This window comes from Pseudorasbora parva, chromosome 18 (genome assembly GCF_024679245.1).
Source record: "Pseudorasbora parva isolate DD20220531a chromosome 18, ASM2467924v1, whole genome shotgun sequence".
NCBI lineage: Eukaryota > Metazoa > Chordata > Actinopteri > Cypriniformes > Gobionidae > Pseudorasbora > Pseudorasbora parva.
Window position 1 is genome coordinate 5,530,415 of NC_090189.1, and position 111,854 is coordinate 5,642,268.

Here is a 111,854-nt window from a genome sequence, read left to right on the forward strand (position 1 = left end):
GCTGCAGTTCTGGAGATGCTCTGACCCAGTCGTCTAACCCACACAATCTGCCCCTTGTCAAACTCGCTCAAATCCTCACGCTGAAGGGATTATCAGTGTCATTCAGTTCACCTATCAGTGGTCATAATGCATCTGATTGGTGTGCATAATGTCAGCATATTGATTCATGATTCGGATCACATGTCAAACTGCTGAAATCACATGACATTAGCGATCTGAATCATGAATCAATCCGCTGATTCATAACCGTTTGAATCTTTATTCAGTTTAGTGTTAGATACGCTCTCGGACTAAATATAAAATATCTTAAACTGTGTGTGAAGATGAACGGAGGTCTTACGGGTGAGGAACGACATTAGGGCGAGTCATTAATGACATCAATTTCATTTTTGGGTGAACTAACCCTTTAAACCGAGGTCCTGACTCTCCGTGGTCATTAGAAATCTCAGGATGTCCTTCAGAAAAAGAGTAGGGGTGTAACCCCGGCATCCTGGCCAAATTTGCCCATTGGCCTCTGTCCACCATGGCCCCCTCTCCTGATTGGCTTCATCACTCTGTCTCCTCTCCACCAATCAGCTGGTGTGTGGTGAGCGTTCTGGCTCAATATGGCTGCCGTCGCATCATCCAGGTGATGCTGCACATTGGTGATGGTTGAGGAGACCCCCCCATATGTAAAGCGATTTGAGTGCCTAGAAAAGCGCTATATAAATGTAACAAATTATTAATTACTAATAATTATAGATTTTAAAAGACAGTGCCCCAAAAATAGCTTCAATGTATTAACTAATTAAACAAAAGTGTAGTTTGGAATACTTTTGAATAAATTATCAGTGGCGGGTGGCAGTTTCATGTACACTGAAAACATTTTTGTGTAGGATTTACTTTCACAAAATTAACACATTGAATTGTGTAAATACTCAGTTTTATACTTTAGTTTAACTTTGTGGACTTTTCTTCCTGCAACTTTACTATAAAATGACTAGTACTGCTAATAGCGCTTGTCTCTCTGGTCTGCAGAGGAACTGGATTTGGCTTTTGTAACGCCATGTGTAAGTTGGCGGCAGTCTTGGGGAATCTTATATTTGGTTCGTTGGTGGGAATTTCGAAATCCATCCCGATCCTGCTGGCGTCGTCCGTGCTGGTCGGCGGAGGCCTGGTGGGTCTGCGGCTACCCGACACCCGCTCCAACGTCCTCATGTGACCCCACTACACCTGTGACCTCTGAACCCTGAGCCGCCACAGAAACACGCAGGACACCCTCTGTGATGTGTTTGCTTTGTTTTGATGTTTGTTTACTTATTAGGGATTATTTATTGGTTGAATTTATTGGTTGAGATTTTGACATGCCCAGTTTAGATTAAAACTAGATTTTGATGCCTTTGTTAATCAAATGTTATGCTGATGTTTCAAAACAAAAACTGAATCTGGGTTGGAAGAATGATTTAAAGTTATTTATTATGAAAATTCAGCGATTTTATGTATTTTTTTTAAATGTTTTTTTTTTTTTTAGCTGAACACAAAAAATTCAGGTGATTTTAATATTTATTTTGGTTATTTTTAAAATCAAAACACTACTTAATTTCCTTGAAATGCTCAAACAAGAGTAAAAATGCCGTTTAGAGATGTAGACATTAGCGATGACAGCTTTTACTGGTAGCGTAGGTCCGATTCTCTGGCGGCCTTTGCAGTTCTGAGGCTTTTTCCCCCCACGCGCCAAACACATTGTATGCAATGCACTTGCAATTACTTTATCTCCGTTATGTTTACGAAGTTATTGCATTCAGCATTCAATCTTCCTCCCTCAGATAAAATGAACTTATAATAAACCACCAGTAGGTGGCCGCAAATCATTGGCTGCGTCCAAAATCACAATCACTCTTTATATCAGGGGTTTTCAAAACCATTCCTAGAGCCTCCTCAGCACTGCACATTTTGGATATCTCCCTTATTGGACACACCCAGCTCAGCTCATGGAGTACTAAACTAATCAGCTGATGAGTTAATACAGCTGTGTTAAATAAGACACTAATAAGGGAGACATCCAAAATGTGCAGTGCTGGGGAGGCTCCAGGAATGATTTGAAAACCCCTGCTTTATATAGAAGGTACTTATTTTGAATACATAATTAACGTCCACTAAAAATGACATTGTATATAGTAAGAGTGTGTAGTATGAACGTAATTCGGACATCATGCGACCTGCCGGCGTCAGCTGCGTCGCTTCACTGCCATTCACAAACCCCTCTCCCTTGGCCTCCCATCGTACGCACACTTCAGAATCTGAGTACTGTGAATTGAGACATACTTTTTTTTGTCACATACTGATTTTCGCCTACTATATAGGGTGAATTCAGGTTGGTTAGGACACTTTTCCCCACTAAGATGAACTGAATTCACCCCTAGTAGGGAAGTATGCGATTTCGGATGCAGCCATTGTCTTAACAAAGCAGAAGTGAGTCATTCGGTAAAGCGATTCGTTCACATTTGCTGATTCATTCAGGGGCACAGCAGCAGTGAGTGAGTCATTCGTTAAAAAGATTTGTTCCGAATGGCTGATTCATTCAGGAACAAAGCGAGTCATTCCTTAAAGCGATTCATTCAGAATAGCTGATTCATTCAATGGCACAGCAGAAGTGAGTGAGTCATTTGTTAAAGCGATTCATTCAGAATGGCTGATTCATTCAAGGACAAGCAGAAGTGAGTGAATCATTCATTAGAACGATTCGTTCAAAAACAGATTTATTCAGAAACTGAAACTGTTGCTCACAGAGACATGCAATGACTATTCGTTTGAAAAACAGACAATATTGAGTCTAAAATGTAAGACCTAATAGCCTGTTAACTTATTGTTTATTTAATTGTTGTATAAAATCAAAATCACATTTGCAAACGTGCTGATATTTGGGAAAACAGCACTTTTGCTCACAAATATGAAAAACAACTGGCATTTTGTGCACCATTTCTTGTTTTTTTGGAAGCTTTTTGATTCATTTCGATGGCATTTTTGATGCTCTGTTTCGAACTTAGCAAAAGCCGCAACTGCATTTCTTAAACAAGACGATAATGATGATCCAGTTTACAGTTTCTGCTTTTTATAATGATTTAGCTAGCGGAAGAACACGTCAGACACGCTCTGACCGACTTCATTCATGCCTTGGTGAACTTTTGTGGGCGATGTAGCTAAAGCGTCTTCATTTGTGTGTGTCTCTCTTGGTTTAAAGGGTTAAAGGCGTCTTGATAACCCTCGTCTAGCTGCTACGCTTCCACGTGCGAACTCTTCTTCTGAAAACTGAATGGCCTTCGCTTCCTCTCCGTGCCTCCTTCCTCTAAAATCCCTCCGGTCGGCTTTCTCGTAGGTTGTAGCGATCCGTCGTACAGCGGAGCGTTCGAACGCTCTACTGCTGGGAAAACGCGTCGTGTTGCGCCATTTCACCACATTCCACTGGAAATGTCCTACATGCAATTGTGCAATATGACAAGACGTGATGATAGAAAATAATAAAAGCCATTCAGCCTGGTCCGATGTCAATGACGCGCAGGCCCTGCTGCTGCTGTCTACATGCACTGAAGTACACAAAACAGCAGAAATTTACTGAGATTTTGTCGCGTTTACGTCGTGAAAGTGAAGATAAACGCTTGTTTTGAACTCATCACAGGCGACGGCGTTTGCTGTACACGTCTAAATGTTGTAAAGTCTAGCCTGTTGAGTTGAAACGTTATTTTTTCATGTGTATGTGTAGATATCTCGTATTTACTGACATTCGTTTCTGTCTATAGGTGTTTATTTTGGCTGGTTGTGTGTTTTCTGGGGGTGTTATTTGCGCTAACAAGAGGATTTTGTGTCGTTTGATTCGCTCTGAACAAATTCGGTTCATGAGAGATTAAAGTTATGCATTTTTGGTCTGAGCTCGTGTTTTTTATATTCATTTCTGAACAAATTCAAGTGGCCTATTTGGAAAATCCCACACGAACCAATGAAGCGTGTTATCTTGTTAATAAATACACCCGTGCATGTGCATATTGAGACTTTGTGTTGCGGTGATTCGTCTGTCTTGCTTTTCGCCATGAGTTTGAAAGATGAATGTATCATTATTGTGAGCGTGTGATGATGTCGTTCTTAAATGGGTTTTGATTGGCAGTGGATCTGGCATGCCGTCTGGTGTCAGTGACGTCACCGCTGGCCAGATTTCTCTGATATATGTGTGATTTTATTTTGAAAAGAGAGAGAGAGAGAAGTGCCATGTACAGTGTGAACGGAACTGAGGTGGATCCAGATGTACTGCTATTAAAGAGTTTCATTATAAGACTCTAAAGTGTGTCTGCTTATTTTTTCCCCTTAAAACAGACCGAATAAATTTTTGTGTAATAAAAGTTAAGACTTACATCCTTCATTCTGTCTCGGAGTGGGATATAAGGTAGCCTGGATGCCAGCCGAACTCAGCCCCGCCCACAACATTTTTAGATCAGGTGGTTCAGTCTGGCCTCGATCCATAGAGGAGTGATTATCCCTGAACAGAAACTGTTCGGACCAATGAGATCATCAGGGCGGGCTTTAGACGATGACGGACAGATGATCAACAGTAACGTAATCATCACGTCATCAAAGGGGCTTGGATTATATTTGTTCAAATCCTAAACGGAGAGCTTGTTTGTATCTGCATTCACCTTCACTATTTCTCTCAGAAATGATGATCATGTTGGGTAAGTACTCTGTGTATCATTAAAATCATTGATTTTTTTTACAACACCGGCAAAGATCGTTTATTTCAGCGCGCGTGCAGACAGGGTTGCCAAGTTTTTACAACGAAACCCGCCAACTACTAGCTCTAAACAATAGCTTCTCAGGGGGTTCTCCGGGGCAAAAATGGCATTTGGGGGGTAAAATGTGTGTTATTTTGGTAAGGTTGCCTGCTAAAATTCGCATTCATGGGTCTATATATCACATTATAGTCGCTTCAACAAGCGGACATAGAAAACAACCCGCGGAAAAAAAACGCGGACTTGGCAACACAGTGCAGCTGAGCTCTGTTGACATTTGACAACTAAGGAAATGCGTCGCTTCGTTCCTCTGATTGATTAATAATATGCTTTTTCATAATTATAGAGGACATTTAATCAACAGGCAGTGGGCGGAGCTTAATAAAAAAAGTTTTTTTATTTAAAAAAAAATTGTCGTGTTTTTTTAGAATTATTTTTATTATTGTGGTATTGCAATTTCAGAGAATAAATAAAATAATACAGGCACAATTGAAAATGCGGGACAAAAAACTCCCAATTTCGGGACTATGTCACATGCCTGTCCTGTCTTGTGTGCACATGTGGGTTTTGTCATGTCTTGCATGTGTTCCTGTCATTGTCTGATCCCTCCCCCTTGTTATCTGATTAGTGTTGATTTCTCCCACCTGTTCCCTCTTGATTTCTTCCCTTTATAAGCTCCTTGTGTTTGTCAGTCTGTGTTGGATCCTTGTGTATGTCTCGTCTACGTCTCCCAGTTCCCCGTGATTCCTTTGGTTTGAGTCTTTGGTTTATGTTTTATGATTATGTGTTTTTCCCCCTTGTGGGTTTTGTTTTGAGTTTATGTTTATTTTGTAATAAATTATCTTTCTCTGCACTTGAGTCCTCGCACCAGTTTTCCTTTGTGTGTGTGACGTGACAGAAGGATCCAACCATACTATGAGGACTCAGCAGAGAAGTTCTCCCTCGGTGCCAGTTCCGGGGGTCCCGAGTCCGGGAATCCCGAGTCCAGACATGGCCTGGAGGGCCGTAATGGGAGGGTTTGTGGTGGCAGTCCTGCATGCTTGGGAAAAGCACAGGGTGTCATCCACCACTCCGGTGGTCCCAGTTCCGGTGGATCGTGCGCCGGTGGTCCCTGTGCCGGTGGATCATGTTCCGGTGGTCCCTGTGCCGGTGGATCGTGCTCCGGTGGTCCCTGTGCCGGTGGATCGTGCTCCGGTGGTCCCTGTGCCGGTGGATCGCACTCCGGTGGTCCCTGTGCCGGTGGATCGTGTTCCGGTGGTCCCTGTGCCGGTGGATCGTGTTCCGGTGGTCCCTGTGCCGGTGGATCGTGTTCCGGTGGTCCCTGTGTCGGTGGATCGTGTTCCGGTGGTCCCTGTGCCGGTGGATCGTGTTCCGGTGGTCCCTGTGCTGGTGGATCGTGTTCCGGTGGTCCCTGTGCCGGTGGACTCCGTTCCGGTGGTCCCGAGTCCGGAAACGGCCTGGAGGGCTGTGATGGGATGCTTTGTGGTGGCAGTCCTGCATGCGTGGAAGGAGCACAGGGCTTTATCCGAAGCCCCGGAGGCAGTTCCGGTGGTCCCAGTTCCGGTGGATCGTGTGCCGGTGGTCTCAGTTCCGGTGGATCGCGTTCCGGTGGTCCCTGTGCCGGTGGATCGTGTTCCGGTGGTCCCAGTTCCGGCAGATCATGTTCCGGTGGTCCCAATGCCAGCAGATCGTATTCCGGTGGTCCCAGTGCCGGTGGATACTGCTGGACTGGAGAAGTTTCCCCAACGCCCTGCCTGCGCCACTGAGGCGCCCTGCTCTCCCTGCGCCGCTGAGGCGCCCTGCTCTCCCTGCGCCCCTGAGGCGCCCAGCTCTCCCTGCGCCCCTGAGCAGTCCTGCTCTCCCTGCGCCCCTGAGCAGTCCTGCTCTCCGTGCGCCCCTGAGCAGTCCTGCTCTCCGTGCGCCGCTGAGGCGTCCTGCTCTCCGTGCGCCGCTGAGGCGTCCTGCTCTCCGTGCGCCGCTGAGGCGTCCTGCTCTCCGTGCGCCGCTGAGGCGTCCTGCTCTCCATGCGCCCCTGAGGCGTCCTGCTCTCCGTGCGCCGCTGAGGCGTCCTGCTCTCCGTGCGCCGCTGAGGCGTCCTGCTCTCCGTGCGCCGCTGAGGCGTCCTGCTCTCCGTGCGCCGCTGAGGCGTCCTGCTCTCCGTGCGCCGCTGAGGCGTCCTGCTCTCCGTGCGCCGCTGCGGCGTCCTGCTCTCCGTTCGCCGCTGCGGCGTCCTGCTCTCCGTTCGCCGCTGAGGCGTCCTGCTCTCCGTGCGCCGCTGAGGCGTCCTGCTCTCCGTGCGCCGCTGAGGCGTCCTGCTCTCCGTGCGCCGCTGAGGCGTCCTGCTCTCCGTGCGCCGCTGAGGCGTCCTGCTCTCCGTGCGCCGCTGAGGCGTCCTGCTCTCCGTGCGCCGCTGAGGCGTCCTGCTCTCCGTGCGCCGCTGAGGCGTCCTGCTCTCCGTGCGCCGCTGAGGCGTCCTGCTCTCCGTGCGCCGCTGAGGCGTCCTGCTCTCACCGCGCCGCTGAGGCGTCCTGCTCTCACCGCACCTCCCTGGCGCTCCCTGCACTGACCGCACCACCCAGGAGTCCTGCTCTCACCGCGCCTCCCTGGCGCCCTGCTCTACCCATGCCGCCCTGGCCGCCTGAACTCTGCGGGCCGCCCCGGCCACCTGAACTCGGTGGGCCTCCCGACTTCGGCGGGCCGCCCTGGTCATTCGAACTTTGTGTGCCACCATGGCCTCCTGAACTTTTTGTTTTCCCCATGTTTCCCTTGTTGACCCCTCCCTTGTCTGTTCCTTCCTTGTTTGTTTCCCCTGTCCTGCCCTGGTCTGTCCCTCCCGTGCCCCCCTGGTCTGTCCCTCCCGTCCCCCCCTGGTCTGTCCCTCCCGTCCCGCCCTGGTCTGTCCCTCCCGTCCCGCCCTGGTCTGTCCCGCCCGTCCCTAGTGGAGCGTCTGGTAGCCGCTCCTTAAGGAGGGGGTAATGTCACATGCCTGTCCTGTCTTGTGTGCACATGTGGGTTTTGTCATGTCTTGCATGTGTTCCTGTCATTGTCTGATCCCTCCCCCTTGTTATCTGATTAGTGTTGATTTCTCCCACCTGTTCCCTCTTGATTTCTTCCCTTTATAAGCTCCTTGTGTTTGTCAGTCTGTGTTGGATCCTTGTGTATGTCTCGTCTACGTCTCCCAGTTCCCCGTGATTCCTTTGGTTTGAGTCTTTGGTTTATGTTTTATGATTATGTGTTTTTCCCCCTTGTGGGTTTTGTTTTGAGTTTATGTTTATTTTGTAATAAATTATCTTTCTCTGCACTTGAGTCCTCGCACCAGTTTTCCTTTGTGTGTGTAACGTGACAGACTAGTATCAGCAAACGTGTGAATGCACATCGAAGATTAATGGTTGTTGTTAGTAAAGTGGTAAATTATGTTTTTTGCATAAACAAAGGACTCATGTCACTTCATAAAATTCATAAAAGTCACATGGATTATATTAATCATGTCTTTACTGGGGTTTGAAAGTGGTAGTTGTGTAGCTATCAACGGAGGGACTGAAATCTCTCAGATTTCATCAAAAAGATTTTCTTAATTTTCATTTGTGTTCTGAAGATGAATGAAAGTCTTACGGGTTTGGAACGACATGAGGGGATTTACATTTTGGGGTGAACTAATCCTTTAACGAAACATGTCCTCCAACTAATACGCCTAGGTCGTTTGTCACTTCCTTGAAATACGACCCATAGGAGCGTTTACTAAAGTTGCGCCCCTCGACAATATTTAATTCATGAAATACGACCCATAGGAGCGTTTACTAAACCTGTGCTCATGTTGACAGCAGGACACTTTCATTTTAAAGAATTTTTCCTTTATATGCATAAGATTACAGGTTTTGCATAGCCGTTGTTAAAGCATTGCACAACAACGTGATCATGCGATCGTGAGTTCGAGCTCATAAAGTGTGTATGCACTATAAATCACTGGGTAGAAATGTGTATAATGACATGGGTATGACACAGGTATTACAGGAGAGGGTGAAATATGAGGACATTACCTATGTCCCCACTTTTCAAAATGCTTATAAATCATACAGGATGAGGTTTTTTTTAGAAAGTAAAAATGCAGAATGGTTCCTGTGATGGGTAGGTTTAGGTGCAGGGGCTGTGTGTGTGTGTGTGTGTGTGTGTGTGTGTGTGTGTGTGTGTGTGTGTGTGTGTGTGTGTGTGTGTGTATGTATGTGTGTGTGTGTGAGCCTGTTTATGTGGTTTATGAGGACACAAATTTGTATAACTACATGGGTATTACACTGGTATTACACTATAAATGTGGTTTATGAGGACACATTAAATGTCCTCATAATTCAAATGGCCTTAAAAACATACTAAATGATGTTTTTTTTTAGAAAGTAAAAATGCAGAATGTTTCCTGTGTAGGTTTAGGGGCAGGGGCAGTGTAAGGGGATAGAAAATACGGTTTGTACAGTATAAAAACCATTACGCCTATGGAGAGTCCCTGTAAACCCCATAGACCAACGTGTGTGTGTGTGTGTGTGTGTGTGTGTGTGTGTGTGTGTGTGTGTGTGTGTGTGTGTGTGTGTGTGTGTGTGTGTGTGTGTGTGTGTATTCCTGCTATATATCCTATTTCCAAGGTTCACCTATTTTTATGTGAATTTTGACATTTTGCTTAAAAAACACTGGATGGACACATCAAGATGCACATCAACATATCTCATAAAATGCACACACACACACACACACACACACACAAAACTTTGAATAAGCTGGAAAGAAGACATGCACTATGACGGAAACACATGTACTGAATAAATCCCTCCATAAGCAACAACAACAACAAATACTCACATGATTTAGCCTCAACAGAGGCTGTGACTGAACTGGACTCATCAGGGGTTGGTTGTAATATTTTTAATAATTTCTTACTCTCCCCACAACAAACGGCCATAACAAGGCTAACTGTTTAGCATGTTGGTTTAAAGTTAGCATAAAGCATCACATTAAACTAGAGAAATCGCTACTTCAGGTCTTTCAAGTTAAATAATTCTACCTACAATTCAATGACTGCTAGACAAAACATAATCTTGATTACATTTTTTTACTTTCTTACTTTAAAACAGAAAATCTGTTTGTTTTTTCCCTCAAATTTGAGCTAAAAAAGATGTATGATATTGATGAACCGGAAACGATGCAGCCTGTTTATGAGAATACGCAAGTGTGTTACGCATTTTTAAAGAATTTATAAATCTTTTTTTATATATAATTAAATCATTTAAAAAAATGAATGCCAAAATCTCTATCTTATCGTGACCTCTAGTGGCGAACATGAGTTTAAAATTATCTCATGTAATATGAATAAAACTTTTTTTAAATAAATAAATGTATTATTGTTACGAAAATAATAACGAATAATAATCGTACTATAACGAAATAGGGTTGTATTATTAATACGGTAATAATTGTTTTATATTATATTATTACTATGTAATAATAGTAGCCTAATATATACCACACATTTAAAAAAAAAAGTTACAAAAACGTTATTATTTGTGAAAAATGCATAAAGAAAGGAAAATATTTCCTAATGAATTATTTCTGAATACGATGAACATGAGTGATCAATAAACCAGTTCGACGCTACGACACTAGATGGCGCGCGAGCTCCAAACACACCCGATAGACTCCTCACAGTCCTCACGGGTCCAGAACTTATATTGGACCAGGACTGTCGCTGTATCTGCGCTTTTATGTGGTGTGTGTGATTCGTTTGGATCTGTGTGTCTCTGACTCAAGGACAGTTTAATCCCGCTGGAATGCTCGGGTGAAACTAGATACACACCAGCCCATCTGTCTCTGTTTTCAGCCTCGCTCTCTTTGAGTTTATCCCTGCTGAGAAACAGTTCACATCACCCTCAGCTGGTGAGGGAGCCTATACTGAAGTCCGCTATGTATGGAAGCAGAAAAGACTCTTTAATAATTCACGCAAAAAACACAACGCACACACGTGTAGACAATTTCACATGAAACCTAATTTACATGCACAAAAAACTATTCACGTGCGAAAAATAAAATTATATATTCATAAAATACATTTCACAAATGCAAAACACAATTCGTAGATTTACTGTGCATAAAAACTTTCGAATGTTTAAAATTTACAAGTTTGTCCTTGAATGTGAATGTGCGAATCGCCATTCGCGTGTGAATCTTGGATGTGTGTGTTTGTATTTTGAAACTCTCCTGGCAGCGCTCTCCTCCCACCCGGAGCAGTCGTATTTTTTAGCCAATCAGATTCAGGCTTATCAATCGGCCAATCATAGTCACGTGAGGGCGGGCCCACCTGGTGTTACGTCACCCGCTTTTGACCGCAGTTCGTCATGGGGTTAAGCAGAGGTTTGCACAATTTGATCTGTTAATTTAAGTTAGAGATCAGTTGTAGTGATAGTGTATTAAATATTAACAGATGTAAGCAATTGCTGTGGTGATCAGATGTCCCATATGAAGAGGGAATGATGCTTGTTTTGTTGTTTATTAGCTGCAGGTAACGTACAGAGCCCCTCAGACAGCTCTCTCAGCTCATCTGGATGACCAATAGCTCCCACTTAGCACTGGCCTCATCGGGGTTGTTTTTTAAATACACTCATTGTTTAGTGATTTCTCTGTAGTATATATTGTGCTCCTTCATACTTGAGATTGTCAGTTCATCATTTACTCATCCTCAAGTTGTTTGTTCTCTACCTGTAGCCTATGTATGAATCACTTTGTTCTGCTGAACACAAAGGAAGATATTTGGAAGAATATTTGTAGATCTTGTAAGCCATTGACTACGATAATTAAAGGGGGGGGGGGGGGGTGAAATGCTGTCTCATGCATACTGAGCTTTTTACACTGTTAAAGACTTGGATTCCCATCCTAAACATAGACAAAGTTTCAAAAACTAATGTTGGACGTTTGATGGAGTATTTCTGTGTCAAAAATACTCCTTCCGGTTTCTCACAAGTTTCGGAGAGTTTTTTTCGAGTATGGGTCGGCTTGATGTTAATAGAGCGGAAGGTCCTTGTATGGGCCGTACAGGCTCTTCTCCTGGTAGTGTGCGCGCGCGCGCGTGACTAGAGCGAGAGAGGAAATGCACGGCCGTAAACACTCGCTCAGCTGCAGATCCAGTCGTCCGTGAACACTTCTGTCGTTATAGTCCGCGCCACGCTCCACTTTATTCCTATTGGTGACGTCAAGCGACTTCAACGTTTCAGCACAGCATTCTGGGAAGGCAACGGTGCATTTGAACCGATTTGAACGCAGAAATGACGGGAAGCTTCACAACATCGCTTCAGTCGAGTCGCAAAGTGGATCTCCACGGTCACTGATGTCACAGGTCTTCACGAAATCATACCAAAGAAGTGTGTTTTTGACGGAGCGGTCCCAGCGATAAAGGTTCGGTCCTGCTTTGGAAGCAGCCGGTGAGTAAAACTGCTTCAAATGTCTGTGCTGTTGGCTATCGTCACGTGAGTAAACATCAGTAAACGACACGATCGTATAACGTTAGTTAAATTATCAATGGAGCATGCGATCTATGGTGTGTGTTTAAATACATTTGTTTAGCTGACCACTATAGGTGTCAGTTTGATTATTGTAAAACCACCCAAACATAAACCTAGCGTTCTCACAAAGCGTGCTTCGTCATTCAAATGCGCTAACGGACTCCATTGCTGTTCTCTGTATAACGTTACACTAGTCTGACGTGCAAAACCGTTTTGCTTGCTACTGCTAAGGTTTAGTCGCATACAATAGTCCATAAACCGAATCATGTCCTCATAAACTGCGAGTAAACACACAAATGCTGACAGGCCACTAAATACAGTAAACACCACAGAGACGAACGTCATGCTGCTGCTGTTTCTCCTGTTCAATTTATTTCAGCCTCTGGATGACTCTGGATCATATCTGTATTAGCTGAGATCGATAGCGATGGGTTTCTCCACGCTTGAGGACGTCACCGCTTTGTGCGCTCGTCATTCTTTAGCTCCGCCCACACGATACGCCTCCAGGCGCTCGCTTTTTTCCGGAAAGACTCGGTACAGCCCATATTTATAAATATAATAAAACTAAAGACTTTTCGGAGATATGAAGGATGCAATACTACTCTATAGGTACTCAAGATTGACATGAGATTGACTGAAACTGAGTGTTTCACCCCCCCCCCCCTTAATACAAATCGAATTAATAAAATGTATACATCAACTGTAGCAAATGTCTTTGAACCTTTTAATTCTGACATAAAACAAGAGGATGGCTTGCAACATGTTTTGAAAGAACTACAGTAGGAATGATAAGGCTAAGGTACTGGTTGTCTCTGCAACTTTATACATCACCTGTCTTGGAAATCTGAAACAATAAAACTGCATAGCTTAAAACACAGCATAGATGAAATGTAAATGGTGTTCAATGTATGCACTTCATTACATAAATTATCATCATAAGCTGAATGTGTCCTGGACATGACATGCAGGTACAAACACACTGCTGACACTGCTTTTTCCTACAAGACCATGTGGAAAATATCCAAAAACATCATTTTTTTCATAATCGTCTATTTATATACACCATCTCTCATCATTTAAACCATTGTTGTGCTTTCTGTAGAGTTTATGAATCTAAAATCCTAACATTGGTATGCACATGAATAATTCTTTATGAAGTAAACATAATAATCCATCAATACTTAAAATAAATTAAATAAATTAAAAATAAAATAAATGTATTTTCACACTTGGCCCAAACAGCAGTTAATACACTACTACAACTGATCTCTAACTTCATAGTTTCAGTAAACAGAAATTAACAGATCAAATTGTGCAAACCTCTGCTTAGCCCCATGACGAACTGCGGTCGGAAGCTGATGGCGTAACACCAGGTGGGCTCGCCCCGCCCTCATATGACAATAGGCTTGTTCGACATCACCCAGCGATGCGCAGACCGATCGGCGGCAGACTTGAAGCACTGCATGCCGGTTAGAAATTTTGTCCGACCCTGCGTCCCAATTCGTATACTATCCATCCTAAATAGTATTCGAAAATAGAATTAGTATGTCCCAGATCGTAGTATGTTGAAAAGAGACCAAAGATTCCCGGATGGTTTACTATTTCCGGTCCGAATTCGAAGTACGGATCGATGGGCACTCTAACGGCTGATATTGCCCACAACCCATTGCGAGTTGGACGAGGATTCGATTAGAACTACAAACTTGGATAAAAAGCGTTAAAAAACTACAAACATGAGGGATGTGCGAGTTCGACGGTTAAGTAGAGAAGTTTAGATAAAGGGGTTTGAGTGACCCTATCAATATTTAACCTGACAAAAATATATTTATTCAGTGTTATCCACATTATATTTCACCTGCAGCAGCATTGTGAACTTTTGTAATGACACGCTTGGCCATTAACTTTTAAATGCATCATTATATTTAAACTGCAAACACACAAGGAGAGTCTCTGCATTAAAGACCCACACATGGCAGATCAACGAGCGGCAACATTTCTCTCCGATACGGTAGGAGATTAAACTGAATGTGGAGGATTTGAACTGTGACGAATCTGACGATGATTGACAGGGCAGATAAACGGTGACGGGATGCACGTAACTAAGCGACAGAGTCCGTTTAAGATGGCGAAGTAGTATGTCCCGAAGCTTGCATACTTTTCTGCTACACACTCAAAAGTATATACTTTTTCTTCACAAAAAGAGTACATACTTTTGGGACGTAGTATAAGTAGGCGAATTGGGACGCAGCACGAGTTTAGGCAGCGCTGACGGCACGTGACTGTGACGTATGTCAACAAAGTACCGCGAGAGCGATTCGAGAGCAGCCGCTGCAGATTCTCAAGGGGGACTGCAGGAGGATGCAATAGCTCTGATGACGACACAGCTGATCCACGATTGGCCGGTTCACCGCATAATAGCGATCACGTGTGTTTCGTGTTTATTCTAAAACCTTATGTTACGCTAATGCTCACAAATCATTTATTTATGACAGTAAAACCTCTTTTCATGTAGTCGCGATGTTATATATGTTTATCAAACTAAAACTGATACAAACCGTTGACAACACTTCATTGATAGTGTATGTTTATATGTTGAACTTTAATCTTGTCCAAATAGACGCTTTATTAAACAGTACATAAAGTGTTGAATGAAAATGTCATTTGAAACATCTGTGTATTTGAGAAATGTTGCATTTATTTAACTTCAGCTGTGGGAAGCAGAAAAGTGTCCGACTTTGTCTCCGTTTGCAGCTCCTCCCCGCCTGCACTCGGCTACTCTCGCAGATCGCATGCATCCAGCCGCAGCCGATGTCGAACACACCTTATGATTGGCCGATTGTTAAGCCTGAATCTGATTGGCTAAAGAATACGACTGCTCCGGGTGGGAGGAGAGCGCTGCCAGGAGAGTCTCAAAATACTAGGGTTGTAACAATTCGTTTTAACAACGCTTCAATTCATATCACGATTTGAGGTTGTCGATACGATTTAAGTAGCCTGGATGCCAGCTGAACTTAGCCACGCCCACAAAATTTTTAGGTTGGGCAGTTTGGTCTGGCCTTGCTCCACAGAGGAGTAATTATCCCTGAACAGAAACTGTTCGGACTAATGAGATCATCAGGGCGGGCTTTAGACGATGATGGACAGATGATCAACAGTAACGTAATCATCACGTCATCAAAGGGGCTTGGATTATATTTGTTCAAATCCTAAACGGAGAGCTTGTTTGTATCTGCATTCACCTTCACTATTTCTCTCAGAAATGATGATCATGTTGGGTAAGCACTCTGAAAAAATTTGAATTGAAATCAGTGTGACTGTTTTATTTCAGTCGAATTGAATCGTTGTTAAAACGAATCGTTACACCCCTACAAAATACACGCACACACACACACACACACACACACACACATCCAAGACGATTCACACGCGAATGGCGATTCGCACATTCACATTCAAGGACAAACTTGTAAATTTTAAACATTCGAAAGTTTTTATGCACAGTTGTAAATCTACAAATTGTGTTTTGCATTTGTGAAATGTATTTTATGAATATATAATTTAATTTTTCGCACGTTAATTTTTAGTTTTTTGTGCATGTAAATTAGGTTTCATGGATGTGAAATTGTCTACACGTGTTTTTTGCGTGAATTATTAAATAGTCTTTTGTGCCAGAAACCATTTGCCATTTACATAATCATACAGTATGCACTCTGATAAGGATTATGGCTTAACTTTAACTGCAGCTATTCAAAAGGGCACATTTGAATGTCATATTTGCATGGAAAACAAAGGGAAATATTAAATTGCAAATATAAAAAACCCATGTGCGCTAAAGAAAAAAATATGTAGGATAAAAATGCACGCATTAGTGAAGCAATTTCAACTATTTGCCTCTCAACTGCACAAATGACAAAGTGGTAAATGAGCTCATCCACATCAGATGGAGACCGAGAACAAAGGGTTAAACATGACTGGAGGAAGTGTTTTATACAAACCCATCATCCATAGCAGAGTTTCTGTAGATCAAACTAGTTTGACTTCATTCACACAGGCCATAAACTCAGATCAGATCTGCCTCTCCCTCCTGTACAGCACATCTGCACTATTATAATTAATATCAGCAGTCTCAGAGAACGAGCCCAGGGGGTTAAAGGAGCACTCCACCAGTTTTAGAAATAGGGCTTATTCAACCTCTTTCCTACATTTAGATATGTGGGCAAATGCATTTTTGTCTCAGTGCATGCATTGTTTTAGTTTGGCGGGGTCGCCGCTAGCTTAGCTTAGCATAATGAATGAAATCCTATGTTGCCAGCTAGCATGTCCCGAGTAAAAGTGATATTAAAAAAAACTAAATGTACTATGTAGTATTTTTGCAGTAAAATATCCAAAAGCCACTAGGCCAGTGTTGTATATTTTGTTCAGTTGAGTACCTACAATATCCCAAATGTTTTCAACTATTTGTACATTGTGAGAAAATTACTATTTTAACCAATGACCCGGGGCGTTTCAGCATAGCGTTTGAGCGAGTCTGTCAATCGCGTCATATCTGCATTACCCTCGGTTTTATTCTGCAGAAGCGCTTTACTCTTAGCAGTGTGAACATGTCACAGCAGCGCCGAGCGAACGCACAGAGTAACGTCATAACATCATTTTAAACACACTTAAATGGATCTAATATGATAAACAGATCTGCTTTACCTCACACTCATGACCGGAAAAAGCAGAAGTGCGTCCGCCCGGCGTCTGCATCCCGTCATAATAAAAGTCCCGGTGCTTGCAATACCCGTCGTATTTGTGTAACAATCGCCCCAGCAGCCGTGCTCAGCTCCACAACACTCGGTCCTGCTCTGCTTCTCTACAGTAACGTTAATAACCGCATCCATTAACATGATTTCTGCCCGAGTCCTATTTTCCACCGGCTGTGAGGTGAAGAACACGTCCCAAGAAACTGCGCTCACACTTGGCGTCATCAAACTCATTTGTTTAGAATAGGCGCCCTCTAGTGGACGGAAAGTTGCATAGTGCACCTTTAACCTCCTAGCAACCCCATAGCTTGTCCCTGCCCTGCACAACACTTCCCTTGCAACCACCTAGACTACACAATCAACCCCATATCAACTACTTAGATCACCCTAAGAACAACCATATAGCAAATCCCTGGCAACAACCATGCCCTAGCAACCACATAGCAACTCCCTGACCACCATTAAGAACACCCTAGCAATCACGTGGAGTAGCAAGACGTTCAAGTCTAGCTGACATTCATCAGGATTGTTGTACTTCATATCTGATCATACATTGTCCTGCTTACATTGCGTTACTCAGAGATGCCTCACATTCCCAGGCCTAACCGGTGTGTTTTGAGACACTGAATTCAGCACGTGTTTACGCTCATACTTCAGCATTACACACAGCACTCAGAGCATGACGTACAGGGCCACACGCAACACGCCGCCCCGTTACAGAGCGATTGGCCATCAGTCCAGCTGATTTATGAGGTGCTCTGTGTGTAAATGCTGCTTGTTTGCCACTGTTATCTGTGTAAGGAGTGTCATTACATCAGATCTCTCGGTTTTAAATTCCTGCAGACCGGGCGATGAGGTCGTAATAGATAATGCAGTTTGAAAGGGTCATTCTGAGAAAACAAGACAATATCCAGCGCCTCTGGCCCTAGGATCGAGTGCACACAAGCCACTTTATTAACTATGTTCCTATTTCAAAAATAGTGTGAATAATAATAATGTAAATAACGAATGCAGAACGTTTCTTTCCTTTGCCTAGTAATGTGGCAGAAAAAGACAACACTTGCTTTGTCCTCCACACTCCTGTTTTGGATTCACTTCTCCATGGGCTGGAAATGTTTCATAACCTTTGACCTTTTGACAAGGGGCCCTTTCATTTCGTTCTAGCAGCTTGCTTGAGGCGAAATACATTTTTTCCGCTTTTAATTGTGTATAAACATCCACTGTAATGTCAAGGCCCATAACTTGAGACAGAGCCCATAAACGGAGAAACTCCTCTGTCCAGGATTGAGGCAAATCTAGGCTCCAGTGTAACATACTGAGGTTATGCAACTCTATGGCCACAGCTCAGCTTTTTAAATGCTTTTTACGTAAACACAATGGCCCTCATTTATCAAAAGTGCGTACACCAAATTTCCAGCGTACACCTTGCGTACACCCAAACCCACGGTGACTTTGAGATTTATCAATATGGACGTTGGCGTACGGCACGCTCAAATCCTACGCCAGCTCAGGAGGTGGTGTACGCACGTTTGAGTTAGTGGGAAAATGCGCAGAAAAACAATTCCTAGCACCACAAAACGCACTGACAAGATATGCTATATGACCCACTGTTAAAAACCACAACAACAACATTGGTGTTTATTTTTGTGTAACATGAGCGTCAATGTTTAATTTGTGTGACTTTACCAAAGTGTTTGATCTGTAGGCATATGTATTCCTCCAGTCGCGAGCCTGTGCGCTTTACCTGACGTTTCAGGCCCGCGCCTGGCTCAGCAGCTGCGCACGGACTGGGACTAAAATAATTCAGACTGACAAAATAATAAAAATGGCCTTCTTCTTTTAAATAATAATAAAATCAATAAAAACGGCATTTTCTTCTAAATAACAAGCGTCATTAAGAATAATAAGTGAAGTTTTTACTCGTAATTTGGGTCCATATTTTGTTTTTGTGAGCGCCTTTATTCCCACTCTTTAAACTCCCAAATAAAACAATTTCGGGTTTTTTTCCACTTCCCTGGTGAGGGTCTCGATGGGCGCATCTCAATCATCTCAATAGTTCAGTAGTCAGAGCACTGATCAGGGAGTCAGCCCGTTGACTTATGTCCTAATCAGTGCCCTGACTAAGTGGACTAAAGAGATGATTGAGCGCGCCCAAACTCCACGTTGGAGAAGTTTCGTTTCTTTGCCGTCTTCTGTTTGTCCATGGCGTAAAATGAGGGCGTGCGGGAGGCAGAGACTTGAATATATAGGGGCGTGTTATTCTAATGACGATCGTTTTCAGCCGCGGGATTTATCAAGGGCAAGTATTGCGTACACCTGAATTGCAGAGGTGCGCACAGTTTCATAAATCAGGCGGTGAGAGGAGTGTAAGCATAATCTTACGCCAACATATACACCCGTTTCTACGCAAGATTGATAAATGAGGGCCAATGACTCTACCGGTGCAATAACTCTATGGCCTGGTTTCAAAGACATGGCTTATTAGGCCTTAGTTCAATTAGCACATTTCCATATCTTTTATAAACCCCTTAAAAAGCATTACTGCTGTGCATCTTAATAAATTAAGATATTTCAGTGCACATTGCTTTCAGCTATAACAGCTCAAACATGCAGTTTAGTCTTAAACCAGAGGCAAATTATTGTAATCCACTGTACATTCGCAATAACTCCATATATCTATATTTCAATCTAGTTTCCAAAAATAGATTTGGAAGGACTTGGATTTTCAAATTTATATTTTTATTTATAACATACGATTTTTCAGAGCCACTTTCTGCAGGTTGCATAGTTACACCAGTAGGTGGCGACAAGTCACTGTATTTTAAGTAAGTATCGAATCATTCAGTGAACCGATTTGTTTAACAACACGGATTCGTTTGTCTTTATGAGTGAGGCTGTGTCCGAAATCACCTCCTAAATAATTAAAGGAACACTCCACTTTTTTTTAAAAGAGGCTCATTTTTCAAGTCCCTTATGCTGCGTTCACACTGCACGCGAATGACGCGAATAAATTGCGCTATTCGCGCGAAGTTTATTGAATCCATTCGCATCATTCGCGCGTGGAATTCGCTTCATTCGCGTGTGACATTCACTACACAACAGACGCGAATTCGCGTCACCGGAGGGGGTTCTGCCAGGCAGCGGGAGTCGGCAGAAAGACTATCCGAGTTAAGGCTGCTCTCACCGGGGTTGATGAGCGCTGAGCTCCGGTGATCGCCTGGGTCTCACACCTCCGAAAACACCAGATCATATTTTCAAATAGGAGCTTTCTTAATAAATAAATCACATATTCGAGCTATAAACAACTACATTCTCGCCTGAAAAACTATTAAAACTACATTGTGTGACACAATACAGTAGTATTTTTAAATTACTCTGGCCTCTGGGTTTCCCCTATGGGTTTCCCATCCGTCACTTCACCACGTGACAGCAGTAAGCAGGGTCCTCATTGGTAAAACGCGGCGCGAATATCCGCCAAAGTTCAAATTTTTCAACTTGAGCGATTCGCGTGTTTCGCGTGATTCGCGTGAATCACACGTTCAAAACGCTCAATTCGCGTGATCCTTGCCGCCTCATTCACGCCGCCTCATTCGCGTGCGGTGTGAACGCAGCATTAGAGTTAATCAGTTTAGTTTCACCGTTTTTGAATCCATTCAGCCGATCTCTGCATCTGGCGGGAGCACTTTTAGCATAGCTTAGCACACATCATTGAATCGGATTAGACCATTAGCATCACTCTCAAAAATGACCAAAGACTTTCACTATATTTTCATATTTAAAACTTGACTCTTCTGTAGTTACATAGTGTACTAAGACCAACGGAAAATAAAGTTACATTGTTTTGTTTTTTTAGACCGATATAGCTAGGAACTATTTTCTGTGTAATATCACTGCACTGCTACACCCATGGTATGGCAGCAAAGTTCCCTGATTATTACGCAGGAATGAGAGAATAGTAATCAGTCTCTTTTTCCGTTGGTTTTGGAACACGATGTAACTACAGAATAGTCAAGTTTTAAATAGGAAAAATATGTTGTATTTATAATGTCTATTTACTCTTTATCTAACAGTTTAAATGTTTTTTTCACACTTAAAAATATATAGATGGATTTTAGAAAGGGGTCCCTCATAAAAGGTTCATCATATTTGGGGGTCTCTGACATCATAAAGTTTGAAAACCCCTGATGTAGGGAATAATCAATGAGGGCATGGGCGTCGCTAGGCCGCCTCAGCCCTCCTAAAAATGCGATTAACCTTTAAAACATATGAAACTGGCGGCAGGCTTATAGGCTTCGTCCCGTCTTTTAGTCTGTCTGTGTGTTGAGTTCTTCAATTTGCTGCCGCAGCCGCGCCGAGCAGAGCGCTCGTCAGAAGCAGAGGTGTGTGTGTGTGTGTGTGTGTGTGTGTGTGTAAATCTGAGCCTCATTGGTCTGTCACCGCTCGTCAATGTCAAAATATTTGAGAAAACCAATCAAATCAGAGTAGGCGGGCTTTATGTTCACACAGAAACTGCTGAGGCCATGAGCGCGAATTTTAGCAGTGCAACTCGACAACGTGAAGTGAGAGAAATTTAAGCAGTTGAAATAAACATTTATGTTTGACAGCTGCTGCTTTAAGTTCGAAATGTTAAACAATAGACAAAAATATTAAGGCAAATGAACAATCATTTGTCTAATTACGTCATTTTGAGTAAAAAATATGCCTGTGATTCATAATGATAATGTAGCCTAGGCCTAATATAACTTATATTTAAGTTATAACGAACAAGAAATATTAACAACGCCATTTTCATCCGATTAGGCATATTGATAATGAACATATTGTAAATTAATATAATTCTATTTGTAACCTTCAGTAAATTAAAAAAAAATCTCATTTTTTTATTGGGCATATTAGTATAGAATGTGTATATATAGTGAATTAATTTAATAAATTTAAACTTTAATAAACAGTAAATTAACATGTCTAAGAAAATTATTCATAAAACATAAATATCAGTATGTTAATTATGTAAACCATATATGTAAACCATAATATGTAAATCATATCAGTCAAAGCAGCGTTATGAGGGGAAGAGACAGGGTAAGATAAAAACAGAGAAAAAGAGAGATGTGGAGATAAGAAAGACAAATAATCTACAGCTCAGTGACATGGTTTTCAAGCTATTGTCTATTTTTTTGGCCTTCAGAACATCTTAAAATCCAAATATGTAGATCATAGAATTCAAATTTTCTTGGGGGAGCATGCCCATTAACCCCATAACATTTGGGATCTTGGTGATTATAAACCTGCCTACATTATTGGGTACGATTAATGCATGTAGGCTACAATATGGCCATGCAATAAGGTATTAATATTAGCTTTATACGTAACAGCCTATATCCTATGGGTATGCATGTTAGTAAGCTAAGGGAGAGCAGGGGCGAAAGTACCATTTTTCAGAAAAACTTACTTTTAAAAGAAAATGTTTTAGACAGAGATATATATTTGCTCTGGTCAATAACTCACAAGTGTGGTCTATCAATAGCAGGTGGTATTTTGTAAAAATGCAGAACGACTACAGTATAATTTTACTTTGAACATAAGATGCAGATTGTTACTTTTGACCCCATCAGGTGGGACGAAAGTAACACACAGGTGGGTCAAAAGTAACACAACAATAAAAGCTAGATTGTTTTGTGTTACTCTTGTTTTTATTAAATATACCTGACTATGACCTTGTTAATGTAACTGCAACATATTTTGTAGCTACTTTATCTTTGCAAAACAAATATTAAATTACATTTTCATTTTAAATATTAAGTTTAATAAAATGTTTCCAATTTAACCTGACAATAAAAACTTGTAGGTTTAGAATATTTTATGGGGCAATGTCAATCTATTTGATAATTTTTTTCTTCAACAATATGAACAATATGAAAATGAAATTAGCATAATATGTATTATATATATAAAAGTGGGACAAAAGTAACAAGTGTTACTTTCGTCCCGACAAGAAGTCCTGACATTTAAACACGATTTACTTTCATACTGAACAACTCTGAAAAGACAGACCTTCAGGATGTGTAACAGCTATAAATAAACTGTAGATTGATCATTACTGTGACACATGAAACGAGAAACACAACTTGTAATTAGAAAAAAAAGTACCGCTTCAGTAATTTACTTTCCGTACTCAAAAACTATATTTCGGACCCAACCGCGGGAAACAATGACGAAATCACATGATTTTTGGCAGATCCATCAAGGGTTGTGTGCTGAATGTGCTGTCATAGCTTGGAATGCAAATGTATTCAGGGCTCTGAGAAAATCGCTTTGTTACTTTCGTCCCGGTTCTCCCCTACTTGTTAATAGCGCAATTTGGACCCCAAACTAAAGTGTGATTTGTTTTTTTTCATAGGCTACCCTTAATGGGGGCTAAGCCCCCCTGAAATGAAAATCCTAAAAACGCCCCTGAATGAGGGTATAAGGGACGATTTCCGACACAGCATGAGTCATTGAATCATTCACTAAACCGAGTCATTAAAAAAAGATGATTTATTCAGTAATGAAACAAGTGACTGCTTTTATGAATGAGTGTTTGAACCGTTCACTCAGCCATTTGTGTAAAAACACTGACACTAATCATTCCAACAACTCCTCAGAAACTGCCCAAGCAGTCGTTGCAAGTTCTAACGTTGTACAGTATGTTATTTCTCACACACAATCTCGGCATCACTATCTTTTTGGGAACTCTCCGTATACAAAACGTTTTTAAAAAAAAAAATGTTTTATGCTTTTTGGCCTTTTTTGGGGGGGATCGGACGGTAGAGATTTTGACAGGAAAGCACCGGTTATAGAGAGAGAGTGAGAGGGGAATGGGAACGGGTTTTTCACATTGATTTCTCAATGTGAAGTGGTCTCTTAATTTCTTCCAGAGCTGTATATAGGTCTAATGAATTTTATGACAGTTAACTGAAGGATACAACAAATCATTTTATGATATAGCAACAACAACAACAACAACAACAAAAAGTTAAGCATAATATGCTTAAGGGTTACATATTATGTAACCCTTAATTATTGATTCCATATCAAATAATAATAATTAAAAAAGTTTTGTTACATCACATAAAATTACTTGTTATATCCTTGTTAACTGTCATACAAGTTGGCATATATTTTTCATAAAATAAAAAACAAAATAAGCTGGCATAAAAATATAAAATCCCATTAATTGTACCGAAACTAAAAAATAAAACATAAAAAATGTAAACGTATACAAAAACGTAATCTACAATACATAATATATCGTTTGTAAAACGTTTTGTCTCAGGATAGTTTTGCACGCGCACACTCGCGCGCGCTCGCTCGCTCTCTCTCTCTCTCTCTCTCTCTCTCTCTCTCTCTCTCTCTCTCTCTCTCTCTCTCTCTCTCTCTCTCTCACACACACACACACACACACACACGCACACAAACAAACATTGCTGAGAGGGTGAGACGCGTCAGGTCACGGCATCAGCTCTCACAAACTCTTTAAACTTTAAACGGTTAACCCGCGCGCGGAGGACCGGAACCCTTCACGCCGCCAGGGTGAGTGAGTGAGTGTGTGTTTGTACGGGATTCATTCGCTGTGTGTTCGGGTTTTTGAGGATTGTTTTTCTCCGGTTTCCATGGACTCTGGTCTCGAGAGGTTTGAGACTTTGAGCTGCACTTGTTCCTCCGCGGCTGGATCATTTACAGCAGGTTTCTTCCTCCTCTACACGACAATACGCTTCGGTTTCACCGTATATCGCTGTTTGTTCGCCTTTAGTGGCGGGTTCATTTAGTGTGACTTTATATTTGGTTCAGAAACAACCGAACAAAAGGAAAGTATTTGCTTTAAAGTATCAAAAGCTCATTGGCTGACATCGACTCCGCGTCTTCGGTCGTTCGCTTTTAACTGTTTGCATAAGTTAATTCCCGCTGGCTTAACCTGCTGTTTGGTTTAGTTGTGTGTGGTTTTATATGTTAGTCTGGCATTTTAGGGTCATGTAGAGGTCTGCAGTCAAACTCGCATAAATTATCCCAGACTTTTCATCTAAACAACAAAAGAGCCCTCTTCTTTGTGGATGTTTATGTGCAAACTTAGCAATAATCCATGTAAGCAATGCAAGGTTTCTATTAAAGTGTAAGGTGAGGTTTTAATCGCCCTTTTGTTGATTTGTAGTTTAATTTGAAGTGTTATGAATGATATGCATGAACATATAAGTTGCAAAATATTACATGCAGACTCGAGTTTAAAATTGCATGTTGTTCGTGTATCTTTGTCAGGTTGTTTCTGTCGCTTGTGCTCGTTTAAACTGCATAAATCTTCATCTAGTTTTTTTGAACACATGTTTCGTGTCTCAGAGAGCAGGTGCCTGCGGGCTGTCTAAAATAGAAGCAGGTAAAAGTGTCTGGTAAGTGGAGGAATATAGCCTGACATGAATTGTTGGCTGTCAGCAGAGGGTTATCATGAAATGCCTTTGTGTCCATGACCTATTGACTCCTAATGCCTAAAAACTGACCCTTGAAATGATAGAATTTAGGACATTAGGGTATCTTTAATAATTCTTGAGTTACAGGCATGCAAACTTTGTGCTTTGCCCCACTTTAGAACTGTCACCGTTGGCATATAATGCAACAAAGATTGCTGAAGTCAACAGATTTCACTAATAGACCTTCCAATCTCTCTAAAATAATGGTCAAAAATAAAATAATGATTCTGCCATCTTTCTAAAGTCATTTTTACGCCCCTGTAAATTGGCTCCAAATCTCAGGTGACCCAATTCTACAAAATAGTGGGTCAGTCAGCCAACATTCATCTGTGACATTTAATATTTGGGCTTTTTTCTTCATTTATGCATTTCTTCCACCAGACAGTTTTCTCTCTTAGTTTAATTAAATGTCATCACAAAATGTAACTATATCATTGCCCAGCTCTCATCTGCTAAATGCGACCTGTAATGCATGACGATATTAAGGCGTTATATGAACATCAACATCAGGATTTTCTGTAAAGCTGCTTTGAAACAATGTCATGTCACGAGGTAATGTGAGCATTGTAGCATACTATTATTCAAAATGCCTGTGTGCTGTTTCACTTACTACCTTTTAAAAATAGTAGGCTGTATATACAGCTAGTGTTTTATTCAGAATTTAGCCTTGATCTTTATTTGTGCTGTAATAATTAGAGCAGATGCCTTTACTCGCCTCCCCCCGATGGGTTCATTGATGTTAAATTAGTCCCTCGGGACATTTTTTAATGAGGAAATGATCCTATGAGTGGGTCATGGCGTATGTTTATCTGAACACGGTTTATGTCGATAACCCAGCCAGACAATGACCCGCCTTCATGGTTGAACACGATAGAGTCATGTAACCCAGATGAGTTGGCGCCGGGTCAGGCGGGTACCCAATATCCCTGTGAACCGAACACCAGCGGCCCGTCGATAAAAGAACCGGCCTTTCAGAACAAACTCTGTGAGAGTCAGACCGACTTACACTCAAGTGTTGTCTTAAAGAGATCGTTCACCTGAAACATATTCTTTTCAACAATGAACTTTCATTCTGGGGTGAATGGACCCTTTAACTGTTAGATTCATCCTGATTTTAAAAAAATCAATGCAGCGATTGACCACCTTCAGATGTGAATTGAGGCGATAGCAGGGGTCTCTCATTAGTTTTGACCCCTTTCTGCAAGCTACTGAAATGCGACCTGATCCAAACCCTACATCGATGCCCTAACCGGCTTCTGACCCTGTTTTAATGCCCCGTCCACATTGTGGATGCTGAAAAAGACTCGTCCACAGCACATAATGTCCCTTCACTCTAAGAAACCGCACAAAAGTGCCACTCTTGAGTTTGTGAGCCGAACACAGTCGTGCTTTGTGTCCCTCTGCCAACATCCCTCCATCTCCCAGAGGAGTGTGGAGAGAAGGATCTGGACTGATAGGAGGACGCCCTTATTCTGTTACCGTTCTGGATACTAATTACCCCTCTAATCTGACCACAGGCTAGTTTATGTTGCCACCAACACCTGCACAGGTCTCAGATCAGTCACAGGGTTTCTTCAGATAGCCACTGTTTATAGTTCTTCTCTTGAAAACACAGAGTGATAAGCAATGCTTGGTAATCGATAACAGGACTGAATAGTAATGATGCCCCGAGGCCAGTGAGAGCGTCACGGTTCAGTTGTGTTGTCTCTGCATCTTACCTTAATAGTCACGCGCATGCATTTTTATTATTCCCTGCAAATTTAAAGAATTAGTTTTATATAATGTTTTGAGTGTTGTATGACCAATGCTTGTATATTATTATAGTGTTTTCGAATTGGCTTCTATTTTGTATTTTCTGGTTTCAAATTTTATTTTACTTTAAGTTGTTGTTTATTTATTTGTTTGTCATTTTATTCATAAAAAAAAAATGTGGACAATATATCGGCCTCCATATCGGTATCAGCCTATATTTGATCAGTTTTAATGTTACCGTCATCGGTTCAATAAGAGAAATTGTAAATTTGTTCAAATATCTTAAAGCCGATAAATAATGTACACTGTAAAAAAAATTATTCAGGCCGCAATTGAACAATTGATGCAATTGAATTCACAGAAATTAAATTTGACCAACTAAAAAATTTAGATGTGATCAGTCACTAGAAAATTTGTAATCAGATTCTCAAAATTCTCACTTGTAATCAGGCTCTCAAAAATTATATAAAAATTTACATTTAGATTTAATATATCGGCAATATATCGGTTATCAGCTTTCAAATATAACTTATCAGAATCAGCTCAAATTTTCATATGGGTGCATCCCTATGTGCTTTAATTATTAATTACTATTAATTTCACCTTTAAATTACTAGTAATTTAAAAGTGAAATTAAAAAATAGAATAAAAAAAACTCGCAAAAATTGCATCGAAGTTGGAAAAAAGTATTATAAAAATGAAAAAATAAGCTTTCTGGACAAATAAAACATTAAGTATAATTTTAGGGCTTTAGGACCCGTGAGGGAAGGAAGAGGTTAATTTATTATTGTTTGAGCTTTAGTGATGTTTTAGTACTTTTATTTCAGTTATCTGCCAAGATACATTTCTATTTTTTGTTAGAAAATCTTTTAAAGTATGTGTATACATAAATATTATGAAGTTACCCTACATAACTTGTAGCTATTGTTGCAAAATATATGTTCCCTGCAAAAAAAAAGAAGAAAATCTGTTGTGTTGACTAAAAAAAACCTGCCGGCTATAATTATCCGAGAATTCAGTAAAAATGTACAGACCAACATACATTTTACAGTTTAAAAGTAATTTACAAAAACCAAAACCAAATTAAACTGGTATATTTAACAGCATATTTACAACTGATAACATAAAACTAAGAAGAAACACACTTAACACAGGTAATTCGGTGTACTGCTTTTTACTGTTAATAATAATATTTTAAAAATGGTACATTTAACAGTATTTTACTGTAAAAATACACAAAATTTGAAATTAGATCTTTAACTCCTTATTTATAGTACAGGAACTTGCTGTTAACCAATTAAATGTTGCATTTTTAGTCACATTTTATAGTCTTTTACAGTTAAAATTACAAAAAATGTTACAGTGTAATGGAATATACTGTGTATATAAACTATCATTCAAAAGTCTCTTATGCCCATCAAGGCTGCATTTATTTGATAAAAGAGACAGTAAAAACAGTAATATTCTGAAATATTATTACAATTTCAAATAAATGTTTTCCCTGTGAATGTATTAAAAAAAGTATTTTATTCCTGTGATCAAAGCTGAATTTTCAGCATCATTACTCCAGTGTCACATGATCCTTCAGAAATCATTCTGATAAGCTGAACATTTCTTATTGTCAGATTTTGAAATAGAAATCTTTTGTAACTTTATTTACTGTCAATAGTGTCTTTAAATAAGAGGGCCATGAGCTAATAAGTCATTTGAGGAAATATTATGAATACCACATGCATAACAACATGCATTTATGAATTATTCACAATGAAACCAGAAGCAAAAGTGGAATAAATCTGGATTTTAAGTTGACATTGGGAAGAGTCAGGTTGTGTCGGGTCACAAGACTCATGTGGGTTGGTCGTTTTTAATCTCAGATAACCAAAACAGGCTCATTCCAGAGATAATCGATTTATTGGCTGATGGGAAGGCTTTTCTGGCTGTTTTGAAGCGTCTCTGTGCTGAAAGGACTCATTGTGCTGGATTGACTTGATTTCTCTTGCGTGCCACGAGTTATCGGACACGGGTGTCGTTTTAGACCAGATAACACTAATGCCAGCAAATTCTTTCCTGGGAAATGATAATGATTATTCCCTGTTTGCATTTACAGTGTTGGTCCATGTAGCATCACCTCTTTCTCAATGTTACTAATGGTTTTATTTAATGCTTTGTGTGTTGTTTAGGTAGTCAAACAAGTATTTAATGAGATTAAATATTTCTGAAGGGAGTGTTTGAAGAGAAACAAACAGTTATGTGAAGGAGAGAGCGGTCAGCGCTTTAAAAGTGGGCTTGTACAAATCATATTGTGTTCAAGAGGCCGTATTCTACGTGTCTGTAGCATTTGACTTTTTTCCCTGAAGCTAGTCGAGATCTCTTGCACCAAGACAGTCGTAATTTAGTTTAACATGATCATTTTCCGCCCTCTCTCTGACCTTCTCAACTTGCGAGCTCAATTCCAAACTACAGCTCTCAAATCTCATTTGCATTTACTTTCATTGAACTACATTAAAATGTGTCACATTGTGATGCACATGGTGATTTGTGTTTTTGCATAAATGCAATTAAAGGTGCACTTTGTAGTATTTTTGCAGTAAAATATCCAAAAACCACTAGGCCGGTGTTATATATTTTGCTCAGTTGAGTTCTTACAATATCCCAGATGTTTCCAACTATTTGTAAATTTTGAGAAAATTTCTATTTTAACTAAGGACAGGGACGTTGCAGCATTGCATTTGACGGAGTCGCCTGTGAATCGCGTCATATCTGCGTTACCCTCGGTTTCGGGTGTTATTTGGCAGGAGCGCTTTACTCTTAGCAGTGTGAACAAGTGAACGCACGGAGTAACGTCATTACATCATTTTAAACACACTTAAATGTATCTAATATGATAAACAGAGCTCCATTACCTCAAAATCATAACCGGAAGAGCGGATCAGTGCAAGCGCCCGGCGGCTGTCTCCCGTCCCGTCATAATAAAAGTCCCGGTATTCGCGAGGCGTGTATTTGTTTAACAATCGCTCCATCGGCCGTGCTCAGCTCCACAACACTCGGTCCTGCTCTGCTTTAGACTACAGTAACGTTAATAACCGCATGCATGATTTCTGCCTGAGTCCTATTTTCCACAGGCTGTGAGGTGAAGAACACATGTCCCAAGATGCTGCGCTCACACTTTGCATCATCAAAGTACGCATTTGTTTTGAATAGGCGCCCTCCAGTGGACGGAAAGCTGCATAGTGCACCTTTAAAGGGATTGTTCACTGTATTTACAACTGAAACTGCGCAGGAAACGGACGAAATATTGAAAGGTGCCCTAGAATGAAAAATTGAATTAACCTTGCCATAGTGAAATAATAAGAGTTCAGTACATGGACATCACATACTGTGAGTCTCAAACATCATTGCCTCCTACTTCTTATGTAAATCTCATGAATCCAAAACTTCACGAAGAAAAAAAAGTGCTTCTCAACATAAACCCAACCGTGATGCAAGCGTTGGGGATCATTTATATGCACACCCCCAACATTTGCATTGTCCAAGTATGTTCATTATTAATTTACTTTACTTTTTTTTTACTTTACTTACTTACCATTTTTACTTACCGTTTTAAAATCTCCGTCCAAATTACTTACTGTTATTTGACCAACACCAAGGTCGTGTGATAATTTATATGCCGTCCGAATCCACATCTCTAAGTTTTCAAGAAAAGATGAACTGTGTATATAATTTTTGACTCCTGTGGAGCACCGTATCGTTGCGCTTCCCTGTAATTTGGATGCATTTTAAAAATCTAGCCTACACTTTTATTACTGAAATGCTGGGAAGTATTTACACGAATAAGCTTTCATCACCGCTAAAAAGAGAAAGAAAGAAAAAAAACATGCAAACATTTGAAATGAGGCGCTATTACAGCAGTAATTAATGTTATATAGGTTCAATTTGCAATATTACGCTCATTTTCACAATTTTTTTACATATTTTTTTAAACAGGAGATTTGAACTAATAATTTCCTATTATTAAATTAAATAATATTTTGTTCCAAGCATTTGACATTTTTACAGCAGACAAACAATCATTCGTCTGATCACGTGAGCAGCGTTCCCAGGAGTGGAGGATCACAACTCGCTCCTCCACCGAGAGAATAAATCGCCATCCGAATGCCCGAGTTTTATCACTGAGGCGGCATGCAAATGTATTTTTACGGACGTCCAGATGAGAAACAATTACCGTCCAAACAGGGCTTTATTTGAAAAGACCTGTGTCTTAAGCATTCATTTGTCCAACTAGCAATAAGTCAAAATGTAATCAATCTTACTTTTCTAAATAAAATTGAACCGATATACTATTTTATGTAACTGGTTCAAAAAAGTTAGGACCAGTCTTAAAGAAAAAAATTAGATGACTTACTTTTAAATGCCCACTCAAGTGCCTTGAAACGCGCCGCATTATTCAATGTGTTGATGTAATTTCCCCTGAAACGGCTCCAGCTGTTAGAAGCTCCTCCCCTTTTTTGAAACAGCCAATAGCGTTTCGTTAATATACAGTTTGACTAGAGCGGACCTTTCTGTTTGGTAAAGCCAGTTTCCTCTAACACCGTTTATCATCATTAATCTCCTCCATATCGCTTTGAAATGCAGCATTCTGTGCAGAATTCAAATGGGTCGATATGTGTGTTGTCTGCGCCGACTCGCGCATATGATCCTCGCTGCGCTCTTGTGTCTGTAGTCTAACTTTAGACCAGAGCCGTTGGTGTGTGTGCGCTGCTGCGGTGCGTGAAACTAACGTGAAAACAGACTTAATTCGCCTCAAAAGAAAGCATATTTACACTGAATCGTTTCCTATCTCATATATAGTGTGCTATGTGCCTTTCACCGTGTAGAAATTCAAATGTGTGTTAACAACTGACCGATTTCAGCAGCGTAGGGGGCGGGCTTTAGATTCTAGAGAGCATTTTGATTGGACAGAAAATTTGACAAGAAGGTGAAGTCTGGGATGATGTCATCAAAATCTGAGATTCGTTTTAACAGAAGTGGGAGACTTTACATTTTGAATGCTTAAAGCAGCACTTGGCAACTTTTGCTCTCGGGGTCCTCCTACAGTTGGGAAAAAATAATGTCCTCAACTACTGTCGTAAGCTCGGTCGTCCTACAGCAGGGGATGCCATCGCGCGGGCATTTGTTGACATGACAGCCCTGATAGCCCTGAACTAGTGATGAGTGGGTCGTCTCATAACCCGCGGACCCCGTATGTCTATTTAATGGTCGCGGGTGCGCGGCGGGTTGTAAAAATATATACAGTGGCGCGGGGCGGGCCAAATAACTTCATAAAAGTGGCCCACGGGTCGGTGCAGCACTAACAGTTCCCCTGAACACTGCAGGAGGAGTTCACATGCAGGTGTTCTTCTGGCGTCGCGTGTGAAATGTCTTCATCCCAGGTACAGTCAGTGGCATATGTTTCAGCATGTCATATGAATATAATTTCATGGGTTTTATTTTTTTCAAACGCCAAATAATCGCGATGCTCACGTTTACAAGCCAGCGTCATTATAGTAGTCTATTGGTTAGCGTTTTACAGAATCTATATGATACTTCAGTTCAGTGTTTGAGTGGTAGCTCACCGTAACAAGCAGGACGGCATCGGTCGGGCACGCCTCCTTCAGCTCACGCCGACGAGCAAACGCTGGTCACATGCTGATCCTCGTCCTGCCTTTAATCACATCACTTTTTCATTTCCTCTTATTGCTTTCCTCCAACAAAACCTTTTCTTTCTTATTTGTCTCTGCTGCTTAGGACATGACTATATTATCCGACGAACAAAGTTGGGCTCACACGTCCGAATGTAAGGAAGTGTGTGTTGGTGGAAGTGACGTATATGCCGTAAAGCAGTCGAATTTTGTAGTTCTTTTTGTTCTCGGGTTACTACCCGAAACCCGAAGTTTAAAAGTACGATTAAAAACGATGCAGACGTGTCATTCAACCTATTGTAAGTCGTCGTATCATCACAAGAGTCTTGAAAATATATTATGAAGGTTGAAAAGTTACCTAGTGCTGATTTAAATCTCCTAAATGCAAATTTTGTCATAGTTTTGGAACATACCTAGCCTGACGTGGTCATACTCAATTCTAGTCTGAATATGAGTCTGAAACTGCTCCATTGGGCTGTGATTATGGGGCGTGTTTCAACCGAACCAGGAAAGACATCAATTAGAAAGACCTTCAACCAATCAGAGCAACGGAGCGATGCGTTATGTTAGTTGTCAAATGTCAACAGAGCTCAACTGCACTGTGTTACCTAGTCCGCGTTTTCCCCCCGCGGGTTGTTTTCCATGTCCGCTTGTTGAAGCGACTATAATGTGATATATAGATCCATGAGTGCGAATTTTAGCAGGCAACCTTACCAAAATAACACACATTTTACCCCCAAACGCCATTTTTTTCCGGATAACCCCCCGAGAAGCTATTGTTTAGGGCTAGTAGTTGGCGGGTTTTGTTGTAAAAACTTGGCAACCCTGTCTGCACGTGCGCTGGAATAAACAATCTTTGCCGGTGTTGTAAAAAAATAAAAGAATTTAACGATACACAGAGTACTGACCCAACATGATCATCATTTCTGAGAGAAATAGTGAAGGATTTAGGCCAGACCGAACTGCCCGACCTAAAAATGATGTGGGCGGGGCTGAGTTCAGCTGGCATCCAGGCAAGAACATACCAGCTTATTCATAACTTTAAGGCTAACACAGTCATACTAAAAGCTAAAAACTTCAATTTTGATTTCAGTGGACCTTTAAGACTAAGTGGTTTATGCAACCGGCCCCTGTTCTCCATCATAGGATATGAGAATCCTGTGACTCTCAGATGAGGGTGGTGATAAACAGTTAAACCACTTGTGATGTTGTTACTGTAAACACACACTTAAATACTCATCATGGGAACAAAATAGCACCAGCGTTTCCCCTAATGGTGCACTGACTCGTGGTCAGTCAGGCTCAGGGTTCACTGTAACATTATCCAGCGTTTTCTAATGTTCAGTGCAACATCCCTAAAGTGCCCCTATTGTTCTGTTTTAAAGATTCCTTTATATGTGTCCAAGGCCAAAAAACACTTTTTCTCATAATACATATATTGCAGCTTCAGCTCTTTTCTAAGTCGATCAAAGATTCAGTCTCTCTAAACCCATCATTTCTATGAGCCTACTCTGCTGTGATTGGTCAGATGGCTCAGTCTGCTGTGATTGGAATATCACCCTTTTATAAACTAACATGGTTCTGTAATTTTGCAGCTTTTTATCAATAAGATGTCTATTGTTTGGAGTCTTATTTAATTGCAGAGCTAATGTCATTTCAGTGGTACACCAGTCCCTTTAAAACTGGAAACTGATCAACAATCTGTGTTCGTTCTTCCAGAACCATAGTTTTAGAGAGAGAGGAGTTATTCATTCAGACTGAGCCAGCAGGTACAAAGAAAGATCATTACATTTGGAAAATGATTGGTGTGTAGATGAAAATCACAGCTAAACGAAAGTACATGCACATTTTTCAGTGCAAGACTATTTGTCATTCTTTTATAATGTCTCCAAATGATCTGATGATGTGAAGCAACATGAAAATCTTTGCAAACAAAAAGGCTTTGAATTTGATCAAATCTAGGGAGGCATGATATAGAAATTATACACTGTAAAAAAAAATTAAAAAAAAGGGCAAATTTTGAAGTTTTGCAGTACAATCGACCTGGATGTTTGTTATTTAAACTTAAATTATGTTAAACTGACTTTAAAAAATGAGTTACAGCTTGTATAACTAATAAAACTGTTAAAACAATGTAAAAACATGTTGTCGTAACTTATTGAACAAATATTTTTTTACAGTGTAATCAATTTTATAAGTATGTATTATTAACTTTTTTTTTTTTTTATAAAATTCATTCAAAAGAAAATGTATTATTAAAAATAATTGTATGGTGGGAAAAAGGGCTCACAACGATGCTTCAATTAATTTTTGCAGAGGTTTTCCGTATTTATTTTAGGTAATTTTCTATAACTAGCCATACTGTTTGAATTGAAAGAAAAGGAAGTGCCGATATCTGCTTCAGATATGGATAATTTAAAAAAATGTGATAATGATATTGTTCATCTCTAATCAAAACACCCCAGTGCTCTGCTAATGTGTTTTTTTTCTTGCGAATGCATATCGTCTGATGACCGTGCACATGCATCTCATGGTCTTCAGACTCGTGATTGACAGTCCATTGCTAAATTCACCCAGAGCAGTTTGTGAGATCATTTGAAGTTTTGTGTTCTGCTCAGTTGTCGTCCCTTGTGTGGTTGGTTAAATTTAGCTTGGAAATGCGATAAGTGTGGATCCGCTTGAAACCAGAACTCTTCCCGACCCTGGCGAAGAGCCCACCGGTCCGTCTCGTGCATTATGGACAGAATATAACCCTGTAAGCAATAGAAGACACACACTGACCCAGCCCCCTCTGTGCATTGATTATATTCTGCTGTCAGCGATCTCGAGTGTGCACACACGCGCACACACACACACACACACACACACACACACACACACACACACGCGAACGCATGCAGTTGCACCAGCTGATCTGCCGTTATTGTTTTGCACCTGTCACAGTAGCGCTTCAAAGCAATGTGAGCATGCTATAATCTGACATTAATATCTAATTGTTGCTTTGACAGAGGGTCGTGTTGAGGTTAAACCGTCTTTGAGGGCTTTTTTTTTCATGTTTTTGACATTCAGAGAGAGAGAGAGAAGGCGAGAGGGAAAGGGGGAGGTTTGAATGTCTTCTCATCTCCGTTCGTTCATGTTCAGACCTCCACAGCCAGACAGAACATCAACCTTTATGACACCCAGAAAATTGCAGATTTACTCTAAATTATACACACGTCTGAAAGGAAACAGACACGTATGAGACCAGCAGACACTCTGAAATGATTCACCCTTGTTTTTTTGCATCTTTGTGGATTTTGTGGTTGTCTTCCCTGAGCTTTAGAGCGTCTGACCGGCACTTGGTGAGTTTAGCTAACATTTCTTGTATTTTTTGGACGTTATTGGAGGTATATTGCTAATTTTAATAACATATAGACAATAATATATCAGTTGAGGAATGCACAGTTTATAGGTTGTTTTTTGCATCTTTGTGTGGATTTTGTGGTTGTTTTCTCTAAGCTTCAGAGTGTCTTTTTTTAAGTCATGAAATGATTCTGTTGGTTGTTCAGCTGTAGGTTTTGATTTTAAAGTGCTTCTCTTTTGCATGCTGCCGTAGCATCTCTATTACAATTGCTCATATTGAAGATTATTATATTTACATGGATATCCCATATGCCCATGCACGGTTCCTCAAAATTCAAACAAATCAATACCTGCAATAGCTTAACATTTATCTTCCTACGTTTTGCAGAGAGCTCGTAACGTAAAGATATCAAGTTCTTGTATTGTCTGTGAAATCTGTAGTTTAGTTGTGGCTGTTGGCGCGTGTCCGTGCGTCTCCTTCAGCCGTGATCAAATGCATATTTAAACCTCCACTGTAATCAGTGTTTCCCTCTTCAGATGTGAGTTTGCCTGTTTGGCGTGTGTGTGAGAGCCAGTTGCAGCATTGTGAGATCAAAGCACACACACACACACACAGTTTTTCAAAACACATCTGTCCGATTTCAAAGCAAAGGGGCTCATGCATCCCTTCAGAATGGACACTGTATGTGTGTGTTAGTGTCAAAATTAAAGTCCCACTCCAGACACATCAGCCAAACAGAGAAACGTATCAGGCAATGTCCATAATTAAAAAATATTGGCAAAATACTGGCAATATACCAGTCGACCAGTAGTAAACCTGTAGTCAACATAATTCATGTCTGAAGCACAAACGCTGCAGGACATTGCACACATTAGGGGTTTGATCACATAATGATGGTGCTTTAACAAACAAAAGATCTGTGCATTTAGTCTTAAAGTGACAGTAGCCCAATAAACCTGCTGCCTTCTGTGTCATTAATGTTAATCAAACAACTAAAGACAAAGAGAAAATCACTCATTGCTCTTGACTGAATCACTTGAATCTTTAGTAAGAATACTGTTTATATTTAATTCACACAATGAAGACTATGCATTGTATTATTTTTAAATTTGATTATTCGTTTTCTGTAGTATTTTTTAATACATGTTAAATAAACCTATTACTAATCTAATGTAAAGCAACACAAACAAACTGGAAAGTGAATGTTCTTTCACTCTTCCATTTGACCTGTTGTCGACGGACTCAAGTGTGTCAGAAATTAAACTCTAATCTGTGTATTGCCAAGACTCTGGCGATACGATACGTATCACGATACAGGGGTTACGATACGATATATTGCAATATATTGCGATATTGTAAGAGAGGCAATATATTGCGATATTTCTTTTTTGTGTGTTTTTGTTTTTTATAATTTAAAAGAATAAAGAACACAACCATAAGCCTAAAACACGAGCCAAAGTATTTTATTTAATTAATACAGTATAATTTATATCACTAATCATATGCAATGTGCAATCTAAGTTGAGGGAAATGTAAAGTTACTGCAGGATTCTTTGTGTAAATGTTTTAAAGGTTCACAGTATAGCAGTGGCTATTTAACAACAGAAAGTGCAGTCCATTTCATGACTGAATGACTGTTTGTTTTATATTTAACACAGTAGCCCCGATCACACAGAACGCGTTTTTGCAGCGAGAGGCGCATTTTTTGAATGGATTTCGTTTGGCAGAGAGCGTTATGCGCGCTGCTTATGCGCCCTGGGCGCCCTGCGTTTTAACCGCTTGCTGCGCCTCGCGTTTTTGAAGGAGCGCTCTGAGCGCATGAAGTTGAAAAAAAGTCAACTCTGAGCGGAAAAGCGTGCGGCATCATCGCGCTTATGTTCTGTTGTCCAGTCGAATGAATGAAGCGGCGGGCCTTCCGTTTTGTTGACCGTTACATTGATTTGACTGACAGTACAGGTGATTCGGGGGTTGCCTAGAAACATTAAAGCGCACTGCTCATTTTTGAATGAGAAAACGCCGACCAAAAAAGGGAGTGCAGTGCGCCTCGCGTTTTCGAACCTGAAAAACGCGTTCTGTGTGATCGGACCCTCAAGCTGTTTTCTATAAAGCAGTCTATTGTATAAAGTGCTATTTCAAGTAACGTTACTGAGCTGCAGAGCTGGTGCATCCATATCCACATCGCTATTATCTTTCGTTCTCCTGCCACCGCTGTCAGTTTTGGTGTGTGTTTATTTTGTTACTGAGAGGAAAACGTGCAGTACATTCTATCGAAATGCTTCTCAGCAGCGCGGGTGACATCAGGATGTTAAGCGAGCTCTCTGTTTCAATGTGTTTCCCGAGTATTAGATTATAACTTGGCCTATTTTGCAAACAAAATGATTCTTGTTGATTTCCTTAGTGGCTTCTTTTTAGCTGAAGCCAACATGAGTCCACACTTCAGCTCTGTATACTGCAGGAGCGGAATAATTCTATCGTCTTGAGAGCTGGGTTTGCTAATGTAAACACTAGTGATGCGTGCACTTTCACCTTGCGCTTCTCCGGCTCCGCGTCCGTTATACGTTCTGAGATAGCACTGCCATCTAGCGGTTGGGTGTTATACAGTCTGTGGTTTAAACCGAACACAAAGCCACGAATCTTGGATGTAAATAAATAAATATATAAATATCGATACAGCGTTTTTGAGAATCGATACAGTATCGCCAAACATATCGCGATATTCACTTGTATCGATATTTTCTTACACCCCTAATACTGTATACTAATGCCTTCTAGTTGCGTTAGATGTGACGTGATGCTCACATCCAGTATGCCATCCGTTAAGCCAAGGGTTTTCAAACTTTATGATGCCAAGGACCCCCAAATATGATGAACCTTTATTAGGCACCCTTTCCTAAAATTCATCTATTTACAGTCTTGTTCAAAATAATAGCAGTACAATGTGACTAACCAGAATAATCAAGGTTTTTAGTATATTTTTTATTGCTACGTGGCAAACAAGTTACCAGTAGGTTCAGTAGATTCTCAGAAAACAAATGAGACCCAGCATTCATGATATGCACGCTCTTAAGGCTGTGCAATTGGGCAATTAGTTGAAAGGGGTGTGTTCAAAAAAATAGCAGTGTCTACCTTTGACTGTACAAACTCAAAACTATTTTGTACAAACATTTTTTTTTTCTGGGATTTAGCAATCCTGTGAATCACTAAACTAATATTTAGTTTATACTAATATTTAGTTTATAGTTTATTTAGTTTATATTTAGTTTAGCTTAGGGTCGTCTCACAAACTGCCTGTGGCCCTTGGACCCAAAAAGAACAATTTTACTCTCATCAGTCCACAAAATGTTCCTCCATTTCTCTTTAGGCCAGTTGATGTGTTCTTGGGCAAATTGTAACCTCTTCTGCACATGCCTTTTTTTTAACAGAGGGACTTTGCGGGGGATTCTTGAAAATAGATTAGCTTCACACAGACGTCTTCTAACTGTCACAGTACTTACAGGTAACTCCAGACTGTCTGATCATCCTGGAGGTGATCATTGGCTGAGCCTTTGCCATTCTGGTTATTCTTCTATCCATTTTGATGGTTGTCTTCCGTTTTCTTCCACGTCTCTCTGGTTTTGCTCTCCATTTTAAGGCATTGGAGATCATTTTAGCTAAACAGCCTATCATTTTTTGCACCTCTTTATAGGTTTTCCCCTCTCTAATCAACTTTTTAATCAAAGTACGCTGTTCTTCTGAACAATGTCTTGAACGACCCATTTTCCTCAGCTTTCAAATGCATGTTCAACAAGTGTTGGCTTCATCCTTAAATAGGGGCCACCTGATTCACACCTGTTTCTTCACAAAATTGATGACCTCAGTGATTGAATGCCACACTGCTATTTTTTTGAACACACCCCTTTCAACTAATTCAACTAATTGCCCAATTGCACAGCCTTAAGAGCGTGCATATCATGAATGCTGGGTCTCATTTGTTTTCTGAGAATCTACTGAACCTACTGGTAACTTGTTTGCCACGTAGCAATAAAAAAATATATGAAAAACCTTGATTATTCTGGTTAGTCACATTGGCCCTCATTTATCAATCTTGCGTACAAACCGGTGTATATGTTGGCGTAAGATTATGCTTACACTCCTCTCACCGCCTGATTTATGAAACTGTGCGCACCTCTGCAATCCAGGTGTACGCAATACTTGCCCTTGATAAATTCGGCGGCTGAAAACGATCGTCATTAGAATAACACGCCCCTATATATTCAAGTCTCCGCCTCTCCCACGCCCTCATTTTACGTCATGGACAAACAGAAGACGGCAAAGAAGCGAAACTTCTCCGACGTGGAGATCGGGCGCGCTCAATCATCTCACTAGTCCACTTAGTCAGGGCACTGATTAGGAAATAAGTCAATGGGCTGACTCCCTGATCAGTGCCCTGACTACTGAACTAGTGAGATGATTGAGATGCGCCCATCGAGACCATCACCAGGGAAGTGAAAAAAAAAAAACGAAATTGTTTTATTTGGGAGTTTAAAGCAGTTTAAAGCTGTTTGGATGATAAATTACCATCACAATGCATTATTTTACAGCACGTTTTGAAACAATTAGCATTTAATTTCGTATCACGGCACATGTAGGCTATTGGGGTGTACAATAGTGATGATGATATGATGTGGAGTAAGATTCATTCACATTAATGATTACATGACAATTTGTAAGATTCTTATTCTTATTATTATGATTATTATTCTTAATGACGCTTGTTATTTAGAAGAAGAGTGTCGTTTTTATTGATTTTATTACTATTATTATTTAAAAGAAGAATGTAATTTTTATTATTTTGTCAGTCTGAATTATTTTAGTCCCAGTCCGTGCGCAGCTGCCGGGCCTGAAACGTCAGATGAAGCGCACAGGCTCGCGACTGGAGGAATATATGCCTACAAATCAAACGCTTTGGTAAAGTCACACAAATTAAACATTGACGTTCATTTTGCACAAAAAATAAACACTGAATGTTGTTGTGGTTTTTAACAGTGGGTCATATAGCATATCTTGTCAGTGCGTTTTGTGGCGTTAGGAATTGCTTTTCTGCGCATTTTCCCACTAACTCAAACGTGCGTACACCACCTCCTGAGCTGGCGTAGGATTTGAGCGTGCCGTACGCCAACGTCCATATTGATAAATCTCAAAGTCACCGTGGGTTTGGGTGTACGCAAGGTGTACGCTGGAAATTTGGTGTACGCACTTTTGATAAATGAGGGCCATTGTACTGCTATTATTTTGAACAAGACTGTATATGCATGAAAAAACATTTAAACTAGATAAATAGTAAGTGTTACATTTTAAATATGACATATTGTTAAATTGGCTATTTTTAATGTTGGATGTATAGGCCTGAAAAAGAAAAATTTCAAGTAAAAATGCGTTTTATAAGCAACTTTCACAATAAATGTATGTAAGCATCTTAAATCCTGCGTTAAGGTACTGCCTTACAACCCCAATGAGCAAGATTAAAGAGACTATACACGAATCCGGCGAAACACGGAAGTAAAGCAGCGCCGCCATTACTGCGTGCCTTGCTGCTGAGGACTTAGAGCAGCGCGGACACTAAAACACTTCTCAAATGAGGTTAATAGCTTAACAATGACTCGATTCTCCCCTCATGTCATGTTATAATAGCCACCTTTTTTTCCTTATAAATTATTTTCATTTTTGTTACGAATGCATATTATTATTATTTTTTTCCTGTTTGTATTAAGAGCTGCTCCCTCAGGCAATATATTTTCTGTATCCTATTTCGAAGAAGTTGATTTTATCCAACGATATTTGTTTGTAAATCTTGATACTTTCAATAGAAAGAATTTTTTGAAAGAACAGTCACCAGACATTTTATTATCCATTATATATTTATATTATAGACATTTATATTATATCCGCTTTCAATGAAATGTCATTAGAGGACACCGGCAAGTGTCACACCGTCACGCACTTCGCAGGCACGCAGTAATGGCGGCAGGCAAGGTGGTGGCGCCCATAAAGTTCCCGGCAGTTTTGTGTATAGTGAGAAAAACTCACTAGAACGAGCATACACAATTCTAGAAAGTATGTTTACAGTAAGAAATTAAATGGTTAGAATGTTTAGTAGACTTTATCCATTTTTGCTTTGACTTTTTGGTCTCTGAGATTTTTTAGGGACCCCGTAGAACTTTCTGGAGGACCCCAGTTTGAAAATTAAGCCACTGAATGCCAGTGGGCGGGGCCTATGGTGTGATGCTGTATAACTATTCGTCGACGTCTCTGGCATATGCAAATTTATGTGCATATCTTGTGTCATATGCAAATGTATTTGCCTGTGTGATGTCACAGATTCCAGAATATCAAAACAATCCAGTTTTTGAACTCGATTAAATAAATAAATAAATGCTTTGTTTATATTGAAGACGTTTTGAGCTATGAAACTTGCAAGATATTTCAATGGTACGAAGTCCTCTTGTACATAAAAAAAATGTAGGCTTTTCATGTCATGACCCCTTTAAGTTGCGATTTCAGAGAGAAACCCTGGTTGCAACCTTTTTGTAATGGAATAAAGCTTTAGAATATAGTGGCGCCTGGTAAATGAATACCTTTACAATGCGTATGGGATCTATTGGGAGAATTTGATTATGGCTTGTGTTTTCCGTCTGCTTGCAGATTTATACCCTGGCTGAAGCACCTCAGGTTCTTGGAATCATTGTTGAGGAATTTCATATCCTCATTGGAAACTTCTGGAAATATAACAATTGGGTCGTTACACCATATTGTGGAAACCCACAGGACTGGAACGTTGGCATATCATAAATGTTCCTCTCCAAGCGTCTCTTCATTCCTGGAGCAGTTTATTGAAGGGGGGGGGGGAGAGAAGAGATGGCATTTGACCTTTAGTGGCCGTTGCAGTCTGGGAGAACCCTACAGGGATCGATGAGACAGTCGTAACCGCCCTTCACATTTGGGTTATTAGCTGCCGTTGTTCTGAGGTGAGAAGGAATTTGTATCTGTATAGAAATCCAGTGTTGTTTCCAAACCATTGGTTCAAATCGGAGTTGTTGACACATGTAAATGAGCAGGATTTTCGTTATGCATAACTAGCCACGTTTACATAGAAACTTTTTTGTCATTCTGAATAAAATCATTCAAGATTTAGTGGACTGTTTACATGAGACGTTATCTATACCGATCTGGGGTTTACATGTGCTGACTTTCAATCGCAATCATTCTGTGACATGCGGTTTGTCTGCCTCATCAAGGGGGTCGCACACCGAACGCGAAGCGCATTTTATATTAAATTTATATTATATTTCCCTTAATTCGTCAATATGCTGATTTGACCCTGTGCTACAAAATACACCCACCGTGCAGCTCTTCAGTCAGAAAGTGAAATAATCATCTCAGAAAAAATTAATTCTTCTGACAGGTGCAGTTGGAGCAAAAAGTGCTTGGACAAACGCTGTCAAGATGAGGGTGTAGCCAGGCTATGTCTGTGTCATTATGCTATGTGTTATTATTATCTTCATAACTTATATATAACTTAATAAAAAGTTTAACGTTACCCCTCAGAAAAATGAACTTTCCTCTCTTGTCAGCATTATAGCCTGGTGTGTATGCTCTCCTCTTCAGTGATGGAGGTGCGCGCTGTATACCACGTGATATAAGGACGCACATTCACAAGTAATCAGGTCAGGCCGTTTTTCCGATTGGGGTGTTTAAATGGAGCATTTTCATTCGGATTGGGCATGTTTATTCAGATTGTGGTGTTTAAATGGAGCATTTTTATTCAGATTGGGCATTTTTATTAAGATTGGGGTGTTTAAATGGAGCATTTTTATTCAGATTGGGCATTTTTATTCAGATTGGGGTGTTTAAATGGAGCATTTTTATTCAGATTGGGCATTTTTATTCAGATTGGGGTGTTTAAATGGAGCATTTTTATTCAGATTGGGCATTTTTATTCAGATTGGGGTGTTTAAATGGAGCATTTTTATTCAGATTGGGCATTTTTATTCAGATTGGGGTGTTTAAATGGAGCATTTTTATTCAGATTGGGCATTTTTATTCAGATTGGGGTGTTTAAATTGAGCATTTTTATTCAGATTAGGCATTTTTATTCAGATTGGGGTGTTTAAATGGAGCGTTTTCATTCGGATTGGACTTTTAAACCGATTACAGTGCTCCACGTAAACGCAGCTATTGTCAGAACATCTCAATTAATCCCTCCGGATCCATTGTGTACTCTAATGGCTGTACCTGTATGTTAAACTGTGATTCACATTGTCTTTATTGCTATCGTCATTAGCGTCTATGTGCGGTTGTGTTGTGGGTTTCATCAACCTTAATGAGGAGAAGTCGGCTAGACGACTGCCAGACGTTTGTCTCCCAGAGGACTTCAGCGACTCGAGCCTCGAGGCCACGTCAACGCGCATCTTAAATACGTCCTCTAGAGCTAATTATAAATCACTTAAACGTATTAAAAAATGAAAAACTATATTAAGTTATGCTGTTAATTAACATGCCATTTTATCAGGTTATCTACTAAGTTTAACTGGTTTTAAACCAGCATTGTTGGCTCCTTGACAAAGGGATTTGTTCCTCTCTTATAATTCACTTTCTTCTAAATGCATAAATGTAAAATTATCTGATTTTTCACATGCTGGACAATATAATCCCACACAAATTGTCCTCAGAATATATAATACTTTGTGGTCAGTTAAGAAGATTTTTCTTGGAGACATCAGGATTTTTCATTTGGTTAATACTGTCAGCAACGGTGCATTAAATGAATCAAACATGACAGTAAAGACATTTATATAATGTTACAAAAGATTTCTATTTCAAATAAATGCTGTACTTTTGGACTTTTATATTAATCTAATAATACTGAAAAAACTATCACGGTTTTCACAAAAGATATTCTGTAGCAAGAGCTGTTTTTAACATTGATTGTCATTTGGTGACCGAAGGAGACTTCTTTCAAAAACATCTTACCAACCCCAAACTTCAGTATATGTAATTAGTTTTCTTCCTGTTGTATTGGTTTCCTTCACTGGGTTGATGTTGCATCTGTTGACATGCTGAATAATTTATGAAGCTGACAGTGTGCTGCAGTTTTAATCTGTTTTGTTAAACCATCCTGTTGTGTTCGGATCTGTTCAGATTTATGGGAATTTATATAGTAACACACACACACATAAACCTTCTGTTTTTAGCACCAGTGATTTTTTTAGCAGTTTTCAGGGTCTTCATTATTTTGGCTAATGAAATCGCTCATCCCGTTGTGCAGGTGACTGAATCTAATATGCCTGTAGTTAATAAGATCGGAACTCTCATGTTCTATCTCCACGTCGCTGGATTCCAGAACGCTTTCTATTCGTTCTCTGGGGTTCCGCTGTTGCCATGGTGATGGAATCCCCCACCAAGCTGGCGGAAACCCCTCTCTCAGCGAAGCAGCCGTAGTGTGTGTCAGCCTTGTGTCGCTCGCTCCAAGTGCCTTTTGTTTGCAAGAACAGCTGTGTGTGTGTGTGTGTGTGTGTGCGCGTGTGCGTGCTTGTTTTTGTGAAATTCAGGACAGAAATGTGTATAATGACATGGGTATGACACTGGTGTTACAGGAGAGGGTGAAATATGAGGACATTACCCATGTCCCCACTTTTCAAAATGCTAATAAATCATACAGGATGAGTTTTTTTGAGAAAGTAAAAATGCAGAATGTTTCCTGTGATGGGTAGGTTTAGGGGCAGTGTGTGTGTGTGTGTGTGTGTGTGTGTGTGTGTGTGTGTGTGTGTGTGTGTGTGTGTGTAGTAGGGCTGTGCGATATTGAATAAAAATGCGATATGCAATACCTTGTTAAATAATGCGATATTCAATATGTGATACGATATTGCAATTAGTGTGTAAAATCTATTTACATTACATTAAAAAATTATTTAAACTAAGAACAATACCATTTATTGGTTTCTAATTCTTTCTGGGTAAAGAAAGTATCGCTACAACTTCTTAAAGTGACCAACAGTGTTTTAGCAAATATTAATGTCACAAATGTAATTTTAACATCAATGTAAACAAACAAAAAATGTAATGCAGACACAAAACTGAACTAAAGGGATCACATGCTTCCTGAGAGGGGGTTTGTGCGCATGTTTCGGTGTGTGTCAGACAGCAGACAGCACGAGACTGTAAGGTGTTGTTTTTTGCAAGTCATTGCGATTAATAACTCTTTTTAACGTCAATCAAGTCACATAGGTAATAGCTGTGTGCCCAGTCTATTCTCTGCTGTATGTGTTGCAGCTTTGACCTAAAACATACACTTTTTCACAATGTTGAAGTGGCCTATTAAAATCATTCAGATATTGTGTGCATATTGCGCTATATATATATTTGCGTTATTTAGATACTTTCTATATAGATAATTTCCTAGTGTGTAGTCAAAACGTCCCATGGTAGTCATAGTATCTTTGTTATTGTTGATCTACAAAGCTCTTTGCTTAATTATATTACTTAGTAGCAGCACTTGCTATGGGTTAACCTGCAGGTGAGTGTTGAAACCTGCCAATATTTAAGTAAACTTGGAGTTAAGTAAACCCGAGCCGATTCGGGATGCTCTTGGGAGCCGATTCGGGACGCTCTTAGGAGCCGATTCGGGACGCTCTTGGGAGCCGATTCGGGATGCTCTTAGGAGCCGATTCGGGACGCCCTTAGGAGCCGATTCGGGATGCTCTTGGGAGCCGATTCGGGATGCTGTTGGGAGCTGATTCGGGATGATCTTGGGAGCCGATTCGGGGCGTTCTTGGGAGCCGATTCGGGACGCTCTTGGGAGCCGATTCGGGGCGTTCTTGGGAGCCGATTCGGGACGCTCTTGGGAGCCGATTCGGGATGCTCTTGGGAGCCGATTCGGGACGTTCTGGGGAGCCGATTCGGGACGTTCTGGGGAGCCGATTCGGGAAGTTCTTGGGAGCCGATTCGAGAAGTTCTTGGGAGCCGATTCGGGACGCTCTTCGGAGCCGATTCGGGACGCTCTTGGGAGCCGATTCGGGAAGTTCTTGGGAGCCGATTCGGGAAGTTCTTGGGAGCCGATTCGGGACGCTCTTCGGAGCCGATTCGGGACGCTCTTGGGAGCCGATTCGGGGCGTTCTTGGGAGCCGATTCGGGACGCTCTTGGGAGCCGATTCGGGACGTTCTGGGGAGCCGATTCGGGACGTTCTGGGGAGCCGATTCGGGACGCTCTTGGGAGCCGATTCGGGACGTTCTGGGGAGCCGATTCGGGACGTTCTTGGGAGCCGATTCGGGACGTTCTTGGGAGCCGATTCGGGGCGTTCTTGGGAGCCGATTCGGGACGCTCTTGGGAGCCGATTCGGGACGCTCTTGGGAGCCGATTCGGGACGCTCTTGGGAGCCGATTCGGGAAGCTCTTGGGAGCCGATTCCGGATGCTCTTGGGAGCCGATTCGGGGCGTTCTTGGGAGCCGATTCGGGACGCTCTTGGGAGCCGATTCGGGGCGTTCTTGGGAGCCGATTCGGGACGCTCTTGGGAGCCGATTCGGGATGCTCTTGGGAGCCGATTCGGGACGTTCTGGGGAGCCGATTCGGGACGTTCTGGGGAGCCGATTCGGGAAGTTCTTGGGAGCCGATTCGGGGCGTTCTTGGGAGCCGATTCGGGACGCTCTTGGGAGCCGATTCGGGATGCTCTTGGGAGCCGATTCGGGACGTTCTGGGGAGCCGATTCGGGACGTTCTTGGGAGCCGATTCGGGACGTTCTTGGGAGCCGATTCGGGGCGTTCTTGGGAGCCGATTCGGGACGCTCTTGGGAGCCGATTCGGGACGCTCTTGGGAGCCGATTCGGGAAGCTCTTGGGAGCCGATTCCGGATGCTCTTGGGAGCCGATTCGGGGCGTTCTTGGGAGCCGATTCGGGAAGCTCTTGGGAGCCGATTCCGGATGCTCTTGGGAGCCGATTCGGGGCGTTCTTGGGAGCCGATTCGGGACGCTCTTGGGAGCCGATTCGGGACGCTCTTGGGAGCTGATTCGGGACGTTCTTGGGAGAAGATTCGGGACGCTCTTGGGAGCCGATTCCGGATGCTCTTGGGAGCCGATTCGGGACACTCTTGGGAGCCGATTCGGGACACTCTTGGGAGCCGATTTCCTGTCGCTCTTGGGATTTTGCTCCTTAAAAACCAGTTAAAATCGCTCTTGGGAGCCAAATGTATTAGCAAAGCAGTCTGAATCATTCTAATTGTTATCCACTAAATTGATTGCAATACATTTTAGATCAAGTATTGCACAGTGAAATGCAATGAACCTGACCATCCATTTCCAGTGACTAATGACTCAGAAGTAATATTTCCATCTCTTGTATTATTTCTTTCTAGACTCATTATTTAATCAGTTTTTTTTTTTTTTTTACACAAAATGACATTTAAAGGAAGTGTATGTAAGACTGTGGCCACAACTGGTACTGCAATCACTTTCAAATCCCCCTCCCCCCAGATGCCGAATCACTTCTGACTTTGTGATTGGTAGATAGGTGGAAGGCGGAGCTTCAGGCCAAAACATCAACATCAGTTGAGGGCTGAAACAACAACTTTTAAATGACAATATCCAGGCCGGACTACTATTGTCAGGGATATAAGTATTTGAAATTAACATGATTTGAAATTAACGTGATTTCTTCATGTCTAGTGACATATCAGGGCCATTTTATGATTAATTGAAATACATTTCTTGCATACAGTTACTTTAAATATCTAAAAAACTTATTTTTGTTAATGTGACGATGTAGCATGCATACTACTGTTTGAAATTGTTGCATACCCCTTTATGTGCAATTTTTTAAATAGTAGGCAGTGTAAAGTACATACTGTGCGGTATGTTAGCATTGTTTTCTGAGTGCAGCCTTTGTGTGTGCAAGTTCAAATATCTCCCCCTCCTAATCTGAAAGTCCTTGTGTCCTCTCTACAGATCCGTGAAGAGCTCTCTGCTCCATCTTCAGCTGCCTGAGACGTGAACCTCAGAAAGACTCTTTAATGAATCAGTATTCGCCGCTCGATGCCATGGCGTTCAAGTGAGTAGTTGTTTGCTTCTGCAGCTATAATGCTTCCTCTGTTGTCCTGCTTGTTCTCCTGTATGATCTCAGTCCCTATTATCAGGTTAGCAGTGATGTGGTTACGTCTTCAGGCAAACGCATGGAAAACACTGGCATATAAAGGGTCTTTTCTCTGAGGGCCCCTTGGAGATGTTTGGCATTTGCATGGAAGCTGATTTGCATTCCGGCTTGGCTGAGTCGAGTTTTCTGATGCTGGAAGCTTGTTGGCTGCTTTTTTGTTTTTGTGTTTGATCCAAATTCCTGTTTTGTTTTCTTTATTTCGCTTTTTCGCTTTCTCTCCTGCTTGCCTTTCCCAGTTAGAAGACAATAAGAAATGAAAATGATGACCATCTTCATTGTTGTTGGTCAGCTTGAGGGTGTTTTGAAAGAATTCGACACACTGTTTTTTGACAGTGCCATTTACTGTAAATGTACTCTATGCAAATATTGCAGTTTTCTAAAATGTGTCAGATGCAGAACACAAATTATAAAGGAAAGAAAGTATATTTTTGTTTTTTTACCTCACACAGGAACACAATAATGCAGGTTGTGATCAGTTAGGGATGCCTGATTTATTAGAATTTATTTATTTATTTTTGGGCAAACAGGAGTTTTCACCAGATGACTTAATTAATTTGGGTAATAAAATGAATTTGTTCTCTGATATCTACATAGAGGGTATGTGGCTTATTTAAGGGCAAAAAATGTCCAGATACAGTTTTACAGGTCCATTTACAACCCTATAAATTGTCCCTAGGATGTAATGCTCTGTTTTTGCCTTATTTGGAAGAGTCATGAATATCAATGTTGAGCTCTGCTCTGACTGGCTTATTTCAGCAGCTCTCAGCAGTTCAGCTCATGAGTCCTGACAGAACACAGACCGACTGAATGACAAAACATCTCAAATGGAGATTGATAAAATGCAGCTTACTTGTTTATTTGGTGTTTTTAGATCATCCGCGCAGGAGAGAGAGCTCGTGTTTGTGCGGTTGCCAGATTTCAGTAATTAAATCCACCAAACAGAGCTTTTCTGTGAAAAAAAACTTGTATACTATCCGGTGTTTTACTCAAACATGTCCAATCTGGCAACCATATGCATGGCGAGCGCTCTCTCGCGCACGGACGATCTGAAAACACCAATAAACAAGTAAGCTGCATTTTATCAATCTCCATTTGGGATGTTCTGCTTAAAGTGTGTCGTTCAGTCTACATTTTTCGTCAACGATATTGCATGTCTATATAACGTTAGTCACAATGTAGGCTAACGTTACGCAGCGACTGTGATGTAGTCTAAGCTGAAATACAAATAGGCAAAAACATCATAGGAAACACCATACTTCAGTTCTCAAAAATATAAATATTTAACTTATATTTTTACAATAATAAAGTCGTTTTAACTTATATGGTGGAAAAGGTGACGTTTGCTAGAAGGATTGAGTGAACGATCTTAGGAACATATCTACGGCTGTATTTTGTAATACAAAATAATATTACCCTTTGTCATTAGACACACTATTTAGTTTTGTATGGTACTTTGAGTATCCTATTGTTACTGTAAGCATTTTGCATCATCTAGACAATGCTGTCTCTCTAAGAAACTTTCAATTTAATCAGAAATGGTTTAAATGGTCGATAAGTGGATAAATCACTACTTACTGCTTGCAGGAATATAGTTGCCACTTTCTTCAGTTTAAGATGCTGAGTGAAGCTTGCCTGAAATGGGCCGAACAAGCGAACGATCTTGAATTAAATTAAACATGTTTGGACAGATGCAAATGTTGGGGCCGTGCATATAAATAATCCCCAACGCTTGTGTCACGGTTGGGTTTATGTTGAGAAGCACTTTTTTTTCCCGTGGTGTTTTTGATTGACGAGATTTACATAAGAAGTAGGAGGAGGGAATGATGTTTGAGACTCACAGTATGTGATGTCCATGTACTGAACTCTTATTATTTCACTATAGCAAGGTTAATTCAATTTTTCATTCTAGGGCACCTTTAAAATACACATATAAGCAATACTAATTAGTTCATATAAAGTGTCAAAAACAAGTAATCATATGGCTTTATAGAACAACAGTGTTAAAATTTAAACATAATATAATATTTATTTAGGACCGCATCAGGTCGAAATAAATATTATATTCAATGGCCTGATGTTTTTACACTTTACAGCAGATCAAATCCTTGTTTAATCAAACAACATTTAATATAAATGTTAATTTAATATTTGTACACTTCTTCACGATATAGATGCTACAGCCACTGTAATTTCCTAAACAAGAATATGAGGGCATCAAAACATGCAAACGCAGTGCGAGGGTTTAAACTTTTATTTTGAAATCGCGACGAACAACAAATTTGCATATTTAGAAACATATTGTTGTATTCACCTGTGTTAGCGTAATTTTATAAATGATTTACCTTAGACATCTGATGAAATGGCGCACATCTTATTCCCAGATGAACGTTATAAGCAACCCAAACTCACAGTATATGCAGAGATAGAGTTTGAGGTAAATGATAACATTTCATATGGAGCAGCATTTACTGCGGACGGAGCCGCTCTGAGGTGCAATGCATTTTATTTCTGGAAAAATTCCTCCGATGACGCAAAGGAGGGAGCTATTTCCACATGTTCCCAACTCGCACATAAGGGATGTGAGATCACACTCACAGCTCAGCTCGCAGCCGCAGGCATTCATGTAAACGGAGCTATGCTGAGTAAATGTAAGTGTTTTAACTTCTCAAATTATTTTCTATGAAAGTTAAGCTTCCAAAAGCATGAACTGAAAACGCCCCAGACTGAACACGCGCTGTGAATGTAAGTTTCGCCGCGAGCGCGGACACGATTACCTCAGCTCTCATCACGAGAGCTCATCAGCTCATTCATCATGACGGTAAATTAATCTGACTCCTGCAGCATTTGTGCTGTGACACTCGCGCAGCGACTCATTATATTGAACAGACACGTTCAGTTTTTAATTGTAGTGTCTGTTCTCAGTCACAGTAATCCAGTGGCTTTGGGAATGGCCTCACAGGGCAGCGAAGCATTCTGGGAATTGTAGTCTTTCATTCCCATTAGGGATGTAACGATATTGACAATATCGCGCTATCGTGGTGGTAAACATGTCTCGATATCGTCGTGGTTGGGTTACAATATTAAAAGGACATGTGTCTGTCAAAAAGCAAGAGGAATAAACAGTCCCACAGAACATATCATTGTTCACTACATAGACCATGATCGTTAGCGACCCGGATCTATATTTAACATGGATAGATTTCTACCTGTCATGATAATATATAAAACTCCTGATTTTAGAGTAACAGCTACAGAAGAATAAAATAAAACCTATTTTGTTACCTTTTGGAGCTTGGAAGGATTCAGTTTGAGCAGATGTTTAATACCATCATCATCTGTCCTCGTCAGAGTTCGTTTACCAGTATATTCTGCGTCGTATTCGCGATCTCGAGCATATTCTCCAAACTCATTTTCAACGTCTTCAAAATCAATATTTTGATCACTGACAGCTTCTTGACCACATCCGTCATCAAGAGACACTGATACTAATATTTGATTGTGTTTAGTACTTGCTCTCTGCTGTAAATCACTAAGCCATTTCAAATTTTTGCAGATTATAATTATTGTTTCGTTTTCGGTCAGAGGTAACTATGAGTGAAACGTCACTTCAGACATTGCGTATCAGACATTGCCACCTTGTGGAATAAAGGTGAATTACGCCCTATTTCCTTACTATAGATTAATTTATCAGTGTGCAAAAAAAAAATATATATATATATATATATATACAATCCTACACACCTCGGGTTGTTAGCGACCCTATACAGTTTTGACAAATACTAGTAAAAAAACAGGCATTCAGTTATAATTCTATTATTGTTTTCTTGTTATATTGTTTAAAATGGATTGATTGAGGAATACTAAGAAAGTTGATGTCTAACTTTAAAAAATGAATGAGGAGCAGGGTAGTGAGTGACGCGACCCGAGGTTAAAAGCACTGCGATCAGCGTTTTATGTTGTCTTGGATCCATGAATACAACAATAAATTGCCTATTGACTGGCAAAAGCAGAATAAATGTCAGTATTTTTTCGCTATTATCATCACAAACACTATCGTGAGCTATTTAACAATACCCTGAGCTTTTCCACAGTATCGCAATAAATATCGTACCGTGAGGTCAGTATCGAAATTGTATCGTACCGTGAGATTTTGATATCGTTACATCCCTAATCCCCATGAGACAAAAATACATTTTCTGTCTTTTCTCAGTCTAGAAGGCACCAAATTCAAAAATAATTTCACATTTCTACTACATTGATGACCCAGTTTAAATACAGATTCATCTTCCCAGCGCTGAAGTACCCCTTAAATGCTCAGAGTCCTGTGGTTTTTCCTATTTTTGAATACAAAGGCATTGGAAAACTTTGACTTAAAGTAATGGATATTTAATATCCGTGAAAATAATGTGATGCGTTATTTGGATTTGCGGCAAAGTGCCTCATAGTCACTGGTTCTTCTGCCTCTTATAAAAGTGATGTTGGACTGCAGATCGGCAGAAATTTGCAGATGGAAATTGAAGATGTCAGTCAACGCTGACGTCTCTGTTAGTGATCGATGGATGTCAGTCGTGTCTCCAACACAAGCTACCGTTTCCATCCTGTGGAAAGTGTAGCAGCGACTCACAGAAATTTGGACAGACAGCTGAACCAGTCACGTAATTTAATGCAGTTTCCTAGTGAATAAGCGATTTGTTTGTACCCATTATTTTCTAATAGTGTCAGCAGTCCTGAATCAGAGCTTTGCTGCTCTTTTTTAGATGGTGTTTCAGTTTATATTAAAGATCTCAAGGATGCTGCAATTTGAAAGGGGAGATTCATTTTTATTCAGTACAGTATGTTGCTTTATTGGGATTGTTCATTGAACAATATTCACAATACAGCATGATTTGTTTTCCTTATTGCTATATACAAAGTTTAAGACTAAGTTTTTCTTTAAATCAACAGCAGCTGCAGATGTACAATCATCCTCGAAGACTTATTGAAGTGACAGGCTTGTTGACGAGTTGTCGTAAAAAGATCAAAGGTATCCTAGCAACTGATCGGAGGCCCCCGATTTAGCCGTCCTTTGTATCGCCTGCGCTCGTGAGTTTTGTAACACAATCGTTTGTGTGGAGGAATGATAAATGTGCTGCCAAAAAGACGTAAAGAAAACACGGAGTACGAGAATCAGAGATGCGCGCCGTCATTGGGTCCAGAACAAAGACTCGCTCTACACAAGACTACTTGAGATTCATGTCTGTCTGAATGCATGTCTGTCTTCCTCTCGTTCCCTCTGTCTTGAGTTAATATTGACAGAGATTTTTTTGGAGGACTGTAGGGACGACTGCTTCATTTTGTTCTCGTTTGCTCTTTGTGCGACTTGTTCAGACAGTACAGTTATTGAATGTGGTTTGGAAACAACAAAACCTGTCATGTCATCGTGTCATTCCAAACCTGTGTGACTTTCTTTCTTCAGTAGAGCACAAAAGCTGTTCATGTGCTGTCAAGATCCTAAATGACTTCAAAGTATGATGAATGTACTTTAAATTTTAAGTTCACGATGTTAACTTCAAAGTCTTCTGAAGTGATTTGGTTGGAGAAACAAGCCAAAAATACTTATTTGGAGCTCAACAGCCTCTGGTCACTGTATGATTTATGGAAAAGTGTGGAAATTCTGCCTCACTTCAGCTTTTTTGTGCCATGAAAGAAGGAAAATATTACACGTTTATATCTGGTTTAGTTTATAATTAAACAGGGTTAATCTGCTTATTAACCCAACACACACTTTGGTCTGCCTGGATTTGACATGAATGCCAAATATGGGAAAAAATTGACTTGGTTATAAGTAAATATTCTGTGAAACCAGTGTCTTTTCTATTTCATAAAAGTAATGATTTATTTAATTAATTAATTATTTTTTAAGAGTGAAACATTCTAAAAGACAATTTTTTAAAGTGTTATTAAACTGCATTGTGCCATCTCAAAATTGTTAATTATTATTAAAAAATTAACCATAATAAATTAATAAAAAATGTAATTAATGAAAATCTCACATTAATAGAAATTAAATTGCATTATGCCATTTGAAAAATATTTACTATATAAATATTTGTTTATTATATATTTTTAATATATTATAATATTTATTAAATATTTAGATTACTTAAAGTTAATCAATAATAAATAATACAAAATTAAATTAATAAAAAATTAAGCTGCACTGTGCCATCTCAAAAATGTGATTACTATTAAAACAATAACAAATAAGAAAATTAATAAAAAAATTAATTAATTAAAATTTCACAAATTAATAAAAATGTAACTGCATTGTGCCATCTAAAAAATGTTTATTGATACTAAATTAATAAAATAATAAAAAAACAGATGAATACAATTAAGTTGCATTATGCCCTCTAAAAATTTAATATTATAAAAATGTTATACTAAAATAAATTAATGAAAATTTAACAAATTGAATAAAATTGTGCTTTGTGCCATATATAAAAATATATATATTAACACACACACACACACACACACACACATATATATATATACATATGTGTGTGTGTGTGTGTGTGTGTTTGTAATAAATATATATGTATATGTATATATATATATATATATATATATATATATATATATATATATATATATATATATATATATATATATAATTTAATTAAATATATAATTAAATATTTTTTTATAATTATTATTATTGATAATTACTCCATCTGAACAGGTCATTAATACTTTAAAACATTTATAAAGGGAAGAGAATTAACTGCTGCTGGTATGTAGTTGTTAATAATACACAGTCATGGTTAAAGGGCATGGGTTGATCGTAAACAGGCACTGCTGTTTGAACTAGATGTTTTCTTACGGGTCTTATTGTTGTTGTGTGTATTGTAGGTAAAAGTGTTGCTGTTTCTCTGTCTGTAAATACAGATTTGATTCTTGCTTTCTCCAGTTTGTGAGTGACTCCGATATATCTCAAGTAGGACATGTCCCTGTTTCAACTTTTCTATCAACCAGAACAACATCCTCCTTTGCCAATCATTGACTTATTTAGTGTTTCCTGCAGAGCATCCATCAAAGATTCTGCATATTTAGGTTTTCAGATTTGGCAGATATACAACATAAAAAATATCCACCATATGCAAGTGAGTTGTTATAGCATTTATCACACACTCCGGCTAAACTGACGGTTCTGATCTGCATATGAACAGTTTGAGATCATGTGACCTGGAGCTGATTTAGGCATAGTTCAAAGGTCAAGATCCCCTGACCCCGTCACTTCCAGGCTGCCGTTACAACTCTGATTCAGCCCGAATAAACGGGGAGCAGCTGCCGAGGCGATGTGAGAGTGAATCATTTACAGATATTAATTGTTGCCTGAAATCGGGAGTTACTCGAGAGGAAGATAATAAACGTCATTTCTTTGTCAAATAACTTCCTTCTCTGGAACACAAAAGGGATATTTTAGACAGATTGTTCATGCTGCTCTTTTTCATAAAATGGAAATATGTAGGGATTTTTAGCTTTAAAAAGGACTGTAAAAAGCACCTTAAATCAGACTTGTGTGCTATATTCCAAGTCATATGATCAGTTTTTGTGAGAAGCAGACTGAAATGTAAGATGTTGTTCATCAGCTTCCACTAGAAATGCATGATTTGAGGGAAAAATATCCCCAAAAAATATTACGGCCCAATCACTGATGTGTGAAGAGGCTTTTGGAATTGCTCTGTCTATTATTCTTCGTTTTTGAGGGCCTAACCATGCTCGAAAACTCATGAAACTTTGCACACGTGTCAGACTCAGAAGTGGTTAATATTGCAACATTAACATCTAATATGAGTTTCAGAATTTGGTGTGGCAAAATGGCTCGATAGCGCCACCTACAACATTTAAATTAAGCGCCACGTTCGCGCTACGTTTCACGTACGAGTATGAAATTCAGTACTCACATGTAACAGCCCAATACCTTCAAAAATATCCCTGGGAGCAAAATCTGAAAACCCAACAGGAAGTGAAATATTGAATTTTCATACTTTATTGAAAGAAACTTTATTGAATTTTCATAAGGCCTCATACTTTAACAAACTCCTCCTACTGTTTAAATTAGATCATCCTTAAATTTGGTCAGTGTAATCTTAAGGCCTTTGCGGCGTTAAATTGCAAGTTTTTTGCTGAAGTTTGGTGTTTCACCAAGAAACAGGAAGTTGCTGTAACTTGAGCATGCAATGTCCGATCTGCCCCAAACTTCACGTTTGATAAGCGTCTTGGCCTGAAGACAGTCGATTATAGCCTAGAAATCTAGACGCACCCTAGCGGCAGCAAATTTAATTTGCCCGCAAGTGTGATCTTGCAACTCTCAATTTCTATCTGAGCTGTATTCCTCAGAATCTGGACGACCCAATCACATCGTGTAGGTTGGCTATAGAGTCGGCGGGCGGGGCCATAATGACGACGGCTGAGTTCCGTTTGCGTGCTTCTAGTAAACACAGAAACTGGCGAACGGCGGCGGTCTTTCGAATCAGCTTTGACCGCGACTCTGGAAGACTTGGAGTTAAGCTTTCCTCTGAGAAAAGAACAAAGAACGGCACTGAAGTCATTCTTAAAAAGGGAAGATGTGTTCAGAGTTTAGCCGACCGGATACGGCGAATGTTTAATCTATCAGCGAGCTCCCCTTCACCGTCGTTGCTCTGGTTGGTGTAGCGCTATCCTATCGCGTGCAGAGGGAGTTTGAAAGACAACCGTTTATCCCGCCCCTCGGACTGAGCCCTGTCTATGGTGAGTTTCCAGACCAAACATCTTGATGTGGGTCTGGCTTGTCAGGCTAAGTCGATTACTTATTGAATTAAATCGCAGCCTTTGAAATTGTATTATCACACTTTTAATTGGATTGTGCAGCCCTGCGCTTCACCATCAGCCTCAAATCATTTACATCTGTATAGATTAAAACGTCACACCAGGTTTGATGAAAATGAACATATTATGACTGAATGTTTTGAATTAAACCAATTATAAAATTTGAGATTTATGGTGGTTGGGAAGATTTTCATCAATAAATTGGGAAAAAAGTTAAGTTGGTGGGTTTTGAATCGAAGATGAGTATATGATGAGCGAACTCGTCAGACTGTTCTCATGCCGTTTTGAAATGCATGAGAGAACTGAAGTTGATTAATAACTCATTTCCTGTCTTTGCTTGAGTTGGACTCATAGCCTGTCTTGAAACATAACAATATCATCGTCTTATATTGTAGTGCCACAGTCTTCGTCTCATCAATCAAATCTGCTTGTTCTCCGATCTCCACGCCAACAATCGAATGGCCGTCTCTGTGTTGGCTAATAGAAGTCCTCCATTATGAAGAGGGCGAGCCGTGTCATCTTCACTTCCTCGTGGTCTGTTTGAGCGTGACTGACGGCTCTATCGCCGCGGGAGGCGTGCCGGATGTTGGTGACACGTTTTGTGCGTGATTTCTGAAGTGGCGTGTGACGGTTTCCTCTCGCTGTAAAGGAATACGACCTTTGACTCGCAGCTCATCAATTTTAGGCTGCTGTCAGTGATATGACAAGAGATCCAGACACCTGCCTCTTTTGTGTGTGTGTGTGTGTGTGTGTGTGTGTGTGTGTGTGAGCCTGTTTATGTGGTTTATGAGGACACAAATTTGTATAACTACATGGGTATTACACTGGTATTACACTATAAATGTGGTTTATGAGGACATATCAAATGTCCTCATAATTCAAATGGCCTTAAAAACATACTAAATGATGTTTTTTTGAGAAAGTAAAAATGCAGAATGTTTCCTGTGATGGGTAGGTTTAGGGGCTGTGTGTGTGTGTGTGTGTGTATGTGTGATGGGTAGGTTTAGGGGTAGGGGCAGTGTAAGGGGATAGAAAATACAGTTTGTACAGTATAAAAACCATTACGCCTATGGAGAGTCCCTGTAAACCACATAGACCAACATGTGTGTGTGTGTGTGTGTGTGTGTGTGTGATGGGTAGGTTTAGGGGTAGGGGCAGTGTAAGGGGATAGAAAATACAGTTTGTACAGTATAAAAACCATTACGCCTATGGAGAGTCCCTGTAAACCACATAGACCAACGTGTGTGTGTGTGTGTGTGTGTGTGTGTGTGTGTGTGTGTGTGTGTGTGTGTGGAACACAAGAGGAATGAAGCTCTGAATGCCAACTAGCTATTGACAACATCAGGTTTATTTGTGAGGTTCGTGTGCTTTTGTATTGGGAAACTTGTTTGCAACCGGATATTCTTCAATCTGTTCATAACCGATTCAACAGTTTATTAAACTAGTTTTCTACTTTGTTTTCTACCAGCTTAGATAACTACATAAATTTACATAAGTGGCTTAATTTAAGCATCTATAACATTCATATTTGTAAAAAGATTTTTAAGTTTTTATAGAGGTTTTAGTTATTTTTTGTATTTTTTTATTTATAAAATTATAAATGTTTGTTATAATTTTATATATATATATATATATATATATATATATATATATATTAGGGATGCCACAATACTCAATATAATATTGAACCTTTCGGTACGGCATTCACGGTTCAATACGCGCTGGTGAATTGAGTTTTTTTTGGTTTTGAATTTAATTAATAATTTCCATTTCTCTCCGTTTGAAATATTTCTCTCAGTTTATTTCGGCTCTGTTTGAGTGTGCCTGTGAGTCTACGCACTGATATGAGCAAATATTCAATCATATTCCCTAAAGTTAGAGGTGTATACCCGCGTTTTAAAGCCTTGCTGGTTAAACATTTCATGCACGTGAATTAAATGTTTATCCGGTAAGGCACAGACTGTTCAAAGCATGCACTGTTTTGCATTGAGCGCGCGCACTAAACGTCTGTCAAACACGCGATTACTGGACAGTCTTACTGCGCTAATACTGTTGAATACACACAAGGTTAACATATAAACACAGTCGGTTATGTCTAAAGTGAAAGTAAAATCGTGTGCGTCTGTATATGAGATGTGAGCAGGTCTTTAATTGACAGCAGCAGCCTAGTGAACGCTTGTCCTTAAAGGGACAGTTCACCTCTAAAATGATGTTAATAAAAACAAAAACAAAACACCTTTAATACAGCAGCTTTTAATAAATGTTGTATATTGAAGACTATGTAGTTTTAATTTTAGCCTACATTTATTCATTCAATTTCATACTTAAATGCTACTGTACATCTCTGAGCTGCCACTGTAAATCTTTATATATATTTATTTTATATTATACAATACACTGGGAATGTGTACATGGGTTTTTTAGGTAAAGTTTTAAGTATAAGTAAGGGTTTATGTCTTTTAAGTGAAATAAAGAAAGAGTATTGCAATAAAAACATTTTCTCTATAACCTTTTTCTGTTCCTGTCGCCTAAGAATAGAATAGCAAAAAAAAAACAAACCGAAAAACTGTGGTTAAAAACCGAGGTATGTATTGAACCTTGGACTAACGGTATTGTTGCATCCGTTTCATATATATATATATACTAACATATAATTATTACAATTTTTTTTAAATCATTTTAAAATTAAATATGAATGTTTGAAAAAAATCTTAAAAAAATAGTATGTAAGAAATGTATTTCAATTAATCATAAAATGGCCCTGATATGTCACTAGACATTAAGAAATCATGTTAATTTCAAATACTTATATCCCCGACAACAGTAGACTGGCCTGGATATTGTCATTTAAAAGGGATGTTGATGTGGACATGTTGTGTTTTGGCCTGAAGCTCCGCCCTCCACCTATTGACCAATCGCGAAGTCAGTAGTGTTTCGGCATCCGGGTTGCCAGATCTGCTCTAGTTACCACAGCTGCAGCTACAAACGGTCCTGCTGATCCTGCAGCCAATCTGGCAACCTCGATCAGGGGGAGGGGGAGGGGGAGACACCACTCAACACTCTGAGGTTTGCACCGGGCTAGCTTCATCCGGGCTCTCGTCGTCGGCGTCCGGCATGATGTTGGGATGTTCTGCTTCTCGGCTGCGCCGCTGTTCCGTCCTGCATTGCGACCGTGGAGCGGCTTGGACATCTGCGCCGGCCCCGGTGTGTCCACAGAAGTGCCCGGAGGAATGTTCTGCCTCCTGCATGGTGCTGGAGCGATCCCCATCGTTTGAATCATCATGAAGAAGACCCATCATCTGGTCTTCAGCTGTCGTGCCTCGGCGATGTCATCGGGACACTGCCGCTGGGAGAAATCTGAAACATGGAGTGGACCACAGTGTGCTGCGGAGCTAACAGAGACTTCCACCATCAGCTGTTTTCTGTCCACCATCAGCTCTGTTTCTGTCACCATCAGCTCTGTTTCTGTTCACCATCAGCTCTGTTTCTGTTCTGTTTTCTGTGTTGGTTGATTGTTTGTAGTATTCTATATTTTTACTTGTTATTCATTTTTTGTTGTTATTCCCCCCCCCCCCCCTCCTTTGTTGCACTTTGAGATTCTTCGGAATGAAAAGTGCATTATAAATAAAATCTATTATTATTATTATTAACAGTCATTTGAAAGCGATTGCAGTACCAGTTTTGGCCACAATCTTACACACACTTCCTTTGAATTTGCCAAAATGAATTTGTGAGTACTGCACGGCACATTCTAGGAAAATGTTTTTATTTTTATAATATTTCAAAAACTGAAAAAATGTTATTGTATTAAACTGCAATAAGTAGTTTGTTAGTAGTTCTAATGAGGTTTGAGGTTATTAAATCTAAATATCATAGCTCATATCAAAAGCACTTTTTGAAAAACAACTTTCACAGGTACTTGTGTTCCTTACTAAGCCAGTGAACCGCCTGAAGTGAAGATCTGTGTGTGAATCCTCAGGCCGGATGAACCGCGTCTGTGAGGATGCATCAGTCAAATGAAGCACTGAATCAAATGGAGACTGACATCGGGAAGACATTAGCATGCAGCATAATCCGTAATCCGGGCATTGTGTTCCTCCCTGTGTTTGTGTGCGCTGGCATTACGTCCGCATGACTTGCTGTAATTGTCTGAGGCTGGTTTGTTCACCCCTCGACTCAGTCCCGGTTAACCAACGCTTGGGCGCTTTCTCTCTGACCTACATTACATTCTATTGCTGATTGTGTCCTTGGCAAAGGTTAATGATCCCAGTGATATTAATCACAACCAGAACCAATCAAGAACACAGTGGCTGCTCGTTATTTTCAGTTTGTGTTGGTTTGATTTTGAAGCTTAAATGCGTATGTGGTTGTTTCTCTAGTAGCTGAATGTGCATGGAAGTGCAAACTGAGCTCCGATACAGCAGGAAATAAATAACAAGTCAAGCCATTCCCAATCACTTAAGCTTAAATAACTCATTTATAGTGTGTGTTACTGTCAGATGGCTCAGTCTGCTGTGATTGGTCAGATGGCTCAGTCTGCTGTGATTGGTCAGATGGCTCAGTCTGCTGTGATTGGTCTACTCTGCTCTGATTGGTCAGATGGCTCAGTCTGCTGTGATTGGTCTACTCTGCTCTGATTGGTCAGATGGCTCAGTCTGCTCTGATTGGTCTACTCTGCTCTGATTGGTCAGATGGCTCAGTCTGTTGTGATTGGTCTACTCCGCTCTGATTGGTCACATGGCCCAGTCTTTCAGTTGGCAAACATTAGATAAAATGGATAACTGTTTAATGTTTCATAAATCTGGTTTATTATTGAAAATAAGTCCTTTTATGCTTCCAATGCCACCAATAATCAACTTGATTTGAATCAGGTTTAAAAATACATCAGTGGTAATATTTGATGTATTGTGCAGATATAAGTGTGTTCTAATAAATCTGCTCTTTGAATCCGTAGCAGTGCATCGTTCATTCTCGAATGTGATGTCTGTCTGTGTGTTTCCACTTCTTTTTTTAATAAAGTGTTTTCTCCTCTGCTCATCTTCCATATGTGTGTGATGTTTAACATTCATCCATCCGTGTGGTCAGACTCCATGATAACCCTCTCCTCATCTCTGTGTCTCTCTTTAGCCGGCGGATTTTATAATTCTCTCTGAAGGACGGATCTTCTGGTGTAGTCGAGCGCCGTGGGAGAGTTACAGGTCAGAAACTTCGCTCCTCTCTCTCCTCATCTGTGTGCTTTGAGGCTTTCGATGACATCACTGCATGAAGCCCCTCCCCCTGCGTCCGGGCGGGCCCTGCCGTTGCTGCCCTTGCATGTTTCTTTTTGCTCATTTCCATCTTTTGGTTGAATTGGAAATTCTTCTTTGTCCATCCCAAATTATATATTTTTTTCTCCCGCTTGGTTGTGTTCTCCCTCTTTTCCTGCAGTTTATCCTTCTTTTTTTCCCTTCGGCCTCATGGTTCTTTGCCTTTTATTCCATGTTTTATTCTTATTGAATTTTTATCTCTCTCCTCGTGTATCTTGCTTGTGCTTGATCGCTATAATAATGTAATTTTCTTTGACTAATTAAGCAGAGATGGAAACTTGAGTCTGTGGCTTGGACTCGCACTTAAGTCATTTTGACTCGGACACGTAAACAACAGCCTTGGGGCTTGTCTTGGACTTCTGGTCATTTTGATAGGAATTCCTGATTGCTTTCTCCCTTTACTACTTCACATGACAGCATGACACAACATTTTACTATTCATTCCCAATTAAAGGTCCCATTCTTTGCGATTCCATCTTTCAAACTTTAGTTAGTGTGTAATGTTGCTGTTAGAGCATAAATAATACCTGTAAAATTATTAGGCTCAAAGTTCAATGCCAAGCGAGATATTTAATTTAACAGAAGTTCCCTTTCAAAGCCTTCAGCGAACGGCCGGTTTGGACTACACCGCTGCACTTCCTGCTGCAATGACACAACTAAAACCGTTTGTTGACGAACCCTCCGCCCACAAGAACACGCTTATTGGGGGGCGTTGTCCTTTTGCTCTCACACGTCGAGAATAGGAAGCGTTGTTTTTGTAAAGTGTGTTTGTCGTCATGCAATTGGAACGCTGATATTTTTCATCCCGGAGTCAAATCACCTTTGTTTGGCCTTCCCACAGACGCTGTACGTAGAGATCAATGGCTACAGTTTATGTTTAACTCGGTTCCGGAAAATTATAATCACAATTTAAAACTATGTGCAGCACATTTTGCTGAGGACTGCTTCCTCAATCTCAATCAGTTTAATGCCGGATTCGCAGAAAGATTATTCTTAAAAGATGACGCAGTTCCCTCTTTGTCTGGAGAAGGCGTTGGTTATGGACCACAACCGGTAAGTGTATTTTATTATTTAAGTCGGTCCGTTTAACAGTTTATGTAACTCATGACACAAAGTGCAGCGCTGTTTAGCTTTGTTAACTAACGTTAGATGGTAATTGAAACTAATCCGAAAAACTTAGCATATAAAAGTGTAGTAATTCATTCAGACACCATCGATTGTTGGTGTTTGTTATAATCCGTTTAAACTACTGAATAGACAGCTTACCATTCTGAAACATCCTGCAAAAGTCTTTCCTGAGCAGGTTGTAATCGATCCTCTTCGATATTCTCCGGGTCTGATTCCGGCTCAAATTGATAAGGCAATTAGACATTTTTGCAATAACATTGAGCGCACTTATATCCCCGTTATGATAAGAGGCGGGACCTTTCCGGGCAACGTGCTAAGCTGCTGTCCAATCACAACGCGGGAAGCGCTGGCCCAATCAGAACTCGTTACGTATTTCTGAAGGAGGGACTTCATAGAACAAGGAAATCATCAGGCCGTTTTTAGGACAGAGGAAACAGCGCTGTACAGATAAGTCAATTGTGTGAAAAATACTGTGTTTTTTTACACGCGAAACATGAACTCATGTTATATTGCACACTGTAAACATAATCAAAATCAAAATCATGTGCTGCGGCAGCAAATATCAAATATAAACACTCCAAGCCAGCATTATTATATATGCATGTGATTTACGCATCTGAAGGCAAAGTGCTGTTAGATGCATGAGTAACAATATAGCCAAGTCCTACCTTGGGATAATCGATTTATTCATTTTATTTGAAAAGCAACCAATTAATCCAAAATTAATCCATTGTCTTGCACAGCTATCAAGAGGCTTGCTTGCTGACCATTTTCATGAACACTGAAAACCCTAATAAGTTGATTGAACTCAATTGATTTGAGTAAACTCGTTCCCTCAATTCAATTGAGTAATAGTCTCCCAAAACTTGTATATTTAAGTTCACTTAACTAGGTGCTCACGTTCACTGTACTTAAATTAAGTTCACCAAACTGGGTACACCAGATTTTCAGTACACCATGCTGGTACAACCAATCAAAACTTCAACATGCAATGCAGCATTAATAAATTATACATCTGAATTGTGACACATTTTCTTTTTTGCATTTGCTTTTACTTTTGCTCTTTTGTTCTGATGTTTTGTAGCTTGTTTTATGTTCAGACTTGATCTGTTTATCAGATTTTTTTTTTGATTGCCACCATTGTAGAGATTCATACTTTATATTATTAAATATAAAATATTATCATATTTTTATTTATATTACAAAACTATTAATAACTGCTTTGACAACCAGAGCATTAGACTCTGCAATGAGATCAGGGATTCTGCCAATACATGATGATGTTATCATCGTCAATGATTAAACAACATTACTTGATGATATTTTCTCTTGATTTTGTGTTCCATAACAAATGTGCCTCACAAACACAAAGAAGCCAGAGAAACATTAATATTACACAGTCAAGGGTCAAGAGCCCAACTAAAGCAAACACTGATCTCCATCATGGTGACTTACAACGAAACTATTATTTTCATTAAAACAGAAATAAAGTCAGTCTGGTTAGTTATAAGTTAGTTCACGTTATTATTATGTTTAGTAATTTACGAATTTTAACTTACCGATTTTAAGATTGCACACAATGAAAAAGTCTCCATCTTAATTTGAACAAGCAACGAGGCGAAAAGGACCGCCTTTTGTAAATGTTCTCCAATCAGTCTCCTGGCATGGCCAATCACATCAAAGCAAGACCAGAGCGAGCTATTTTAATTAATTATAATTTTGAGTTCATTCAACTTGAAAGATCTTAAGTTTATGTATTTTGTAGGTAAATAAGTTATACTAACTTATATTTTTGAGTTTTTGGACTAAACTAGTAATATTTAGTCAAGATTACTTGATTTGTTTAAGTAAAGACAACAATAGGGTTTACAGTGAAGTTCACGTTTCAATGTCCTTTTCATTTTTTTTGCCCAAGTATTTGCTATCATTTGCATGCATATTGTAGTAAATATATTATATGCATGCATATGGTAGCAAATACTTCTCCAGTCCAAATGCAAGTTAAGCTGGTAAGTATTTGCTACCAAATGCATGCATATAATATCCATATACCACGTTAACTTGCATCTTGACTGGACGTATACTTCCATATGCATTTTTTGACCCTACCCGACTCATTTCTACAGTGTGTTGTTATATCGCCTTATCAAAAACGACACACGGAGAGGAATGTTGTTCTTTGTGTTGTTTATGTAATGCTTGTATCTATACACCTGGGTTTTGTTACCGGCAGCGCTCACTGGAAGACTACATTAGCCATCATTGCTGGAAACTACTAGCCTGACAAGCCAGACTCACATCAAGATGTTTGGTCTGGAAACTCACCATTGACAGCTCAATCCGAGGGGCGGATAAACGGTTGTCTTTCAAACTCCCTCTGCACCCGATAGGATAGCGCTACAACCAACCAGAGCAACGAAGATGAAGCAGAGCTCGCTGACTGATTAAACATTCGCCGTATCCGGTCGGCTAAACTCTGAACACATCTTCTCTTTTTAAGAATGACTTCAGTGCCGTTCTTTGTTCTTTTCTCAGAGAAAAGCTTAACTCCAAGTCTTCCAGAGTCGCGGTCAAAGCTGATTCGAAAGACCACCGTTCGCCAGTTTCTGTGTTTACTAGAAGCACGCAAACGCAACTCGGCCGTCGTCATTATGGCCCTGCCCACCGACTCTATACACGATGTGATTGGCCCGTCCAGATTGTGAGGAATACAGCTCAGAAGGGTATTGAGAGTTGCTAGACGACACTTGCGGGCAGATTAAATTTGCTGCCGCTAGGGTCCGTCTAGATTTCTAGGCTAGGAAACTACAGCAAACTACAGCAACTCAAATAGCTCAAAATACACAGCATACCCAGGTTGATTGGGACACTTTTTGCCATTGAGATCTCGAGCAGTTTTTGTGTGTGTGTATATATATATATATATATATATATATATATATATATATATATATATATATATATATATATATATATATATATATATATATATATATATATATACAGTTTGCTTTAAGAGAAATATATAAATATATGAATTTTTTTAAATGTATTTATATATTTGTTTTATTTATTTTTTTATTTTTTTCGAAGAACATACACTCTCAGAAAAACAGTGTGCAATAACTAGCAGAGTTATTGCACATGGAAAAACTCACTACCGTAATGTTATTGTAACCTGAATGGTTGCTGGAGTCTTTTTCTCAGCTGTTTTCTGGTCAAGCATGTGAAAATGTTGCATCTGGTCACTTAGTAAATCTTGTCTTGTAGTACTCTCACCCAGTTCTTGCTCTAGATCTCAGTTGAGAGAGATTTGCAGCACATGCTTCAGTGTAACTCAATCCAGAGTTCAGATTTATAATGAAAGGTGATTTGAGAGCCGTTGTGTTTTTCAGAAGGAACTATAATCCTCGTACAGTAGCTTATTGTTAGTGGGAAGTGCGTATTTAAATTGAAACCTAGATGGGTGGTTTTTGGCCAGAATTCATTGCAATGTGGGTAGTCAGAAATCTGTAATGAAATGTATCAGTGTCTGGCTGTCAAAATGAGCATTTACTCTCGTTTGCCAAGTCCCAGACAAACGCTGGAGGTGCTGGAAGTGCCGGAGGATGCTGGGAGTTTTCACAAAAGAGCCCAGAAGGGCTTTTTGTCCATACTGAACCTTAAATCCAAGCGTGAAATCGGTGCCATGCTAAAGATGGTGCCGTGTTACAATACTAACCATGGAGTGTGACAGTGAGGAGCGTCATGGGGTTTTACTCTTGTTTTAAAAACTCGTCCGGGCAGAAAAAGGCACCTTAATTAACAGGAAACAGACTGATGTATCGCACAATAAAACCGCTGTGTTTATGGAGCTGGTTCAGTGCGACCTGCCACGAGGGGTCTTTACTCAATGCCAACTGTGTGTGTTTTATTGACATGTGTTTAAATGTCTACAATGATGGTCGAGTTCATTTGAAGTCCTCTTAAGTTTAAATGGGTCGTTTTAGGCATTTGTGCCATTTGTTTTTCCACATATAATGTTGTTAAAATTAACAATTAATTAATATAATGTGATGTAATGTAATGTACTATAATGTAATATAAAATAATGTAATATATAATTTTATAATATTATAAAGTAATTTAAATAATGAAAATATGGATATATATAGTTGTGTAAATGTGTGTAGCCGTGTATTAAGATTTGCTCATGATTTTCTAAAACATTTCAAATGATTGCAGGTCAGTTTCTGTAAATAATCTGTGGATTGGAGAGGGAGGTGTGTATGTGAGAGCATGTTTTTCATGATATGAGAGCTGTGCACAGATACTGAATCCAGAAATGTTGACAGAAACTAAATCTTAATGCTGGTTTCTGTTTTTGTCTGTCTGTTATATTACTGTTCAGCTGAAACTCTGCTCGTGTCGTTCAGAAAGACTGCTCGTAATACAACCCACCCCAAACCTGATCGCCCACTGTGTGTGAGATTTATTTATATACGGGCACTATTCAGAGGGAAACTAAAGATTCCTGGCTGTGTACACACACACACACACACACACACACACACACACACACACACACACACACACACACACACACACACACACACACACACACACACACACAGTGTTAATGATCCCCAAGGCGGGTGCTGAAGTCTACACACTTGACCACACACACACATGATGACTGTCACTCACTGAAAACAATCCAGTCTTCCCAAGGTTAAATGGTTTCTCACACCACACACACACACACACACACAAACACTTGCAGCACCTGCGTTAGGACATCACAGTCCAGACTTCTGCCTCTGATCTCTACCGCATGTGAATATTTATAGCCTGTGGATATCCAAGATCAGTTCCTCCCTTTTTCTCACTGTGTTCTCTGTTTTATTTCTTCTGAAGACCTTTCACACTATATTGTAGTAAATACTAGAAGCTCCTGATCAAAGCTATGATTAGAAACAAGAATGTGCAAACTTTCGTTTCTTAATGTCATTGTTTTAGAGAAAAAAACGACTCTCAATCTCTTATCACATCATAAAACCTTCTGTTATAACATTTTCAGCACATAGGATTTTTTATGGTATTATTAGAAGTTAATGGAACTTAAAAGTTCGTTTATGACATCATATGAACTTAAATGTTATTTTATGGCATCAGAGGAACTTTAAGATTCTTTAATGACATCATAGGAACTTAAAGGTTATTTTATGACCTAATCTGATCTTAAAAGTTATTTTATTATTATCATAGGAACCTGAAGATTACTTTGACAACATAGAAACTTAAGTTCTCTTCTCTTAACAACTTAAGGTCCTTTTATGACATATGATCTTGAAAGTTATCTTATGACATACTAGGAACTTAAACTTTCCTTTATGACATCAAAGGAAATGTTAATGTATGACATCATAGGAGCTTAAATGTTAATGTATGACATCATAGGAGCTTAAATGTTAATGTATGACATCATAGGAGCTTAAATGTTAATGTATGACATCATAGGAACTTAAGTTCTATTATCTTAGCAATTTAAAGATTATTTTATGACATCAAATGAACTTGAAACTTATCTTATTGATTAATACAGTTAATCATTTAGCAGACGCTTTTATCCAAAGCGACTTACAAAAGAGGAGCAACTTAATCGACTTAAACGTTCTTTTATAACATCAAATGGACTTGAATGTTATTTTATGACATCATAGGAGCTTTATGATTCTTTAATGACATCATAGGAACTTGTGGGAACATGATAGGAAGTTCTCTTATCTTAGCAACTTAAAGATTATTTTATGACATCATATGAACTTGAAAGGTATCTTATGACATCATAGGGACTTAAATATTATTTTGTGACATCACAGGAACCTAAAGATTACTTTGGCATCATAGGAACTTAAGTTCTCTTCTCTTAGCAACTTAAAGTTTTTTTTTTATGACATCATATGAACTTAAAAGTTATCTTATGGCGTTATAGGTACTTAAAGATTCCTTAGTTTATGACATCATACGAAAGGTTAACTTATGACATTAGAGGAACTTAAATGTTATTTTATGGCATCATAGGAGCTTTAAGATTATTTAATGACATCATAGGAACTTAAGTTCTATTATCTTAGCAACTTAAAGTTTATTTTATGACATCAAATGAACTTGAAAGTTATTTTATTGAATAATACATTTAATCATTTAGCAGACGATTTTATCTAAAGCGACTTACAAAAGAGGAGAGCAATAGAAGCAACTAAACAACCAAGGGCAACAGCCTGCAAGAGCTGCAAGAAGTTTGAGTTACTCAAGCACAGTACACAAACAATTTATTTATATACAGTGCCTTGCGAAAATATTCGGCTCCCTTGAACTTTGCGACCTTTTGCCACATTTCAGGCTTCAAACATAATGATGTGTCACTGTCATTTTTTGTGAAGAATCAACAACAAGTGGGACACAATTATGAAGTGGAATGAAATTTATTGGATATTTCAAACTTTTCTAACAAATCAAAAACTGAAAAATTGGGCGTGCAAAATTATTCGGCCCCTTTACTTTCAGTGCAGCAAACTCTCTCCAGAAGTTCAGTGAGGATCTCTGAATGATCCAATGTTGACCTCAATGACTAATGATGATCAATTGAGTCCACCTGTGTGTAATCAAGACTCTGTATAAATGCACCCGCACTGTGATAGTCTCAGAGGTCCGTTTAATGCGCAGAGAGCATCATGAAGAACAAGGAACAAACCAGGCAGGTCCAAGATACTGTTGTGGAGAAGTTTAAAGCTGGATTTGGATACAAAAAGATTTCCCAAGCTTTAAACATCCCAAGGAGCACTGTGCAAGCGATAATATTGAAATGGAAGGAGTATCAGACCACTGCAAATCTACCAAGACCTGGCCGTCCCTCTAAACTTTCAGCTCATACAAGGAGAAGACTGATCAGAGATGCAGCCAAGAAGCCCATGATCACTCTGGAGGAACTGCAGAGATCTACAGCTGAGGTGGGAGACTCTGTCCATAGGACAACAATCAGTCGTATACTGCACAAATCTGGCCTTTCTGGAAGAGTGGCAAGAAGAAAAAAGTCGTTTAAAGTTTGCCACAAGCCACCTGGGAGACACACCAAACATGTGGAAGAAGGTGCTCTGGTCAGATGAAACCAAAATTGAACTTTTTGGCAACGATGCAAAACGTTATGTTTGGCGTAAAAGCAGCACAGCTCATCACCCTGAACACACACCATCCCCACTGTCAAACGTGGTGGCGGCAGCATCATGGTTTGGGCCTGCTTTTCTTCAGGGGAGGCCTGATATTACCCTACCAAGGAGGCCTGATATTTTTGCAAGGCACTGTGTATATATATATATAAACAAACAAACAAATAAATAGAAAGTTGAATTTGGATAATTAAGTGCTAGTCTTTATTGAATGAATGAATGAATGAATGAATGAATGAATGAATGAATGAATGAATGAATGAATGAATGAATGAATGAGGCATTTATATAGCACTTTCAAATGTACTACTGTACACCCAAAGCGCTTCACACTCATGTCAGGGGTCTCTCCTCAACCACCACCAGTGTGCAGCATCCACTTGGATTGATTTATTGATCAGATGCAGCTGGAAAAGATGAGTCTTAAGATGTTTTTTGTACATTGTATGACACAATTCGATCTTAAAGGTTATTTTATGGTATCATAGGATCTTAAAAATTCTCTTAAAGTAATATAGGAACTTAAGAACCTGAAGGTTATTGAATAGCATCTTGGAAACTTAAAAAGGTTCTTTTAAAAAGGTATTATGTCATTAAGCTGTAAAACCCTTTTTGCAACCTTTATTTTCGAGAGTGTAGACATGCAGATGTTGAAAATTAAGTTTTTCATTTGACTCTTGATGGGCAGCAGAGGTAGTCATTATATGTTACAGTGCAGTGACGTTTGTGTGTGTGTGTGCGTGTGCGTGCGTGTGTGTGTCCTCTTAAAACGCACCTCACTTTATTTGCATGTAATTTCTGCTTCTTCCTGCAGCTCGTGTATTTTAAAGGTCTCCGTAGCGCTGCCTAAATATAAGCTTTTACAGGGACTGACCCTTCATCAGGCTTTCGTGTGGTCACGTCAGAGCTGCCCTGCTCCTTCTGCACAGATGTACGGCTGTAATTACATGTGAAGCGGCTATTTTCTGTCCTTTGCATTGGGTTTCCATTGCCTACAGTTTCTGTCCTGAAGTTATTTCAGTCATAACCGTAGCCGTGCTGCTGCTAGTTTTATTTAGAAGGATATTCTAAAGCTTTTTGCAGCTTTATATATGCATCCATCCAGTGGTCCCAAAAAAGTATTTAGACACTTAAAATGTCTGAATTGTCATTGCAAAATATCAATGAGTTGTTATATGCATTTCATTGCTTTTTCCTGCTGTTTTTGTTAACTGTTAGATTGCTTTCTTTGCACGTGGGCATTAATTGCACGCTTCTGCTCCACAAGGCTGTGATGTCATGATCGATTGTTCACATTTGATGCCAAACCTAAGACTTCAGCACAGTATTTCAGGGTCCAGTGAAGTTCTGCCTGTGACCATATTCTGATGTGGTTACAGGACTGTTAATGTGCAGATTGGCAGCAGACATCAACAGTGCATGCAAAATGCAACCAATTTTACTTCAATAATGTGATGTATTTCTGAGTGAACCAGATCCAGACATGATCCTGATATATAGATTAAGCCCTATCTTATGAGTCTGAATATGAGTCTGAAACTGCTCCATTGGGCTGTGATTATGGGGCGTGTTGGACAGACCTACAACCAATCAGAGAAACGGAGCGATGCGTTACGTTAGTTTCTCAAATGTCAACAGAGCTCAACTGCACTGTGTTGCCAAGTCCGCCTTTTTTCTCCGCAGGTTGTTTTCTATGTCCGCGGGTTGAAGCGACTATAATGTGATGTATAGACCCATGAGTGGGAATTTTAGCAGGCAACCTTACCAAAATAACACACATTTTACCCCCAAACGCCATTTTTTTCCCCCGGAGAACCCCCCGAGAAGCTATTGTTTAGGGCAAGTAGTTGGCGGGTTTTGTTGTAAAAACTTTGCAACCCTGTCTGCACACGCGCTGGAATCAGGCTGGAATAAACAATCTTTGCCGGTGTTGTAAAAAAATAACATAATTTAATAAAAAATAACATAATTTGATACACAGAGTACTTACCCACATGATCATATTTTTGAGAGAAATAGTGAAGGTGAATGCAGATACAAACAAGCTCTCCGTTTAGGATTTGAACAAATATAATCCAAGCCCCTTTGATGACGTGATGATTACGTTACTGTTGATCATCTGTCCGTCATCGTCTAAAGCCGCCCTGATGATCTCATTGGTCCGAACAGTTTCTGTTCAGGCATAATTACTCCTCTATGGATCGAGGCCAGACCGAACCGCCCGAGCTAAAAATGTTGTGGGCGGGGCTAAGTTTGGCTGGCATCCAGGCTACAGAAATGCATCACCTTATACATCCTTTTTCTTTATAAACTTTTCTCATCTCGAGAGATGCATGAACTGATGTATTCCTTAAATGCGATGCAAGTCACTTTGGATGAATGCATCTGCCACATTTAGTTTTTTAGTGATGAGTGGACAGGTTGAGGGTGAAAGACAAACTCTCATACTCTTGGAAAGGAAAAACAAGAACCTAAAGAACAAACCACAGTCTCTCACACACACACACACACACACACACACACAGACACACACACACACAGGTCCTTGAAGCATGAGAGGGTGCAGAGAAAGAGAGGGATTGTGAGAGCTGTCAGCGGGCGTAGTGGGAAAGCTGATTCTGGCAGAAAAGCGTTGTGGGTCGGCAGCGAGTGGCATCGATCACTGTGCCGTCTCTGTGAGGGCCAGGGCAGAGAGAGAGAGAGCGAGAGAGCACAGTTGGCAGACTCTGAATGTTTGAGAGCGGCCACATGGTTGCCCAGTTGGCAAGACTCCACCGTTTATACCCAGCTTGCATTTCTGAGCCTGTGCGTGCAGCGGACACGAAACAGGTGCTCTACAAACTGTAGGCTTCAAGAGTATTAATACAGGAAATGAGGGCTGTGTTTGCATACAAGATGTGCTTGTAATAGTGTGTGCGTGTTTATTATATATGCATATGTTTTTATTTATAAAAGAGGTGTATGTATATGCTGTGTGTGCAGAGTAAATATAAAATGCTGATTTATATATTTGCACATTTCATTAACAGATATTATCATATCATTTATATACATAACATTGTGTATAAATGATGGATGGATGGATGTGGATGGATGGATGGATGGATGGACGGATAATTATAACTTGTGTGTATTTGAACATACTATATACACCGATCAGGCATAACATTGACACCCTTCCTAATATTGTGTTTATTCCCCCTTTTGCTGCCAAAACAGCCCTGATCCCGACCCCAGAAGGTGTGCTGTGGTATCTGGCACCCAGATGTTAGCAGCAGATCCTTTAAGTCCTGTGAGTTTGCGAGGTGGGCCCTCCATGGATCGGACTTGTTTGTTCATCACATCCCACAGATGCTCGATGGGACTGAGACCTGGGGAATTTGGAGGCCAGGTCAACACCTCAAACACATCCTGGCCAAATTTGCCCATTGGCCTCTGTCCATCATGGCCTCCTAATAATCCCCATATCCTGATTGGCTTCATCACTCGGTCTCCTCTCCACCAATCAGCTGGTGTGTGGTTAGCGTTCTGGCGCAATATGGCTGCCGTTGCATCATCCAGGTGGATGCTGCACATTGGTGGTGGTTGAGGAGATTCCCCCCTTCTATGTAAAGCGCTTTGAGTGCCTTGAAAAGCGCTATATAAATCGAACGCATTATTATTGTTGTTCTCCTCAAACCATTTGTGCTTGTGTCAGGAGCATTATCTGCTGAAAGAGCCACAGCCACCAGATAATACCGTTTCCATGAAAGGGTGTTCATGGTCAACAATACTTAGGTAGGTGGTACGTGTTCAAAGTAACATCCACATGAATGGCAGGACCCAAGGTTTCCCAGCAGAACATTGGCCAAAGCATCACACTGCCTCCGCCGGCTCGCCTTCTTCCCATAGTGCATCCTGGGGCCATGTGTTCCCCAGGTGAGAGACGCACACACACCCGGCCATCCACGTGATGTAAAAGAAAACGTGATTCATCAGACCAGGCCACCTTCTTCCATTACTCTGTGGTTCAGTTCTGATGCTCACGTGCCACTGTTGGTGCTTTCGGCAGGGGGCAGGGGTCAGTATGGGCACCCTGACTGGTCAGCGGCTATTCAGCTCCACACGCAACAAACTGAGATGCTCTGTGTATTCTGACACCTTTCTATCAGAACCAGCATTAACTTCTGGAGCAATCTGAGCTCCAGTAGCTCGTCTGTTTGATCGGACCACACGGGCCAGCCTTCGCTCCACACGTGCATCAATGAGCCTTGGCCGCCCATGACCCTGTGGCCGGTTCTCCACTGTTCCTTCCTTGGAGCACTTTTGATAGATACTGACCACTGCAGACCGGGAACAGCCCACAAGAGCTGCAGATCTGGAGATGCTCTGACCCAGTCGTCTAGCATCACAATCTGGCCCTTGTCAAACTCGCTCAAATCCTTACGCTTGCCCATTTTTCCTGCTCCTAACACATCAACTTTGAGGACAAAATGTTCACTTGCTGCCTAATATATCCCACCCACTAACAGGTGCTGTGATGAAGAGATCATCAGTGTTACTCACTGAAACACGATGCATTAAGAACTGGGGGTGAAAAAGTTTTGAATTTGAAGATCAATGTAAATTGGACTTAATTTGTCTTCTGGGAAACATGTAAGTTGCTTCTGAAGTGCAGTACTAAATGATTTTTTAAAATGTTTAAACAAAATAAGAACAATTTGGACATCTTCATCGTGTTCAAAAGTCTTCAACTCTCTTAATGGCTCTTAATGCATCGTGTTTTCTTCTGGAGCATCAGTGAATGTTTAAACCTTTTTTTTACTAGTTATGCCAATCATAATCATATTCATATATTCAGGGTAAAGCTTGACTCTGTGTTCTAGTCAGGTCTGGCATGTGAATGAATTTCTCTGGGAAAGTGCAGTGTGTGAGAGGCCATGTCATGTGCTCACACTCAGACACACACTTAGGTCGAGTCTTTGTTGATTGTTTACTGTGTGTGTGTAATTCTCTCCTCACACACACAACAGGGTCTTTGTGTGTGTGTGTGTGTGTGTGTGTGTGTGTGTGTGTGTGTGTGTGTGTGTGTGTGTGTGTGTGTGTGTGTGTGTGTGTGTGAGTGACCTCCTTTTAGCATTTCCGTACATTGAGGGTCACTGGTAGTGTGTTTGTTTCCTCCCTGAAGCTGTAAAAACTCATCTGCCTGTTGATCAATGACGGTTATTTTACTGTGTTGATTTCCAATCATCAGTCACTGGTGTTGCTGTCCTGTGGAGTCAATCATGGGGCCTCGTATCAGTTTGATTTCATTTGGGACTGTAGAAAAATCTGTTTTCCAGTGATTGCCCCCTTTTAAAGCTCTCTGTGTATATCGGTTCTTGTTAAATCTATGTTCTAAGGATACGATAAGTTTCCTCTCCCTCATGTCATAAGTTTTTCCCTCTCAGATCAGAATGAAGGAATTGAAACGGATGAATCTGAAGAGCCGATATAAGCTGAGCACTGAAGTTTGTAGTCTGTCTTTGCTTGGGGCCGTTTAGTATTTCCTGTGATGTTCACATGTTGAAATGAGTTTCCTGAATCTTATTGCATTCCGTTCACTTCACTCGATTTGTTTTCTTATGTCTTTCAATCTCTCTGCTCTTTTTCTCCACAGAACAATAAAGTGAAGCATGTATGGAGATCATTTGTAGGGATTTGAAAAAGCTTTTACTGAACACCTGTCAGGATATACTTGCTTATGAACTGACAATAATAATGCATGTAACATGACGTTTAAAATCAGAGAAGTGTTATGTTGATTTTATGGTTTTAATTTTATGTGCATTGAGCATATTTATTCCACGCTCACACCAGGGGGTAAAATGATCCAACCGTCTCCATTGACTTGAAGCAGCCTCCTTGTCATTTCTGACTTAACAAAAAACAGAACAATGTGTACAAGCTGATATGTGACCGGATATATAGCAAACAAGCCAAAAAAAACAGAACTACGTTTTTATAAGCTGTCGATCCAAAAAACCAAGTGTTTAAGGACAGAAAAGCGATAAATAAAATAAGATAATGCCCCTTTAACTCTTCTGTGTCTGCACGTGTCCATCCGTCCTGACAGTAACTGTTGGGATTATGAACCTCAGGTATAAAAACGTCACTGTATACACTCTCAGAAAAAAAGGTACAGTGCTGTCACTGGGGCGGTACCCTAAGGTACAAAAGTGAAAAGGTACATCTTTGTACCTTACCCACCTCTAAAAGGTACATATTAGTACCTTAAAAGGTACATATCAGTACTTTAAGAGTGCAAATGAGTACCTTAAAGGTACATAGTAGAACCGTTTCGGTTTTGTACCTTAGGGTACCGCCCCAGTGACAGACATGTAACTTTTTTCTGACTGTATAGCAAATCGTTCGCGGATCGTTCATGCTTGTGCTCGTTTCCATTACACGTTCTATCATTGATTAGAGCCGCTTGCCTAGTTGACCTTTAAACTTTAAACTGTGAATTGGGACTGTAAATCACCACTTACAACACCCGAGCTCAAAGGGTTAGTTCACCCAAAAATAAAATGTATGTCATTAAAGGGTTAGTTCACCCAAAAATGAAATTGATGTCATTAATGACTCACCCTAATGTCGTTCCACACCCGTAAGACCTCTGTTCATCTTCAGAATACAGTTTAAGATATTTTATATATATTTTATATATGAACTAACCCTTTAACACCACTCAGGTGTTCTTTAGAGACAGTAAAAATGTCTGTAAGGAGATGAACGCTGTGTCTTAAATGACCAATCGCAATGGAAACTCAAGATGATTTTAAATATGGGTTGTCATGAAAATCAATATCTCAGGTGTCATTTTTTTCTTGCCCCGGGGTTTGTTGTCACTTCAGAAGCATGTGTAGTGACCTCATGATGCCTCTATTTTACATATCCTGGTTTCGCTTCCCTGTGGCACAGATATCATTATCAGCTCAGGGGAGTTTCTGAAAAAAAAAAAAAAAACAGGTCCAGTTTACAGTCATACTCAGGCAGTGATGTCATAGGTCATCTGGGTTATTGATCTTCAGGTTTCTCTTTTTTTTCTTGTTTCTTTTTTAAACACCCGAATCGGAGTTCAAGGACACAGGACATGGTGTTTTTACCACACGGGACAGTGTGAGACAGTGAGCACGTGCTATACTAACAGGCCGCCGCTGATAGAGAGCGAGAGGGATGTTTTGGCTTTATCTCAGCGATGCTAATTTTGGTCTCTTGTCATCGCATTTCTCTTCTCTCCTTCCAAGAGGCGCTGTTCTGCCTGAAGCTGGGGTCATTTGATATGAATGTTACGTAAACGCTTAACTGCTCTTTATCCACGACACAGCGTCTTATGAATGAATACAAATACTACAGTTAAAGTAGTTGGGCTGCACGATATTGGAAAAACTGACATTGCAATGTTTTCTTTTTCTGCAATATATATATTGCGATATGGGGAAAAAATACAGAAATTTTCGGCAGATGACTTGAATAGCGCTATTCTAAAATCAGTGTGTGATCTGTGTGTATGTATGTGTGTATATTTCTGTTTTTTGTTTTTGTTTTTATTTGATAAAATATTAAACAAAATAAGAAACTTAATTTAATAAAAAAATACAGCTCTAAAATAACTAATATTTACAACTTAAATGTTTTATTGTCAAATATTAAATAAGCAAACTTTTATTTTGGTGGTTTTCTGGCAAATAAATAAATAAATGCCTGCATTTAAATGAAAACAATGCCAGACTTCACTCTGAAACCAGCAGTTCATATATTTATTTAATTAAATCCACAGCCTTTGTGATTTGATAAACGCACTAAGCCATATCGCAGCCATTCTGTCATCATGTCAATAATTATGTTTTGTAATGTTTTTGGTTTTTTTGTACTATGAAGTTCCATGTAAATACTGTGGCGCACGAAAATGGTAATCATAGAGCAATCATAGAGCACCATACTGTACTGTATATGACTTGTGTGATGCTGTTTTGTATGTAAATGAGCAGTGTGAACAATGATGTGTTGCTCATAGTTGAACTGAATCCTGTCTTTTCTTTCTTTTCTCTGTTGTTCTCACAGAGGAAACATCACGCTACCGAAGGTCCCGGAGTCCAACATGGGCCTGAGCGTGTTAGGTGTGTTTCTCGGATTGCTTCTGGAAGTTTCCACACACGGCCCCTCCAGCGTTCCCAGGAGCTCATGGAAGCAGGGTGGTGAGTTAAGGGTTAATTTAGTTTTTCTTGTCAAAAATGTAGCGGGTGTAAGACGTCTGCTGGCTCCACGTGTGTTCTGATGCTATGTTTGATAGAAAAACCACTTCCTGCGCTGCTGAAATATCTAAGCTTCTAAAGTGTATGTATGTGTGTGTGTGTGTGTGTGTGTGTGTGTGTGGTTGGGTGGGTGGGTGGGTGTTGGTGTGTGTGTACATGTTTTGTAGCCTGGTGACTTCTAGCCAAAGACTCATGGGGACTCGTGTCACGCTGGGGACCTAAATTGAGGTCCCCATGGGTACAAAAGCTTATAAATCATACAGAATGAGTTATTTTGGAAATGTAAAAATGCAGAAAGATTTGTGTGATGGGCAGGGGTAGTGTAGGGGGATAGAATATATGGATTGCACAGTATAAACTATTACGTCTATGGCGAGTCCCCAGAAAGATAGCGCGCCAGATGTGTGTGTGTGTTTAAAATTGTATTTTATTTCAAATAAATGCACTTTCTATTCATCAAAGAATGGTTTCCACAAAATATGAAGCGGCACAACTGTTTTCAACATTGATGATCATCATAAATGTTTCTTTAGCTCTAAAATAATCATATCAGAATGATTTCTGAAGGAACATGTGACACTGAAGACTGGAGTAATGATGCTGAAAACTCAGTTTTGATCACAGGAATAAATTACATTTAAAGTATTTTTAAAAAATGTTATACAGTTTCCCGATATTCCAGTTTTCACTGTATTTTTGATCGATAAATGCAGCATTGGTGAGCAGAAGACTTCTTTAAAAACATTCAAAAATCCCCAAACTTTTCAACAGTAAGATACACTGTTTTTAGGTTAGAAGCATGTTTCACCAACACAGGAAGTTTAATGTGTGGCTTTTAAACACAAATAGAATAAGCACACACGTGGCGCCTGCAGACGTCCTGTCTGGGCGCTGGCAACCTGAGCGCCACAAGTATGTAGCGTAAACACACACGCATGCACACACCAAACTGGCCGCCAAACACAAACTGCAGTGCCAGTGACATGCAAATCACCATATGTGAATGCATTAGCCTTTTTGCCCTTTTGTCTTGATGATGGTTTTGGTCTCTACTAGAACAGGTTTTCATGCTTGAATGTCCAAAAAACACATGTGCAGTACATACTTTTGAGTAGGAAAGTGTGGCAAGCAGCGAGGTGAGGGACCGTGAGAGCGGGTCGGTGGTGAGTGTTAATGAGCGCCAGCTGCGCGCCACACCGGTCTTGTCTCACGGCGGAGTGACGGGAGCATAAAAGGAGCCGCCGAAGACAGTGGATGACGAGAGAGGAGCAGGCCTGGATTTATGTTATATTTTGTTTACGTTTTGTTATGTGTGTGCGGCCAGTCGTCCGTGAGGGGCTGCCCGCATTACTTTTGTTTTGTTTATTTTTATTAAAAGTATTTGAATGTTTGCCGGTTCCCGCCTCCTTCCTTCCATATACGAACTGCGTTACAGAAAGCTTTAGGACATACTATCATCTCATCTTTAACGGACAGATATCACACTTAGTTACTGTACATGCATCCTGTCAGCGTTTAAACTGCCCGTCAATCATCTTGTCACATTTTAATTTCCTACCGTATCAGAGAGAAATGCACGTTGATCTGCCAGGTGTGTGTCTTTCACTCTCCTCATCAGGTTAGATACTGATAATTAATCATTAAAACCCCCTAATCTAAACATCTCTACTTAACTCTTGGACTTGCACCTCTGCCATGTTCGTAGTTTTTTTTATCACTTTTTTGTAGTTCTAATCAGATCCTCATCCAACACACAATGGGTAATGGGCAATATTAGCTGGCAAAAAGCTGCTTTTCTAGCCTAGAAATCTAGACGCACCCTAGCGGCAGCAAATCTAATATGCCTGCAAGTGTCGTCTAGTAATTCAATACCCTTCTGAGCTGTAATCGCCCAACTCTTGCCGGGCCAATCACATCGTGTATAGAGTTGGCGGGCGGGGCCATAATGACGACGGCCGAGTTGCGTTTGCGTGCTTCTAGTAAACACAGAAACTGGCGAACGACGGTATTTCGAATCAGCTTTGACCGCGACTCTGGAAGACTTGGAGTTAAGCTTTTCTCTGAGAAAAGAACAAAGAGCGGCACTGAAGTCATTCTTAAAAAGGGAAGATGTGTTCAGAGCCGACCGGATACGGCCATACGGCTAAAGTTTAATCTTTCAACTAGCTCTGGTTGGTTGTAGCGTTATCCAATTGAGTGCATGCCGTGCAGAGGGAGTTTGAAAGACAACCGTTTATCCCGCCCCTCGGATTGAGCTGTCTATGGTGAGTTTCCAGACCAAACATCTTGATGTGGGTCTGGCTTGTCAGGCTACTGCTTTACCACTGTCAAGCCAAATGGTTCTCATTGCATAACCATTCTGCTCCATGCCGATCCAGGCCAGCTGGTACGGTTCTGGTTTAATTTTCCACTGTGGGACTGATCACGGCCGCTCTTTGGAATGTAAAACAAAAGCGTCCGTTGTTGCCATGGCAACAGAACAGTTTCCTGATGATTTAAGACATAAATAACGACTGCATAATGGAGGATGATCAGATATTTATTTTTATTTTATTATTAATTTGTGTTTACACAAAACTGGTAGCCAGGCAATGGACAGGTGACCAATCCTGAGTGGCAACGTCATTTCATGGATTCTACCAGCACGGTTCAGCGCGGTTAGACAACTGTGTGGAGAACAGTTTGTAATCGTGCCGTCCCTTCCCAGGCTCAAGTGCCCGATGGTTGAAAAGTGGACAAAAAGTGTACACTGATCTGCACTTTGGATTCTAACCAGAAGTAGTAGACTGTCCGAGTATCTTTGAAATACTCATCTTTGGGGAACTGCATTGTGGTTTTAGTTCACACTAACAGCATTGCTGGGATCATTACTTTTGGGAACTCCGCTGTTCCGCTTTATAGTTAAAACTAAAGAATTGTTATCAATTTCAAATCGCGTGATATTTTGTCTAGCCTCTATATTATCAGAACTTCCCTGATGTTTTAATAACAATGGCTCTGTTACTAAATTTCTGAGTTTTAATACAATAGTTTCCTCTTTACCATAATGATGGACAACAGGATCATGTGACTCTGAACTCCTAATTTACATTTACACATCTGACTGACACTTTTATCCAAATCAATGTGCATTGCTTTCAGTGTCTACATGTGATGCTTTGGTAACACTTTAGGGTTTAATTCTTACTATTAACTAGCTGCTTTTTAGACGACTGGCTGTTTATTAGCACTAATAAAGCACATATTTACGCCTTCAACAAACTATGATTCTAATTTTGAATACTGAATATGGATGGCATGCGAATTCGGACACAGCAATTATCTTTCCCTTTTTGTCAGTGTTACTGCTCCTCTCTTCCCAGTCTGTCGGTAACACTTTTAATTCCGGTCTCTATGAAGCCCCTCCTCCTGAAAAGCGTAATGTGCTCTGATTGGTCGGCTGGATGAGTGTGTTGTGATTGATCAACTGCTCAAGCGTGTTTCGAGAAATGTCCAGCCCCTTACCATAACCGTCAGTTTTAACCATAGACTGTAAAAAAAAGTATGGATGTAGTGTCCGTGACGTCACCCATAGGTTTCCGAAGAGCCGTTCTGAAGCGTAAAGTAGAGACGAGCTGGCCGTCGCCATCTTGCCAGCTCATCATCGAGCGCCACTCCTGGATAACAGAAAATGGGCAAAGAGGCGGGATGTGGGCGGAGCTTAGGTGACATGATGACTAACAGACAGCGGATAATTGGCTATCCACCTGTCACTCAAAGTGGCCACGCCCTTAATTATGCAGAACTTTAAGGCTATATAATGTAAACAAATGAGTTATCAAAAAATGTATGACAGTTGTCATGAAGATAAAAATTTGCCATTTAGACCAAAACCACAAAAAAAAATATTTCTGCTGTAAAGTTGGGAATTTTGACATGGGGCACATTGAGATTCAGCTCCTTCTGGAGCCTGTCCCTAGTGGCCTGTTTTGCAGTTTAAGTCACTTCCATATTGGCGTCACATTGCCGCTTGCTTTTAAAACAATACTAACTAACTCAACCAGGCCCCGCCCCTTTATTCTGCTTATGAATTATTGAATTGAGAAATATTGTGACGTGTTGGTTCCCGGCAGAAAACTCAAGACTACAATGGAGGCGTTTCAGGGAGTTCAGAAACACTGATATAAAGAAGAACTCCAGCTGGAGGGACATTGGAATTTTATTGAACATGTTAAAAAGTATATGACCCCTTTAATGCACATGATTTAATGCTTATTAATGTCAATTTAATGGCAATAAAAACTAACAAGAAGCATTAACAAATGGCTGCTTCTTTCATAATGATCTCTCTCTGGAACGGATTCAACCGCAACCAGCTGGAGAATAATATTTTTACTGTTCAAAATACTCTTTTTAAAGTTTATTCAAATTTTAATGTGCAATGTATTCATTCAGCAGATGTAAAGAGATTCCAGAAAAATGTTATTTCTTTTCCAGCAGTTTCCATCTTGGTCAGATATATGTCTGCTCTTCATTTTCCAGTATGATCTCGGCCAGTGGCCACAAATCCCCTGTGATGTGTGAGCTGATCTGTGTGTGTTTCTGTAGATGTGAACCTGCTTGAGTTCTGGGAGCCGGATGTGTTTAACTACACGACTCTCCTGCTGAGCGAGGACCGAGGCGTGCTGTACGTGGGCGCTCGAGAGGTCGTCTACCAGCTCAACATGAACAATGTGTCAATCAAGAGCAACCAGGTGAGAATTATTCCTGACATGTAATGTCTTTTAAAGACTCATGTTAGTCACACAGTGCACAGACAGTGTTGTTTTCCCCGTGTGATGTTGTATTGACTGTGTTCTGTTTCAGCTGCGGTGGAAAGTTCCAGAGAGCGACATGTCAATGTGTATTTTAAAGGGAAAATCTAAAGAGGTAATGTGGAAAAATGCCTCCGATCTGAATGTATCATCACTACCAGTGGAATCTTTGTAAATATTTGATCCAGAGGATGAAATGTGCTTTTGTCCTTGTGTGATAGACGGACTGCCGAAACTACATTCGAGTTTTGCAAGTCCTGGACGAAGACAATCTGTATGTTTGCGGGACTCACGCGTTTCAGCCACTCTGTGATTATCTGGTGTGTACAACCCTTATTAAACCTTCAAAACATTTCAAGCATCAGCAGAGCTCGCCAGCAAACACTCTACTGTTTACAAGTCAGTAATTGTGCAACAGTAAGCGCCCACTTTTTATCAGCGTGTTTTTGATAGTGTTTTTTCCATCTATTTTCTCTAAATAGGGAAATTATTCAGTAAAGAGTTGAAGTTTTGAACCAAACTATCCAGCTCACAGATAAATAACATTATACATTTTTAGTAGTACATTAGAGGCGAAGAAATATTTGCAAATGTGTGGGGAAAAGGCCATGTGAGCATATTTTATGAAGAAATTGGCTTCTCTGTGCATAAAGCATTACAAATAATGTGGCCACAACAATCATAATAATACGAATTATTAAATGTAGATATTAAATGCAATATTTTTTTCAAGTTTACTATTTTTAAAGGGGGGGTGAAATGCTGTTTCATGCATACTGAGCTTTTTACACTGTTAAAGACTTGGATTCCCATCCTAAATATAGACAAAGTTTCAAAAACTAATGTTGGACGTTTGATGGAGTATTTCTGTGTCAAAAATACTCCTTCCGGTTTCGGAGAGTTTTTTTCCGAGTATGGCTCGGCTTGACGTTAATAAGAGCGGAAGATCCTTGTATGAGCCGTACGGGCTCTTCTCCCGGTAGGGTGTGCGCGCGCGTGACTAGAGCGAGAGAGGAAATGCACGCCCATAAACACTCTCAGCTGCAGATCCAGTTGTCCGTGAACACTTCTGTCGTTATATTCCGCACCGCGCTCCACTTTATTCCTATGGGTGACGTCAAGCGACTTCAACGCTGGGATGCTGCTTTTCTGGGAAGGCAGCGCTGCATTTGAACCGATTTGAACGCAGAAATGACGGGAAGCTTCACAACATCGCTTCAGTCGCGTCGCAAAGTGGATCTCCACGGTCACTGCTGTCAGGACTTCACCAAATCATACCAAAGAAGTGTGTTTTTGACGGAGCGGTCCCAGCGATAAAGGTTCGGTTCTGCTTTGGAAGCAGCCGGTGAGTAAAACTGCTTCAAATGTCTGTGCTGTCGGCTATCGTCACGTGAGTAAACCTCTGTAATTGACACGATCGCGTGCTTCGTCATTCTAATGCGCTAACGGACTCCATTGCTGTTCTGTGTATAACGTTACACTAGTCTGACGTGCAAAACCGTTTTGCTTGCTACTGCTAAGGTTTAGTCGCATACAATAGTCCATAAACCGAATCATGTCCTCATAAACTGCGAGTAAACACACACAAATGTTGACAGGCCACTAAATACAGTACACACCACAGAGACGGACGTCCTGCTGTTTCTCCTGTTCAATTTATTTCAGCCTCCGAATCTGATTCTGGATCATATCTATTAGCTGAGATCGATAGCCATGGGTTTCTCCACGCTTGAGGACGTCACCGCTTTGTGTGCGCTCGTCATTCTTTAGCTCCGCCCACACGATACGCCTCCAGGCGCTCGTTTTTTTCCGGAAAGACTCGGTACAGCACATATTTCTTTTATTAATATAATAAAACTAAAGACTTTTCGGAGATATGAAGGATGCAATACTACTCTATAGGTACTCAAGATTGACATGAGATTGACTGAAACTGAGTGTTTCACCCCCCCTTTAATGTTTTTGATAGAAGTCTCTTCTGCTCATGAAGGCTGCATGTATTTGATTTTTAAAAAATATAGTAATATTGTGAAGTATTTTTACAATTTGAACTGCATTTAACTGCACAATGAACTGCATTGTGGTTTTAGTTCACACTAACAGCATTGCTCGGATCATTACTTTTGGGAACTCCGCTGTTCCGCTTTATAGTTAAAACTAAAGTATTGTTATCAATTTCAAATCGCGTGATATTTTGTCTAGCCTCTATATTATCAGAACTTCCCTGATGTTTTAATAACAATGGCTCTGTTACTAAATTTCTGAGTTTTAATACAATAGTTTCCTCTTTACCATAATGATGGACAACAGGATCATGTGACTCTGAACTCCTAATTTACATTTACACATCTGACTGACACTTTTATCCAAATCAATGTGCATTGCTTTCAGTGTCTACATGTGATGCTTTGGTAACACTTTAGGGTTTAATTCTCACTATTAACTAGCTGCTTTTTAGCATACTACTAGACGACTGGCTGTTTATTAGCACTTATAAAGCACATATTTAGGCCTTATTCTGCATGATCATATTCTACATCCCTTGGTTAACGTTATTTTTCAGAATATTATTGATATTCACCCAAATGTTGTAATCTGAGTGCTTTCAAACTCTCTCAAAATCCTACTAATACCTAAACTTAACTACCTTACTAACTTAATAAGCAGTAATTAGGAGTTTGAGGCAAAAGTTGTCATTAATAGTGAGAATTGGACCCTCATCTAAAGTGTGAGCAATGTTTTACATCTGTTTCTATTAATTATTTTGCTTTTACATCATAAAACAACTTCAATGTGATGTTGTTAAGAGATACAGCTTCATCTCATACCAGCTCATTTCTCTGTAGTCTCTGCAGAATTTCAGTTTGCACAACAGACCAGAGGATGGCAGGGGGAAATGCTCCTTTGACCCGGCCCAGAGTTTCACTACCGTAATGGTTGGTAAGTTCACCTGCAGCTTCCTCCTGTTATCTAAAGCACATCTGCAGGTCTGGTATTCTTTATATCCTCATATTTCCAGTAGTAGTGTGCTAACCGCTTGTGTTTCCTGTTCAGATGGCGAGTTGTACTCAGGAACGGCTTATAACTTCCTTGGCAGTGAGCCGATCATCTCTAGATCTTCTTCGTCTCAGAGTTTACTGCGCACAGAGTATTCCACATCCTGGCTCAACGGTACGGTATAAAACTATATATATGATGTAGGCATAGAGAACAGTCAAATAAGAGTTAGATGTAGACACCAACAGCCATATCACCCTGTAGCCCTCCGACTGAAGCTAAGCAGGGCTGAGCCTGGTGAGTATGCGAATGGGAGACCAACTGGGAAAACTAGGTAGCTGCTGGTAGAGGTGTTAGTGAGGCCAGCAGGGGGCGCTCACCCTGTGGTCTGTGTGGGTCCTAAAGCCCCAGTATAGCGATGGGGACACTGTATACAGAAGTACATATGAAAGGGCTATATAAATGCCTCATTCATTTATTTATTCACACATTCGGAAGTGAGCATCCCTATGCCCTACTCGAACCCACCATCTAGCTTTAAAATGAATCGTGAGGATTCGCCATCCTGGGTCACATGACCATAAACAATGAAATTTCTTTCTTCGTGACATTGGCTTATGAAATTCGTCCTTGTTCACACGCACACACAATCCAAAAATTACAGCAAAATCATCCGCATTATGAACTCAATCCCACAGTTATTTTTAATGAAATAATATATATTATTATTATTATTTTTATAATATACATTTTTATTATTATACTATTAAATTGATTATTGTATTTTATTATACATTTTTTATTATTTGATCATAAATTATTAATAAAGAAGAAATAAAATAAAATATAACTATTGGATAAAAAAATTTACATTAAAATGAGATGTTGCTTTGGCAACAAAGTTTTATTTAATTTTCCTTGATATACTATTATAGTTTTTGTTAATATTTTAAAGTGGATTTGTTTGTCTTTAATTCGTTTTTATGTGTCTATATAGTTTTATTAAGTTTTAGGAGTTTTAATACTTTAATTTAAAATGAAAATGAGATGTTGCTTTGACAAATTAGGTGAAATAAAATAAGTTATTATATACTTTTTATATTATAGAAATTTTGTATTTTATTTCAAGTAATGTAAAAAAAAATGTTTTGATGGGTTTAGTCAATGATGATAACCATTTTGGCAACTAACTGAAAAAAGATTGTGATTTATTCTTATTTTTATGTCAGTTAATGTTTATTTTATTTCAAGTAATATATATTTTTTATGATTTTAGTTGGTTTTAGTTAAAGGGGTACTTCAGCGCTGGGAAGATGAATCTGTATTTAAACTGGGTCATCAATGCAGTAGAAATGTGAAATTATTTTTGAATTTGGTGTCTTCTAGACTGAGAAAAGACAGAAAATGTATTTTTGTCCCATGGGGATGAAAGACTGCAATTCCCAGAATGCTTCGCTGCCCTGTGAGGCCATTCCCAACGCTACCAACTTCATTACTGTGACTGAGTTAGAGAAGACACTACAATTAAAACCTGAACGTGTGTGTTCAATATAATGAGTGAGTCACCGCGCGAGTGTCACAGCACTGAGCACTAACTGCACGAGTGATGAGAGCTGAGGTGATCGCGACTACACTCGCGGCATACATTCACAACGCGAGTTCAGTCTGGCGCGTTTCAGTTCATGCCTTTGCAAGCTTAACTTTCATAGAAATGAATTTGAGAAGTTAAAAGACTTACATTGCTCACCATAGCTCCGTTTAAATGATCCTGTCTGCAAGCTGAGCTCTCCCTGCAAGCTGAGTGTAATCTCCCATCCCCCAATGCCGGATTCAAAACATGTGGTAATGGCTCCCTCTGCTGGCTGTAGTCTTTAGCCTCTGGGCAAACATTCCTCCTATGATGCAAAAATCGTCATTTTGCATCATAGGAGGAATTTTTCCAGAAATAAAATGCATAAATCTCTCGTCTCAGGGAGATATGAGGGGGGAAAGCACAATAATTTGAATATTCTCCAGGGTTTCTACTGATACAAAGCCATATGCTAATCGCTGAAGTAACCCTTTAACAATAATGACCTTGTTGTCATCTAAAGGAAATTTACGCTGAAGCACTAAAATTACTAACTGGAAATATATAAAAACTAAAACTGAAATAAAAATAAATCAAACCTAATTAACCATTTTAAAAAAGACAAGCTCATAGGAAAAAAACACAAACTAAATTAATATTTAAATGAAACCTGAAATATATGAATATAAGCTAATACAGAATATGAGTAAAACTATAACAGGTTATAAATAATCCTAAAGTAAGTTGTAAATCTGGTTGCCTTTGCAGAGCCCAGTTTCGTCTTTGCCGACGTGATCCGAGAAGGGCAGAACAGCCCGGATGGAGATGACGATAAGATCTACTACTTCTTCACGGAGGTGTCGGTGGAGTACGAGTTCTTCGGCAAGCTGCTGATCCCCAGGATCGCACGTGTTTGTAAGGTGAGAGCGGCTCTGTTTATCAGTTCTTCCATCTCATCATCTTATCTACATCTGATGATCTCTCTTCTGGTTTCATTCTTGCTCTATCGGTCAACATCTTGCTTTTTAGTTTCTCTTTTTACTGCCAGAGAATCAACATCGTCAGCACACATTTCAGACACACAACTGAAAACAAAGCACAATGAAATTCCCGACTCGGCCATGAGCCTAACATAAGAAGCATTTATTGGATCAAAAATACAGAAAATATGTAATATTGGGAAATATTATTCCTATTTAAAATAGTGGTTTTGCATGTGAATATATGTTAAACTGTAATTTATTCCTGTGATCAAAGCTGAATTTTCAGCATCACTACTCCAGTCTTCAGTGTCACATGATCCTTCAGAAATCATTCAACAGCTAATTTCTTTATTTTACTTCCTGCTATAAACAAAACACCTCATGAGCTAATGCAATAACACATCTCCTCTGCACAAAGTGTGTGTGCTTACAGAAGTCTGTCCACTTGCGTGCAATAGTTTGAAAGCTACACGACTTTGTGCTTGAGGCTGTAATATATTTAAACATTTACTTTATGTAAATGACACAACGCAAAGGTAACGTTTGTCTAAAGTGTGTCACGTCTCCTGCTCTAACAGGGTGACCTGGGAGGCCAGCGGACTCTGCAGAAGAAGTGGACATCGTTTCTGAAGGCTAAACTGGTTTGCTCCATGCCTGAGCTCAACTTTGTGTTCAACGTGGTTCATGACGTGTTTATTCTGAAAGCCCCTCACTGGAGGGACACCGTCATCTACGGGGTCTTCACATCTCAGTGGTGAGTTTTAGCACATTTCTTTATGGTTGGTTGTAGGGCTAAAAGTGAACACACAGGTCATAATGAGCATGTGTGGAATTTAAAACCACTTGTTCCAGTTTGACTGAGTCATCTGTGAGTCAGAACATCACTTGAATCTGAGTCATTGGATTGATGCAAATCAAAAGAAGTGGCAAAACTGGATTTTCTTTTCTTTTCTTTTTTTTTTGCATAAGTGAAATGCATTTCTTGTTTTTCTGCATTTCAGGGGAAATGTTGGTCTGTCCGCGGTGTGTGCGTATAACATGAGTTCAGTGCATGAGGTCTTCTCCAAAGGGAAGTACATGCAGAAGGCCACGGTGGAGCAGTCCCATACGAAGTGGGTCCGATTTAATGGCATCCCCCCGAGTCCCAGACCCGGAGCGGTTAGTATTTCAGTGGTATACTCTAAATCTGTTCACAGGATCCTTAAGTTTAAAGGGTGCTGGGATCATGTAAATGAGGGGTCTAAATAACATGAAATTAAATTAAATAACAGGAAATAAAATAAAAATAAAATAAAATGATTAAAGGAAATCAAATGAAATGAATTTTTTTTTAAATAAAACTATATAATTAAATAAAATTTAAAATGAAATAAAACATAATAAAAAAATAAATTAAAATAAAATGAAACAAAATAAAATAAAATAAATTAAATAAAACTAAATCAAATAAAAAATGAAATTATAAAGCAAAATAAAATGAAATGAAATAAAACATGAAATAAAATAAAGTAAAATCAATTAATGCAATTAAATAAAATTAAATAAAACTAAATCAAATAAAAAATGGGTGCTGGGATCATGTAAATGAGGGTCTAAATAACATGAAATTAAATTAAATAACATGAAATTAAATGAAATAAAATCAAATGATTAAAGGAAATCAAATGAAATGGGAAAAAAACTATACAATTAAATAAAATTTAAAATGAAATGAACAAAATAAAAAAATACATTAAATAAAACTAAATAAAAAAAATGAAATTATAAAACAAAAAAATGAAATGAAATAAAATAAAAATAAAGTAAAATCAATTAAAATGCAATTAAATCAAATTAAATCAAATAAAAATTAAACAAAATAAACCAAAATAAAATAATACAATTAAAATTAAATTAAACTAAACTAAATAAAATGATAAAACGAAATGACATGAAATAAAATGAAGTAAAACTAAATAAAAATATATTAAATTAAAACTAAATATTTTTTTAATTAAATGAAACTAAATAAAATAAAAGGAAAATAGTTGAAAAGAAATTAAATTAAACTAAATTAAATTAAATAAAATACAAATTTTAATAAAACGTGTACAAATTATTTTAACATTTTTAATAAAAACAAATGATGAACTACATGCAAATTATAAAATAACACGCATATCTGAAAAAAAACACATAATGTATAGGTTTGTATCATTAGCATACATTTACATAATGAATTGTCAGTACATATTTGACATGATGAAAAACTAACAGTTGTTGAAGAGTCATGAGCCGAAGCTAATAACATCACCTATTAATTGCTCTATCTCTAATCATTTAATGTGATTTATTCCACATCTCAGTGCATCAGTAACCTGAACCGCATGCAGAACATCAACTCGTCCCTCCAGCTGCCTGATAAGACGCTGCAGTTTGTGCGGGACCATCCGCTGCTGGAGGACCCCGTGCTGCCCATCGGCAACGGCCCGCGCCTCATCACCAAAGACGTCAACTACACGCAGATCGCCGTGGAGAGAGTCCAGGCCCTCGATGGCAGCATCTACGATGTGATTTTCACCGGCACCGGTGAGTGAATGTGGTGGAAGGGTGTGAAAACCACAGGATGTGTGAGTCTGGTTTTGATTTTTCTCTACACCAGGGTGAACATCAAATGCCGTTCATGATGTGATGAAGTATATTGAATGTAACTTTAAATAATGTATTATTATTATTATTATTAATAATAATAATAATAATATAAACAGCAGTTATGATGATGATTATAAAATTATTATTATTATTATTATTATTATTATTATTATTATTATTATTATTATTATAATAAATCATATGAATAATGCTAATAATAAAATATACAAATCATAATTTTTTATAATAGTAATAATATTAATAATAATAATAAAACAATAAAATATTAAAAAATATATATAAATAGTAATATTAAAGACAATAATATTATATAAATAAAAATAAAAATAATAATAATGCAATAACAATAATTAATTGATAACAAATGGTAATTATGATGATTATAATAATATTATTATTATTATTATTATAAATAATAATGCTAATAAAATATAATAAAAATAATAATTTTATTCATAATACTACTAATGAATTAAAAATATTAAAATATTATTAATAACAACAATAATATATATTATATAAATAGTAATTATGATTATAATATATAAAACAGTGCTATATTATTATTATTAGTATTATAATATATATGACGATAATAATAATAATAATAATAATAATAATAATAATAATTATTAGTAGTAGTAATAGTATTGTAATTATCATCATAATTATTATGTATATAATAATTATATTATTAATATTACTATTATTTAATTAGATTTACTTGCATGTAATGAGACCGACATCAGAGAACTGTGAATGTGTGAATATGTTGTTAAATGATTGGAATATTAACTTGACATCTCAAGTAAAAAGTCTGTGAAGCTGTGCTTTACAGTAAAGTGTCGTGACGGTGATTTAGATGTTGGGCGTGTTGTTGATACAGTATGTGTGTGTCCTAATGTGTTGTCAGATAAAGGTTTACTGCATAAGTCGCTGGTGTTGGAGGGCGAGGTCCACACGGTGGAGGAGATCCAGCTGCTGAAGAACTCTGAGCCAATTAAAACACTCGTGCTCTCCACACGGGCGGTAAGAGCCCAGAACTGCTAAGACTCATCTTATCAGCCACAAAAACACATTTTATTCAGAGTTATTTCACAGCAGGGAGGAAGTTTCCATACGGTGGAGACAGACAGTCTGTACAGACTCTGCACACTTCCCCAAATCATCTCCAGTTTCTCTTGCTGCTTATTCCATCTCTCTCTCTCTCACACACACACACACACACACACACACACACACACACACACACACACACACACACACACACAGAGGAGTTTACTGTGTGCTTTATATATATATATACATACATACATACATACATACATACAGTGAGGAAAATAAGTATTTGAACACCCTGCTATTTTGCAAGTTCTCCCAGGGGTCTGAAATTGTCATCGTAGGTGCATGTCCACTGTGAGAGACATTATCTAAAAAAAAATCCAGACATCACAATATATGATTTTTCAACTATTTATTTGTATGATACAGCTGCAAATAAGTTTTTGAACACCTGTCTATCAGCTAGAATTCTGACCCTCAAAGACCTGTTAGTCTGCCTTTAAAATGTCCACCTCCACTCCATTTATTATCCTAAATTAGATGCACCTGTTTGAGGTCGTTAGCTGCATAAAGACACCTGTCCACCTCATATAATCAGTAAGAATCCAACTACTAACATGGCCAAGACCAAAGAGCTGTCCAAAGACACTAGAGACAAAATTGTACACCTCCACAAGGCTGGAAAGGGCTACGGGGAAATTGCCAAGCAGCTTGGTGAGAAAAGGTCCACTGTTGGTGCAATCATTAGAAAATGGAAGAAGCTAAACATCACTGTCAATCTCCCTCGGACTGGGGCTCCATGCAAGATCTCACCTCGTGGGGTCTCAAAGATCCTAAGAGAGGTGAGAAATCAGCCCAGAACTACACAGGAGGAGCTGGTCAATGACCTGAAAAGAGCTGGGACCACCATTTCCAAGGTTACTGTTGGTAATACACTAAGACGTCATGGTTTGAAATCATGCATGGCACGGAAGGTTCCCCTGCTTAAACCAGCGCATGTCCAGGCCTGTCTTAAGTTTGCCAATGACCATTTGGATGATCCAGGAGTCATGGGAGAAAGTCATGTGGTCAGATGAGACCAAAATATAACTTTTTGGTCATAATTCCTAAATGTGTCTGGAGGAACAAGAATTATGAGTACCATCTCAAGAACACCATCCCTACTGTGAAGCATGGGGGTGGTAGCATCATGCTTTGGGGGTGTTTTTCTGCACATGGGACAGGGCGACTGCACTGTATTAAGGAGAGGACAACCGGGGCCATGTATTGCGAGATTTTGGGGAACAACCTCCTTCCCTCAGTTAGAGCATTGAAGATGGGTCGAGGCTGGGTCTTCCGACATGACAATGACCCAAAGCACACAGCCAAGATAACCAAGGAGTGGCTCTGTAAGAAGCATATCAAGGTTCTGGCGTGGCCTAGCCAGTCTCCAGACCTAAACCCAATAGAGAATCTTTGGAGGGAGCTCAAACTCCGTGTTTCTCAGCGACAGGCCAGAAACCTGACTGATCTAGAGAAGATCTGTGTGGAGGAGTGGGCCAAAATCCCTCCTGCAGTGTGTGCAAACCTGGTGAAAAACTACAGGAAACGTTTGACCTCTGTAATCGCAAACAAAGGCTACTGAACCAAATATTAACATTGATTTTCTCAGGTGTTCAAATACTTATTGGCAGCTGTATCATACAAATAAATAGTTTTAAAAAATCATACATTGTGATTTCTGGATTTTTTTTTTTAGATTCTCACACAGTGGACATGCACCTACGATGACAATTTCAGACCCCTCCATGATTTCTAAGTGGGAGAACTTGCAAAATAGCATCCATACTTGCATATTTGTTCTGAAACAACTATAGAGGAATCATTATTTTCTTTGCCAGTAAGATTCTAAATGATTAAAACAAGAAGTGAAATACAGTACAAATCTAGTTTTAAATATTCACAGCATAGTTCCTCACTGTTTGTCACTACATGAACACAAGGAAGAATCATTTTAATTCATAATCACAAATATAACCGTTACAGTCTAATATATAATATTTACCTATTTATATTTTGATTATATAATTTTTATATTTTAATCTCAAACACCTGGGAAAAAGTGTAAAACACACACACACTGCATGAGCATATTTGAGTGTCGTGGCATCATGTGAATGATTGATTGATTGCTGTTGTCCTTCACAGGCCCAGTTCCTGTACGCTGGCTCTGACTCCGGCGTGGTTCAGTGTCCCACAGCGTTCTGTGAGAAGTACCTGTCCTGTGTGGACTGCATTCTGGCACGAGACCCGTACTGCGCCTGGGACACGCGCTCCACTTCCTGTGTTAACATTTTCCAGGATAATGCCAAACCAAGGTGAGAAATGAGAACTAACCGCCACATTGTGACCGACAGCACGTCTGTCTTGTTGACGGGAGGATTAACTTCTCGAATATTTGTAGACACTGCGTCTCTGCGCTGGGCTTTTAAGAGGAACACATTATGATGGAAGTGTGTCTTATTCGTTAGTGCCAGACAGCGTTATCATCTTCAGTCAGATGTGTCTATATTTACTCTGAGCTGTGTGTTTTCCGTGTGTGTTTTACAGGAAGTTGATTCAGAGCCTCAAAGGGGATGCTGGGATATGCCCTCCAGGTGTGTAGAATGTCATGTGTTAAATTAGACTCTGAAGGAGCTCAAATGGTCCTGTTTTAGTGCCTCTTCTGCTGTCTGTACAGTAGCTGGCGCAGGCTAACAAATACAAGAGCAGATGACATGAGCTACATTTATCTAATAATCATATATGTGTGTAATAATCACCACACACACACACACACACACACACACACACACACACACACACACACACAGAGAAAGTTTAACGGATAAGAATGTTTGATGCATTTAAATGTGTGTACTAGTGCTAGGCAATGTTGACCTTTTTATTATTTTTATTCATTATATATCTTTAAATTAAATTTCTGAAGTATTTTACAATGCCTTCTCATATATATATATATATTCTATATAATTTCTAAATATATTATACTTCATAATTGTTTAGTCAGAGGAATTATCATCATAATTAATTTTTTTAATCATTATATATATATGCCGATTTGCTGCTCAAGAAACATTTATTATTATTATCAATGTTAAAAACTATAAACAAATATAAAGCTTTTGCAACATTATAAATGTCTATACTGTCACTTGATCAATTGAATGCATCCCTGCTAAATAAATGTATTAATTTCTTTAAGTTCTTTCCCCAAAAAATAAACAAAATAAAATTCTTACCGACCCAAAACAATTAAATGGTAGTACAATGTTACAAAAGCTTTTTATTTGAGATAAATACTGTTCTTTTGAACTTTCTATTCATCAAAGAATCCTAAAACAAAAATAGTTTTCAACATTAATAATAATCATAAATGTTTCTTGATCCGTAAATCCTCATATGAGAATGATTTCTGAAGGCTCATGTGACACTGAAGACTGGAGTAATGATGCTGAACATTCAGCTTTGATCACAGGAATACATGGCATTTTAACATATATTCAAATAGAAAACAGTTATTTTAAATTTTAATAATATTTCACAAATGTGTTTTATTTATATTATTTTACCTATATAATATCCATACTTGCATATTTATATAACTGTAGAGTCAGAGGAATCATAATCATAATTTAAACAGTCATTGCCTGGTAGATCATAAATGATTGAAAAAAAGAGGAGAACAGCATGTTTTCCACTACATGAACACATTACATGAATATTTAATACATTTAATTTTTAAGCACAAGTAAACTAGTACAATTGAATAAACAACATTTATCTTTGTATGATTTTACTATGCATTTGGAATTTTTCCCAAATTACTTTCCCCTGTAAACTAAGAATTGACTGCACTGATATTAAAGGAACTGTATGTAAGATGTATTTTAATGAATCATAAAATGGCCCTATGTCATGTCACTAGACATTAAGAAATCACGTTAATTTCAAATAATTATATCACTGACAACAGTAGTCAGGCCACTGATGTTGATGTGGACATGTTGTGTTGTGGCCTGAAGCTCTGCCCTCCACCTATTGACCAATCACGAAGTCAGTAGTGTTTCGGCATCCGGGTTGCCAAATCTGCTCTAGTTACCACAGCTGCAGCTACAAACGGTCCTGCTGATCCTGCAGCCAATCTGGCAACCTTGAGTCAGAGGGAGGGGGAGGGGGAGACACCACTCTACAGACATTTGAAAGCGATTGCGCCAGTTTTTGGCTAAAATCTCATACACTTCCTTTAAAAATGACCCATAATTCTGTCTCTGTCCCTCTCTCAGTCGCTCCTCTGGCAGTGGAGGACTACCAGCAGGTGACGGTAACGCCGGGCGGCTCTGCTGACCTGCCATGTCATGTGCGCTCTAACCTGGCTCAGGTGTTGTGGAAACTCAACAGCCACGTTCTCACAGACGCCTCGCGCTTCCTTCTGATGGGGGAGAACGGGCTGCTCATCTACAGCGTGACGGCAGAGGACGTGGGCCGCTACGAATGCTGGTCCGTCGAGTCCGGCGCGGGACAGAACTTCACCCGTCTGCTGGCCGGATACGTCCTTCGACTGGACCTCCCCGACGGCGTGCCTTCCATATCCGCTCGGCGACCTCAGAGCGCGACCTGGGACGCGACCACGCCTGCGGAAGGTAATGACGGTAGCACCTCAGGACTAACGTCGGCGCGCACGGACGCTCCCTCACTAACAACCCCTCCAAACAATGCCATTAAACCCAAATCCTACATCCCTCCGGAGGTCAGCAACTTACCGACCCGCACCGAGACGATCGATCCTTCAGCCGAATACATCCAACACGACAACAGCATCGCCCTGTTGTCGCTCTTCCTCCTCTTCTTCCTCCTCTTCCTCGCCGCTCTGGCGTACAACTGTTACATGCAGTACCTTCCGGCACCGTGTCTCCGCCTGCGCGCAGCGCTCCTTGGCTCAAACAAAAAGCCGCAGCCCGAGTACGTGGCCTGCGAGGCCGGCCTGATGGAGCCTGCGCAGGAAAAGACAGATCAGGCTACTCAGAACGGAGCGCACCCACTGCACGCGCTCAGAGACACCGGATACGAGACGGAGCCGGAATGTGGGAACGGCAGAGCTCAGTCCAACAGCTACGAGGACGCCAGCGATAGTCCCACTAAAGACCGACCCTTTGACATAGACTGCGCTTCGCAGCCGATTGAATACGCAGACGCTGACACGCCTTACTAATGCGCCGTTACTCGCCGCAGCGCTGCAACAACGACAACAAAATTCCAAATAACATTCCAAATTGGAAACATTGTTTACCAAATTGGTAAGTTTGCGTGATGTTTTCCAAATTGGAGTTCCGGACTGTATTTGAATATTGTTTGTGCAGTTTTTGGGGCGTTTAATGCTCACCCTCGGTTTGCACTTTCCTTCTCTGTGTTTTTGTCTTGTTTTCCGGTACAAATGTCAAGATAAATTAGCTTGAGAAGCAAACTAAGATATTAAGTTTTGTTTTCTTAAAAAAAAAAAAAAATCATAAAAATGAAAGGGTTAGTTGTAAATTTCGGTCATTAATTCCTCACCCTCATGTCGTTCCAAACCCGTAAGACCATCATTCGTCTTCATAACCGAAATGAAGATATTTCTGAAATCCGAGAGCTCTCTGTCCCCTCCATAGACAGCAATTTAATGAACACTTTCAAGGTCCAGAAAGGCAGTAAAGACATCGCTAAAATAGTCCATGTGACTCCAGTAGTTCAACCTTAATGTTATGAAGCCACGAGAATACTTTTTGAGCGCAAAAACAAACAAAAATAACTTTATTCAACAATCTCTTCACGTCGGTGTCAGTCTCCTACACATCTGACGGTAAATACAGTGCAACACCTAGAATGCTGGCTTAACATTGGCCGATGATGATCCATGAGCACTTGACTGTTGACACTGACGTGAATAAAGAAGTTATTTTTGTTTGTTTTTGGGCTCAAAAAGTATTCTCGTGGCTTCATAACATTAAGGTTGAACTACTGGAGTCACATGGACTATTTTGGCGATGTCTTTACTGCCTTTCTGGACCTTGAAAGTGTTCATTAAATTGCTGTCTATGGAGGGGACAGAGAGCTCTCAGATTTCAGAAATATCTTCATTTGTGTTGTGAAGATGAATGAAGGTCTTACGGGTTTTGGAATGACATGAGGGTGAGGAATTAATGACAGGATTTACATTTATAGGTGAACTATCCCTTTAATGAGAAAAGAGTTCTTGTTAATGAGAAAAAAATGTCAGTTTTGTCTTTATGCTGAATATTATTTGTAGTATTATTTTATTTGTTTTGATTTTGTGGAGAAATGTCAACAAATCCCAAAATGTAAAGAAAAATTCACTTTCATTTTGCTTCTGAAGTAAATGGATCTTGATTTTGTTCAGATATTTGTACTAGAAAACGACAGAGATCCTGAGGGAGCCGGTGATGTTTTGCAGTGTGGGGTCCGACCTGAAGTCTATTGGCGATTGCCGGCGTGTGATTTTCAATCTCAGGGATGATTTCAGTATTGCATTTAAAGAGGAAGTGCTCTCTGGAAGACCGGAATGGTCTAAAACGCTCAGAAACGGAGCTACTCGAGCTAGAATGGGTTCCTCGTGCTTATGAACGAGACCAAAAAATGTCTAAACACTGACGTGTCTCTCACACAGCTTCCTGGGGTGGTCTGCTCTTCCTGCAGACGAGTGTCTGTTTGACACAATATTTGTACAGAATAAATTCCATTTCACAAACGTGAGCTTTGAAAACTTTTTTTCTCAAAGAAAGAAGCTTTATGATTTAGATATGTTTGAAGATATATTATTTAATTGCGTTAGCGATAATAGCGTGAATATCACAAAAAATGTCAAAACCCCCAAATTTAAAGTTTTTTTATTTTTTTTGCAGAAAAGGACCAGTTTTTATAACCATTCCTTTATTTACTTTTTCCCCCTTTTCTTTTGCGTATCGACATAATTTCATGACAGTGAAATAAAGAAACGGTTTCCTGATAGGATCATTTTCATGTCTTATGTATAAGGTATTTTTGTTCGCTTTATATATATAACTCTGGAAAAAATGTATCTGAAAAATCAATGTTAAATGGTCTCTTAATTTTTTCCAGAGCTATATATATATATATTAAATAATTAAAATAATATTTTTGCGTAAAAAGGATCCTTTTTAGGATATTAATTTATTTATTTTTTGGCAGGGAATTTTGCATTTTGGCAATATTTCATGACAGTGATTTTAATACACACACATACACAATCTAAATGTGTACAAATTTCATGCAAATATCACAAATATTTATTTTCTTTATGTAAAATGTAATTACTTGTCATTTTCCCCCCAATTTTTTTCATATATATATATATATATATATATATATATATATATATATATATATATATATATATATATATATATATATATATATATATATATATATATATATATATATATATATATAGTGTCCTGTGTTTTTCATGACTGTTTCATATAAAGTACTTTCGGCATTACGATAATTAGAATATTAAGAAAAAAAATAGTTTAAATGTCATGAAAATAATGTCACAAAAATGCTAATTTCATTGTGTAAGATCAAATTTCTTGATTTTGGGGTGATTGTGTCCTGCCGTCTGATGTTTGTCTGGTCTTCTAAAGGCGTCTCCTGCTGTTCTCGTGGCGTTCCTCAATCTGCTGTCCTCCTCTGATTCTGAGCACGCTCTTGTATTTCTCTCTCTCTCTCTCTCTTCCTCCATTTCCTCCTTCCACTCCCTCTTTCCTGCACAGCATCCTTGGCTGTTCCTCCTCCCCCTGTCGATGTCCCGCCCCTGCCCACCTCCGGCGGACGCCCCTCCGTCCTCCCTTCATCCTCCTCTTCTTCCTTCTCTGGCTGGAGGGGTGTGGAGGGGCCTCAGCTGATCCCCCCTCTCTTGAGGGAGCAGTCCCGGGCCGTTCACCCTCACCAGGCCTTCCTGCTCTTCTGCCTGGCCTTGGGTGAGTGGTTCCTTTGACCTCTGACCTGCTTCTCTCTGCTCACTCTCTCATCAGTCTCGTCTCAATACTCTGAAGCCCGACTTTCTTTCACTCGTCCTGCAACATTAAGCATTCTGATTGGCCGACGAGGACCCAGATTTTGTGAGAGGAAGTCGTAAGAGTATTCAGATGAGTGTTTCTGTGTGTCTGCATGTTCTACACCGTTTGATGCCTAAAATGTGCTTCTGAATTTTTTTTGAACTCCTTTATTCTCAAAAAAGAGCATAAAGTACGAATATTAAAGAGATAGACATCTTTTGAGTTTACTAGACTTTTATTTTACAGTAAATAATTATATAATTTCTTTATAATTTCTGTTCAGATCTTAATTTATGGTTCCGCTGTGCTTTTGCCGCGTTTGTATTATTGCTTGACCAGGAGACGCGAGTCTGATCCTGTAAATGGACTCTTGTGAAAGAAGTGCTCGAGGAAGCGTCCGACTGAAGGACGATCATCAAATCACATGCACGTTCCACACCAGTCGTGTACAGTGTAAATATATGTACATAAGAAACAAAAAAACAAGATGTACAAAGTTTCTTCAAATCTTTTTGCTAGAGAGCCTGAATAAATGTTTGAATTGCACAAATATGTGAAATGCTGTTTATTGTGTTCAGATGTGTTAGTGAAGCTGTATATCATATCAAATGTGCTTTAAAGGGTCCACATTATTCTATTTTAAAGGCTCCTAATTATGTTTTGGAGTCTCCTACAATAAATATACATGCATTCAAGGTCAAAAACACTTATTTTCTCATAATATCCATTGCAGCATCAACTCTTTCAGTGTCTGAGATGGTTGGGTAAATGATCCGGCCTCTCTAAACCTCTGTTTTGGGAGTCCACTTATTTTGCAATTCTTTTTTTTAACTTGGGATTCAAAATTCATATCTCATAATTCTGACCGAATTTATAGCCAGTAGCCATATCACCCTGTAGCCCAAGACTGGTTTCCCACTGAAGCTAAGCAGGGCTGAGCCTGGTCAGTATCCGGATGGGAGACCAACTGGGAAAACTAGGTAGCTGCTGGTAGAGGTGTTAGTGAGGCCAGCAGGGGGCGCTCACCCTGTAGTCTGTGTGGGTCCTAACACCCCAGTATAGTGATGGGGACACTATACTGACAAAGAGCACCATCTTTCGGATGAGATGTTAAACCGAGGTCCTGACTCTCTGTGGTCGTTAAAAATCTCAGGATGTCTTTAGGAAAAAGAGTAGGGGTGTAATCCTGGCCAAATTTGCCCATTGGTCCCTGTCCATCACGGCCTCCTAATCATCCCCCTATCCTGATTGGCTTAATCACTCGGTCTCCTCTCCACCAATCAGCTGGTGTGTGGTGAGCGTTCTGGCGCAATATGGCTGCCGTCGCATCATCCAGGTGATGCTGCACATTGGTGGTGGTTGAGGAGATTCCCCCTTCTATGTAAAGCGCTTTGAGTGCCTTGAAAAGCGCTATATAAATCGAACACATTATTATTATTATTATTATTATTATAACACAATTCTGATTTACCGGTAATTTCTTGCAATTGTGATTTATGACTCGCAAACCAGACATTTTTCTTGTAATGCTGGGTTTTTAACTTGCAATTCCAAGTTAAAAATTAGCAATACTGATTGGCTTCACAGACAGGGCTTAGATTAAACCAAGATCAGGCCTTAGTTTAATTAGGACATTTGAATAGCTTTTATAAACCCCTTAAAAAACATTGCTGATGTGCATCTTGAGACATTTTGCAGATATCTTCAGTCCAAGTTTTAGTCTGCGACTGAAACTGATATATTTAATAATTCTGACTTTATTTCTCACAATTCCCTGTTTATATCTCACAATTTAGTTTTTAACACTCAAGTCCAAGTTCATATTTTGCAGTCTTGATCTTTTCTGTCTTTATAATTTGCAATTTTGACTTTATTTCTTGTAATTTCAGTTTATATCTTGTCTAAACTAAGCCTAGAAATCTAGACGCACCCTAGCGGCAGCAAATCTAATCTGCCGCGAGTGTCGTCTAGGAACTCTCAATACCCTTCTGAGCTGTAATCGCCTAACTCTGGTCGGGCCAATCACATTGTGTATAGAGTCGATGGGCGGGGCTTAACATAATTACGGCCGAGTTGCGCTTGCGTGCTTCTAGTAAACACAGAAACTGGCGAACGGCGGTCTTTCGAATCAGCTTTGACTGTGACTCTGGAAGACTTGCAGTTAAGCTTTTCTCTGAGAAAAGAACAAAGAACGGCACTGAAGTCATTCTTAAAAAAGGAAGATGTGTTCAGAGTTTTGCCGACTGGATATGGTGAATGTTTAATCAGTCAACAAGCTCTGCTTCACCTTCATTGCTCTGGTTGGTTGTAGTGCTATCCTATCGCGTGCAGAGGGTGTTTGAAAGACAAACGTTTATCCGCCCCTCGGATTGAGCTGTCAATGGTGAGTTTCAAGACCAAACATCTTGATTTGGGTCTGACTTGTCAGGCTAGTGTAAACTCTTAATTATGAGTAATAAAGTCTGAATTGTGAGATATAAACTCACAATTATGAGCAAAAAAGTCATAATTTTGAGGTAAAAAGTTGCAATTACCTAGTATTATTTGTATAAGTATTCTGTGGAGGAAACAAGCTTCCATAAATATGTCCTGTGGTCAACAACATGATGTCCAGATGCTGTAAATCCAGCCTGTATTGTACCTAGAAACAGGACAGGCAAAGCAAATACATGTGGTGATTTGGAGTGGTTTATGGTTAATATGAATGTGCAGTTTATGCATGTATTATGAGAGTGTGAAGTGTGTCCTCCTGCACAAACAGCATGATCCTGCCAGGTCTGACTTGCTTTCGGTCGTGTGTTTGTATTGGAGCTCTAAATATCCTGTAGGGTCCATATGTAAGTGCAGTTTTCCTTCAGGTCCTAGAGATGTAAGTGTTGAGTGGCACATAAATGGGCGGAGACTCGAGACTCCCGTCTTTGAATACAGACGCGTCCTTTCCCATGATGCCGTGCTGGTGAGCAGCTGGCTGAAGGAAGAAGCTTTAATTGAAGACGTCCAGTATGAGTGTATGGCAGTGTCCGAGACAGGAAATGACGCTTCAAAAGTCGACCTTCGGCTCAACAGCAGAGGTAAAGTTTTTTTGTTTGTTATCTGACTGCCTTGAGGTTGTCATCTTCTCTTCACCTGTAATGTGACGTATGTTTCCTCTCAGACGAGGCCGGTGTTCCTCACGCAGATGTGGATCAGTGGAGAAACGCTCTGTCTGAACACAACACACTCCTGCAGGACTGGAAGAAAGCATGGGTGAGGGAAAAAAAATCACTGTTTTTGATTTTAGAGCACATTTCCTGAAAGAAATTAAACCGTGAATTATCAGGTGTGAAAGGTATCATTTGTTTCCTCTCAAATTCAGTGAATAATTTACACCAACTGTATTATTCCTGATCATTTTAACAACATATACTGCAGATCAAACGTTTGGGGTTAGGAGGATTTTTTTAAAGAAATTAATAATTGTATTCAGCATGGATGCATTAAATGAATGAAAAGTGACAGTAAGCATTTATGATGTTAAGATTTCAGTTTTTTAAAACAGTGCAGTCGCCCTGTGCCATGTGCAGAAAAACACCCCCAAAGCATGATGCTACCACCCCCATTCTTCACAGTAGGGATGGCGTTCTTAGGATGGTACTCATCATTCTTCTTCCTCCAAACATGTTTAGGAATTATGACCAAAAAGTTCTATGTTGGTCTCATCTGATTCTGACCACATGATTTTTCTCCCATGACTTCTCTGGATCATCCAAATGGTCATTGGCAAACTTAAGACGGGCCTGGACATGTGCTGGTTTAAGCAGGGGAACCTTCCGTGCCATGCATGATTTCAGGTCATTGACCAGCTCCTCCTGTGTAGTTCTGGGCTGATTTCTCACCTCTCTTAGGCACATTGAGACCCCACGAGGTGAGATCTTGCATAGAGCCCCAGTCCGAGGGAGATTGACAGTCATGTTTAGCTTCTTCCATTTTCTAATGATTGCTCCAACAGTGGACCTTTTCTCACCAAGCTGCTTGACAATTTCCCCGTAGCCCTTTCCAGCCTTGTGGAGGTGTACAATTTTGTCTCTAGTGTCTTTGGACAGCTCTTTGGTCTTGGCCATGTTAGTAGCTGGATTCTTACTGAGTGTATGAGGTGGACAGGTGTCTTTATGCAGCTACCGACCTCAAACAGGTGCATCTAATTTAGGATAATAAATGGAGTGGAGGTGGACATTTTAAAGGCAGACTAACAGTCTTTGAGGGTCAGAATTCTAGCTGATAGACAGGTGCTCAAATACTTATTTGCAGCTCTATCATACAAAATAGTTGAAAAATCATACATTTGTGATTTCTGGATTTTTTTTTTAAAATTTAGATTATGTCTCTCACAGTGGACATGCACCTACGATGACAATTTCAGACCCCTCCATGATTTCTAAGTGGGAGAACTTGCAAAATAGCAGGGTGTTTAAATACTTCTTTTCCTCACTGTAGCTGCAAAGGATGAGCCAACTCCATATTAAACCCTACACATTAAAGGGGGGGTGAAACACTCAGTTTCAGTCAATCTCATGTCAATCTTGAGTACCTATAGAGTAGTATTGCATCCTTCATATCTCCGAAAAGTCTTTTGTTTTATTATATTTGTAAAAGAAATATGGGCTGTACCGAGTCTTTCCGGAAAAAAACGAGCGCCTGGAGGCGTATCGTGTGGGCGGAGCTAAAGAATGACGATCGCAAACAAAGCGGTGACGTCCTCAAGCGTGGAGAAACCCATCGCTATCGATCTCAGCTAATAGATATGATCCATAATCTAATTCGGAGGCTGAAATAGAAACAGCAACAGCAGGACGTCCGTCTCTGTGGTAAGTACTGTATTTAGAGGCCTGTCAACATGACATGATTCGGTTTATGGACTATTGTATGCGACCAAACCTTAGTAGCAGGCAAAACGGTTTTGCACGTCAGAGTAGTGTAACGTTATAAGTTACATAGAACAGCAATGAAGTCCGTTAGTGCATTTGAATGACGAAGCACGCGATCGTGTCGTTTACTGAGGTTTACTCACTCGACGATAGCCGACAGCACAGACATTTGAAGCAGTTTTACTCACCGGCTGCTTCCAAAGCAGGACCGAACCTTTATCGCTGGGACCGCTCCGTCAAAAACACACTTCTTGGAGTGTGGAGATCCACTTAGCGATGCGACTGAAGCATTTCTGCGTTCAAATCGGTTCAAATGTAGCGCTGCCTTCCCAGAATGCTGTGCTGAAGCGTTGAAGTCGCCTTAATGTCAAAGTGGAGGAATGAAGTGGAGCGCGGCGCGGACTATAACCGACATTAGTGTTCACGGACGACTGGATCTGCAGCTGAGAGCAGTTTACTGTTTACAGCGTGCATTTCCTCTCTCGCGCTAGTGACGCACGCGCACCCTACCGGGAGAAGAGCCTGTACGGCCCATACAAGGACCTTCCGCTCTATCGACGTCAAGCCGACCCATACTCGAAAAAAAACTCTCCGAAACTTGTGAGAAACCGGAAGGAGTATTTTTGACACAGAAATACTCCATCAAACGTCCAACATTAGTTTTTTAAACTTTGTCCATGTTTAGGATGGGAATCCAAGTCTTTAACAGTGTAAAAAGCTCAGTATGCATGAAACAGCATTTCACCCCCCCCCCCCCCCCCCCCCCCCTAAGAATGGGATGTCATTAAAGTCCATGTGCATGTAAAGGAAGGTGTCCCAAAACTTAGTAATCCTTTAAAAAGGTATCTGAAATAATAAACTAACTGTAATGTAGTGAATGTAATTGTGTAGTTTTCAATGAGTTGAAAATATATATATTTTTTAATATCTGAAACACTTCCAATACTCGTTTTCTTCAGAACAGATACACAACACCAGCTGCTCTTTCACTCTCTCATCTCTCCGGCAGCGAGTCACACTTAAACCCGCCTCCCCTCACCGACTCCGGATGAATGTTGTTGCTGTTACAGTGCTTGAATTTTGGCATGGGATTACACGTATTGCACATAATTTTGCTCATTCCCGCAGATTTTGTGATCACACCCTAAGTGTGCACACATAAAGCCCTCTATCAGTACTACATTTAGTTATTTTCCGTTGCTTATTGTCAAGTCAAAACTTGCACAAAATGTCAAAATTCCGGTCCTGGTGAGTATTCACATAAACACACAGTAAGTTATGTTACAGTTTAGAAAGAAAACGCATGTCTACTTGAGGACTTAGTGACAGCAGCCTAATAAACCTGCTGCCAAATTATGAGAGAATAGTGAAAATATCTATATGGCAGTATTCCCCCATTGTAGAGTCTGCTGAGCAAAAAAAGTTAATGTCAAGCTCTGGATATATATCAGCATCAGCATATGTTGGTGATGATGATGATGGTGGTGGTGGTGTATTTGTTGTTGATCCGTGTTGTTCTTGTCCTGTAGAAGAGCTGCGATGGACAGGGTGTTCTCTGAACCGGGTTATTATCGCTCATCATGGCATCGTTTTCTGACTCCAGGGACGGACGCTTGGAGGAGAGCACACACACACACACACACACACACACACACACACACACACACTCACATCACACTTGCTGGTGTGTGGTGCTTCAGGTCCATGATGCAAACTCCGTGTCCGTCAGCCTGTTCCTGCTCCGCGGATCAGAGATCCCATCGGCTAGTGTCCGGGATTCCAGGCCCTTTAAGACCGTTGTCGAGGACGTACGCAGTGAGACAGGTGCAGACGGGCCTCTGAAGCTGATGACAACTGCTTTCTATGACCGTTCACACGCTTCTATTTGTAGCCATTCATCCTCGAGAGCAAATGACAACGGCTCATGTTAGTGAAAGCAATATTCGTGTTTCTAGTAGTCTGTTAAATACCTGAACCTCATGTTGTGTTATTGAAATAATAATCCAGTGTGTTTATCTAAGCAGATTCTGAATGTATATCAAGGAGGTTGCTAGATTTGTAGATGTTGCAACCACAATTAATAATATTTCTTATTTTTTAGGAACTTTAACCATGTTTTTAAATGCCACAGCATCTGTTTTGAGCTGTACCCACACCATAACAATCATGATACCTTATAAAACCTGTGTTCCTTAAAATACTCATTAATCATTCACTCTCCCCAGCTCTTCGTCATTATATTCCAGTTGTTTGCACAACTCAAGTGAAGTTTTGTGGCTCCTCTCCACATGAAGGTCAATGCCATCCTCATCCTGACCTCTGACCTCAGAGTGTGTGAAGACTGTTAACTGACCAACACTATCAGCTGCCAATAAAAGACACATTAATCAACCCCTGCGCTGCTTTTACAGCTGATCCAGACGAATCATGACCTCTATACATCACACTATAACACACACACACACACACACACACACTCTCTTAAAGGGATAGTTCACACAAAAATGAAAATTAGCCCATGATTTACTCATTCTCAAGTCATTCTAGGAGTAGGCCTATATGACATTCTTCTGTCATATGAAAACATATTAGTTATATTAAAAATGTTCTGGCTCTTCAAAGCTTTATAATGGCAGTGAATGGCTGATTTGTTATTGAGGTCCATAAAAGTGCATCTATTTAACATATAACTGCTCCACACAGCTCCGGGGGTTAATAAAGGCCTTCTGAAGGTGCGTTTGTGTAAGAAAAATATCCATATATAAAACTTAATAGGCTAAAATACCTTAAGCAGTACGCGAGTTGACTTGTGTTAATTAATGAATTTACAGTTTTGGGTAAGCTATCCCTTTAAGAGTCTATTAAAATCATAATTTAAACCTCTGAACACATTTCAACACCAAAACAGTGTGGCTTTGGGAAGGTGTCTCAGTCTTTATTGCATAAAAATCTATGCATAAAAATCTAAAATGGACATTTATTTTACATACAGGTTTAAATGATGCTTTGAAATCACATTTTTATAGATCAACAATAAATGTTCTGAAAACTTGCATGCATACAGAAGTGTCAAAAAGTGATGCCCGAAGCGGATATTTGTTTTTTATGACCCTACAAGTTGGATTAAATCAGCAAAATATGAGGAAAATATTTATATATATTTTTAAATATGAGGGAAGAACAGGTATTTATCTGATACAATTATTTGGCAAAGTTAAAGGTTTTATTTTACTATGCAAAAAAAACATTTTATTTTTTAAACCCATAGAAAAGCAAATCATTCACATGGAAAAAGGCATGCATACATTGACCACAACATAATCAATTATTAATATTTGCATGTTTGTAATTTTTATCGGCATAATTTGTCATGTTTCATTGCATTATGACAAATAAAACAATTGCAAGCGCAATTACTCAATTTCAATTAGCCTAGGCTGGACATCACTTTTGGTCACTGCATGCAAACAATATTGCTGCAGTTGTCAAACATTTTAATTGATTAATTCTTTAAATTCCACAAAAAACTTTCCAGAATCAGTGTGCGGTTTTCTATTAAGGTTGAGGCTTTCACCTCTAATTACCCTACTATTTTTAGGGTGAAATTTGACCAGAGCGATCATTTCACCCCAATCTTTTTTTTATTGCTCCTCTGTATGATAAAGATTTAAAGAGGAACAGGAACTTTGCGATGTGTGTAAATGAGACTAAATGTAAATTGTAAATGTAAATAGTGAGGTTTTACATTGTGGTTTTCAGACTCTCACCTCCTCCTGTATTCGTCGGGAGCATATTTAGCCACAGACAGGATGCGGTGGCTTCAGAGACAGGAAATGAGAGAGTCCAGTCCACAGGTGAGGGAATTTAATGCCATTTGCATTTCATTAACGCTCACTTTGATAAAACACAGGCCTAATCTTCTGTAAGTTTAGTCGTCATGATCCGCAGCTTTATTATCACTGAACCCATGTAAACAGTCCAAAACTAGTGGCGTTTGTCATTTTGACAGCTATTAAATATATTTCAGGTGAGCCAGGAAGGATGTCCGGATATTTAGCAGCAACATTAATCAATTTTATAACTGTTTGAGGATCGAAATGGGACTCGTGCTATTAGGCCTACTGTTGTTTTAATGTTGCAGTCCGACCAATAATGAAAAGTGTACAAGTTAACTAATTGAAATGTTAATTATTTTGACCAACAAATGAAATTTCCTTAAATATATTACACATCGCAGCTTGCCAACCTGCCCTTGTTTCGTTGTAGTCTAAACCTAGTTGACAAGAAAACGTTCTCATAATTTCCATAACGTTTCTCTTAAAATGATGAACAAACAGTTCCAGGTGGAGCTTTTTGACCACAACATAGGTTACTACAACATGGCGATAAACACTAGCTAGCTAAAATGCATTTTATTGAATAATTTGGAGCACATTTGTATTTTATTATAATTAACATTATTCTATTCTTAAAGTAAAAAATGAGTAATACGTTAAAAGGGGTTTCAGCTAATTGAGTTCTTCG

At 39.6% G+C, this 111,854-nt stretch overlaps 2 protein-coding genes across 14 annotated transcripts in view; both read left to right on the top strand.

The window, feature by feature from the left end:
* Positions 1–4,312, top strand: part of LOC137046472 (synaptic vesicle glycoprotein 2C-like) — a 76,258-nt gene extending 71,946 nt beyond the window's left edge. Inside the window, exon 14 of the mRNA XM_067423713.1 lies at positions 1,018–4,312. Coding sequence (XP_067279814.1) covers positions 1,018–1,201 — 184 coding nt within the window. The 3' untranslated portion in view covers positions 1,202–4,312. The remainder of the gene's footprint in view (positions 1–1,017) is intronic.
* A 20,168-nt stretch (positions 4,313–24,480) lies between these two features.
* sema4d (sema domain, immunoglobulin domain (Ig), transmembrane domain (TM) and short cytoplasmic domain, (semaphorin) 4D) lies at positions 24,481–109,702 on the top strand. 13 transcript variants are annotated; one of them, XR_010898973.1, is made up of 21 exons: positions 24,481–24,609; positions 49,280–49,382; positions 80,065–80,198; positions 84,843–84,988; positions 85,101–85,163; positions 85,270–85,368; positions 87,895–87,988; positions 88,103–88,219; positions 90,384–90,535; positions 91,177–91,352; positions 91,600–91,756; positions 92,944–93,166; positions 94,164–94,279; positions 96,500–96,669; positions 96,902–96,948; positions 98,638–98,994; positions 102,142–102,348; positions 105,285–105,497; positions 105,581–105,672; positions 108,860–109,256; positions 109,556–109,698. XR_010898973.1 is itself a non-coding variant. In XM_067423703.1 (20 exons), exons 2-20 carry the CDS (start codon positions 49,345–49,347, stop codon positions 108,887–108,889), a joined length of 2,631 nt encoding a protein of 876 aa, XP_067279804.1. In that variant the 5' UTR covers positions 24,481–24,609; positions 49,280–49,344; the 3' UTR covers positions 108,890–109,702. The 13 variants fall into 13 exon arrangements, 11 of the variants coding, with proteins under 11 accessions (XP_067279804.1, XP_067279810.1, XP_067279811.1 ...); XM_067423703.1 differs by having other exon boundaries at positions 108,860–109,702; XM_067423709.1 differs by lacking the exons at positions 105,285–105,497; positions 105,581–105,672; positions 108,860–109,256; positions 109,556–109,698 and adding an exon at positions 102,710–103,053.
* Positions 109,703–111,854: the final 2,152 nt, after the last annotated feature.

Coding starts and splice junctions, on each gene's coding strand:
- sema4d (XM_067423699.1), top strand. CDS start 49,345: ATGAATCAGTATTCGCCGCTCGATGCCATGGCGTTCAA. Junction 84,989..85,100: donor TGTCAATCAAGAGCAACCAG/GTGAGAATTATT, acceptor GTTCTGTTTCAG/CTGCGGTGGAAAGTTCCAGA. Junction 91,757..92,943: donor CGAGTCCCAGACCCGGAGCG/GTTAGTATTTCA, acceptor TCCACATCTCAG/TGCATCAGTAACCTGAACCG.